This window comes from Thamnophis sirtalis, unplaced genomic scaffold, assembly GCF_051295495.1.
Source record: "Thamnophis sirtalis isolate CommonGarterSnake01/CBP01778 unplaced genomic scaffold, rThaSir2_p1.2 scaffold_15, whole genome shotgun sequence".
Lineage (NCBI taxonomy): Eukaryota > Metazoa > Chordata > Lepidosauria > Squamata > Natricidae > Thamnophis > Thamnophis sirtalis.
The window spans coordinates 1,024,525-1,168,703 of NW_028261395.1; the positions used below are offsets into that span (position 1 = coordinate 1,024,525).

Below are 144,179 nucleotides of genomic sequence, written 5' to 3' on the forward strand. Positions count from 1 at the left end.
CCAGCCCGAAGAAAAGCAGCAGTAATTATGCCCACTGAACTTATCAGCAGGAAGCTCAACATTTCACAGATGTTGATTAGCTTTCCAACGCTAAAATTAAAGCTGTGAGAGACAAACTGTGTCTTCAACTAAGTTATTGTTGTTTGTTTGTTTTCTCTTAAAGAGAAAGAAGGAAGAGAGAACGGAGAGGAGAAATCATGTCCGACCAAGGGAGACCCATTAGATCGCACAGGGTTGGCCTCCTCCGGGTTCCATCTACCAGCCAATGCCATCTGGCTACTACCCGGGGGAGGGCCTTCTCTGTGGCGGCTCCGGCCCTTTGGAACGAGCTCCCTGCAGAGATTCGGACCCTCACCTCTCTCCAGGCCTTCCGGAAAGCCGTCAAAACCTGGCTGTGCCGGCGGGCCTGGGGTTGATGAGTTCCCCGCCTCTCTCGACTTGTATGGCCGTATGACTCTTGTGTATTTTAATTATATGTATTGTGTTTGTATCCCCTTTCCCCTTTTGAGTTGTTCGCCGCCCTGAATCCCTCCCGGAGAAGGGCGGCATACAAATAAATTAAATCTGAAATCTGAAATCTGAGATCCAAGGAAGAACTTAACTGAAGCTTACAAAGGAGTCAATATTCAAAGCTATCTTGAGTCTCCCTAGCTAGATAAATTACAAGAGGATGGGCAGAAGGCTTGGGGAACAAAAGTAAGATAAACTGTTTTCCTTATGATGCTTAATCAATGGCCAGTGCTCTTTCTTGCCACGATTCCTTAGCAAAGGAATATGGAATTGGAACAGACATACCAAGCAGATTGCATTCTTTTGTGAATGAAGGAGAGAAAGCTTGCTTCCCTGACCATATTATCCCTGTGGTTGTTTTTGCTCTCAACGCTGATCAGCTTCCTTGCACGTATTTGTGACTGGACCAGAAATGATTTTGTCAATAACGGTTAGCTCCAGACCCTGCTACGTAAGGATTTTTCTCCCTTGAAGCATCAACCTTGCTTCAACGTCAAGTATTGCTCTCTGTGCAATGCTTAAAGTGTCCAGGCGAAGTTGCAATACTTGGTCCCAGGAATTCACACAGTAGACCATTATTAACATTTGTAAGAAGGATTGAGTTCAGCATTTTAGGTGGGGCGAGAGGAGAATTGTTTTATTTTGTACTATTGTAGAGCTGAGATAAAAGACGCCCCTGAATTTAAGAATATTTCCTAAAGGGTTAATTAAACCTTCTAGCCACTCCTGCCACAGGGACCACGGTCATAGCTAATGAGAGATGCAATATAAGAAAAACCAGGTTGGAAAAGGTGATTTGAAGGATTGGCTGGTTCTCTTTTGGCTTCCTCGTTTTTCCCCAAATGAAGGACAACAAATAATTTCCTCCATTCTCATTAACAAGCTGTGCTGCACAGTATCTTTTATTTTCTAAAAAATCGATGTAAGCATTGAAGTAATCATCTTAGAAAGCCTTACATATGAAAATTAGTTCAGGGAGTTGGAAATCCCAGCCACAAAGCACTGCAAACATGATGTAATATTTCATAATCAGCCGTGGATTTTATATACCCGTTTTAAAATCCAGAGTATTCGTATAACCTCGATGGGCAAGATAGCACAATTAATTAAACTGATGATTGGGGCAGGAGATAGGTTGCTTCATGGTTTTCATTCTGTGGTTATTCACATTTTCCATATTCGGATAATTATTTGGCCAGGGATATTTTTTTTTATGCCACCTCCTCCAAACTAGCATCTTCAGAAACAGTCGTGTTCTCCAGATGTCGGAGAGTTTAACTTACATCTTCTTTTATATCTTATGACAGTGTCAGATTTGGTGAAGAGACCTGGAGCCCAAGAAACTAAGATGCAACATGTTTTTTAAACATCCATGTTGGGAATGGGGTAAATCAGAGGTGGGTATTCAGCAGGTTCCGACTAGTTCTGGAGAACCGGTAGCAGAAATTTTGAGTAGTTTGGAGAACGGGTAAATACCACCTCTGACTGGCGCTGCCCACATCTATTCTCTGCCTCCCGAGTCCCAGCTGATCGGGAGGGAATGGGGATTTTGCAGTAACCTTCCCCTGGAGTGGGGTGGGAATGGAGATTTTACAGTATCCTTGCCCTGCCACGCCCACCAAGCCACGCCCACCAAGCCACGCCCACCAAGCCACGCCCACCAAGCCATGCCTACAGAACCAGTAGTAAAAAAAATGAATCCCACCACTGTGGTGAATAATAGGGTTTCTGATGGGTAAAGAGTCGAGATGGCACAGAAGTTAGGGTGCAGTACTGCAGGCCACTTCAGCTGACTGTTATCTGCAGTTCGGCGGTTCTAATCTCACCGGCTCAAGGTTGACTCAGCCTTCCATCCTCCCGAGGTGGGTGAAATGAGGACCCTGATTGTTGTTGGGGGCAATATGCTGACTCTCTGTAAACCGCTTAGAGAGGGCTGAAAGCCCTATGAAGCGGTATATAAGTCTAACTGCTATTGCTAAAGGTAAGAGGGCATTAATTACCCATCTGATGTTTATACATCAAATACTACTCGATTTAAGTAATTAAAATGCTTTTGATTTCAACTTTGGCTAGAATAGTATATTACAACATTAATTATTCCATTCAGTGACTGTCTACCAATTCGTTGTACGTATGAAGAATACTTTATTGAAAGAATAAGGAGCTATTTAAATATGTGAGGTTTTGGACATACCACGCATCGTATACATTATTTTTCACCCCTATCCCCATTCCTATCGTAATAACATTGCTATAAAGCAAATCTGTACCCTGAAAATCTGTCAATAAAAAAATAAAGTTTTTTTTAAAAAGTCCCTGTTTTTAACCAATTAAGCTTAATTCTGGATTATATGTGAACTTAATCTGACATTTATGTCAGCATCTGAACCGTTTCTCCCCCTGTTGGTTTCTACTTCTGTCAGCAATTAAAACTCCTCCGAAACGGCACAGAATTAAATTAGTCAGGAATGGAAACTATAGTGTAAATTGCTCATTGCTGGTTGTCATTAACACACCACATCTAAATTGCTTTCTTCTTGCAATGAATAAAGATCCCTGGTTAAAAAGAAGAAATGAGTATCATTCCTCTAAGTCAGAGGTCCCCAAACTTGGCAACTTTAAGACTTGTGGACTTCAATTCCCAGAAGTCTTAAAGTTGCCAAGTTTGGGGAACTCTGCTCTAAGCTTTCTATATAGGGTAAAGGTCAAAACTCTTCCCTGCACTTTTATTAGTCAGACAGACAGACGGACAGATGATAGAGATGATAGACAGACACACAGAGATAGATACAGATAAAGAGGTAGACTATATGCGTATATAGAGATAGATATGATAGAGATGGTAGATAGATGACAGTCACATGACTGCCAAGCCACTCCCACTCCGCACCATGGCTGGCAAGCCACTCCCACCCGGTCACATGGCTGGCAAGCCACTCCCACAAAGCAGGCCACACCTACAAAAGAGGTTCTAAAATTTTTTGAAACCCACCATTGGATGATAGATAGATGCGGTAGACGAGAAGGATGAGAGAGACAGACACAAAAATAGATACAGATATAAAGAGATAAACTATATGTGTATATAGATAGTGATAAAGAGAAGATAGATAGAAAGATAGGGTTCCACCACAAAAGCGCGTAGGACAAAATCGCGCTCGACAAAAGCGCGCTGTGACGTCATCACAGCGCGACGAAAAAGATCGAAAAAATGTAAAAATAAAGCTAAAACCTTCCCCTAACCCCCCCAAACCTAACCCTAAACCTAACCCTAACCCTAACTCTTAACCTAACCCTAAACCTAACCCTAAACCTAACCGTTAAAGTAACGAAAAACGGAACGGTAACCCTTATCCTAACCCTAACGCTAACGCTAACGCTCTAAAGCTAACCCTAACCCTTACCCTTACCCTAACCCTAACCCTAACCCTAACCCTTACCTTTATGTGAATCGGCTTGCTTTAATTTAATTTTTATTAATTTTTATTTGAATTTTTCGATCTTTTTCGTCGCGCTGTGATGACGTCAAAGGCGCGATTTTGTCGATCGCGCTTTTGTCGTCCGCGCTTTTGACGGGTCACGGAAAGATAGATAGATAGATAGATAGATAGATAGATAGATGGATGGATGGATGGATGGATGGATGGATGGATGGATGGATGGATGGATAGATAGATAGATGGATAGATTATAGATGGATGGATGGATGGATGGATGGATGGATGGATAGATGGATAGATGGATAGATGGATAGATGGATAGATGGATAGATGGATAGATGGATAGATGGATAGATGGATAGATGGATAGATGGATAGATGGATAGATGGATAGATGGATAGATGGATAGATGGATAGATGGATAGATGATAGATGGATAGATGGATAGATGGATAGATGGATAGATGGATAGATTATAGATGGATGGATGGATGGATGGATGGATGGATAGATGGATAGATGGATAGATGGATAGATGGATAGATGGATAGATGGATAGATGGATAGATGGATAGATGGATAGATGGATAGATGGATAGATGGATAGATGGATAGATGGATAGATGGATAGATGGATAGATGGATAGATGGATAGATGGATAGATGGATAGATGGATAGACGAGAGAGAGATGAGAGAGACAGACACACAGATAGATATAGATATAAAGATACTATAAACCAAGAGTAAAAATAAAAGAACAATTACTATTAGAATAACCATAAATAACCAGATTCCCTTCTCAAGGAAGAGTCAAGCCAAACAATAATAAGATGAAACACTTAAAGATGAGCTGAAAAAAAATGTCTCTTTAAAAGATGGCAGGCAGCAAGTAAAGAGGCAGATTATCTGAAGATTTGGAGAAGAGAGTCCCACTAGAAGGTGAATGTCACCATCAGCCTTATCTCTCAAGAGAACAGCGTGTGCAAGAGGAAAAATAGCTTAGGTTCACAAGAAGGTGAAAGCCACTCATGTACCAAAAAATGACATTTAGAAATGAACAGGCCTATCAGTCTGGCTGGAAAAATACAGGCTTTATTTAATCCCAATGCCTGGTCAAATTTCAGTGTATCTTCTCCAGGTAAACCCACACAGAGTATGTTAAAACCCACCCAATCAAAATGAAATTAATGTACTATATGTTTAAGCACAGCAACAATAGATACAGTTAATGCTTAAGATAAAAGGTACAGGTTCCCCTCGCACATATGTGCTAGTCGTTCTCGACTCCGTTTCAAAGTTGAAGAGCCAGCACTGTCCGAAGACGTCTCCGTGGTCATGTGGCTGACATGACTAAACACCAAAGGCGCACGGAAAACTGTTATCTTCCCACCAAAGGTGGTCCCTATTTTGCTACTTGCATTTTTACATGCTTTCGAATTGCTAGGTTGGCAGAAGCTGGGACAAGTAATGGGAGCTCACTCCGTTACGCTGCACTAGGGATTCGAACTGCCAAACTGCTGGCCTTTCTGATCGACAAGCTCAGTGTCTTAACCCCTGAGACACCATGTCCCTCTCGCTACCTTGAGTTACTTGCAAAAAAATAATAAAGGCGGAATACAAACCAACCAACGAACAAATAATTGTGCGTCCTGTTGTTATGACAAGATGTCAGCTTTTGCTTTGCTGTTGCTTCAGCTGCCATGAAACGGGGAGGGAGGGCATGGTATTTGGGTGGGGTTACTCGATGTGCTGGAGGAATGTTCTGGAGTTCTCTGGATGGTCAGACTACGCATGCGTGGGTGTTTCCCGCCTGGACTAACGGCACCGACATTCCATCTTCGTGATGCCTTTTGAAGTTATCTCACACCTGACACTTGAAGGACTTATGATTGGACTAGGCCTATGATGCCAGGGGGTGTGGAATGGGCTATTCTATATATCAACTGCTTTCGCGCCTAATTAATCAGACTTCGCTATGCAACCGCTCTTTAACCATTTTTAATTAGTAAAAGTACATTTGATTTTCCACGTATGGAGTCTCATGGTCTTTCTTTCCTAATTATTAAATGGAGAGGTGCTGACAAGAGGTCTGTGGTTCAATGGTAGAGCAGATGTTCTGCAGAAGATTCTAGACTGGACCTCCATTATTTCCACTGCCACTGACAATCGTGGTAAACACATTGAGGCAATGCTCGGACCCAGGTCGTGCTTAAAAGTCCATGGCAGTTTTCTAAAACTCCGAAGCTAGCATTTAAAAGAAAACCGAATGTCAATTTCATACTAAAGGCATTATTCTAATTTCTTTCCTGGTTATAAAAGATGAAATGCCCGGAAACTAAACCACAGTATTATCATGAAGTAATAGGCTTGAATTGCCACTTGATGTCATCCTGGTGCAACAGAAGCTGAGCTGGTAGTCCGTAAAACCTTAAAACTTCTACAAAATAAAAACCAGCTTGGACATAACCGCTTCACGAAGTCCAGCATATTCCTTGAGTTAAAGCGTTTTCTTCTCCGTTCTCAGCAGATCTCTGCTGTCAGCCTTGCAAGCGGCGGAGAGGACTGCTGAAGGGGAATTATCTCTGGTTTTCTGACAGGAGCTCAGGAAAAGAAATGCACATTTCCACCCTTGTTTGAGGGAACAATAAAAGCCGAAGATAGCATTCTGCTGATAGACCGTTCCTTCCTGTGAATATCAGCGTCAGATATTTGAAAAACTCTACTGTAACTCTGCTGGGAAAAAGAAAGAAAAAGAAATGTGCAATATATTTGAAAAATCCCTGTAAAATGACTTTGCTGGATTTAGTGGGGGAAAAGACACTGGAAACATGGAGGCTGCTTGGGAAGATGGTTTAATGGTGGACAGGGCCACATGGCTTGAGGTTCAGGCCCCCCAAAAAAGGGAAGAGATGCTGAGAATGCCCTGGCTTTATGCCCTCTCTGGGCTTTTGAATTTGAGCTTGTATTCTGACTGGTTGTCAGACTCCCATGGAGCCGTGCAGGGGCAACTCTGAAGGGCAGGGGGTGTCCAAACTTGGGAACTTTTAAGACTTGTGGACTTCAACTCCCAGAATTCCCCAATTCCCCTGCCGGCTGGGGAATTCTGGGAGTTGAAGTCCACAAGTCTTAAAAGTTCCCAAGTTTGGACATGCGTGCTGTAGGGTGTCATGAGTCCCAGGCTTAGTTGAGCATTGCTGGGGGATGCTATAATGAGAGGGCTTTGGGCAATTCCTACTATGGCTCTGCCTGAAGGAGGTAGATCTTCGTTATGTAGAATACACTGGCTCAGGCCTTAATGGTCCATTGACAAAGGTGTGTGTGGGGGGGTGTGTGAGTTTCTGCCTCCCTTTTAAGGAAATATTCTGTCCTTTTAATATTTCCTAAAATATCTCATTTTCCTAGGAGAGAGGTAAGGGGCTAACTTTCTACATCTTGATTTCTCTCAGCTAACTGATCTAGCAAACTACATCATTAGTTTGCAATCGAATATTCAATTATCTGTGAATCATCTCCCTTGAATTTAATGAGATTTCCTTCTGAGTTGGGTATGTACAGGATCGTACAGAGCTTTGTACTGCCCGAAATGATTATTTCAAAAACCCAAATCAAAGAATCATCTAAACACACGATTAGTCGCTCCAATTACTTTCAAAAACACATGAAATTTCACGCGAATCTGCCTGTTAATATCAGGAATAATACAGTCCTACATTTCCAAGTCCTCAAAATAATTTTCTTAGCAAGCCAATAACCCTAGACCCAATATGACCATAACACCTGTGCCTTACGACATTCTACCAAGAAACACAAAGCTTCCTAGTTTGTCTTATTAATCACCATAACTTGCATGATTCACTCCTATCAAACAAAACTATTCAATCTTGAATGGATGGCTTTTCAGTTCCACACAGAGAATCCTGCATCACACACTATCCCGCTTGCTACGAATCATTAGGATTCTCAGCCAAACTGTGCAACTGCCTACAAAATTACTTGCACGCTCCCTTCTGCAACCAATAGACTATTAATATCTCCACAAGTAATCTTTATACGTTATATATCCTTAATACATGCATACCAGAGGTGGGTCCTACCAGTTCGCACCTATTCGGTAGAACCGGTTCGTCAAATCTACCAAACCGGTTAGAAGAGGTTACACCAGTGGACCCAGAAAGCAGGCCACACCGACAGAAGAGGTTCCAAACATTTTTGAAACCCACCACTGGCTGGGTGTCTAATATCCCGCAGTTATCTCCGCATTAATAATGATCTAGTAATATTTCCTTATGCATTTTACCCGTTCCTTACCTAATTGGTGTTTTCTTTCATACTTTTGGATTTCTAATTTCTGTTTCCGTTAGCTGGCAATTGCTAAAACTAATCCCAGGTGAAAAAGTATTCAAAGCCTTCTTGGTTTTAATTGTCAATTTATTTATTCCCGCCACATTGTAATATTTATTCATTGACATATCTCTGTTTTTCACTGTTGTGCAAAGACAATTCCAGCAGCTGATAACATGTGTAAAATTAAATATATATATTATACTCCCTTTCAAATAGCCAACAAATATTTCTGCTTTTAATTCCGTATCTTGCTTTACGATTGCTTCTAACCACTAACTTCTGAATAGCTACTTGGACCGACCTCAGTACTAATTCATAATTTCATATCCGGTCACATGGGCAGCAAACCACTCCCATCCGGTCACATGGGCAGCACTGTGTGATTCACTTAACAACTGTGGGACAAAATGTTATAAGATTGGGTGTGACTCACTTACTATTTGCTTTGCCTAGTGATGGAATTTTGGTCCCATTTATGGTTATAATTTCAGGACTACCTGTGTATGCAATTATTCTTTTTAAAAAATACTGGCATTTCACGTATATCTGTTGTATCAGCCCATCTGGAGATAAGCCTTCAGAGTTTTAAACAAAACACTATGAAAAATGCAGATCAATGTGTTGGTGGCCCATTTTTCATGGCATTTTGGTTAAATATTAAAGGATTGGCTTATCCACAGATTGGCTTACACATGAATACAGCAGTAATGCCTCTTGACATATTATAAACCTTTCATACATAATTAAACCCACACATCGACTTCCATACATACATTTATTATCTGCTTCAAAAAAACAGGCTTCCTTCATTCAGAACTGCAGGGAGTCCTCGCTTTGTGACTCCTGGTCCAGAGACGGTTCAAAGTTGTACTGGTGCTGCAAATGTGATGTGATCAGACCAGGCATTATAACAATCTTCCTTCCTTCCCTTCCTTCCTTCCTTCCTTCCTTCCTTCCTTCCTTCCTTCCTTCCTTCCTTCCTTCCTTCCTTCCTTCCTTCCCTCCCTCCCTCCCTCCCTCCCTCCCTCCCTCCCTCCCTCTTCTTTATTCCTTTCCCTTTTTCCCTTCCTTCCTGGCTTCATCATCCTTCCTCTCCTTATCCTTCCTTTCTTCCTCCCTCCCATCTGCCCCTCCTTCTCCCTCCCTCCCTTCCCCTCCCCTTTCCTCCCTCTCTCCCTCTTCTTTATTCCTATCCCTTTTTCTCTTCCTTCCTGGCTTCATCATCCTTCCTTTCTTCCTCCCTCCCACCCACCCTTCCATCTCATCGCCTCCCTCCATCCCTCCCCTCCCTCCCTCTTCTTTATTCCTATCCCTTTTTCTTTCCTTCATTCCTGACTTCATTATCCTTCCTCTCCTTATCCTTCCTTTCTTCATCCCTCCCTCCGTCATCTTTATTCCTATCCCTTTTTCCCTTTCTTCCTGGCTTCATCATCCTTCCTCTCCCTATCCTTCCTTTCTTCTTCCCTCCCCCTCCCTCTTCTTTATTCCTATCCCTTTTTCTTTCCTTCCTTCCTGGCTTCATCATCCTCCCTCCCTCCTTCCTTCCCTCCCTCCCTCCCTCCCTCCCTTGATAGAGCAAATTCTCCATCATTCTCCCATCATTCTCTGCAAACAATAGGAAAATAATGGACCCAGATTTCTTAATACCACCCTTACTCTGGGTGGGAGCTTGATTTCCAGAACTGCTTCAGTGCTTAATGCCATTCCTGAGCCACTCCACACAATTACAGCATGTAGGCCACAGTTGAACAAATATAGAAACTCATTTTGCCTCCATGCTCAGAAAATGAGAAGCCCCAGTCTGCTCAGTTCACAAACAGTTCTGAGAAAAACACTAAAAAGGCAAAACCAGCCCACTCCCACCCTGATGCTATTAATTCACCGGCTTTCATGGCTAAGGCAGGATTAGAACTCACAATCTCCTTAACTGGGAGAACAAAACTGGCTCTCAAAATGAATACTTCAATATTTCTCAGATGTGAGAACTAGTATCCAACCAAGTTTTGAACCAAAACTCGCCAATTTTGAAATGTGGAGCAAACCCCATTTTCTTTATTATCATTTATTCTACCCACCTTTTCTTCCCTTGAGAGGTTTCATCTAATGCTACTTTCCCAATTTTATTGGCTGCCCCAAAATACAGTAATATCTGCATGGCCCCCTTTTACGCTGGTTTTCTCTTGCTTTAACTACAGGCAGGTCTGTGAATGTATCAATGAAAAATTTCTAAGCTGGGCTGGTATATCTTTCTTCTTCCATCCCTCAGGCTTTCTACAAGATGGGAAGGTCTGGTGGCTTTTTCATCTGGGAACTTTCACAGGCTCAGAGTTTCCATAAAAATCTGGGATGAGTGCACTGCTTGGTGAACATTTCAGTGAAGATGAGAGCATGCTGGGTTTTTTTTCTTTTTTGGGTTGAAATGGAGTTAGCATGCTGTTTGACGTGCACGGTTTGGAGTGCACAGTGAGCAGCTGTCATTCACACCGCTGTCTTATCTGAGCAATTTTGTCAAGCATATGTGACTCCCGTGAGTTTGTTACAGCAGAGGAAGAGAGGGAAAAATGGAAACCTTTGTACAGTAGCAGCGGAGAAAGTTAAATGGGCAGAAATGCAACCGTAGAGTGAGATGCATAACCAAGGAAGACACTTCCACACAATTGTTGTGTGCTGCTTAAGATCAGTTCTGGACCTGATTGTTCTCACAGTGGGTTTTTATTTTTAATAACTTTTTGGGGGACATGGTTCACTGTTCTGACTCCCCCCCCTTTCGCTCGTTCACAAATGACAGTCAGAGAGAACTTCAAAGGAAATATCTTTATCAGTCCTGGCTCAAGTTGGCTGCGAGCCCAAAAATAAATGTAGATAAAGTCTCTGGCAAAAAGTTACACAGCAAATGCAAAAAAGAATGAACACATGTCTTCATCCTAGATGATTCAGGCATGAATAAATATATATTTCACTCTCAAAAGGTGCTATTCATTACTTCGCAGATACACAGGTAGCACTGGTGCTCTGCTGACATAAAGGCTTAATCCTGCTCTGATACATAACCTGCATTCCAGATAATTTCCTATAACCAAATTAACTAGAGAGTTCTTAGTGTTTTCTTTGTATTTCTTGGATTCCCTCCAGGTCACATACTTTCTGCTTTCTAATCTTTGCTTGTTTAAGTGATGGAGACTTTGTTCCTCCTCCTCCTCTCAGAACAATTTCACTTTTGCACTCACTTTACTCAGAGTGTTGTTTTTTTTAGCTACCAGCATATATTGTAGCAGATCTTGGTCTCTTATTTTCTTGTGATTTCAGATTGGGTGAGTCACCCTGAGGTAAATTTATCTTTTTATCTCAGACTATAGATTTCCATCGTTGTCACAACAATTAAACAATTCCTCCTGGAATTGTTCCACATCTTTATTTTCCTGGAATCATGTGGTAGATGATTCTTCTTCTTCTTCTTCTTCTTCTTCTTCTTCTTCTTCTTCTTCTTCTTCTTCTTCTTCTTCTTCTTCTTCTTCTTCTTCTTCTTCTTCTTCTTCTTCTTCTTCTCCTCCTCCTCCTCCTCCTCCTCCTCCTCCTCCTCCTCCTCCTCTTCTCCTCCATTCCAAAGATTCTATCTTGGTAGATTCTTCTTCTTCTTCTTCTTCTTCTTCTTCTTCTTCTTCTTCTTCTTCTTCTTCTTCTTCTTCTTCTTCTTCTTCTTCTTCTTCTTCTCCTCCTCCTCCTCCTCCTCCTCCTCCTCCTCCTCCTCCTCCTCCTCCTCCTCCTCCTCCTCTTCTCCTCCATTCCAAAGATTCTATCTTGGTAGATTCTTCTTCTTCTTCTTCTTCTTCTTCTTCTTCTTCTTCTTCTTCTTCTTCTTCTTCTTCTTCTCCTCCTCCTCCTCCTCCTCCTCCTCCTCCTCCTCCTCCTCCTCCTCCTCCTCCTCCTCCTCCTCCTCCTCCTCCTCCTCTTCTCCTCCATTCCAAAGATTCTATCTTGGTAGATTCTTCTTCTTCTTCTTCTTCTTCTTCTTCTTCTTCTTCTTCTTCTTCTTCTTCTTCTTCTTCTTCTTCTTCTTCTCCTTCTCCTTCTCCTTCTCCTCCTCCTCCTCCTCCTCCTCCTCCTCCTCCTCCTCCTCCTCCCACAAAGTTTTTCTCCTACTGTAGATGTTAGATGTGGAAATGATAAGGGATTGTAAGGGACATACAGTAGATGTCAAGCGCCAAGGAAATCAGAAGATCCAGGCAGGTCCAATGGGTATAAAGGTTTATTGCAAGCTTAAGCTCTCTACAAGAATCTGAACTACTAACGGCCAAGGGAAATTGGCGGTAGATAAGGAATTCAGGGGGGCTGGTCTTAGATCTTTTGTGGACATGAAGGTACTAATGACTGATGATGTGTTTGACCCCTCCTTTGGGTTCAGCCTGGTCATTTCCTACATCAGACTGGAAACACACATTTGTTTGAGCATGTCTTACGGTCCAGAAGTCTGGGATAAACAAGCAGGATAAGATTGAATTGTGAGTTCTACCTACAGGTTTCCACATGATGTCGTTTGCACAAAGATTAGAGCCAAGGTGGCACAGTGGTTAGAGTGCAGCACGGCAGGCTACTTCAGCTGACTGCAGTTCTGCAGTTCGGCGGTTCAAATCTCAGCAGCTCAGGGTTGACTCAGCCTTCCATCCTTCCGAGGTGGGTAAAATGAGGACCCGGATTGTGGTTGGGGGTGATATGCTGACTCTGTAAACCGCTTAGAGAGGGCTGAAAGCTCTATGAAGCGGTAGATAAGTCTAACTGCTATTGCTATTGCTAAGATATTATGATCTTGGTTGAGACACAAATAACCAGGTTCAAGCTGTCACATTCCATTACAAAGAATGATATTCAAGATACTTGCTAGTCCCATTTTCTTTGAAGGCGTTTCACTTCTCATCCAAGAAGCTTCTTCAGCTCTTCTTCTTCTTCAGAGCCAAGGAAGCTTCTTGGTTGAAAAGCGAAACATCTTCAAAGAAAAACCAGAAAGTCCACCATTGCCTCTTGAAAAAGCACCTTTGGGACCACCATGACCAGGATGACTGAGAATCTCCATAGACAAGATGCTTGCTACTTGTATAGCATGAATAGCTCTGCTTTACTATTGTTGTGCAACTTGACTAAGTTCCACACTTTCTGTTAATGTTGGGTCTATTTCTGATCCCAGAACGATGTCTCAGAGTGTCTTCCTACCTTGACAACATATGGCACTAAACAGAAGGAAGATCCTCCCTGGGTGAATCGAAGAACTAGAATAAAATTGTAGCAGTGAGCATCCACTCACTAATATCTATGTAAAATAATTTCCAATATCCTAAAAAAGAACGAGGCAGAAGAATGACAAGGTAAATAGATGAGAAACAATACATATGACATGGCTGATAAATTCCCTTCTGATATCTTAATACATTTTAGTTAGGTTGGGAAGAGAAGATTTATTAAGATTTTTAAGAAAAAAAAACCCTTTGGTACTGGAAGCAGATGGGTAACATTTGAAAGGAAGTTTATATCCTCTAATTTGCTACATCCTGAGGAGAGGAAAAAAAAGAAATACTGCCGTAATTTTGTGAGCCTTTTAACCTAGCATACATAGCTACTTCATTTGACTAATTAAAAGTTTGAAGGGAAGGTTTTATTAGCATGGATTTGAGGCAAAGATAATGAAAAGTCTGAACAATTGGAATTTACATATTTGATTAATTATATAGAGGGATTAAAGTACACATACATTTCAGAATGGAACTCAACCAGAATAATGTTTAAATGGTTTTCTGTATATTTAAAGTAATAATTGCATATTATATCCTTTTAACAAAATATCTGGAAAGTACATAATAAATTCTACCCTCAATAGACTAACGATTAATTCAAATTAGTAAAGTCAAACAGTTGCCTAGCCTCCTTCTCTGACCTACGAACCGTTAGAAATTATAAAATATACCAAAGAAGTAAAAAAAAAATGAATCTAAGGAAGAATTCCCATTTGCTCACTTGGCCCGTATTCCTTTTCTGCCTACTATTAGTGTTAAAATCTCATGCCAGGACCGGTTTTTTGCCTGCTGAGGATGGTATGATATCCTGGTGATTATGGTGTGGTTACATACATTCCCAGAAGTAACTCCTGCCAACTATTGGTGGGTAACCCTAAGCCATTTGGTAAGGGAAGAGGTGTGAGACAGCTGATATAAACAAATAAATCGATAGTGGGTGAAGCTGGCTGGTGAGCAAAAAATAAATTGGCGAGGAAAGAAGAACAAGAGCTGTTCCTCTTCTTGTTTGCTATGTAACCTTTGAAAGCATTGCTAAGCACCAGGGGTGGGTTCCTGCCAGTTCTAACCTCTTCTATAGAAGAGGTTCCACAAATCTACAGTGCCGTTTAGAACCGGTTCCAGCTCCCTCCCTCCTGCCCGTCTGCACATCATCAAGATGAGGAGCGAGAGGAGGAATTCTGGGAGTTGAAGTCCACAAGTCTTAAAGCTGTCAACTTTGAACACCCCTGGGGTTTTTTTTCCCTAAAGGGTTAGGGGTGCAAGGGTCTTGTAACTTGACAGCTTTAAGACTTGCACACTTCAATGCCAGAGTTCCTGAATCAACATGACTGGAGGAGGAATTCTGGGAGTTGAAGTCCACAAGTTTTAAAGCTGTCAAGTTTGAACACCCCTGGGGTTTTTTCTCTCTAAAGGGTTAGGGGTGCAAGGGTCTTGTAACTTGACAGCTTTAAGACTTGCACACTTCAAATGCCAGAGTTTCTGAGCCAACATTTTGGTTGCTGAGCAAGAGCGTTGTTGAGTGAGTTTCACCACATTTTACAAGATGGCCATGCCCACCCGGTCACATGGCCGGCAAGCCACTCCCACCCAGTCACATGGTCGGCAAGCCACTCCCACAAAGCAGGCCACACCTACAGAAGAGGTTCTAAAATATTTTGAAACCCACCACTGATGTCACCCCTAATTCTTCTTTTCCTTAGAGTAGCCAGACCTCAAACCTGCAGCCTTTTTTCATATGGTTTAGTCTCCTTTGATCATCTTAGTTGCTCTTCTCTGAACTTTTTCCGAAGTCTCAAAGTGAGAAATGTTAAGGCCTTAATTCTTAATGCTAAGGCCTTAATTTTCTATATCCTACGGTCCCGCTAGAGTTCGTAGGTCACGAGATGTTGAAGAGTCAATGCCATTAGCTTTGGACCAAGAGCCGAGGTGGCGCAGTGGTTAAATGCAGCACTGCAGGCTACTTTAGCTGACTGCAGTTCTGCAGTTCTGCAGTTCAAATCTCACTGGCTCAAGGTTGACTCAGCCTTCCATCCTTCCGAGGTGGGTGAAATGAGGACCCAGACTGTGGGGGTGATATGCTGACTGGGTCCTCATTTCACCCACCTCGGAAGGATGGAAGGCTGAGTCAACCTTGAGCCGGTGAGATTTGAACCGCCGAACTGCAGATAACAGTCAGCTGAAGTGGCCTGCAGTACTGCACCCTAACCACTGTGCCACCTTGGCTCTCATTCCTCCCGAGTTTGACACCCTTGTTACAGAGCCTGCTTTAATTGTATTCCCAAAAGCTTTCTTCCTGAGGAACTAAAGGTAGGAAACACTTTACGTTTAGTCCGTCCACTGTTCCATTCAGTTATAGCAACGTGGCTCAAATTTGGCGACTTTTAAGATGTGTGGACTTCAACTCCCAGAATTCCCTTGGCTGGGGAATTCTGGCAACTGGAATGCACATCTCTCTATGTTCCCAAGTTTGTGGAACACCGAATTGTAACACGAATAGTCACTTTGAAATTCAAGGACCCCTCTCCAATCCTACAAGATGGCGACAGTCAAGATCAGACTTGGCATTTTGCAATCAAAGCATATAGTCTCTCACTGAATCACAACTTTCTCCCTGCAGGCTGAGATTCAACGAGAAGCCGAACCATGAAATACTGCTCTGAGTTCACAGTTTAGTCTGGGTAAAATGATGCAGAATTGATATTTTTCTCTGACCTCCTTCCACGACTATTTATCTCTGTCCTACACATATCCCAATTATTCAAATGATTTCTGCCTATGCAGAAATGTCTTTCAAAGTTGCATTTTGAATATGAGGCAAAGGAATCCATAACAATTGCCTTTAGCCTGACTCCAGCTGTGCAGAACAGATGCCGGCTGCTCCAACATGGCTCCATCCTTTTTGCAGTTGGGGTTGGGCATCTCTTCTGCGCGTTGCAATCAAAGGGAGACAGATCCCATTTCTCAGCCTTCACACTGAAGCCCAAGCTAGTTCGTTTTACATAAACGCACTTTCGCCGTCACTCACAGCTGGATTTGTCTCACTTCTGAGCCCGTTTGAAATCCTGAGTTAATTCTAACACGATTAATTCATGAAATGAAGACGTTTGACCTTAAAATGTTTCTCCGTAGTCGAAGGAACAAAAACATCAACAAATGGTTACCCTTTTTCCTTCGCTTTCACGTGTAATTGGAAGCTTTTATCCTACGTTTTATTTCCGTTGCTGGCAATCATACTTAAAAAAGAGCCATTTTCCCTCCCACAGCAACACAGTAGCTCCCATAGAGAAATATTAACCACAGCTATAATAAAACTATATCTAATTTTTTTTCACATCTGGCAACTTTAAGATGGGTGGATATCAACTCCCAGAGTACTTCAACCAACATGGTGGCTGGAGAATTCTGAGAGTTGAAGTCTATCCATCTTAAATTTGACAAATTTGAAAAACTCTGTATGCTTCTCGTGATACTCCTTTTCATTCCCGCTTCAGTGTTTTTTTTAATTTTTCCAATTAATTTTTAGTATTTTTAGGTGCTGGTTATCACCTTTAAAGCCCTACATGGCCTAGGACCCGGATATCTACGATACCGTCTTCTGCCTCACACCTTCCTAAGACCGATAAGATCTCACAGGATGGGCCTTCTCTGGGTGCCGTCAACCGGACAATGCCAGCTGGCGACTCCTCGGGGGAGGGCCTTCTCTGTAGCTGCTCCAGCCCTCTGGAACGATCTACCCCCAGAAATCCAGACCCTTCCCATTCTCTCGGTCTTCCGAAAGGCCACAAAAACCTGGCTATTCCGGCAGGCCTGGGGCTGTTGACCTCACGAATGAGGTCCAGCCCCACCTAGATTGAGTGCATGATGTGTTGCTTTTTAATCTGTTTTTCTCTCTCCTTATTTTTAACGTTTTATCATTTTAGTCCTGTATTTTGTAAGCTGCCCGGAGTCCTTCGGGATTGGGCTGCATATAAATTCATTAAATTTACAATTTGTATTCCGTAAGTAAAAATCAAAAGGCAACCAGGGGCATCTTTTCAAGATGATTAAAAAGATGCTACAGGACCCTTCCTGATTTTTGGCTAGAGTGGACTAGCCAAGACGGTTCTTCTACTACCATGATGGCGAACGTATGGCACACATGCCCAAAGTGGTACACGAAGCCATGTCGCCTGGCACATGCAGCCTTGCCTGTTGGTCTTTTGGGTTTCTGGCACGCATGCGCAGACGATGATCAGCTGTCCTCTGTGCACGTAGTACTGAAGACCAGTGTGCGCACGTGTGCCGGCCAGCTGATTGTCACGCTAGAACCCAGAAGTTTGGCTTTTCTGGAGTGCGATCCCTTCACGCACACAGCAGTGGAAAAAAAACAACAGCCTGTGCATGTATGCTGGCCAGCTGATCTGTTTTCGCTGGCAGAAGCACTGCGACCCAGTTCCTCACTATTTCCAGGGCAGCCCCATGGGCCAGATCTAAGCACCCCTTGAGTTTGACACCCCTGTTCTAAGGGACAGTTGCCCCAACCCTGTTGCTTTTCTGAAAGATCCTAAACACTTTCGGTATTTCTGTCAGCAGGCTTGGGCGCCATGAATGGACGCAGAGAGAATCAAATGGCTGATTTGTTTGAGTTATTGCTGACATAAGAGGTGGAAGGTGGGGCTTTTTAATGGGTTTCTATTATATGGAGTTGTTGTTTTTTTTAAATTTGGTAAGCCACCCAGAGTTACCTACAGTGAGTTGGGCAGCCTAACAAATTGATTTAATAAGTAAATTCATTTAATTTCTAGACTTAAAGTTTTAATAGTTGTGGGGAAAGAACAGCGCATTTCTTTATCTGATTCACGGTGTGATAAACCAGATCTGCTGAGCCGCTTCTGCTGAACGTGGGTTTCAGGGATTCTGGATCCCACAACAACGTTGAACCCTGATGGCATCTCCAAGGGGGAATGAAGCGTTGCACCTTGATGATTATTCAGCATATATGTATAACCAATCCTTGGCTTTCTGTAAGTAGCATCATTTTGGCATTACTGTATGAATTAAACATGGGGTAGAAATACTGTGAAATCCTCTCTTTTTTCCCCCTCAATTAGGTCTTCAGTAAAAACTAGAATTCAGCAAGTTAGCAAACGACAGGCAGGATGTCTTTTTTTTTAAAAAAAAAAACTTAGAATATAAGTAGGAAAAAGTTTACGTCTCTGCCCTTGTTCTGTCAACATGTCACACAAATTGCTGAACATGAGGAAGGGAGGGGTATTTGTGCTTCCTATCAACTTAATCATCACAATAGGATGCTGTTTCTCACAGGACTCAGGAGACCCCTATGGAATCTATAGGTTCTGCCCCCAGAATTCCATCCATTATTAGCCAAATCGGGCTATTTTTTTTTCCAAAATTATTGTGGGGTTTTTCCCCCCCCCCCTCTTCTCAAATTCTAGCATTGTAATGAGAGAGGATGACAGGGGGAATCGTCTATTTTCCCCAAACAGCATGGCAGATTTTTGTTTACAAAATGGCAGGGGAAAGTATTAAATATGACTTAGCAAGAAATTGATTTCTTCATTTAATGAGCATTTCAACACTCATTAAACTTCTGTAGCTAAATACTTGGGATGGTTTAGTGAGCTCCTTTTGAAAGCTCCTTCCCAAAGCCGATGAATTAAGTAAGGTTCTACATTTAGGCAAGAAAAAGGAAATGCACAGGTACAGTATAGGTGGTACCTTGCTCAACAGTAGCAACTGTGAAAGGGATCTTGGAGTCCTAGTGGACAACCACTTAAATAGGAGCCAGCCGTGTGCAGCAGCTGCCAAAAAAGCCAACACAGTTCTTGGCTGCATCAACAGAGGGATGGAATCAAGATCACATGAAGTGTTAATACCACTTTATAATGCCCTGGTAAGGCCACACTTGGAATACGGCATTCAGTTCTGGTCGCCATGATATAAAAAAAGATGTGGAGACTCTAGAAAGAGTGCAGAGAAGAGCAACAAAGAGGATTAGGGGACTGGAGACTAAAACATAGGAAGAACGGTTGCAGGAACTGGGTATGTCTAGTTTAATGAAAAGAAGGACTAGGGGAGACATGATAGCAATGCTCCAATATCTCAGGGGTTGCCACAAAGAAGAGGGAGCCAAGCTATTCTCCAAGGCACCTGAGGTTAGGACAAGAAGCAATGGGTGGAAACTAATCAAGGAGAGAAGCAACTTAGAACTGAGGAGGAATTTCCTGACAGTTAGAACAATTAATCAGTGGAACAACTTACCTCCAGAAGTTGTGAATGCTCCAACACAGGTTTTTAAGAAGCTGCTGGATAACCATTTGTCTGAAGTGGTGTAGGTTTTCCTGCCTAGGCAGGGGGTTGGACTAGAAGACCTCCAAGGTCCCTTCCAACTCTGCTGTTCTATTCTATTCGAATTCAAAGTGGATAGACAGAACGAAAAACAAGAAGACAAAAAAAATACATCCCAGTGGCATTCATTCAGCTTTCCTTGTCGCTTGCCAGGCCTGCCTGCTTGAAGGGCAGGGAGGCCATCGAAGCCCCCCCACCAGCCTTTTTAGAAGTGAATCACATCAGATGCAGTCCAGGGGCTTCCCCATAGCTAAACCGAAGTGCTCTTGCAAACTTGCATTTGCAGAAAACTATATCAACATGGATTTCTCATCTCCACTGCTGGCCATTGAATCTCCCTCCAAGGTTAAATCCCCTAATGGAATTCCCTGGAGGGTGGTCTTTAGATCACAGTTTCTCAACCTTGGTAACTTGGAGGATGTGTGGATTTCAACATCCCTTGTCAAATGTATCCTCTGCTTAACCTGTCCCTTTAACGTGACTTGTGGGAATAGGAAGGAGATGGATGCAACTAATGATAAAAGATGCGTGTGATTCTTCTTATTTGATTACATTGTCTCTCCCCTACTACTTCTGGGAAATCAGGAATAAGCAGAGACCTTTATTTGTGGCTTCACAATAAGCTTGTTCCTTTCTTATTAGTAATCCTAAAAATATGTGCTTGATTATCTGGTTCAGTGGACTAGGTGTTTTCTTTAAAAACACAGTTATATAAGAAAATTTAACAAAAAAAATATAAGTGATGGACATCAATGAATAAACTAAGGGGAAAAAAACCCTGAAAGTTATGCAATGCTTCGAGATTCGATACCATAAATGTACTTTCTGCCTGTCCGCAACTCCTTAAAGGATTTTCATTAAGTTCTTTGGCAACTGCCTGAATCAAAAGTGATCCCCTTCCAACTGGTTGTTATATCTTGTTTAGCGTCCTTCACCTTTTTGTCACGTCCAAAAACACGCTTAAACCCTGAAGCCATCATACCTTTCTTCCTATGATCAACGTGGGGCCATCTACACATCTGTTTGGTTTGGATTTAGCATTCAACTTCATTTTAGAAGCAACTCCATATGCATTGTGGGCAGTAATTATAGTAGAATATAGAAAGAGCTAAGCTAAATGGCTGGTTACTTCTTTCTGGGATTGTCCACAACCCCACGGGTCCCACTACAATCCAAAAAGAATAACTGAAGAAGTTAGTCTACTCCCTAGGCGTTTCCATCTTTCCTGGGGGATTCTTCAACGCACAGAGCTCGGCTCCTCTCATCGTAGGGATGGCATTTCTGAAGGTGGACTAGAAAGAAAGAGAGAACTCTGAACACAGCTGGAAGAAAATTTTGTTGTGCTGATCAGCTTGGCTGGGAAGTTTCCTCAGACAAAACACTGACGTCAAGTTGCAGGGGAAAGGCAATCTTATCTTTACCTTCTGGACATATTGATAGCAAACTCCAGTGACGGCTAACCTTTTTGGCCCTCGTGTGCCAAAAACGTGTCCGTTCGCACACCCACAATGCAATGTGTTCTGCCCCCTGCGCATACATGCACGACCCCCCCCCATGGTCCCCCTGCATATGTGTGTGACCCCCTGTGCCCCATTATGGGCCTAGCAGGCCTCCCTGGAGCCTCCTGGAACCAAAAACAGGGCACAAGGGGGTACCACACACCCGTGCACTCTCCCAACCCATGCAAATGCATGCGTGACTCCCCCCCCTGGCAGCCACACACATTCACATGCGTCTCCCGCACGCACAGCAGACCCCAAAAAATCAGCTGGCTGGTGGGAGGCGCACACACATGCGCAGCACATCTGAGCTGGGCAACGGCTCGCGTGCCTGGAGAGAGGGCCCTGCGTGTGCTACCTGTGTTACGTGGGTTTATTTTTATTTATTAGACTTATATACCGCTTCATAGGGCTTTCAGCCCTCTCTAAGCGGTTTACAGAGTCAGCATATCGCCCCCAACAACAATCCGGGTCCTCATTTCACCCACCTCGGAAGGATGGAAGGCTGAGTCAACCCTCAGCTGGTGAGATTTGAACCGCTGAACTGCAGATAACAGTCAGCTGAAGTGGCCTGCAGTACTGCACCCTAACCACTGAGCCACCTCGGCTCCCTACTATTTCCATCGTATATTTCACAATGGTTGAGTTGTGAGCCACCCTGAGTCCCCTTCGGGGGGAAAAGGGCAGCATATAAATAAAAAAATAAAATAAACAATTCAAACAATGTGTGTGTTTGAGTGTGAAACAGACAGACAGACCAACAGACAGACAGACAATCTGGGTAGATATAGTTAAAGGTGTTTTTCCCCCCACTAAGGTGTCACAAGTCATCCCTTTGAAATTTAAGAAACTTCCAGTTGTTGCGGAGGGCACAGCCTCTCTGTACTTGGTCTTTATAAAATCGCCAGGGCCTGCTCTCTGTCCAAGACAATGCATCACAAAAAAAAAATAGCTACAAGAACTTGGCAACCCAGAATAAGAACAAATCACTGGGTCCAGCAGCTATTTTTCCAGAACTTGAAAGGAATTGCAGATTAGAAGGCTTGAAGCAAATTCACCTGACCTCTCTAGAGAGTCCCTTTGATCTCTTATGGACTCAGATGAGGGCAGGACAGTATAACAATAAAATGTGATTAGTGCTTTCTTTCTCTCTCTCTCTCTTTCTTTTTCTTTCTTTCTTTCTTTCTTTCTTTCTTTCTTTCTTTCTTTCTTTCTTTCTTTCTTTCTCTTTCTTTCTTTCTTTCTTTTCATCTCTCTCCGTCCCCTCTCTCTTTCTTTTCTTCCCCTCTCCCTCTCCCTCCTCCCTGTTCTAATTTCTTTCCTTTTTTTCTTCCCTTCTTTTTTTGGGTGGCGGGAGATACAACCACTTCAAGTTGCTTGGAATACAACTCATTCATGTTTTTCGTTAGTGTCCAGGATTTGGCTGAAACGAAGGAGTCAGTTGTGTTATAAATATGATTTGGGTTGACAATAAAGAAGCGAGTCCTCTTTTTTTCACCGGAAAACTGCCAGGTGAGGCTTGAATAATAAATAATAAATAAAAGGATTAAAATTAGCATTTGTTTATAAGGAAAACATGACATGTCTAAGCCCATTTCAGCACAGTCCTAAGAGCCCATTGCTATGTAGAGCGAAGAGGAAATAGAATTGAGGGCAAATACACGGCAGGTGAGAATTCTTAATGTCTCTTATTTTCTTTGCGTAAGAGAAGGGATGTGATTTGTTCCTGCTCCCTTTTGACATTTGCTTCCACTTTTGGGCAAAAAGCAGCTGCATAGAATGGCTTCACTTACTGACTAGATTCATTTGCAACCCTGCTGATAAGCGCTTAATGACTGCTGGAAAAAACGTCATGAAACTGGATCAGTCACGTGATGACCTTGCTTTACAACCATCATGACTTATGACCGTAATGGGGAGGCTCCACTGCCGTCATAAGTCAGGGACTACCAGTAGTCATAAGTGGCCCAGATGGTTCCCTGAGTAGTGTTCCTGGTCCCTGTGTCCCTGAGGACACAGGTAAACCTTCAAGTGCTTCAAGGACCCTCTAAAAGGATGCAAATGACCAGCTGTCCACAAGGAATATAAAATCCTTCCATTCCCCACTATCCGGTCAGAGCTGAAGAAGCTTCTTGGATGAGAAGCGAAACGTCTTCAAAAGAAAAAAAAACAAGAAAGTCCCACCTTTGGGACAAACCGAGGTGGCGCAGTGGTTAAATGCAGCACTGCAGGCTACTTCAGCTGACTACAGTTCGGCAGTTCGGCTGTTCAAATCTCACCGGCTCAAGGTTGACTCAGCCTTCCATCCTTCCAAGGTGGGTGAAATGAGGACCCGGATTGTTGTTGGGGGCGATATGCTGACTCTGTAAACTGCTTAGAAGGGGCTGGAAGCCCTAGGAAGTGGTATATAAGTCTAACTGCTATTGCTATTGATATCTATCTATCTATCTATCTATCTATCTATCTATCTATCTATCTATCTATCATCTATCTATCTATCTATCTATCTATCTATCTATCGGATTGTTGGGGGCGATATGCTGACTCTGTAAACCGCTTAGAGAGGGCTGAAAGCCCTATGAAGCGGTTTATAAGTCTAACTGCTATTGCTATTGATATCTATCTATCTATCTATCTATCTATCTATCTATCATCTATCTATCTATCTATCTATCTATCATCTATCTATCTATCTATCTATCTATCTATCTATCTATCTATCTATCTATCTATCTATCTATCTAATCCATCCATGCATTATATCTGTTTATCATCTATCTATTTATCTATCTATCTATCGGATTGTTGGGGGCAATATGCTGACTCTGTAAACCGCTTAGAGAGGGCTGAAAGCCCTATGAAGCGGTATATAAGTCGAACTGCTATTGCTATTGATATCTATCTATCTATCTATCTATCTATCTATCTATCTATCTATCTATCTATCGGATTGTTGGGGGCAATATGCTGACTCTGTAAACCGCTTAGAGAGGGCTGAAAGCCCTATGAAGCGGTATATAAGTCTAACTGCTATTGCTATTGATATCTATCTATCTATCTATCTATCTATCTATCTATCTATCTATCTATCTATCGGATTGTTAGGGGCGATATGCTGACTCTGTATACCGCTTAGAGAGGGCTGAAAGCCCTATGAAGCGGTATATAAGTCTAACTATTGCTATTGCTATAACCATGACCTGGATGACTGAGAATCTCTACAGGCTGTATTCATAAGCTAACATCTCCCAATCATTCATATCATCCACACATGCTATACTCCCATCGATTGTACTATCATCCCTGCCTTGTGTAACCAAGAAGAACAACACATCCAAAGTCCCAACTACCGTTCTGAAGGACAATGCATTGCAACGCTAGTGCAGCCCTCAAACACCAACTGCGAAATGAAGTCTCCCCAGGAGGCTGTGTGCGGGACGCCAGTCCTCCCAGCGGAATGAAACACCTAAGCTCTGAAAACATTCACACACGCCTACGTGCTCCAATGTGTAACTTTGTTCGCAGGTTTTTACGAAAATCTATAAAAAACAGTGCTTTTCAGTCACCAGGCTTTTCAGCGTATTTTTAGCATTAGTGTTAATTTTTTTTTTAAAAAAAAAAACAGGTTCAGCTTTTCAGTTTGACTGTTTTAAATTTCCCTGAGCTGCGTGTGTGAGAATAAGAAAGTCAGGTATAAACGCCATAAAGGAAACAAACCGAAAGGAGACATCGTAGTACCATCGAAGAAAAATGCAGCATCTACATCTATGGTACAGACACCCCATAAGTAGGAGGCACTGATTCTGTCAGCCCATCTCATGGCTCGGGGCGCCAGCTGTGTGAAGGGAATTGCTGTTTACACCTTCACTGTAGCATACAAGATCATTTAAAATTAGAGAACAAGAAAATAAATTTTTTTATAAGATACGGGATTTATTTTATCAATGGTTAGACAAAAAAAAAACCATAATGAAATATGCTAGAGAATTTTACAATATAAGGATAATGGAATGATACGGAATATCATATAAAGATGTATTACTATCGGGTGGATTTAGGATGATGTAATGAAATACCATAATATAAATTAACTCAGAATTTAGAATATCTAAATGGTGTAATAATAGTTATGGTCAAATGAATGATTAACGATGATAGTAATGTATACATATATATACTAGACTGATAATATGAGATTTTATATAAATTGTAAGTGAGGACTATGGAGAGGACGCACAAAAGTTTTGTAACCAACCAACACACTGTATGTAACTAGAACAGTGTTTTTCAACCACTGTGCCGTGGCACACTAGTGTGCCGTGACATAGTGTAAGGTGTGCCATGGGAAAATTACTTTATATATAGTCAATATAGGCACAGAGTTAATTTTTTTAAACATTTTCTAATGGTGGTGTGCCTCGTGATTTATTTTTCATGAAAAAAGTGTGCCTTTGCACAAAAAAGGTTGAAAAACACTGAACTAGAAGATAGTTTTATGTTTGTTTGTATTTGTCTAATTTTTTTTCTTTTTTCTTTTTAAAAAGAAAGGGTATCCAGCCATTAAAACACTCTGGTAGCTCCATTTAGTTGCCCAGACTCCACCCCGCAAGGAATTATGGGGGCATTAAATGAAGATGATGATACCATCAAAGCATCATATATGGGCCCTATCTTTGACAGGATGCACTGCAAAAATTACTACTTGGACATAAGCCAAGAAAACTTATTACTTCCTTGATATATTATACCTGCCCCACAAAAATTGAGACAGAGGTTTACTTCAAGTCAAACAAACAGTTGAGAAAGAAAAGCATATATTGGCTAATTAGGTAAAAGTTAGACAAGAAAAAAACATTGGTTGAAGTTAGAAATTATCTCCAGAGAAGATACTGTTATCCCCATCCAATAACATCTGCCTATCCAAGGTCCTTGGGAAGGAGTTGATAGGTGGGGGGGGGGAATTGCCAAATCCAGCCTAAACATCTGGCTGATGGTGCAACCCACTGTCATCATAATAAATCAATCTCTAACTACGCCTTAAGTGATAGCTTTAATGGTAAATTAAAGGAACTGGGGCTCAAAGCAACTTCTCTGATTAGGCAATATATTATAAGAATGAAGTGGGGGGAAGTGGAATCCATGACTGCTTGCTTCAAAATCAAATAAATTGAAAATGTGTTTCATAGCATTTTCATTTGATCATTTTAAATTCATTTGGGTGCCAGCTGGTTAAAAGCAAGAAGGGTGGGAAAAATCAAATACTTGGAGGGAGAATTACAAGGCACACTTAATTTTAAAACAGTCCTTTGAAACAAGCAAACAACCTCCCCATTATATAAATGGAGATCCATTTTTAAAATCAAAACAGGACCTTTTAAAAAAATTATCAGATGTGATCTCTACTTACTCAACAAGTCCAGCTTTCATTCTTTTGCGTGAAAAGGGAAATATAAATGCATTTTTCCTTTTCCTTTCAAAGCAATAGCCGCTTTATTGAGCCTCGTGTGCAATCAGTTTTTACCTGGGAATATAAGTCACTGAACCTAGTAAGATTTGCCTTTGAATAAACCCTGCATATCGGGGGCTGCAAATTGGTAAAATCATAACTTATATATTGCAAAATGATAAAATGCAAATTGGATTGCGGATCTCCAATTCAAGTGACAAATCAATCTCACAAAGTTCTTCCCGATGGAATTTATCCTAACGTCACTCCTTCTTTCAAGATAAAAGGTTCACAATTAATTCAACTAAAACTAGAAGGGAAAAAGAAAATTACATAGTCATTTGATCTGCTAAAAAAGTAAGCTTTTGATCCGCTAAAATGGTTAGCTTTGACTTCTTAACTTGTTTTGGGGACAAAAACTGAACAGCCATCCTCTGTTTTTTTGGTGATGTATTGGCTGATTTTGTTGTAATGTTAAGCAACCTACCAAAAGGTTAGGCTCCCTTCCTGAGGCTAGGAAAGCTGGAAATTGGAGTGAGGAAGGCAGGAACTGAAAGTTTTCCCAGTATTGAATTCATGCATTATGTATTTTATTTGGGGTGGGGGGTGGGAATACATTTCGGATGCTTCTCCGTACAGTTATTCCTTCCATGATATATTTTAATGGCGCATTTTTATGAGAACAGCTCGGAGATAAGCATTAAATATAATCACCATAAAATTACTTCTTGGACTTAGTTCTGAAGATAGCAAGCAGCTTCATATAAGCTTCCACCCATCATACGAAGATATGTAAAAGTAAAAACCCATTTGCATTCTGGCGATCGTATTTGTAACTAAGTCTCCCAGTCCAATCAGACAATCAATTGATTGTTTACACAGGCAACGCCACCCTAGGGAGGCCACAGGAAAACGAAGTAGAAGAAGGTCCATATTGCCCAAGAGCCAGGATTTTTTTGAAGGTGGCGGCAGAGGACCAGGGCAGAGGGTTCATCCTAGATTTTGATGGGAAGCAAATAATCTATTGACTGTGAGGTCTGGTGTAATTTGATCAAAAGAACAGTGGGGCTTTATTTCAACTGGATCCAAAACCCTTCATCCGTGCAATATTTCTTATAACATTTCTAGTAGCTTCTGGTAGCAGAGCTGGTTTTTCTCTGAGAGAAGGCTGGAGAAGAAAACAACGGATGGAAACTAATCGAGGAGAGAAGCAGGCTAGAACTAAGGAGAAATTTCATTAACAGTGAGAACGATTAATAGCAATAGCAATAGCAATAGCAGTTAGACTTATATACCGCTTCATAGGGCTTTCAGCCCTCTCTAAGCGGTTTACAGAGTCAGCATATCACCCCCACAGTCTGGGTCCTCATTTCACCCACCTCGGAAGGATGGAAGGCTGAGTCAACCTTGAGCCGGTGAGATTAGAACCGTTGAACTGCAGATAACAGTCAGCTGAAGTGGCCTGCAGTACTGCACCCCTAAACACTGCGCCACCTCGGCTCTTATCTATCTATCTATCTATCTATCTATCTATCTATCTATCTATCTATCTATCTATCTATCTATCTATCTATCTTTCTATCTATCTATCTATCTATCTATCTATCTATCTATCTATCTATCTATCTATCTATCTATCTATCTATCTATCATCCATCCATGCATTATATCTGTTTATCATCTATCTATCTCTATCTATCTATCTATCTATCTATCTATCTATCTATCTATCTATCTATCTATCTATCTATCTATCTATCTATCTATCTATCTATCATCCATCCATGCATTATATCTGTTTATCATCTATCTATCTATCTATATCTATCTATCTATCTATCTATCTATCTATCTATCTATCTATCTATCTATCTATCATCCATCCATGCATTATATCTGTTTATCATCTATCTATCTATCTATCTATCTATCTATCTATCTATCTATCTATCTATCTATCGCAATAGCAACAGCAGTTAGACTTATATACTGCTTTACAGTGTCTTACAGCCCTCTCTAAGCGGTTTACAGAGTCAGCATATCGCCCCCACAGTCTGGGTCCTCATTTCACCCACCTGGGAAGGATGGAAGGCTGAGTCAACCTTGAGCCAGTGAGATTAGAACCACTGAACTGCAGATAACAGTCAGCTGAAGTGGCCTGCAGTACTGCACCCTAACCACTGTGCCACCTCGGCTCTTATCTATCTATCTATCTATCTATCTATCTATCTATCTATCTATCTATCTATCTATCTATCTATCTATCTATCATCCATCCATGCATTATATGGACTGCACCCTAACCACTGCGCCACCTGGGCTCTTTTGATTAACCAGTGGAACGGCTGGCCTTCAGAAGCTGTGGGTGATCCATCACTGGAGGCTTTTAAGAAGAGACTGGACAGACTTGTCTTGGAATGGTAGAAGCTCTCTTGCTTGAGCAGTGTGTCAGTCTAGAAGACTTCCAAGGTCCCTTCCAAGTCTGTTATTCTACAGTGTCCTGTTGCCCTTCATCCAACATCTCTGGGTGCTTAGCAGTGGTGGGTTTCAAAATTTTTTAGAACCTCTTCTGTAGGTGTGGCCTGCTTTGTGGGAGTGGCTTGCCGGCCATGTGACCGGGTGGGAGTGGCCAACTTGTAAAATGTGGTGAAACTCACTTAACAATGCTCTGGCTCAGCAACCAAAATGTTGGCTCAGGAACTCTGGCATTGAAGTGTGCAAGTCTTAAAGCTGTCAAGTTACAAGACCCTCGCACCCCTAACCCTTTAGGAAAAAAAACCCAGGGGTGTTCAAACTTGACAGCTTTAAGACTTGTGGACTTCAACTCCCAGGATTCCTCCTCCAGTCATATTGGCTCAGGAACTCTGGCATTTGAAGCACGCAAGTCTTAAAGCTATCAAGTTACAAGACCCTTGCACCCCTAACCCTTTAGGAAAAAAAACCCCAGGGGTGTTCAAAGTTGACAGCTTTAAGACTTGTGGACTTCAACTCCCAGAATTCCTCCTCTCGCTCTTCATCTTGATGATGTGCGGACGGGCGGGGGGAGGGAGCTGGAACCGGTTCTAAACGGCACGGTAGATTTGTGGAACCTCTTCTGTAGAAGAGGTTAGAACTGGCAGGAACCCACCCCTGGGTGACATGATAGCAGTATTTCAGTATTTGAGGAGCGGCCACAAAGAAGAGGGGGTCAAAGCATCAGAGGGCAGGAAAAAAAACAATGGATGGAAACTCATCAAGGAGAGAAGCAATCTGGAATTAAGGAGAAACTTCCTAACGGGGAGGACAATTAACCAGTGGAACAGAAGTTGCCTTCAGAAATTGTGGACGCTCCATCACTGGAGGTTTTTAAGAAGAGACTGGACAATCACTTGTCTGAGATTGTATAGGTCCTCCTGCTTGGGGGCTGGACTAGAAGACCTCCAAAGTTCCTTCCAGCTCTATTCTACTCATGTCCTGTTCACATTGCCTCTTCTTTTGTCTATGAAATTGCTAATCTGGGGTTATTTCCTTTTGCCTTTATTCCCAGATGTTCTGGTGATTCAGCTCCTGGTTGGATTAGGAGGTAATTAGGTGCTAGGCTTTCCTTTTCCCTATAATGTAATTCCTGGAAACGCATTTCCTTTCTGCTGCAGTTAGATCTGCTTCATTGACCTTTGTCCGGGTCACATCCCAGCTATCAGAAACCCTTCGGGAGAACTTTTCAAGCTGCAACAAATCGATATAGAAAATAGAGGACAGAGGGTAAAATAGCCTGGCTCGATAATAGAAGGCAGTGGTTTAAATAGATTCCCCTGGTTCTTAAATCGCCTTGCAGAAATGGGCATTGTCCATCCCCTTCTGCCGTATCCAGTGCCGGATTTAGATGAAAAGAGGCCCTCGGCTATTCCACTTATGAGGCCCTTTCACCTCCCGTTTTTAAGTTTGTAAATGACATGAGAGACAATAAAATACATCATTACTGGGATATATATCAATATATATCAATATATATAGCTGGCCTCCCGACGGAGGGCGGCTCTGCTCTACGGCAAAGGCAGCGAGGCCAGCCGCCTCCCCTGATGCGCTCAGCTGCCCGGCTCGGCCCCCTCGCCCTCACCTGCCTGGCCGCTGGTGGGCTCCGTGTCGACGGGGCGGCTACTGGGAGCGGCCGCGCCTCTCGCCCGACCGCCGGTGCTGGGAATGTGGGCGGGCTCCCCAACTGCCGCGGCGCTGGAACGATCTTAACCAATACATTTTTATGTTTGTTTATTAGTCATCTGCGTAGAATTTCTCCTTATTTTTGGTTCAGTGTCTTAGTGTTCACTATCTTTAGAACAGTGTAATTTTAATTTTGCTAACAATTTGAATGTAAGCCCCTCTTGATCTTGAGGCCCTAGGCGGAAGCCTATAGGAAAATCCGGCCCTCTTGAAGTAGTTCCCACTTGGAGCCTTGGGATTTTAGCTCCTAAAATGGGCTGTTGGTGGGAAATTCTGTACTCTAAATACATTTGAATGGTCCTGAGATGAGAATGATTGAGATGGATTGATATTAAATTTCAACCTGAAGGAATACTGAGTCTTCCGGGAATAGGGCGGCATACAAGCCAAATAAATCAAATCAAATCAAATCATATTGCCCAGTGACAAATATGTGCTGACTAGGATGGTTTATATAAAAAAAGAGGAATAGCAATAGCAATAGCAGTTAGACTTATATACCGCTTCATAGGGCTTTCAGCCCTCTCTAAGCAGTTTACAGAGTCAGCATATCGCCCCCAACAATCTGGGTCCTCATTTTACCCACCTTGGAAGGATGGAAGGCTGAGTCAACCCTGAGCCGGTGAGATTTGAACTGCCGAACTGCCGAACTAGCAGTCAGCAGTCAGCTGAAATGGCCTGCAGTACTGCACTCTACCCACTGCGCCACCTCGGCCCAGCAACATGGTCTTTAGGAAAAATGTGGAAGAACGATGGCGTAGTGATCCCAGAGAGGTGTTACATTTAACACACAGCAGGCAACTTCCGTGTGCAAAGGGCAGAGAAGAGCAACAAAGAAGATTAGGGGACTGGAAGCTAAAATAGCAATAGCAATAGCAGTTAGACTTATATACTGCTTCATAGGGCTTTCAACCCTCTCTAAGCGGTTTACAGAGTCAGCATATTGCCCCCAACAACCATCCGGGTCCTCATAAAACAAATGAAGACTTCCAGGATATGTCTAACTTAATGAAAAGAAGGACCAGGGGAGACATGATGGGAGTCTTCCAATATCTCAGGGGTTGCCACAAAGAAGAGGGAGTCAAGCTATTCTCCAAGGGCACGTGAGGGGAGGACAAGAAGCAATGGGTGGAAACTAATCAAGGATGGAAGCAGCCTAGAACTAAGGAGAAATTTCATGGCAGTAAAAACAATTAGCCAGTGGAACGACTTGCCTCCAGAAGTTGCTTTAACACTGGGGGCAAGAAGAGGTTGGATGACCATTTGTCTGAAATGGTATAGGGGCTGAACTAGAAGACCTCCAAGGTCTCTTCCAACTCTGCTTTCTGTTATGTAGGAAACAGATCTGGTCTGTAGAAATGTTGGATTTCTTTATCCCTCTGCTTCCATTTGGTGGGCATTCCAGATTTTTTTTAATACCAGCTGTGATAGCCCTACTAAGTTATATGCTTTTCATAACCCCTTTTAATCCAAAATTAGTTTGGAAGCCATAATGCCAGCCCTAGCTTTGCTCCTATGTATAATAATATACAATATGTGGATTCTACACAATAGGGACTTTTAGAAATAATACTAGTTTAAGTTTAGGTTTATTAGATTTATATGCCGCCCTTCTCCCAAGGACTCAGGGCGGCATACAACATTAAAAGAAACACATAATACAAAAGTTTAAAAAAAATTAAATAGAATATCCCAAACCCAATTAAAATTGACAATGACATTTTTTTTTTAAAAAAATTGAATTAAAATTAACAGTGATCAATGATTTATTTTGTTTTGTTCAGGCCAGGCTAGTGATTTTTAGTGATTTTTATTTTGTTTTGCACGTGCCCAGAAGTAAAAAAATGAGAAATGTAAACCAGAAAGATGGAGAGCCTGAAAACCATATCTAGTCATCAGTATACATGACTGGCCATTATCCAGTCATTTTGTAAAATTGCTCACAACCTGTTATTATTGGTCAAAAGTGTTTGCCTGCTTATGGATATCATGTAAATGTATTAAATACTTTTAGCATAACGGCTAAATAGGAACAACATGAGGATAGCAAGAAAGGTAGCAAGACATTTACCTGCTTATTCTTTTTCTGAGGCTTCCTTAAACAATATAGCAATAGCAGTTAGACTTATATACCGCTTCATAGGCCTTTCAGGCCTCTCTAAGCGGTTTACAGAGAGTCAGCATATTGCCCCCAACAATCTGGGTCCTCATTTTACCCACCTCGGAAGGATGGAAGGCTGAGTCAACCTTGAGCCGGTGAGATTTGAACCGCTGAACTGCTGATCTAGCAGTAGCCTGCAGTGCTGCATTTAACCACTGCGCCACCTTGGCTCTACTATAATTATATAGTTGAGAATTATTATGCAGCATCAGTTTGTTTTTTTTAACCAGCAAAGCTAAGGCAAATAGGGCTGTCTACAAAAAATAATTTGCAAACTGCTTTCGTAGAAACTTACTCAAATAGATTGAAAGAAAAAACAACTTGGGGGGTAGCAAGAATGACACCCCAAATGTTTTGATTAGGCAACAGCTCATCTGTCCTGAATAGAAAAAGGGAAAGAGATGCTTTCATTACAGCCACTAGTTTTCTGCAAACTGAATGGATAAAGCAAACATTTCATTCATATCTTGTATCCTAGCAATGGGAAGGAGGATGTGTGCATTCAATTAATTTTTAAAATGCAATAGCTTAAACAAGCTTAATTCTTTTTTTTATAAAGCTGGGAAGTTCTTGGAGGCATGGGCTCACAATGCTTTTTTCCTTTTATTATCCTTCCTTCCTTTCTCCCCCCCCCTTCTTTTCTTTTCAGCTTAAGCAGGGAGAGAGCTCAAAGGTGATTTAAGTGTAAAATTCTATCCCCATCTGTACAATCTGCAACGCCTTCCTTTCTGAATAGGTTCATCTGCAGTTTTTCATTAACATCCTCCAAAGAAATGGATTTATAGACTCTCCGGTTAGCTAATTATACTTTCTGCATTGTTCTATGGGGAGTGAGCCCACATTCCAGAGACATTTTAAACCCCTTTGTTGTCTCCTCCTCTCCGCCTCCCCCCTTGTCAATTCAGTCATGTCTTCTGGTGATTGCCCTGAAAATAGAGCCGAGGTGGCGCAGTGGTTAGAGTGCTGTACTGTAGGCCACTTCAGTTGACTGCTATCTGCAGTTCGGCGGTTCAAATCTCACCGGCTCAGGGTTGACTCAGCCTTCCATCCTTCCGAGGTGGGTGAAATGAGGACCCAGACTGTGGGGGTGATATGCTGACTCTGTAAACCGCTTAGAGAGGGCTGAAAGCCCTATGAAGCGGTATATAAGTCTAACTGCTGTTGCTATTGCTATAAAACTATAAAATCGGGTAAGAGCGTTACATCTAACCCACATTAAAATATTATTATCATTCAATTTTTCAGTCTAGTAATGAAAACCGAATTAATTAATTTGAACTGAATTAAACTTCTGACCAAGGCATGCCGAAATTATTAATGTATGAAGTATGCATTAAGCGCTAAGGAAAGTAAACAAGCGGGGACGACAAAGAGAAAAGACATACATAAATTCTGATCCACCACACTCTTTTATTTTATTAAAAATTGATTCCCCAGTAACTTTCTGCACATTTGCACTCGCTGGATTATTTAAACTAATCACTGATTGGGCTGGAATTGCTACTGTGGGAACTCTTGCAAAACGTGGGAGAGCTCAGAAGTAAAAAACTGGTTCTGAGAATTGGATTAAAATTCAATCTTAAAGGATTTAGACTTGAAAGAAAAATGTGGCAAACACAGCTCTGCTAAATATAATAGACTTCTAACTGACACTAGTCAGTTGTTAAAAAGAACTTACTCACTTTTAAAAGTTTCTCGGAATTGCCAAGGAAATAAATGGGTGAAGGCTCTTTTGATAAACCAGGCTGATTTACCAGTAATCCATCTAAGATAGCATCCTTCGGAAGGTTAATTTCAGGGGAAAATACCAAAATATTTTCTTTTTCAGCAATGTACAAAAGCTTCATGCAGTTTTGTATTGATGTTATCAGATAGTGGCCACTGCAGAGGTGGGTTCCTACCAGTTCACACCTATTCGGTAGAACCGGTTTGTCAAATCTACCGAACCGGTTAGAAGAGGTTCCACCAGTGGACCCGGAAAGCAGGCCACACCTACAGAAGAGGCTCCAAACATTTTTTGAAACCCACCACTGGTCCTTGGATATGATTATTCTACAACCACAATTGGATCACTGGAGCAAATGTTTCCTTGGCTTTCCCCAATATCTGCCTTCTGGACACGTTGAATTTTAATTCCTGTTATTCCTACCCAGCGTATCCAAAAGGAAAATGGTAGCCAAGCTCTGATCTTTCTAGAGGGTAATATTTCTGAAGTTAGGAGAAATTGTCATCGTTCGTACAGTTTTGAGGCATAAATAGCTTTGATTCTGCCTGGCATGGGCTACATTTCCTGGCAGCTGAGCAATGCTTTATGCCCAGAAATCAGGTTGCTTCAAATGAGATGTACCACCACCGCAGTCGTAATCACCAGGTAGTTCTAATAGCTAACACAAAAGCTTTATATAATGGCCATTGGTGACATCTCCCCAGGGAAAAGTTCTCCCAGTTATTAATTATAATAATTATTAGGGGCCATAAGCTTATAACTACAAGGGACAAACAGAGAAAACAAAGATTACAGTGATTTTAAACATTGCTGATGAGAAAAAAGAAGATCCAAGAGACTGCAGCCAACAATTATTGGGTGAAATTCAGGAAGTTTTGAGTACCAATGCAGTTTTTTTAAATACCTTTGCTTATTTTATAAAAAAAAAAAAAGGAACCGAGAAAGTAATGACACTAAAATGAAATGGACCAAATGAATGGACCGTGTCATTGTATTCACCCTCTGCTTATGAGATTGCCATAGATTTCTTGATGGGTTTTTTATTTTTGGCACAGAAGGAAACAAGATGCTAGGCTAGAAAGGTTTTGATTGATCTAGCAAGACCTCTATAGCAGTTAGACTTATATCCCGCTTCATAGGGCTTTCAGCCCTCTCTAAGTGGTTTACAGAGTCAGCATATCGCCCCCACAATCTGGGTCCTCATTTCACCCACCTCGGAAGGATGGAAGGCTGAGTCAACCTTGAGCCTGGTGGGATTTGAACCGCTGAACTGCAGATAGCAGTCAGCTGAAGTGGCCTGCAGTACTGCACTCTAACCACTGCGCCACCTCGGCTCTATGTTCAATGGGAAAGCAGAAAATAAAGGGCTACAATCCAGCCGCCCTAATCAATAACCAGGAATGCTCCTATCATACACCAAGAGAGAACTTGGTTCATGGGAAGGGATCTATAGCTTGATAGGAGTTTTTCTTGACACTTTTACCTACCACTACAGGGTAATAAATCCAAGAATCTTAGCTGCAGTGGTGGGATTCAGCCGGTTCGCACCTGTTCGGGAGAACCGGTTGGTAACTTTCTAAGCAATTCGGAGAACCGGTTGTTGGAAGAAATCTCCTTTTGCTTTTTCCCACTCTACAGGCCTAATCCTGTAAGGAAGGCAGGAAGGAAACATTCTGGTGTTGTTTCTAGCCTAATCTTTATTGCCCTGCTTACAGAAACTGCCTCTCCGGTTCACCCCTATTACCATTGTCAAAGCTGAGGTGAAGCGCCCATTGACATGAGTGACATTGAGTTATAGCAATAGCAATAGCAGTTAGACTTATATACCACTTCATAGGGCTTTCAGCCCTCTCTAAGCGGTTTACAGAGTCAGCGTATTGCCCCCAACAACAATCCGGGTCCTCATTTTACCCACCTCGGAAGGATGGAAGGCTGAGTCAACCTTGAGCCGGTGAGATTTGAACAGCCGAACTGCAGAACTGCAGTCAGCTGAAGTAGCCTGCATTTAACCACTGCCCCACCTCGGCTCTTAGTTGGCCATGCCCATCCAGTCACATGACCACCGAGCCCCGCCTACCCAGCTGGTCATAGGGCAGAAGGTTGTTATATTATTTGAATCCCACCACGGCTTAGCTGCGTAGTTCGGTGCAAAACTGCATCAATAGGATTTAGTAAGCAGAAGGTGGGTTCGGGATACCAATACCAAGAGATCCAAAGTTCAAAACTTCCTCAAAAGTGAAGTTCAAAGAGTGAGGCTACGGGTTTTGAGTAGCTACTCAACAGGGGCTGGAGGGAATTTGTTCTGCCCCAGTGGCCCTCAGATTCTGTTTCTCGTTTAAATGCCTAAATTTGAGATGTTTTATGAGGAGCTTCAGATTAAAACAGCCATCTGCGTATGGGAGACAATTCAGCTTTATTTTATTTCCCCTCTAATTAATACCAGGGATACATTGGACAGATCTCTGAGAAACAATTTTGAGGTCGATGTGTTCAAACAGAGGCACAGTCCAGAGAATAGACGTTTTGTAGTAGGGGAAATCTGAAGGAGCAGAACTCAAGTGGGACGCAGTTACACATAGAGGTTCCATGTGCTCTGTACTTTTTGGGGGAGCGCAGATTAATCAGGAATAGCAATAGCAATAGCAGTTAGACTTATATACCGCTTCGTAGGGCTTTCAGCCCTCTCTAAGCGGTTTACAGAGTCAGCATATCGCCCCCACAGTCTGGGTCCTCATTTTACCCACCTCGGAAGGATGGAAGGCTGAGTCAATCTTGAGCCGGTGAGATTTGAACCTCCGAACTGCAGATAACAGTCAGCTGAAGTGGCCTGCAGTACTGCACCCTAACCACTGCGCCACCTCGGCTCTGTAGCATCTTCCATTAATTCATTGTTATGCCTTATTTGGGAAAAAAGCAACTCCTGAACAACGAAGTAGAGGAAGGAGCCATTTTGCTAATCATAAAACATTTATAAAATGTTTTTTTTAATTATCTACCCGAAACCTTTTATGGACTTTTTTGCTGAAAACGTTAAAGAAAAACCCTGGAAAGTATGGATTTGATTATCACAAAGGGTAGGGAAGGGAAAAAAAATAGATGATAAATATATTTGTAACTTCTGTAAAAAAAAAAAAGGAAGCTGCTTCTTTAGACGTTCAACTTTTTCCCTTTCTTTATCTATTCATTATTTTTGTTTATTCTTTTTCCCTCTTTCTTAAATTTGCACTGCTTTCATTACTGTGTAAATTTCTTCAATAAAAAAATTAATTTAAAACTGCTTTGTCAAAATGAAGATACATTATGTTTTTCACAGTCCACAAAGAAATATATCCAATACTAATGGAAACTCCCAAGAAGAACTGTTCTGGAGAAATCCATGTTGAATTCTATTAACCACTGTAGTGTTTTCAACATGCTTTATCACCAATCATTTTATGTCTGGCCCTAGAGACTTCGTAAGTGTTGTCAAGCTGTGATTCACCAAATCTTCTTCCTCTCCCTCTGAAGTGGCTGATTCTTTTCTTCATTCTTCGTGTCTATTTTGATTTTTCAGAACATTTTTGTGCAGTTACATTGGTTTCTACGATCTTCTGTCTCTTTTTTTGTCATTGCAAAATTTTGCTGCTTTTGTTGTTAAATTATTTGCTATTGTGCATTTAGTGCCTTTCTAAAAAAAAAACAAACAAATTTCCATCTATCTTGAGATGTTTTCATGGGGTCTCCTGCTGTGGGGTCCTATTATCATTATATTACTAAAATTTGCTTTTTGAAGTTCAAGGTAAACATCTAACTATACCCAAATGTTAGTTTTTCTTTAAAGCATTATATGGTCACCTTTAACAGGATATCAGAATAGAGTTGGAAGGGACCTTGGAGGTCTTCTAGTCCAACCCCTGATCAAGCAGGAAACTGCATACCATTTCCTACCAATGGCTGTCCATTGTCCTTAAAAGTAAAACCATTTTTATTTTCTTGTCTACTTGTTGGGAACAAATCAAGAACAATTGATTCCTTTATGCTTTTCTCCCATCTCTGAAGGACAAAATATGAGAGAACCAACTTAGGAATTTACCAGACAGCCCATTCTTGGCAATTTTCTTTTTTCATTCAGCAGATCCTGGGGCAGTTAAGTGGCTATACAGGTCCCATTATACTTTTAATATACAGTATACTTTATTTGAAGTACTGGTATTTAGTGCTGACTTTCAGGCTTAAGTTTAAATCCTTTCTGATCGTTTGAGCAAACACTTTCTTTACAGTCCTTGTGAGACACGATCTGGTTATATACCGTTTAACTGCTATAATGTTGTTTGTAGAACTTATTTAAAAGACATTTCAGGAAGTTCATTGGTACCAAATCCCACTGTTTGCTTGCTCTGAAGATCAAACTAGCAAAACTTTTCTGCACTGGCTGTATTTCTGGAGCCAAGTAAAGTACAACTTATTTATTTTTATTTACTAAGCTTATATCCTGGTCTGGATATAATAAATTTAAGTGGACCTTAAAAATTAAATTTAAAGCATAAGCATATTTAAGCCTATATTGGGATTAGGGTTTTCTTTTTTTGGAAGGACTGCCTGTACTTACATGAACATGTCTGGACTTAAGAAAGGCAATTAAAAATCTTTTGGTGAGATATTTAAGTTAGTAGTCACAAGGACTCCCTCTTTCTGGATTGTTCCACCACAGGCTAAGGGCAGATAGCAGTCAGCTGAAGTGGCCTGCAGTACTGCACTCCTAACCACTGTGCCACCTCGGCTCTCAACTGGGGATTGACTGGGGATTGTCTATGTGAGTGTTAAAGTATCTTCCAATTACAATTTTATACCCTACAAGAAATTAGCATCATCTTTTGTAAAGTTTGCCTGCTTGGCTGCTAACCAAACACCTTTATTTTGCCAGCAATGTGTGATAGCGATATGTGCTTATACCTCAATCTACAAAACCCCCAGAAATGCAGTTATGAGAAGCAGAGATGACTGTTACACTATCTAGTAAAAAAAAAAAAAGCATTATAAAGAAATCCTAATGCACCCATGTAGATTTTATAGTTTTATAGATAAATCAGAAACCCATACTTGATTATTTTGAATATTGTGTGTCTAGTATACAGTACCACATGAAGTTACTATGCACTTGAATACATCTGGTCTTCAAATAGATATTACAAAAATTATTATTCCACACTTTGGAGAGCAGGCAAATTTCTTTCTCATAAATGTGCCAAATCAACACTATTAATTAATAAACTATTGGAACAAGTGATTACAAAATACAAACAAGACTTAATAATTATGCATTTATGAAGGGTGGCTCATACAATTTATATGATTAATCATCTAATCACAATTTTATATGATTAGACGATTACATAATTGATATCATGTCTAAGAATACAGCTTCAGAATTCCTGATGTCTACTGTGTATAATGTGTTGCTTTAGAGCCTTCTTGCTTCAATTGGGAATATTAAAAGCTTAATAATTGTTATTTTTTTTAAAAACCTATGTGAATAATAACTGTGTTACCGATTACAAATATTCTACATAGAGGGACTCATAACATAAACCAAAACTGTTTAAACTCACTTTTGATATTTAAAATGGCATATACTTTACAGTTATAATTTCACCGAATAAATAAAATTATATAATAGAACCACTAAGTCATCTTTTCTTCTAATATATAATTATCTTACAGTATGAAAAGATTTAAAAATCAGTCCCACCGTCATGGAGCTGGGTAGAAAAATAACAGCAGCCAACAAAAACCTGTAAGTGGAATAATAACACTTCCGCTACAGGTTTTTAAAGCATCAGTTAAAGTGGTTTTCTGCAAAGCTTCTTTTGTTCATAAATCTGAATAAAAACAGACAATGTTAAGTGTAGTTCTGACATAACTCCACTGAGGTCGGGGAACTTAAGCTGGTGCAAAGTTTATTCCGGTTAATTAAAAGCCAAAGTTAAGACTCTTCCTTGAGCACACTAATAATGCATGCCTAGACTCTCTCTCAGGGAGGGAAATAACCATCTTCTTATCAAAATGAATGTAACCCCGGAAATTTAAGAGGAAGAACTTGAAAATAATTCATCTGAGGACTGTTTTACAAGGAAACCCTTTTCTTCAAAATCGGAGTCATTAATGCCAGTCGAAAGAATGATTAATCATTCTATAAAATTTCTCATTGTGCTCTCTGAAATAGGAGTAAAGCTGCTCTAAGACCGTACTGTTGACCACAGGATGGGGCCGCCCTTTGGACTCGTGCAAACACCTCTCTCGTCCGTCACTCCTAATGCAATAGAAGCCCTTGGTCTGGTTAAAATAAAAATTTGAAGACAAGATTTTGGAAGGCAGGTTGAGGAACCTCTCCACCTTTTGCAGTTCAGGAAGAGGGTCCCTGATCAAGGTGTTCCCGTCAACTATGTGGATCTGATCCAAGTGGAAATATTTCAGCCACCTCCCCATATGGACGTCGTACAGACTCCTCTGGATAGCCTTGTATTTGGTGTTAAGGACACCGTTTTTTATAACGACGTCTTCAAAGGGCTGGACGGGCTTGTGGTTTTCCAGCCTATTGTAATAGACTTGGGTGTAATCAGAGATAACTCTCTCCGTGGGGTCCCTCAGAATAAGCAGCAGTTTAATAGAGCTATTCATATCGTGAATCCTCTCGGGCGCCTGCGGCGAGGTAAAATAGCCTGGCGTTTTCTCAATAGTTATTTGATTTTCATACGAAAGCGGCATCAGGCTTCTATACCAGTCGATGCCCTTCACGTAGTTTTCTTCCCAGTCGAAAAAATGGACTTCCGTAGCTGCTACCACAATGTTTGGGTGAACATCCAACATTTCAAGTAAGGCCCTGGTCCCTCCTTTACGCACGCCGATGATAATCGTCTGAGGTATTTGTCGGCTTGTGCCAGGAGGTCTCACTTGCGCCAAATAGTGTTCGCTCTTATTGCCGAGGAGGGCTTGCGATGTCAGCGTCTCCACTACCAGGGTCCCATTCTCAACCGGAGCAGCCTGAGCAAAAGTCAGCAGAAGATATGCTGACAGCAGTAGAAAGGCCATGTGGAGAGGAAGGAGCAATCAGTGCAAAATGCTGCTGTGCTTGGTTGATGAAACACGGAACTCGTTCCCCATGGAGGAAGCAGATGTTGGAGCTGGGACCAAAGCAACAGTGGGCTTCTCAGGCATCTGGAGGGTTGGGAAAAGCAGAAGGACAATAAAATTATTAGTAGCGGTATCCATTTGCCTCTTCATCTTAGCCGAAGACTTAGATACAAAACCTCCCTATATCTCGGAGCACAAGTTAACAGGGGGAAACCGTAGAACTAATTAAGTTATTCATCTGCAAGGTTTCAAAGCAAATGAGATTTTAATTTTAATTCTGTTTCTAAACTGAGTCACCTAATGGAAAAACAAGCAAATGCTTCAAATTCTCTCTCTCTCCTTCCCTCCGTCTCTGTCTCTCTCTCACACGCACACACCCCTCAGGAAATAAGCACAGCCCAATGCCAACGGATAGTATCAATTATTTATTGGAAATATATGCATATATGAATACCCCTCACGCTATTCCTTTTTTGGAGTAAGCAATTCTGCAAAGCATAGAAAAGATATGAGAAGCATAAAAAGAAATTAGAAGACAAAGACGAAAAGAGGGGGGGAAAGTCTTACTAAACCTGTTTATTGCAATACTGTCAGCAATGCTTTTTTACTCCTTGCAAATCATCATCCTTTCCCCTATGTCCATGTGTAATGTGAGTTAGCTTTCATGTTGTCAAAGGATAACACCCTTTTGTACACCAGACGGGTACCAAATCCAGAAATAGATATATAAAATACATATACCGTTCAAAAGATCCTTGCTTGTTGTTCTTCATATAAAACCAGTAAGATAAAGAAGTACAAGAAATCTGAATATTGGTCATTATATACAAAGCTTGTACCCAGCAGTCACTCAAATTCCTTTAAGAATTCTTTTTAAAGGCTTCTTAGCTTTTCTGTAATAAAACTACCTTATCAAAAGTTCTTGCATCTTCTGTACCTATTTAATTAGCCTATTAGGAGAAGTCTGGCACAATACTTCTATAAGATTCCAACCTCTTATTGTGGATCTTATCAACTTCACCCAACTACAGTTGATTCAACTTCCCCTTCCTTTCCCATTCAACTCACTTCCTTTTTTTATGTATTTGTTTCACACTTTGATCCCCATTCAATTATCTCTGGGTGATTCAAACACCACAATAGAATCCTTTCACACTGGTCTTTATAAGAAAAAGTTTATTTTTATATGTAGATATTTTCACATATTTCGAAGGAAAAAAACCATTCCCACAGGACCCATTGTCTTTCTAACAGCATGGGTATGTTGTAGAATTTTTTCCATTTTTAATGGTTCAGACAGTTGTTCTTGGTATTTAGGCATGCATTATTTGCAAATTCTCACTTACTGATAATATAAATTTAAACTTATTCAATATAAATTTTCAGATCCATGCTCCTCAAGGCACCGTACAATCTATAGATCAGTGTTTCTCAACCTTGTCAACTTGAAGATGTCTGGACTTCAACTCCCAGAATTCCCCAGCGTTTCTCAACCTTGTCAACTTGAAGATGTCTGGACTTCAACTCCCAGAATTCCCCAGCCAGCATTCGCTGGCTGGGGAATTCTGGGAGTTGAAGTCCAGACATCTTCAAGTTGACAAGGTTGAGAAACACTGATCTATAGTATTTAACAGTCTCTACAAATCATTTGGGTTTTGCTAACAACAGAGCCTCATCTGCATAAAACGTACATAAACATTCATTTCCTGAATGATACATCTCCAATGCAATCCTTATGCATCCTATATCCATCCATCCATCCATCCATCCATCCATCCATCCCTCCATCCATCCATCCATCCATCCATATCACAATTAAAAAGACATCACATGTAATTGTCATATTCCTAATACCTGGAACATTTACAAAGCATTTCATTTATTCGTACATGTACTTTTACTTCATTCTAATGCCCTTTTCACACTCCACAATCTACCTTCAACTCCATATTGGTACAAAATAGTCAATACTCAGGCTGTATCTTGTGATTCTTCTAAGTAAACAGATGCACTTTAAACTTTATTTCTAGCAGCCATCTATTTTTTAACAACTGTTGAAGACAAAAACTCTTGAGTGCAACTTCTGTTCAGCATTAAGCTACAATACGTATAGGTGGCAAATAAATTTAATAAACAAACAAACAAATAATAAATACATGTCCCAAATATTGCCCATTATATTTTTTGTACTATCATAAATCTCAAAAGGACAATCTCACACATAATAATGCCCTTACTTAAGCTAATGCCCTTATTTTCTTGTGCATTTAATCTTGTGGTACCTTTCCATTTTTATAGGGGAACAATAATAGAATTCTTCCAATTATCAAGTACAGGTAAAGTCTTCACATGCCAAACTATTGTAGAATACTTTGCAAGTATATACCGCATCTCAAGTTGTATCACTACACCTGCATTTGTCATTTTTTTCAAGATTGCGAGAGAAATTATGATTTCAAACTTTTTTCTTGTTTACTAATGTTGTAATAATTTCAGTCCATCTTTGAATACCACTGCTATTCCCAAATGTTTTACACTTCCCATTAATATTACGCTCAACATATTTCTCTGATAATTCTTTCCCCTCTGTTCTGAGTGGCTTCCGTATTCTAGGATGATGGCGCAGTGGCTAAAATGCAGTATTGCAGGCTAACTCATTGCTCATTCCAGAGTTCAATTCTGACTGGCTCAAGGTTGACTCAGCCTTCCATCCTTCTGAGGTCGATAAAATGGGGATCCAGATTGCTAGGGGCAATATGGTGACTCTAAACAGCTCAGAGGGGGCTGTAAAAGCACTATAGCACTAAAAGTGGTATATAAGTGCTATTGCTATTTCCTTGTGTTCACCTTCCATTCATTCTATCGAAAAGAATAGCCTGTCCCCTGATATATTTGCATATCGTACACGATTTATATATTCTCTCTCTGTGGTTCTTTTACTTGTGTGTCAGGAGTCTCAGAGGGGGCTGTAACAGCACTATAGCACTAAAGTGGTATATAAGTGCTATTGCTATTTCCTTGTGTTCACCTTCCATTCATTCTATCGAAAAGAATAGCCTGTCCCCTGATATATTTGCATATCGTACACGATTTATATATTCTCTCTCTGTGGTTCTTTTACTTGTGTGTCAGGAGTCTCAGAGGGGGCTGTAACAGCACTATAGCACTAAAGTGGTATATAAGTGCTATTGCTATTTCCTTGTGTTCACCTTCCATTCATTCTATCGAAAAGAATAGCCTGTCCCCTGATATATTTGCATATCGTACACGATTTATATATTCTCTCTCTGTGGTTCTTTTACTTGTATGCTCGTTTATTTTTTCTTCTATGTCCATTTCTCCCCAATATTTTTATTCTATGAAATAACAATGTGTTGGTCACCCAGAAAACCTCATCACCTTTGGATTTTACTATTACTTTGTGAATCTCGATCGTTAAATTCAAATCAGTCATGCTACCACAGATAACCACGTAAGCCAGTGGCTCCCAACCTTTTGGGCACCAGGGACTGGTTGCATGGAGAGATTTTTCTGTGGACCGGAAGGGGTGTGGTTTTGTGGGTTTTGCTTGTTTGTGTTGCTTAGTTTCTTGGACTAAGCCCGGTGCTGGTCCAGGGACTGAGGATTGGGAACCGTTGATGTAAACCATATACTTAAGCTACAAGTTTTTCCTAAGCAGATACTTACTAGTCATCAAGACTCCTGACACACAAGACATGATCGAGATTTCTCAGCTTAACCAGGTAATTCTTTTTCGGCACGTAAGAACCTGTATAATCTTCTTTTCTAATTAAAGAACTTTTCACTTTCCAGAATGAATTTTTATCCTCGTAGCTTTGAAAGCATTTATTGTGTGGCGTGGGGGGGGGATGAGTGCTCTTCAAATTAAATGTTCTGTTGCAAAGCAGCAAGTTATGTTGTCCTTTGCATTCTGCCAAGAATGTGCAAATCCATTATTTATATAATTGATCGTATACGTAATCTAATCTTGGGACATCTGAACCTTTCCTAGATTCATTTGTTTCCTAACTGTATTATCATTTTATTGTACTGTCAATTATGGATGTGTCTGAGGCTTTTGCAGGTCTTGTGAGTTTGACTTGTAAAGTTTTGATTGTCAAAACAACAGTCTTTAAGTTATTTACACCTGTGCTTCTCTGTTCTTCTACTTCTTCTATTATTTTCAACCTCTGTGATCATTTCGCCTGGTACACCAGTTGTGCCCCTACCTGAACCGGGAGGCTCTCACAACAGTCACTCGTGCCCTTGTGACCTCTAGGCTGGAGTACTGCAATGTGCTCTACATGTGGCTGCCCTTGAAGAGTATTTGGCGACTTCAGCTGGTCCAGAATGCGGCCGCGCGAGCGATCGTGGGTGCACCTCGGTTCACCCACGTAACACCTATCCTCCGCGAGTTGCACTGGCTGCCTGTTGATCTCCGAGTGCGATTCAAGGTGCTACTTATCACCTACAAAGCCCTCCATGGTATTGGACCTGGGTACTTGAGAGACCGCCTACTGCCAATTACCTCCACTAGACCGATAAGATCGCATAGATTAGGCCTCCTCCGAATTCCATCAGCCAGCCAGTGTAGACTGGCGACTACCCGGAGGAGAGCCTTCTCGGTGGCTGCTCCGACCCTCTGGAACGAGCTCCCCGTGGAGATTCGGACCCTCACCACCCTCCAGTCCTTCCGCGCCGCCCTAAAGATCTGGCTGTCCCGGCTGGCCTGGGGTTAAGACCCTAACCCCACTCGAATTGTGTGACTGTTGTGTTTTTTAAATGATGTAGTGTTTTTGTTGTAAAATGTTTGTCCTTTCCCCCCCTTTTTGAACTGTGAGCCGCCCTGAGTCCCCCCAGAGAAAAGGGCGGCATACAAATAAAGGGAAAATGAAATGAAATGAAAAAATTAAAATTAACACTACAAGTGAAGATCAACCGACCTAGGCCCTCACCGGGAGAATATAATTATTACTGGTATTGCTTGCAGGTAGCTTGTAGAGGTGTTCTCCATGTGTTAGGTCAGAGGCTTAGATGTCAACATAGAGAACCCCCCATTTATTATTTGGGGAAGGTCACACTTTCAATTTCAGTAGGTCACTTTGAAACTGAAGCTCTGTTGATGGTGTGAAACAAACAATAAAAATGGCAATGTGCAAAAGTTAACTTGGTTTCAACCACCTGAACAAGAGTGTATAGATAATGTCAACTTGTCAAAAAAAGGAATATTTTCATGCGCAGCTTAAAAAAATGCGATTATTTATGGAAAAAGTGAAACAGAAGCTGTGTACATGTATCTGCCTTTTAAGTGACGATTTTCTAAAGAAGGATGAAAATGTTCCTGAAAAAAAAAAGTTCAGGCATGGACTTTAACTATAAATAAGATCTAATACCAGCATGATTCACAAGTTTTTAATTAAGGAAATATAGTTAGATATAAGAAAACAGTTCCTTTTCAACATATGGCATTAGGAAAACAACCACAGTTAATCAAATCTTTTTTTTTTTTTTACTACAATAAAGAATATTTTAAATCCAGTCAACAAGACTCAACAAGCATTTTAGCAATTGAAAGAATTACATATTGCTATGAATGCTAATGCAAAATGTTGTCCAGTCATCATACAAAAGTACAGAGTTGACTATCAAATACTATTTTTTAAAATAAGGCTTGATCTTTACTAAAATTTCTCTTCTGGTGCACCCAAAGCTTCTGATGTGGTGAAATCACAAAACTTGACAACACCAGAGAAAGCTAGAAAAGGCCAGTCATGTGAGCCTCTTCTCCTACCTCCTAACGTCAAAATTATGAAAATTCTTACAGTTTCAATATTGAATGTCTGTAACAGTTCACACTCACCTTAATATAGTTCCACATAATTATATTCCAATGAAGTTTCGCTTATGTTGATTACTAATGTTTAATGATTCCGGGAGAACCAGGATAGTGTAATGATTAAAGCAGGGATGTCCAACTTTGGCAACGTTAAGATTTCTGAGCTTCAACTCCCAGAATTCCTAAGCCAACACAGCTGGCTGGGGAATTCTGGGAGTTGAAGTCCACATTTCTTAAAGTTGGACATCCCTGGATTAAAGTGTTAGATTTGGACAGAAAATAGCTCTAGAGAGACTTCTGGCCAGTTTTTTCCGTGACCCGTCAAAACCGCGTTCCACAAAAGCGCGGTCGACGAAAGCACGTATGTGACGTCATCACAGCGCGACGAAAAAGATGGAAAAATTGAAATAAAAATTAAATAAAAATTAAAATTAAAGCAAGCCGATTCACATAAAGGTAAGGGTTAGGGTTAGGGTTAGGGTTAGGTTAAGGGTTAGGGTTAGGTTTAGAGCATTAGCGTTACGTTTAGCGTTAGGTTAAGGGTTAGCATTAGGTTTTTCGTTAGGTTAAGGGTTAGGTTTAGGGTTAGGTTAAGGGTTAGGTTTAGGGTTAGGTTTGGGGGGGGTTAGGGTAAGGTTTTCGCTTTATTTTTACATTTTTCGATCTTTTTCGTCGCGCTGTGATGACGTCACATACGCGCTTTCGTCGAGCGCGCTTTTGTCTACCGCGGTTTTGTGGTGGAACCGTTTTTTCTCTCTCAGTAGAGTTACTGTTGTGGAGATAAAATCATGGAGAGCTTTATGTATGCACTTTTGACCCGCAGGAGAAATAGCAGGCAATAAACAACATTATAAATAAATAATAAATAAAACATATTTTTTCTCCCTAAAGCTCTGCATATTGCATCCATGAATTAAGTTGGATTGCATTTTCCATAGCTTAAAAAGTCTGCCTTTTGACTCCTGCACTCAAGATAATAAGACTTCACATCAGAAATGGCTGTAAATCTCAACTCTTCGGAATCTTAGCTCCATGTCCAGAATCTTACTTCTCAGAAGAAGCCTCACAGACACAAACACGCCTAGATTAGCTTTTTGTTTTTATTGCAACACAGAATGTAACCAAACTCAACGCAGAGGTCCTGTCTATTTGAATATTCATTCCGTTCAGAAATTTATGTGGCTGTCTATATAAAGAACCCTAGGCAGCTAATAAACTCACAAGTAATAAAAACACAAGCTTAAAACTCTCAAAGCATCAGCACTATGACAGTACCCTCTCAAAAATAAATAAATAGAATAAAATTGCTGGCTCAGTTGCAATCCGGATCCAATGCCTTTGAGAAGAGTCAGCTTTTAATGGCTTTCTGGAAAGCAAAGGAGTTAAGGCCTCTCTATATTTCAAGGGGGAGTTGAGACATTTCTGGCCAAAGTGACCTTTATCATGTTTCATTTTGTATTATACACAGTGTTTCTCAACCTTGGCAACTTGAGGATGTCAGGACTTCAAGTCCCAAAATTCCCCAGCCAGCGAATGCTGGCTGGGGAAATTCTGGGAGTTGAAGTCCAGACATCTTCAAGTTGCCAAGGTTGAGAAACACTGTCTTATACAGTGATCAATCCGTAAAGATACTGAATTGTGCTCGAACATTTAAATTTTACACTTCTTCCTTCCGTGTTTCTAGGTTGATGGGGAGAGGTCGTCCTTGTTTAGCAGGTGGTCTTGGACAGCGACTGTTTGCCTGCATTTACAATCTTTGCAAGTTTGAAAAGCAAAAGAAAGCTGCATTAAGATTGTTAAGCAGAGCCATGGCTTCATTTAGTGACGGCTTTCGTTAACTGAATTGCCAGTCCCAACAGTAGTTGCTAAATGAGAAATGCCCCCCTCCCCACACATAAAAGATACTTTCCACAGCCATACGCAAATAAGATACTTTCCACAGCCATATATACATATATACATATATACATATATACATATATACATATATACATATATACATATATACATATATACATATATACATATATACATATATACATATATACATATATACATATATACATATATACATATATACATATATACATATATACATATATACATATATACATATATACATATATACATATATACATATATACATATATACATATATACATATATACATATATACATATATACATATATACATATATACATATATACATATATACATATATACGTGTTTTTATTTGTGCTGATAAATAAATAAAGGGAGACTAGTATAGATCTATTTCAAGCTATTTAGCTCTCATCAGCTAGCCATACCCTTACTGGGATTCGAACCTCTTAGGCAAACGTCTTAGCCATTAAGCCACAGGTCTCCTCCTTATCAGCTGAAGCCAGGGAAGAAGGTATATATTTAGAGTCACAACCCCTGTATACCATCTGTATACAGATATACACTATATTGCCAAAAGTATTTGCTCACAACTGAATCTGATTATGTGGATGGGTGAGTGAATACTTTTGGCAATATAGTGTATCTCTCTTACCTTTCTGCACATTTGTTCCTCTAGATCAGGGCTGTCAAACTTGTGGGCTGGAAGCCAGATGTGTCACATGCTGGTCACAGCTATGCCCAGGTTTAGCGAAGGGTGAAAAAATTTGTTATATATCACCTGATGCCGCTGTGATGACACAAGTTTAACACCCCTGCTCTAGATAAATCCAGTGCATTTGCAGAGTTGTTGATGGTTCTATATGGCAGACAATTCTACCAAAATAAAAACGTTGCCCAGAAATATATTACAAAGGATAATCAGATTCAAAATGCATTATGGAACTGAGATCTAAATGTATCAAAGTTGCTTTAGGGAGAAATTCTATTGGAGGAACATTCCAAGTTGAGTCTAAGAAATTGATTGATTTTGATGAAGCTTGGACCGTTAGCGCAATATGGTTATGCTGAAATTGGGCAATAAAGCTAAAGGGGGTTTAAACGATGCACAGAGTAGATCATTGGGAAAAAAATTATCCAAATAATATCTGCATTTTGCTATCTTTGTGGAATTAAATGCACACATTTAGAAAACATCACGAACAACTTTGCATAATGGATTTGAAATAGCAACGCTTCGTTTTTCCTATCTCATAGAGCATTTGCAATAGCTTTGTGGTGCATAATTTAAAAAAAAATAGTTCGGTTCTTTCTTCCCCAACTCCCCTGTATGGCATCAAAATTATAACACCCTATTACAAGTTATGTGTTTTTATTATTTGGCCATGTTGGTTGCTGGGTAACAAAATGATATGGCATGCATTAGGCGAAAAGGAAAAAAAAAACAGCAGCTTGCTAGGAAAGTAAGGCTTTGAATGAGGATTCTCAAGTTATTTTAAACAATAGCCAGATTTGACTCAAAATATTTATAAGAATAGTCTAAGAAGCGATGCTAACATTTAATTTTATGGAATAGATTTGTGCTTAATATTCTGGAAGACAGCTTGCAATATATTATAATTGTTTCAGGTCAAAATTTGTTGATTCCTAATTTATTGATATATTTTTTTTGCTTATCAGCTGGCTCTCTGAATAAGGTCAAGAAGCACTGGTTATAAATTGGATAAATATGCCAATTTTTAGCAGTATTATCCTGAATTCTCCTTCTTTGAATTTATCCCTTCTAACTGGAGACACAATTTATTTATTTATTTGTTAATAATGTTATAGATTTTGGTAGCTTATCTGCAATCGTAATTAGTACTCATAAATGGTTCACAACACTGGATTTAATCACCCCTCCTAACTTTCTTTTCCCTTTTAGATACAATCCCCCCCCCAAAATAATAATTTATAGTTCAGATATTTTACAGGTAGTCCTTGGCTTACAACAATTCACTTAGTGACTGTTCAAAGTTACAACAGAATTGATAAAAGTGACTTATGACAATTTTTCAGAGTTGTGACCTTTGAAGCATTCCTCATGACCATGCGATCAAAATTGAGATGGTTGGCAACTGGTTCATACTTATGACCGTTAAGGTGTCCCAAATACATGTGACCGCCGTTTGCAACTTTTAGACAAGAAATGGGGAACTCAGATTCACTTAACAACCGGGTTACTAGCTTATCAATTGCAGTGATTCACTTAACAACCGGGTTACTAGCTTATCAATTGCAGCGATTCACTTAACAACCATGGCAAGGAAAGGTCGTAAAATGAGGTAAGACTTGCTTAACACATTTCTCATCCACAGAAATTTTGGGCTCGATTCTGGTCGTAAGTGAAGAAACAACCTGTACTTGTTTGTCTCAATCACCAAGGGACGCAGAAAACAGCGATCTGTCAATGAATGTGAATTCAGATGAATATTCTACCTAATGCTACTATGTACCCAGCTAATGTCTATATTTTGTAATATATTATTCATGTCTTATAAAGCAAATAGCATTCAGGAAAAAAATAGAAGTCAATGGAATGCTTCCCTATAAAACTGTAAACACAAATGATAAACTATTAAAAAGGAAAAAAAATCTCAACAATCTAAATATTAAAATTAAGTAGATTATAAAACTATGTGTAGAAGTGGAGAATACATAATCTTGTTTAACAACAACATTTATTAAGTAAGCCTTTTACTTATTTATTCAACAAATACTAAGATGTTAGAGAAGTCTCTCTCTCTCTCTCTCTCTTTCTTTCTTTCTCTCTCTCTCTTTCCTTCTCTCTCCTTCCTTTTGTCTCTCTGCCCCTTTTTTTTTCTTTCATCTCTCACTCTTTTTCTTTCTTTTTTCTTTATTTATTTATTTCTCCCTCTCTCTCTCTCTCTCTCTCTCTCTCTCTCTCTCTCCAATTAATCTTTTTAACTGTGCTGGTCTTTGATTATAATAAACATTCCACTGAGACTGTGCTGGTCTTTGATTATAATAAACAACCACTGAGCCAAGGTGGCGCAGTGGTTAAATGCAGCACTGCAGGCTACTGCTAGATCAGCAGGTCAGCGGTTCAAATCTCACCGGCTCAGGGTTGACTCAGCCTTCCATCCTTCCGAGGTGGGTAAAATGAGGACCCAGATTGTTGGGGGCAATATGCTGACTCTCTGTAAACCGCTTAGAGAGGCCTGAAAGGCCTATGAAGCGGTATATAAGTCTACTGCTATTGCTATTGCTATATTCTATATCTAAATCATCCATCCAACTGTCTATCCACCCAATCTGTGGTTTGTTCACCCGGTGGGTGCAGAAGGCCAACCAATTATACAGAGTCGAGGATTATTTCTGATGAGAAGCAAAGGGGCTTATTTCTGATGATGATTAGCAAACAAAGGAGATGGAGCAAGACTGCCATTCTATTTTTATAGCTCAGAACATAGGAAATTCCAAACAGCAAATACAATGTTTGCTTACAAATTTCTTATTGTCATTAAAATAGGATGTGTACAAGTCATCTTGCTCAACTGGGAATAGCACGTGTACGAACAGTGCTGTTCAGCTGTTCCTGGAATGACCTTAGCAATAGCAATAGCAGTAGACTTATATACCGCTTCATAGGCCTATCAGGCCTCTCTAAGCGGTTTACAGAGAGTCAGCATATTGCCCCCAACAATCTGGGTCCTCATTTTACCCACCTCGGAAGGATGGAAGGCTGAGTCAACCCTGAGCCGGTGAGATTTGAACCGCTGACCTGCTGATCTAGCAGTAGCCTGCAGTGCTGCATTTAACCACTGCGCCACCTTGGCTCTACCTCTACCACGTAGACGTCAACCCAAGCGGCAATAAGCTTCTAGGTAGAGTCCTAACTGCATCCTGCAGAGTTAAGTATAATTTCTTGCTTTGGTTTAGCACAGTGTCTGGTAGTTCCCCTGCTTCTGTACGGACAGGAGAAGTGGGGAGACAGTCTTGCCTAAGAGGCGGAGGTTTGGCTGGCTTCTTAGATCTTAATTCATAGGGTTTCTGAGCAGCCTCGCACACAAGGCTCACTGTGCATAAGGAGGATTTGGACTATTCCAGTAAGTCATCAAATCCAACCAATTCAATCAAATTCTCTTCAGCTGCACCTCAAGAGCCACTTTTGGGACTGTCATTTGGTGGATGATAGGAAAGGGCCCCTTGAATTTGACACCCCTGTTCTAGGGGATAGTGAGGCCAATCATCCCCCCAAAAAGTAAATAAATTTCCTTTTAATAAATTGATCACCTTCAACTAATTCCATGAATAGCCCCCACAGTCTGGGTCCTCATTTCACCCACCTCGGAAGGATGGAAGGCTGAGTCAACCCTGAGCCGGTGAGATTTGAACAGCCGAACTGCAGAACTGCAGTCAGCTGAAGTAATCGGCGGTTCAAATCTCACCGGCTCAAGGTTGACTCAGCCTTCCATCCTTCCGAGGTGGGTGAAATGAGGACCCGGATTGTTGTTGGGGGCGATATGCTGACTCTGTAAACCGCTTAGAGAGGGCTGAAATCCCTATGAAGCGGGATATAAGTCTACTGCTATTGCTATTGCTCACTATGCAGCTATGGTCTCTCTTACCCGACTGTTCCCTAAGCAGCATTTCTTTGCCAGGTCATCCAAGGTCATTTCCACATACCATTATATCTCTTCCTTAAAAAAGTGTGACAGTAACAGAACAATTCCGGTCTTTAGACAATTGGAACATGTTATTAGTATCTGCGAACAAAAGGCCAAAGGAGGACCAAATCAATTGTTTAATAATTTGCCAGGCTGTTAGATCACTGTTGGAGGTGTTCCTGTTTTTTTAACTGATTATTTTGACAATTTGCAAATGGAAAACAGATGACCAGGGAGGAATAATGTTTAAAATGTAGGCTGAGGCAAAAGATTGGTAAGAGAGATCTTGTACAACTTACTATAAAACTCTTCTCATCTCTTGGGAAAGATCTCAGTTTCTGGCAGGTCCCTATTGCTTTGGAAGATGCTTGCAGTTCTCGACCTACAGAGAAAGATTCTTCTATCCTCTGTACCTTAAAACAATCATTCCTAATTGGTTTTGTAGAAATGTTTTAAACATTAATTATATAATACAGGTCGTCCTTGAGTTACGGCAATTGAAGCCAACATTTCTACTGTTAAGTAAGACACTTGCTAAGTGAGTTTTGTCCCGTTTTTACGACATTTCTCGCCACAGTTGTTAAGTGAATCACCGCAGTTGATAAGCTAGTTGAGTGAATCTGGCTTCCCCGTTGATTTTGCTTGTCAAAAGGTTGCAAAGGGTGACCACATGACCCATGGGACACAGCAAAAGCCGTAAATATGAACCAGTTGCCAAGCATCTGAACTTTGATCGCATGAGGATGGGGATGCTGCAAAGGTCATAACTGTGAAAAATGGCCATAAGTCACTTTTTCCCCCCAATGCCGTTGTAACTTGGAATGGTCAAGGACTACCTGGAATAATTGCTAGATTTTGAAAGTCGTCACTAAACGTGACCTGGCTTGTCAAACTTGGGTTTCAACTTGAGATGGGAGTCTTTGCTCATAGGATAAATTGAAAGTTGTTTATCAGAGTCGTGTATGTATGTGGCTAAAACCTCTGGAGGGTTAAGAGTGCTTAGACTGGAGTTCACAAACCTTAAGAGACTTCTCTGGGGCAAGAAATAATTGCTTTGTTCTAGTGGCCTTTTCAGACCATTTAATCATAGAAATGGATAAACCTATGTGATTGACCCTAACTTAGGTTGCACTGTCCGAAGAGGTCAGCTGGCGAGTGACTGTTATCCAACTTTAAATTCAACTACCAGATTAAAAAGGCCATCTGAGGTTGAGATACAATAGCTTCCCACTGACTGCGCCATAGGTGAGTTCACCGTTAAGGTCACCGTTTGCTACTCCAATTAATATACAGATTCTACGTTTTTCAGTGCTGTACTTTAAAGGGCCAATCTCCTAGGTTAGCACCCTGATCCTTGCAGTATTGTGGGTAAGCTTGAGGATGGTTTTTAAGAAGGGAAATATGAGTGTTGGAAGAAAACCTCATTGTTAGTTTCAAGTTAGTTAAGTTGCCAGCTGGTATAAGACCAGCATTTGAGATAGACAATCCTCCAGTTTATTCCATCCAACATTAATTAAAGAAAGCAACCTGCAAAAGGGGAAGGTAAGAGATTTATAATTAAAACATTAGTCTAGCTAAATTGTGCCTGGAAACTGATGCTGTGGGCTCACATGGCTCCAGCTGTGTGATTAGAAGCAGCAGATTATTTGATATGAATGCATAAATGCCTCCTTCGATGCCATTTCTGGTAGTGCAAAGACAGCATAATGGGAGTGACATTTTTACCTAACCTGGTGTTTCTCAGCCTTGGCAGTTTACAGATGTGTGGTAATTCATGTCCATGCTCTTGCCACGGTTCAGTCTCGCAAAAGACTCTTAGTCATAAAATCTCTCTCTGCATGTGTATTCCACAAACAATTAACACAAGACTAATGCCCATGCGACATTCTAGAAATCCTAAGGACTAGCATCATGAAACAAATATTTTCAACTGCAGCAGCTGGAAAGACAAAGAAAAAAGATCCCTTTGGATCCCAGAGGAATTGCTGATCTGGCACAGCTCCCCATGCCTTTGTATAATTTAAGCATTTCTAAATAATTTCGAGAGATGTACGAAATGTTCTATTCCAGAGAAAATGGGTTTAATGTCGTAGACCAGGGTTCTCAAGCATGGCTGGCTAGGGAATTTGGGGAGTTGAAGTAAACACATCTGAAAGTTGTCAAGGTTGAGAAACATTGATCTAACAACACTTCGGTGACATGATTTTATGTTAGAACTAGTACTTCTCATACCAACCAAAATGCAATTGCAAATTCTAGCATCTGATATCATACACTGAATTATGTTGCTTTGAAAATAAAATGAATTCAGAGTCCTGGATCTATAATCACCTAACAATCTGAAAATTTCAAAACAGAATTCTCTATACAATTGTTTTGCTTAAAACATTAGGCTCTGAAAATAATTTAAACTGGGCTTTGCTATTACTCAGCTAAAATGCCCAAAATGATTGTGAAATGGAAAACACATCTAAAGGAGAAAGTAATGAAGGAAAACACATCTAAAGGAGAAAGTAATGAAAGATTTCAAGAAGATAAAACTGCCAGAGAAAAGAGAACAAAATCCAATGCAGTGAAACAATTAAAGATTTTGATAGCAAAATTAATAATACTAGGAACAACATAAATAATTATTTTATAAATACGTTTTAAGTAAGAAATCTACCAGGAACGACAGGGTAATTAGCTAAAGAGACTGCAGAGAGGTAAGTGAATCATTTGAATTCTGCGCCTGAAGGGAATTTTAAAGAGCTAAGGTTAAATAGAAAATAAAATGATTGGATCTATATAATCTGGAAATTCTTACTCAAACTTAACATCCTCTAAACTCAGCCTCTCACTTCCAAAGGCCAATACAATGGCAAGAGATCCGGGATTTAACAGATTAGTTAGCTTAATTCTGGTTCTAGAAAATTGAAGGAAAGTATTCCTAAGTAAGTTTCAAAGATATAGGAAAGCAAGGTGGATGTTTTAAAGCAAATCTAATAGGCAAATAAGATGTTAGATTAGGGCTGAGAAGCCCCATGTTCAAATCCATCCTTAGCTATAGTATTTTCTAGAAATCTCAAGCCCAACTAATCTTATAGCACTGCCGTTAATGGGAAAAAATTGAGTTTCCCATATTTACTGCCTTAAACTCGTGGAGAAAGGCAAGATGTAATTTTAACAAATCTAATTTATTTTTTAGAACATTCCAAGGAAACTTTTGAGAAAGAAAAACAAGAAGATCTGTATCATCTTAGATCACTAGCGCTGAACCTTGGCAACTTGAGGAGGTGTGGACTTCAACACCCAGAATTACCCCTGCTGGCCATCTAGGAGTTGAAATCCACACCTCTTCAAATTGCGAGGCTTGAGAAACGCTGCCTTAAGCTAATTTTATTATAACATAACCTTTTTGGATCCCAGTCCATTTCGTTGAATATATGGAATATACCCTGAAGGAAGAATAAGTTGTAAATGCAAAGTTATTAGAAGAGAATGGAAAAGCAGAACGCTTAGGAGAAAAGTCGAAAGACACAACTACTTTAAAGATGGGAAATCAACTTGAACAGGGACCACAGATGAACAATAATAATAATTTAAAAACATCTTCTTTTCTGGGAAATAGCCACGCCAGCCTATCGCAGCAAAAACCAAGAATCCTATGACATTTCAGAGATCAATAAATCATTTTTTTTAAAACTTAAGCATATCATCCGGAGAAACAAGTAAATTTTTGCTACAATGGAAGAATGGAAATGGTAAAACGAAAAACATAAACATCTGATGTTACGTGGACAGTCTTGTGTAGTTTCAATAAGGAGTCTTGTTCCATGTCAAATCCACGAGAAACAATTTTGAAACTTTTAATGAATTTCTGCTTAATCGTTAAGTAAATTAATTAAGAGCCGAGGTGGCGCAGTGGTTGGGGTGCAGTACTGCAGGCCACTTCAGCTGACTGTTATCTGCAGTTCGGCTGTTCAAATCTCACCGGCTCAAGGTTGACTCAGCCTTCCATCCTTCCGAGGTGGGTGAAATGAGGACACAGACTGTGGGGGCAATATGCTGACTCTGTAAACCGCTTAGAGAGGGCTGAAAGCCCTATGAAGCGGTATATAAGTCTAAGTGCTATTGCTATTGCTAGTATCTTTGTAATTTTTCCAAATAATATTTGTTAAATTTCTATTCCGTCTTTCCTCTGTTTCCCTGATTTTGCAGATGGTGCTGAACATTTATGGAGGCCGTTTTAAAAAAGATACAATAAATGCACAAGAGCAAATCTATCATCCCAGACATTATTATGTGGAACTTCACAGGACAGAATACATAACACCACTGGGAAAATAAAGTGGTGAACATCCACAGAAAATGTTTCCCGTGAAGTTACTAGGCTAATGCTTGTGTTAATGAAGAAGTAGTTTCATTTCCATTAATGAACTCAGAGTCATGAACTTACAAAAAAACAAAAAGAAATTGGGGAGGAAAAGCACACCAGCTACCAGAGGTCTACAAAATCGAGTAACAAAGCAATTGCTGTTGGCCTCGGGCTGTCTCCTTACCTGGTACACAGAAAAAGAGAGATTAAAAAGCAATGCTATGGAAGGTTAACATAACCTGTAAGTATATTAAATGGTTGGCAGGTGATACATCTAGATAGGCATTTTAAAAAAAGATTATTTTCCCATGGCTAGAATTACTTTTTTTCCCCTTCTAATTCCTAATTTCTAATAACTTTAGTAGAAAATTCCCTGATCAAAGTACAGTACGGCTTCGAGGTGTATTTTCTCATTCTTTCTGCCACCGCTCTCAAAATGTATATGTGCAGCCAAAGTTATGCAGCCAACTCCTTACAACATGCACATATATATATCTATATCAGCTTATTTTGCAAACAAATTGTAAAAAATCAAACCGTTATCGTAATTGTTTGAACATGGAATTTCCTTTGTATTAATAATATTCTAATAAAGCTAAACCCAGGAGGTTAAATCATGTAAATCAGTGGTGGGTTTCAAAAAATTTTGGAACCTACTCTGTGGGTGTGGCCTCCTTTATGGGAGTGGCTTGCCGGCCATGTGACCTGGTGGGAGTGGCTTGCTGGCCATGTGTTTTCTTTCTTTCTTTCTTTCTTTCTTTCTTTCTTTCTTTCTTTCTTTCTCTCTCTCTCTCTCTCTCTCCTTCCTTTTGTCTCTCTGTCCTTTTTTCTTTCATCTTTCTCTCTCACTCTTTTTCTTTTTTCTTTATTTATTTCTTCATTTCTTTCTCTTTCTCTCTCTCTCTGTGTCAGTCTCTCTCTCTCTCTCTCTCTCTCTCTCTCTCTCTCTGTGTATGTGTGTGGCAGTGGTGGGTTTCAAAAATTTTTGGAACCTCTTCTGTAGGTGTGGCCTGCTTTCCGAGTCCACTGGTGGAACCTCTTCTAACCCGTTCGGTAGATTTGACGAACCGGTTCTACCGAACTGGTGCGAACTGGTAGGAACCCACCACTGATGTAAATGATATCTGTTTTCAGAGTTTCAGCTGTTACAATGTTCCAGCAGTCACATGATCATGATTTCTGACAGTCCCTGAAAAAGTCAGTGGGGAAGCTGGCAGGAAGTCAAAAGCTACCATCGTGTGAGGTCCTCACTTGATGATCTATGTTAGGATGGTAATTGGAATAAGTACCTTTAGGTTGTTGCTAGCGATGGAAATTCCAACCCAAATGGTAGTCATAACCTGAGATACCGGGGTGAAATTCAGTCTAACGTCCCAAAGACTGGAAGGATTTTTCGCTCGCTCGCTCACTCAGGAGGCATAGAAGCATGTCAGGCCGAGGGGGTGGGCAAAGGAGGGGGCAGAGAAAGAAGAGAAGAGCCTTTTGCCTGTAAATGGAGAACTACCTGTACAAGCCAAGGTGGCGCAGTGGTTAAATGCAGCACTGCAGGCTACTGCTAGTTCAGCAGTTCAGCGGTTCAAATCTCACCGGCTCAGGGTTGACTCAGCCTTCCATCCTTCTGAGGTGGGTAAAATGAGGACCCAGATTGTTGGGGGCGGATATGCTGACTCTCTGTAAACCGCTTAGAGAGGCCTGAAAGGCCTATGAAGCGGTATATAAGTCTACTGCTATTGCTATCAGAGTCTTCACCAATTTGAGCTCATTGAGACATTATTACCTACAATCCCAGACAGCATAATTAGTGGCCAGGGATGGTACTATTCTAGGAGTTTCTTGGATATTTGTAAATTAGAAATCAAAATTGGCACCCATTTTCAATGGGAAGAAATTGCCCAAACTCAACTATTCAGCATATCCTCAAAATGAAGTCCTTGAATTCTCAAAGATATATAACTTTTTTACTTGGATGATTTGCTACCATCCAATTAAACATATTGGCTTTCTCGGTTATAACGCTTAGAAATGGCTTTTTGTCTAGTAAAGAGGGATAAAGTGTCTAGACAAAAATCAGGCTGAACACTGATAATTTGAAAATTAGTCATGGATATTTTGATCCATTTATTTTTGTACATGTTTCCAGTCTAATAAAGCAAAATAAAAATGTATATCTGGTGTAATTGTGTGGGTTGCATTTCTCTCTTGGACAGCAAGGTGCTTTTCCCTGAAACAATACAAAGCTGACAGTCTTAGTTTACAGATTCCATTCGGCATCCAGTTTTCTGCTATCTATTCTCTACTATAATTAAAATGAACAGATGTGTACATATGATAGAAAGGTTATTTTTATAACCACTGACCGTGGGTATAAACTCTGGAAGAGTTTACTTTAGTCATTAATACGGCTATGGGTTTTAATAACATTATATACATCATTCAATTTGGAATATGTTAAGTGTAGAAAATTTTTAAGATGCATTGTTGTTGTTAGTCGTTACTTATAAAGCCCTGCATGGCATCGGACCTGGGTACCTGGCGACCCCCCGGGGGAGAGCCTTCTCTGTTGCTGCTCCGGCCCTCTGGAATGAGCTCCCCGTGGAGATCCGGACCCTTACTACCCTTCCGGCCTTCCGTAAAGCTACTAAGTCCTGGCTGTTCCGGCAGGCCAGGGGCTGTTGAAGTATCCACCACCGCTTTAATTGTGAATGTTGTGTATTTTTAAATTGTTGTATCGTCTTATTTATCCCCTTTCCCTGTTTTATTGTGAGCCACCCGGAGTCCTTCGGGAGTGGGCGGCATACAAAACTAATAAAACTCAAACTCAAACTAGTTGCAAAGTCATGTCCGACACTTCGCGACCCCATGGACAACGTTGCTCCAGGCCTTCCTGTGCTCCACCATCCTCTGGAGTCCATTTAAGCACACACCGACTGCTTCGGTGACTTCATTAAAAAGATGCATTCAAAAATGTCATCCCAGAACTCAGCATCTTGAAAGCAATGAAAAGAAACCCACGGCTGCCGCCAGTAAATCACATTTAAAAGTATGCCTAACTCTCTTCTTCATTTTTTAAAATTATTTTTCTTACTCACAAAGAATCAAAAATATTGTATGAACTATATCTTACAATTATTTGCAGACTTGACTATTGATAGTCCTCACACTTACAACCATAATTGAACTTGGCAATCTTACTCATAAGCCATGATAGTAAGGCGTGAGTGACCTGATTTTACGACCTTTTTTTTGCGGTAGGCGGTAAGTGAATCCACCGTTCGCGATTGGATGTTTTTGCTGGAAACCAGAAGTAAATGCTGGTTTGCAGCAAAAAAAACACATCATAATTTGTGGTCATGTGATCACAGGGTGTAGCCAATGGCTGTAAAAATGCCGGCATGTGACTACAGGGGAGGGCCCTGTTGTCAGAACATCAGGTTCTAAGTATCTTTGCCTGCAGATGTTTCATTATTATATAGAATGGATTTGTTATACCTTCAAATGGTTGCTAAGCGAACAGCTGTAAGTTGAGGACTATCTGTAGATGGCCTGTTTTGGCAAACTGAGAGTACAGTTAATAGTTCAACAACAACAACAACAATCATCTTATTTGTTAAGACGGTACTTGGTTGAATACTTAGGATGTAGCAACCCATATCAACCATCAGTGCCAGTCAACGATATTTGTGATACATCTTTAAATGTTGAGTCAACTGAGTTTCCTTTTTAATGAATAAAAGAGATGATGATGATGATGATGATGATGATGATGATGATGATGATGATGATGATGATGGCAACAACAACAACAATAATATGACTTCAAAAATAGAGGGGGAAATGGTGGGGGTTCTCAGCTACTTTAGTTTTCACCATGATTCCTACAATCCATACTTCTTTAAGCCCAAAGGGGAAGCCAGCCTAGTTCTGTTGACCTGACCCATCTTTATTACTCGGTGATTGATGGACACCTCACTCCTTTCTCTAATGAGATCCATGGACTATTGGCAACCTTTCCATTTATGCTCCATGAAATTGCTTGGAATAACATTTCTTTCTTAAACTAGACTTGATGTTTCCATAGAGATTTTGCTGATTGGATTTTTCTCTGAAGAGAACCCTTGTCTATCAGTCATCTGTCAGCTTTAACTAAGATTAAGTAGCTGCTGAGTTGCTGATACATACCACATAGAGTGCAACTGAATGGACAAGAGGATACATGGGATTTTTAAAAATAAAATCCAAATATTTTTGATACAGTGCCATTAGCCATAAATCTCTCTACTGGAGGGAAACAAGAAGGAAGGACTGGGAGTTTTGTCTTGAGTTGCTTTAAGTAGCATATGGCCCGATCCATCAATAGAATATATAATTATTTTTTAAGTATACAAGCAGGGAAAGCACTATGAATCATTATCAATAGCTTACATTGTACATGGTGTTATGAAAATAAGATGCATGATATTGAAGAAAAGTTTTTAACAATTTTTACTGGCTCAGTTCACACACACTTTGACCAAAATCACATTGAGGAGAGGATACTATGCCCCATTTATACAGAGAGTCCTGGCAGATGCTTTGTGATGCGCAAATCCTATTCAGGATTGTCTATTGTTGCTGCTGATGGTAACAAATGTCTACAGCAGTGTTTCTCAACCTTGGCAACTTGAAGATGTCTGGACTTCAACTCCTGAATGCTGGCTGGGGTATTCTGGGAGTTGAAGTCCAGGCATCTTCAAGTTGCCAAGGTTGAGAAACACTGGTCTACAGCAAACAGCCAAGTTCAGAGAGCACCAAGAACTCTGTAAAATGGTATGGATTGGAATATTTAATGTTTAATTTAAGCATTTTATAATTTATATTAATGGTATTCAACCTTTAAAAACTGTGGTCATGTCTGTATGCCTGTTAAATGTAAGATACCAAATGCTTGATTTCTCAGAATATTCATGTCAAAATGTAAAACTGGCTCTGAGAGAAATGAAGAATGATGCCAAGCTTTCAAAACTAATGCTAAAAAGCAATTCCTCTAATGTGGCACATTCCCCATGTGTCTACATGATCGTTGCCTGAGGATGCCATGAATTGGAATCCAACATAAATGGAAAGTTGGAAAAATGTATGTTAAGAGAGAGAGAGAGAAAAAACCCATCCGATTCTGTAATTAGTTACACACAAATTCATAGACATTGTAGGAAGAGATCAAATTCTATTAAAAGCAGAGGTGGGTTCCTGCCAGTTCGCACCAGTTTGGTAGAACCGGTTCATCAAATCTCCCAAACCAGTTAGAAGAGGTTCCACCAGTGGATCCGGAAAGCAGGCCACCCCTACAGAAGAGGTTCCAAAAAATTTTGAAACCCACCACTGACACACAGACACAGACAGACAGACAGACAGACTGAGAGAGAGAGAGAGAAAGAGAGAGAGAGAGAGAGAGAGGAAGAAATAAATAAATAAAAAAAGAAAAAAGAAAGAAAAAGAGTGAGAGATGAAAGAAAAAAAGAAAAAGGGACAGAGAGACAAAAGGAAGGAGAGAGAGAGGGAAAGAGAGAGAGAGAGAGAGAGAGAGAGAGAAAGAAAGAAAGAAAGAAAACACATGGCCGGCAAGCCACTCCCCCCAGGTCACATGGCCGGCAAGCCACTCCCACAAAGGAGGCCACACCCACAGAGTAGGTTCCAATTTTGTTTTGAAACCCACCACTGATTAAAAGGCTTTCATGAACTGCCACCCCCTTAATCAGCAGTTTACATAAACTGTAATCAGTCTAGCTACTTCATGCGTTGCATGGAGCATGAAACCGTAGGACTTTCAGTAAAATGTGTTAGCTGGAAAAGGGGCTGGCAGATCCTTTATGATTTATACTAGAATAGTATGTCTTGTACTTTCTTACGTCTTAAGTGGCATAGGTCAAAAGAGCAGCTACTTTTTAAAAAAAGCAGTTGATAAGATACTATAAATGAACAATAATTAATGCATCTAGGAAATGATGTGCAGTAACATATGGTGGTTCATTTTTTATTTTTTGCTAAACCGAGAGAACAGTGCAATCTGCCAGGCGTTGTGCCAAACTAGATCAACCTTTCAAATGAGGGAAAATGTATGCAACAATAATGTTAAGAGTGGTTGGTGCATCACAGTAACTGTTGAACAAAAGCTCTTCTAGCCAAGACTGTCACCTGATCTTCCAAAGGTGCTTTTTTTTGGGGGGGGGGGCAATTATGATCCTGGATGATTGAGAATCTCCAGAGACATCTGTCACCTGGTCTTCAAACAGATTGTTTGGGGGTCTATGAGAACTCCCATCCCATCTCTTGAATGGGAGAGTATAACTTCATTCCAAACCAAGGATAATATTCTCCTGGAACTGACCGGCCCACAAGTCCTTGTCACTCTCTCCTGGAGCAATTCTGTCAGTCTGCTCAGCCCCATCCAGATACTGATAGCCTCTAAGCATTGAATAAATTTATTCATTGCTTGTGCAGCCTGGGGTTGAGTTATACCAGTGTTTCTCAACCTTGGCAACTTGAAGATGTCTGGACTTCAACTCCCAGAATTCCCCAGCCAGCATTCGCTGGCTGGGGAATTCTGGGAGTTGAAGTCCGGACATCTTCAAGTTGCCAAGGTTGAGAAACACTGAGTTATACAACAGGATACCATTGATATCAGATTCTCTGCTCAAGCTTTGGGTGAGTGCACACGCAGGCACCCCCACCTATTTGAACAGTGGGCGAGCATGTGTTCATTTGCACGAGTGGCCAGTGTGCATGCCTGCCACACATGCAAATGGAGCTGTGTGCATCCACATGTGGCATGCTAGCCGGGCGCTTGAGTAGAACCCCCCACCCCAACCCCGCACCGCTGGTCCACAAAGCTGGAAAGGTTGGTGAACTCTGGTATAGAGAATTATTTTGGTGTTAATTAGATTTAGTTAGAGTTCGTTCTCTTCTCTCTTTTATTTTTAATGCTCGATACCGTGTATTTCTGTGAAATGTGTTCATTCTTTGGTTGGGAAGGAATATAGTAAGACCCCTAACACTGTGTCAGACCCTCTAGTTAATAGCCTATCTGTATTGGCTGACAAAGGTCTGGGACACAACTAATTTTTCCAGGTGCAGCGCATGTGCTTCATCCAATGGGCTACAGTCTTAAACCAATTTGTTTATCTTATATAGCACATAGAATTTTTGGGGGGTTAACTCATGTATACGAAGAACAAACGTACTTTAGGGAGAGCAATAAAAAGAACCACAATATGTCAATGTTGCACAGGAACCACCATGGAGTCAATTTCCAGTTTGTTGCTTCATCCTAAGGGACATTTAAAGATTCCTGCATCAACTTTCTACAGAGGATATTGGGAAAAGGTGATAGAGAACCGTGGTGGTGGCACAGTAGCTAGAATGCCATATTGCAGGCTCATTGTGTTGGCTGCCAGCAGTTGGAGTCTTACTGTCTCAAGGTTGACTCAGCCTTCCATCCTTCCCAGGTCTGTAAAATGAAGATTATTGTAGCAATATGCTGACTCTGTAAACCACGTAGAGAGGGTTGCAAAGCATTATGAAGTGGTGTATAAATCTAAGTGCTATTACTAGTCCCCCCAACCACTGCTCTGCACTGGGATTGGAAATGCTGAACAAGATTTATTTCTTGCATTTTTCAATTAGGTATAGGTATAGGTATTTTATTTGTATGCCGCCCTTTTCCCTGGGGGGACTCAGGGTGGCTCACAGTTCAAAGGGAGGGAGGACAAACCAAGTTAAACACATAAGACAATACATTGTTAAAAGCACAACATTCATACAATTCGGGTGGGGTTAAGGTCTTTAGCCCCAGGCCTGTCGGGACAGCCAGGTTTTAAGGGCTATGCGGAAGGTCTGGAGGGTGGTGAGGGTGCGAATCTCCACGGGGAGTTCGTTCCATAGGGTCGGAGTTGCCAATTGAATTGGACATCGGATTTTTTCCCCCTCCTCGAACTAAAATCAAATGCTTGCATGAGATAATGAGCTAGCCTGTTTTTGTCTACAGCAATTCTTACAAATTGTTCTATAGATGTCATCATCCATCAAAAACTGGTTATAAGTTGATGCCCACCACCTGGAGATAGTTCCTATTTGCTGTGGAAGAGCAATGCAGGGCTGTTTATGACACACCACAGATATAGCACGTTTCTTGGGAAGGTATCTGTGTCTATTTTAGGATAATAAACAGCTGAAGGGGTGAAATCTTGCTAGTTCCCCCTCTGCTGTTTTTTATCCTCCCACCTTTAAATCTGTTGCGCATGAACAAACTAATACACAGACAGTGCTCCTCCGTGCAGGGACTCATTTATCTCAAGCGACTTGCCATGTCATTTCCTCTCGTCACTGTCACCTCCATTTGGATTATATTATCCATTAAACCCTTTTTAGGAAGGAAAGGTCGTTACAAAACTTCCACATTCATCTTCACAAAATCCTGCCTTCTCAGTATTAAACAAAAAACACCACCCCAAACAAACAGCAAGCTTTCATAATGTAAAAAAAGGTTTAAAAAGAATAGCCGTAGATTTATTTGCCATACCTCCCTCTACAAAGGAAGGATAAGTCACGAGAAACCAGGACCTTCCTATCTGGAATCCTTCAGTGGCATTTGTGTTAAAGAGAGACAGATCCAGGCATCTTTCTACTGTGAATACACACAAAAAAATGTCACAATGATCTTTATCCATGTATATATTGAACGTTGCATTTGCATTTAAATGTTTGGTTTCTTTAAAGATACATTAAGTTCCGAGCTCTCTTGGGAGTTGAGGCAGATTAGCTTGGAATCATTTTGAATTATAAAGCGGCTCTCCCTTGAGAGATTCGTGTTTTCAAAATAATCTGGTGCAGGAGAACCATCATAAAAGCATCTCTCTCCTGTCCCCTCCCCTCCTTTCCCCCCTCTTGTAGTAAGGCTGAACTGTCGCACACCAGGTCCTGCTGTGTCACCTCAAGTGTATGCTGAGACTATATAGTAGCATATAATACTTGGGTTACCCAAGGCATGAAACCCATTGTGGCTGCTCAGCTAAAGAAAGAAAGGTTGTTGGGTATCAAGACATTGAACGAGGACAATCAGCAAAAGCTTCATTTCATTCTACATGGTAAATCATTCTTGTATTGATACAACTATAGACTAGCAGTTAGCAGTTAGACTTATATACCGCTTCATGGGGCTTTCAGCCCTCTCTAAGCGGTTTACAGAGTCAGCATATTGCCCCCAACAACAATCCGGGCCCTCATTTCACCCACCTCGGAAGGATGGAAGGCTGAGTCAACCCTGAGATTTGAACCGCCGAACTGCAGAACTGCAGTCAGCTGAAGTAGCCTGCAGTGCTGCACTCTAACCACTGCGCCACCTCGGCCTCCAGAGAGGAACTTTATGGGTCAGTAGGAGACTAAGTTAGAGAAAAGACTACAGGACAAACTGAGATATAATACAAGCCACACTTGGCCTTTGGTTGATAAATTTTATGAGAAGAGTCTCTCAATTCCACTGGAAAAGGCTGAAAACTGAACTCGGACACACCTATAAGTGAAACACGCACCATATCTTCTGGGCTATAGTCTTCGTTTTCCTTGTTTTTTCCTTCTGCTACTTGGCCATTCCAGCCATCTTACTTTCATTTTGCTAAAAGGGTTAAAATATTTACTGAAATAAATATAATGAACACTTTTTTTTCTAAAGCGCTCTGATTGGCGGAAGATGACTTTGGCTGGTTTCTAATTTAGTTTTGACCGTCTCAGTCAGTAACAGTGTCCAGATCGGAAGAAGCACGCACAATGTTCAGTTCAGCACATCATAATACCACTTGATGCTTATTTCCGAAACATCATCAAATATGGGAAAAAAATGGGACAAGAAGTAGGCAAAATTAGGGAAGGAGGGAGGAAGACAAGAAAAGGGAAGGGATAGAAAGGGCAGAGGACTTAAATAATCCATCAAAAGGCAGAGAACAGAATTGAGCTACTGGAAAAGACACTGTGGATAATTAGCAGAGATGGTCCCCAAGAGAGAAGCCTTTGGTGATTCCACCCTTAACCCCTTTCTGTACATAACGATGGCAGCAGAGAGGCAGAAAGTAGGACAGCAACTGATCCTGCCTCTATTCGGCAACAAAAAGGAAACAAATTGGTACCCAACACTTATTTTATATTTTAGTCCGCATTCTGGACATTGATTGGATCTGGACAGCATTTAATTTCAATAGATAGGAAGAAAACCTCTTAAGGTGACCCATCTGATAGCAATAGCAGTTAGCAGTTCGACTTATATACCGCTTCATAGGGCTTTCAGCCCTCTCTAAGCGGTTTACAGAGTCAGCATATCGCCCCCAACAACAATCCGGGTCCTCATTTTACCCACCTCGGAAGGATGGAAGGCTGAGTCAACCCTGAGCCGGTGAGATTTGAACCGTTGAACCTTTCTCCCTGCAAGCTTTTCAGGAGCAAAGTAAATGGGGAAACTGGCAGAAATTTGAGAGAGGAAGGAAGATTTCTGATGCGCCGTGCCAACTTTCCACAAGGAAACTCAATCTGGAAGCCAGGAATTCAAAAGTCATTCTTACTGTTGTTTTGCTCACTCGTGGTCAATCTGTTTCTCAGAGATAAATAAAAAATCTGAACCGATGACTCAACAGGGCGTGAGTTGTCTAGTGTTAATTAAGGATGGGTCAAAGGTCAGAAGGCTTCCCTGCATTTCAAGAAGTTTGAAATTTTTACTAAGTAAAGGATTGATGTCCTAAAAAGCAACTTTAATGCTACTTGTTTATGCATATCAAACTTTTAATTAGCAAAATGAGCTCTCTGGAAATAAATAAAACATAGCAACCGTGCAATGCAACAGAGCAAGTCAAAATGATTTAGTATCTCCCTCGAAGTGGGCAACTCAACATTTATACCAATGTATGGGGCTGCTTACATGATGGTGCAATAAATAAAGGCCTAATAAAAACCGCAAAATAAACAAGTTAATCAGAGATGGGGCCCAGACCGTTTGTTGGCTCAAAGTCAAACAGAACGACAAGATGAAATTAAAAACAAAAAATTGAACACTGACAGGGATATTGCACGCCTGAAACTGCTATCAAATTTGATTTCTATTGACTTCAAATTTAACTGTCATCTAATGTTGCTGATTGCTATAAAACCAGAATAGATTGTTTCTGCTTTCTGATCATAACAGAGACATGTGTTCTATTTAACCCAAGACACGTATCGCAATGTTTCTAATACAGAAATATCAATGAGAGAATGAGAGGTTTTTTTTTTCCTTCAACAACTCTTCAAAGGAATTCGAACTATGACTGGAGCGATACCGATCCCCGTTTGATCTCCTCTAATCCTCAGGTAATACGAGCAGAATGTCACGGCAAGGAATTGCTTCTTTTGCTGAAAAGTTGCAAGAAGTTTCCACGTGCTTCCTTTTCTCCCACATCCATTAGAATTACTTCCCGAGAGCCAAGGTGGCGCAGTGGTTAAATGCAGCACTGCAGGCTACTTCAGCTGACTGCAGTTCTGCAGTTCGGCTGTTCAAATCTCACCGGCTCAAGGTTGACTCAGCCTTCCATCCTTCCGAGGTGGGTGAAATGAGGACCCGGATTGTTGTTGGGGGCAATATGCTGACTCTGTAAACCGCTTAGAGAGGGCTGAAAGCCCTATGAAGCAGTATATAAGTCTAACTGCTATTGCTATTTCTGCTGTGGGCATTAAACACGACACCTGCAGTTCTTAAGGGAGAGATTCATGTGACTGCAACTCATAATTTAACTGCCAGTTTCTACATTGACTGTTTATTGAAGCTAGTTGTGAAGCATCGAAAAGGCAATCACTTTACTGCAGGAGATTGCAACAGTTGTTAAGGGCTGATCAGTTGAGAAGTACCCTAATTCTGATCATCATTTTTGACATCAAAAATCCTGCAACAGTTGTAACCCTGAGTATACCGATTGCTCGGTTCCACCACAAAACCGTGGAGGAGAAAATCGCGCTCAACGAAAGCGCGCATTTGACGTCATCACAGCGCGACGAAAACATCGCGCTGTGATCGAAAAATGTAAAAATAAAGCAAAAACCTTACCCTAACCCCCCCAAACCTAACCCTAAACCTAACCCTAAACCTAACCCTTAACCTAACCCTAACCCTAAACCTAACCCTTAATCTAACGCTAAACCTAACGCTAACCCTTAACCTAACGCTAAATGTAACCCTAACGCTCTAAACCTAACCCTAACCCTAAACCTAACCCTTACCTTTATGTGAATCGGTTTGCTTTAATTTTAATTTTATTTCAATTTTTAATTTTTTTCGTCGCGCTGTGATGACGTCAAATGCGCGCTTTCGTCGAGCGCGATTTTGTCCTCCGCGGTTTTGACGGGTCACGGATTGCTCAAGTTAGGTTTTTTTTTTTTACTGCCATTATAACTTTGAATAGTTGCTAAACTCGACAGCCATTAGGTGAGAACAACCTTTCTTACGTTTTTGAATGTAAAAAATGTGAAGATTAGAAAGATTAATGCAGTTTTTTTTCCCCTTCTTAGTTGGTTGAAATCCAATTTGGTCGAGTTTCTACCAAGATATATTAATAGGACCATTAAGTAACTGTAATTATAGGATTTTAATACAAATAATTATTTTAATTACATTTGGGTATTTGTGAATTGCAACGAACACCTCTGTGGGGTTGTGGAGGCAACAGCATCCAAAGGTACTTTATTTAGTAAGTAATTACTATACTTTGAACACCAACTAAAAAGAGGTCATAGCAGTATTGATCCTATATTTGGGATCCAAGCAAAGGAAATATTTTCACGAGTACATAAAAGATATCATGCATCATATCAAACTGTGAATGAAGAAATAATACTTGCACGATTAGAGCTCCCTACAGAGAGAAAAGCAATTAAATGTATTTGAGGTTGAAATTCAATTTTCCATATTGTACCAGGTTCCTGTAGCTACAGTGCAAACATATTGACCACTGGCAGCAGTACAAATACTGTAGAAAATTAGCAATTAGATAACTTTAAACTACTTTTTTTTTTAATCTAAAAGACTTACATTATGCATCTCTACATACTGTTCCTCCCACTTGTTATACATTCTCTTCCTTTTCTTCTGTTAAATTCTTTAATCTCTGTAGTTTAAATACTTGATTTGGAATCTTTCTTTAATGTAAAACTCAACGTAGGTTGTTCTCTGCTGTAGATAAACTTAAATAATTTCCTTTTCTTCTTTCTTATCAACTTGATTAAGTTTGAAAGAAAGATAAAATAGTAAAGTAACAAAAACGTAAAAGATTAAACAGGGAGACGATCAAAGAGGAAGAAGTTAAAAAGCATCAAGAAAAAAGGAGAGGAAAAAGGAAAGAGAACACAAAATGAATTGTCTTCCGACTCTCTTCGGTACAGACACGAAAATGGAACAAAATTATGCCAAATTAAAATAAAAAGATCACATTAACAATACATAAACTAAACACTCAAAAAAAAAAATCCTAAAAGCATATAACAAAACGGAACATCTTGCCCCCACCCCCACCCCAGGTGAGATCGGCTCCCACCCTTCTGACCTTATTTAGGAATCTGAATACCTGGTTTTGCCGGATAACTTGGAACCCCGAATGGGGAATCATCACATTGGAGACGGTTGTTGAATTAAGGGGCACCCCTCCCACCCTGTGCACCCTGTTACCCCCTCCCTATCTATTAACTACTGGTATATCTTGATTGGGATTTCTATTTTTTCCCCTCTTTTAAAGATGTTTATTGTTTAGGATTTTAATGTTTCAATGTTGCAAGCCTCCCAGGGTGGCAAATAAGTTCAACAGATAAATAAATAAAAAATGACTACCGTACTTATTGTAAGATTAAACATAAATCTGAACAGTACACTGTTGTGACTCAGCAGAAGTCTGCTGTGAGTCTTTTCGGGATGCAGGAGTAACAATGCAGCTGGGGCTCGTTAGTGGGTCTTCTGGTGTTAAAAGGACAGATGGTGCCACGCCCTGGTTGCAGGAGTCAACGTTCCTTCGTTCGTTCAACATTCATTGATCATCGGTCGTGGTTTATTTGAGATACACTTGGAGTATTACAAGCATGATTTTTCTATACCTTCTAGATTAAATTTCTGCATGAAGCCCAATCGTTATAAGTAACTCAAAGGGGCAAACATACGTATTACTCCTCCCTTCTCCTATTTCCCCCACAATAACAATCCTGTGAGTGGATTGCGGAGGGAGAGAGGGAGAATGAATGGTCAAAAGTTACGCAACTAGCTTTCATGTCTAAGAGAAGACTAGAACTCTCCTGGTTTCCAGGCCAGTAACCACTACACCACTAACTCTATTAAAAAATATAACTCTATTAAAAGTACTTTATGTAGGAAAATACACACCAATAATTTTCAGGGTCCTATTTTAGCCATAGCATGTTCCCAGCTGGAGTTCTGCAGATGTATTGGACTTCAATCAATACAATTTCCAGCCAATGTTACGATGTGAAAAGGAGCAGTGCAGAAAGAAGGCTGTATTTTAGTTCAGGGCATTTTACGACTAATTTTCCATATACAATAAAACAATTATTAGCACCTCATTGGAGTTGATTCTTCCCCCCACCCCCCCGTTTCATCAAGTGACCTCAACCAAGCGAAGAATAAGCAGCCACTATTTTGAAAAATACCTATTGAGCTTTTCTTTATTAAATTAAGCCAGAATTAAACAAGCTTGACAGCGTTGCTGATAACATGAGCATTTTGGATATCAGCATTGTTAATGCAAATTTACTTAAATAGCTACTTTTCAGCAAAAATGTCAACTGGAGTTTTTACCCTTTCCCAAGTGCCAGCAATGCATTTTGCAGAATTGCTATATTTTAACCACATGTGCAGTGGCACACATGCCAATTATAATGCTCGAGAATAAAACCCCAAATATAAGCCAAATGAAATGAATTCAGTTTTCAAATATACCGTTCAAAACACAGCAAAGCTGTATATTTAGTATTCAAAAGCAGAGACAAAAATTAGATCAGAGTTGAGTTTCAGAATATATTAATATGTAATTGTGCCAATGGGTTCATGCAGATGGCTTTTAATTCAAGAAATAGAACAGAATTATCAAGCATATTGAATAAATATTCTAGTTATTTGCTCCTTCAAATACCAGAGGATTTTTCTCCCCAATTACACCAGTATAATTGTTTTGATTTTTCTATCCCTTCTGGATTAACTTTCTGCATGAAACCCAATCATTCTGTTTCAAATATAGAATTTTACTCTTTGAAAAATCAGAACAGTATCCTAACTCTAATAGTGTTTTAATTACGTGCTGTCAGTATGCAGGATAACAGTTTATATTTACCATTCAGGCTGAAGAAAACAGGTCATGTGAAACACTTGTACAGCTGAAAATATTTATTTTCTTCCTAAGTAATTATAAATGTTCAAAGAATATAGAACAAATAGTGTACAATTACTGAAATTAAACTGCAATCATAAGCCAGATGTCTCTCAGCGCTAGTCACAGCCTTGTCAACCAGCCAGCACCCATATAGAGCCAAGGTGGCACAGTGGTTAGAGTGTAGCACTGCAGGCCACTTCAGCTGACTGCAGTTCTGCATTTCGGCGGTTCAAATCTCACCGTCTCAAGGTTGACTCAGCCTTCCATCCTTCCAAGGTGGGTGAAATGAGGACCCGGATTGTTGTTGGGGGCAATATGCTGACTCTGTAAACCGCTTAGAGAGGGCTGAAAGCCCTAGGAAGCGGTATATAAGTCTAACTGCTATTGCTATTGCGATAGATAGATAGATAGATAGATAGATAGATAGATAGATAGATAGATAGATAGATAGATAGATGATAAACAGATATAATGCATGGATGGATGGATGGATGGATGGATGGATGGATGGATGGATGATAGATAGATAGATAGATAGATAGATAGATAGATAGATAGATAGATAAGAGCCGAGGTGGCACAGTGGTTAGGGTGCAGTACTGCAGGCCACTTCAGCTGACTGTTATCTGCAGTTCAGCGGTTCAAATCTCACCGGCTCAGGGTTGACTCAGCCTTCCATCCTTCCGAGGTGGGTGAAATGAGGACCCAGACTGTGGGGGCGATATGCTGACTCTGTAAACCGCTTAGAGAGGGCTGAAAGCCCTATGAAGCGGTATATAAGTCTAACTGCTACTGCTATATATGCTTTTCTCTTTGGAAAAATAGCAACTATAGCTATGATTTATAGATGAGTATTATAAGGGAAACTGTTTATTCTAATTTATTTATTGAATTTGTACCCTATCATTTCTTCTGTAATATATGAGCAGCAATAATAAGAAATAAAAAAAATAAGGAAAAAAAAGCAGCTGCACCAAATTATATCCATTCTCTGCAGCCAAATCAACTCACATGTCAAAATTGTGCCTGACTTGTGACGGAAGGATAACATGCTGTAAAAGGTTATCCAAACTTCTCTTGCTTCAGGGGAACATTTGCTCAGCAAAACAGCTTCAGTATGGAACATTTTATAAAAAGCCAAAAAAACTTTTTTATTTGCTACTTTCCTTGAGCACTTTGTTTTCCCTCATTTAAAATGTATTCTTAGATTCTGTTTTACACCCAGAGTGATTTATTGTTAAAGAGCTTCAGACAATGGAAGGAAACAGACTGCACAATGACAAGAAATGTAAGAATTTAACTGAAACAACAAATAAACTCTAAATGAAATGATCGGCCAAATACTGTCAATAATTTTAACACGTATTTTTAGGTAGATTTTTTTCCCTGAAACTATCCTATATTTTACCATTAAAAACATAGCTGTGCATGAACATGTTCGAATATGAGATACAATCTGCCATCCTTGGACAAGGAAATCTTTTTCTGCTAAAATGGATTTAAATGTAAAATGGATTTAAAATATATTAAGTTCTTGGCTACCCAGATGTAGGGCAACATGCTTGCCCATAACAGAAAAAAATGTTATCTGTAACATTATAAAGATTCTAAAGCAGTGGTTGCCCCATTGTGGGGGGGATTTGATTTTTAATGGGGCAATTTGAACCTTGTTTAAACCAAGTTAATGACCTTTTAGGCTTCCTAAGCATGAGTAGAGTTCACTTTTTGGGTAAAGTAAGAATTAAATGTCACAGTGGGGAGCATCAGGATTTTAAAGATGCTTAGGTGGGGCATAGCCCAAAATAAGTTGGGAACCACTGTTCTAAAGGCTCCACTTCCTTCCATGCTTAGCAGCTTCACAAAATGTTGGGTATGACAAGTGGAGAAACAGCAGTATATTAAATCCAAGACCCAACGGGAATTCCCTGTGTAAACCAAGAGAGGTCATGCCCTTATTTCCAATTTGCTCCTGCAACTCTCAAGTTATGTTCAACAAATCTTATTACATGTTATGATAATGTTCCACAACAAAAGCAAAACAAACTTTTGAGTTTTAATGAGAGTAAAATATGCCTGTAATTTAACTCATGCTCCAAAACGCACAGAGAACTGCACTTATTAAATTTCTGCCCGCACAGTTCTTATAATACCTGGAATATGGGGAAAATGCAAGATTTTGCCTTGCAGACAATTTTTTTGGGGGGAACTGTTTTTATGGGACAGACTTGCCAGCGATTGTGAAACAAGAGCGATCACTGGTAAACAATACAAGAAAGGAGGCAGTGAGGGGATGGTGGGTGGGCATGGACGGTGTGTGTGTGTGTGTGTGTGTGTGTGTGTGTGTGTGTGTCAATGGTGGAAAAAGTGGTGATCCTGTTGGTTCGGCCTTATAGCAGTTAGACTTATATACCGCTTCATAGGGCTTTCAGCCCTCTCTAAGCGGTTTACAGAGTCAGCATATCGCCCCCCACAGTCCGGGTCCTCATTTCACCCACCTCGGAAGGATGGAAGGCTGAGTCAACCTTTGAGCCGGTGAGATTAGAACCGCCGAACTGCAGATAGCAGTCAGCTGAAGTGGCCTGCAGTACTGCACTATAACCACTGTGCCACCTCGGCCTTCCACAACAATCTCAGTTTTGTAAATGGTCCCTAACACAACTGTATGTCACACCTTTTAAATGGGCTTTTTGTTCTTATCAGTTTAAGCACAATCGTGATTCAAGAGGTCTTAGCAACAGCTTCTGAATTTTCACAACTTCAAGAAATGAAAAGCAAATAAAGTAAAATAAAGTAAAGGCAGATCTTGTCAAAAAAGGGCTGTCAAGCTATGATGTCTGAAACTGAAGTGGGGGAATGACAGTGACGATAAGCTGAATAATGAAATGGAAGTGGATGGTAATAAATGTTATCGCCCAAGAAAAACAATTCATGGAAAGAATGCCATATGGTGGGGGAACTGAAAAGATCCAGGAAAACAAAACAGTGAATAATGAACAGGGCACAAATTATCCCAAATCTCTTGTTTCCTTCACAACAACTCTGTGAGGTAGCTTGGGCTGAGAGAGAGAGAGACTGGCCCAACAACTGGCTTTCACACTTAAAGAAGGATTAGAACTCACCATCTCTGATGCCTTCACCAACAGACCAAATTGGTTCTAACTCAAGGTGACAAACATACCTAATACTCCTTTCTCCTCTTTTTTCCCCCCACAACAACAATCATATGGTTGTTGCAAATCCAGCACTTCCAACAGGCATTTTTTTCCCTTCAGGAACTGCCAAGAAACATTGCAAATCACCGTCATTTTGTAAGTGTGAGCTGGTTGCGAAGGACCCAAAATATGATGCTGTGCAGCACTCATAACTTCCAAGGATGGGTCGTCAGAAGCTTTTTAAAAGGCTGTTGTTGTAATATCGGATGGTTATTAAGCAACTGATCAGAAGTCAAGGACTCCAAAGCAAAAAGGGCTCAACAGCTTCTGAGTCTTTACTGTTATCAACACACAGTGCCGAAAGGGTTTAAAACATGTTAAAGTGCCTATGATCTTTTCCCCCCATATTCCAGATATTATAAGAACTGTGCGGGCAGAAATTTAATAAGTGCAGTTCTCTGTGCGTTTTGGAGCATGAGTTAAATTACAGGCATATTTTACTCTCATTAAAACTCAAAAGTTTGTTTTGTTTTTGTGGTGGAATATTATCATAACACGTAATAAGATTTGTTGAACATAACTGAGAGATGCAGGAGCAAATTGGAAATAAGGGCATGACCTCTCTTTGTTTACACAGGGAATTCCCGTTGGGTCTTGGATTTAATATACTGCTGTTTCTCCACTCCTCATACCCAAAATTTTGTGAAGCTGCTAAGCATGGAAGGAAGTGGAGCCTTTAGAACAGGGGTTCCCAACTTATTTTGGGGCTATGCCCCATCTAAGCATCTTTAAAATCCTGATGCTCCCCACTTTGACGTATAATTCTTACTTTACCCAAAAAGTAAAGTATTTTGAATTTTAATAGGTGTCCTGGTTTTTTGTGTTTATTTAAAACACACACACACACACACACACACACACACATGTATTACCTGAATTGTATCCTTATTCTGCTTGTAATAAATTTAGGAATGTTATGATATTGTTAAGCAAACAAATATTCATTTCAAGCCTTTGATGTTTGCTTCGGATACACAAGCAAAGTGTTTCAAAAGCTGCTGTTAATATTAGTTTCCTTCAGAGATCAAAGTTAGAAGAAAGTGTAAAAAGCATAGGAGCATCCTGTGATTGCATTTTAATACTTGTATATACATTATTCATAGAACTATTCATAGATATTCTAAGAAATGCTGTTGTTCTGCTTTAGATATTGCACAATGCTGCATATTAGTAAATTAAATTTATATTTCACAGGTATAAATGTAGCAGATTGCTGTGGAACCTTACTTAAATTCATTAAGGACAGTTAAGGCATGTAACATTATAAAATATATATGATCTTCCTTCCTTCCTTCCTTCCTTCCTTCCTTCCTTCCCTCCCTTCCTCCCTCCCTCCCTCCCTCCCTCCCTCCATTAAGATCAGTTAGGGCATATAATGTCATGAAAAATACATGATTATTTCTTTCCTTCCTTCCTTCCTTCCTTCCTTCCTTCCTTCCTTCCTTCCTTCCTTCCTTCCTTCCTTCCTCTTCTAGTTCTTTCTCTCTTCCCAAATTGAAGGCTAACAAATCTTCCATTGCCAAATTTCCTTCCTTTTTGGATGTTTCCTTGCCTGGGATTCATTAAATATTTACATATAAACTGCCATCAAACTCCATAAATCCAATTCCTAGTTCCAATTCAACACTTGTGGTGGGACATTCTTAACTTTAAGTCTGCTGTTGGTAAGCTAATGCATCTGAGAAGTTTTTCATATGTTTGCATAGAGAGCACGTTATTCCAAGTTTCTTTATTTCTAAGCGTAAAAGAAGGTAACAAGTGGAAAAAATATCAATGGGATATTCTAAAGCATATATTATTATTATTTGCTAATGGCTAATTTCTCAATCCAGACAAGACCGAGTGACTATTGATGCTGCCTCCCAAGGATGGTCCAGACATTCCACCTCTTAGCCTGGGGGGTGAAATTATACACCTCTCAGAGAGGGCCCACAATTTGGGTGTCCTCCTGGACCCACAGCTGATGTTAGAGCACCATCTGTCGGCTGTGACCAGGTTCGCCTGGTGCACCAGTTGCGGCCCTACCTGGACCAGGAGGCACTTCAAATAGTCACTCATGCCCTCATCACCTCAAGGCTTGACTACTGCAATGCACTCTACATGGGGCTGCCCCTGAAGAGTGTTTGAAGACTACAGTTGGTCCAGAATGCAGCCGCGCGAGCGATAATGGGTGTACCTAGATACACCCATGTTACACTTATCCTCCGCGAGCTGCACTGGCTCCCCATTGGTCTCCAGACGCGCTTCAAGGTGCTAGTCATTACTTTTAAAGCCCTACATGGTTTAGGACCTGGCTACTTGAGAGACCGCCTCCTGCCATTCACCTCCCAACGACCAACGAGATCGCACAGGTTGGGCCTCCTCCGGGTGCCGTCAACCGGACAATGCCGGCTGGCGGCTCCCCGGGGGAGGGCCTTCTCTGTAGCTGCACCGGCCTTGTGGAACGAGCTACCTGCAGAGATCTGGACCCTCACCACTCTCCCAGCCTTCCGTAAAGCCGTCAAGACCTGGCTGTTCCGGCAGGCCTGGGGCTGTTGATTGATATCCAGCCCCGCTTAGATGGAATGGATGATGTGGACTTTTAATTGTATTTTTTATTCTTAAATTTTAAATGTTTCTTTTGTCTTGCTGTGAGCCGCCCAGAGTCCCAATGGGAGTGGGCGGCATACAAATTTTATTAAACTTTATTAAACTCTCTCTCTCTCTCTCTCTCTGGGGCATCTTGGCACAATAAGGCAATATTTGTTTCCCCAATACCTGAAATCCAGGCATTGATGACCTTTGTTGCCATGAGTTGTTGCATTTGTTAACCAAATTACACAATGGCTGTCAGAACCTAGTTGGGAAGGACACAAATAGTGATTACGTGGTGCTGGTTACCAAGTGCCCAAATTTTGATCCTGGGGCCATTGGGGTGCTGTGACAGTCATAAGTGAACATCATGTCACTTTTTTCAATGCCATAGATTTGAACCATTGCTAAATGAATGGACGTAAGTTGGATACTATCTGTAAGATGGAATGCACATCTCTAAGAGATTCCTTCTAAATTCAATTACTGGTAGATGAAATAATTTTTTGTTGTATTATTTATTTATTTATTTATTTATTTATTAGACTTATATACCGCTTCATAGGGCTTTCAGCCCTCTCTAAGTGGTTTACAGAGTCAGCATTTTGCCCCCAACAACAATCCGGGTCCTCATTTCACCCACCTCGGAAGGACGGAAGGCTGAGTCAACCTTGAGCCGGTGAGATTTGAACCACTGAACTGCAGATAACAGTCAGCTGAAGTGGCCTGCAGTACTGCACCCTAACCACTGCGCCACCTCGGCTCTCTAGTTATGTGGCCAGCATGGCTATTTATGCCAAAGGCTCATGGAATGCTATTACTTTCCCACCAAAGTGGTACCTGTTAATCTACTTGCATTTGCATGCTTTTAAACTGTCAGGTGGGCAGAAGCTGGCACAAGAATGGGAACTCACTGTATTTCATGGTGCCCGGGGCTCGAACCCGTGCCTCTCCAGCTGACAAGCTCCGTGTCTTTAACCACCGAGCCATTGCGTTCCCTCCAAGTGATATAACCAACTGCAATTTTATGGATATTTTCCCTTAAGATTGTAGACCTAAATGTATTGCATATATGCACTTATAATCATAGGAAAGAAAAGTACTATATTCAGAATTTAGTTCCCTAATGAAATATTCATATCCTTAAAAAGAGAGTGGGCTGTTATTACTGCTTTAGCTAAAGAGGCAGCTGAGTAGTAAGACACCAAATTTCATGGTTCTGGTTTCCCTAAAGGAAAATGAAAGGTCAGAGTTAGCATAATTCTTAATGGTGGCAACAGATTAACTAACTGCAGCCTTGCCAGCCAACTAATCAAAGATTAGTAGTGCCTCTTTTAAAGGAGAATTTTCCCCCTTTCATAATTTGTCCACTCTCCAGGTAAGACTATTGCAGGCCTCAGTTCTTGAAGTAAGGAATTGACAATTTCCTTTAAAAAATCCTGCAGCTTTGAATGAACTCTTGCCAGCCGATACACAATTATTAGGAAGTTATGTTTTCCTGCTGTTCAGGTCAAAAGTGAATCTTTTATGCCTTCAAATGTGAATGGAAAGCCCTCCCTATCCTGAATGTTGCTTTGTTTCGTTTGTTATTCTGTAAGCCAAAAGAGAAGATACCTAACAATTAACAATACTAATTAACTCTGCATTAATAAGAACTTCCCTTTTGCAAGGAGGGGTAGCTTGTTCCATTGAAATTATTCTTGAGAATTCTCATTTGTGTTTCGGGATAAGCTGAATGAGATCATCCCTTTTCTTGAATGTATATTTATCAGCCATCTTTTCGATTTGTTGTATATAAAAACAGTGGCGATCTCTCTTTGGAGCCGTAACTGATATTTGAAAGATTTGCAAAGCGACAGAACCGAAAGAGGGATTAAATAGGAGACGCACAATACAAAGTGGGTGGCTGAAAAGAAACGCCTTAAAGAGGTTTTTTTAAGGGATAAAAAGGATCCGTGACCCGTCAAAACCGCGTTCCACAAAAGCGCGGTCGACGAAATCGCGTATATGACGTCATCACAACGCGACGAAAAAGATCGAAAAATTGAAATAAAAATTAAATTACAGCAAGCCGATTCACATAAAGGTAAGGGTTAGGTTAAGGGTTAGGGTTAGGGTTAGCTTAAGGGTTAGGGTTAAAGCGTTAGCGTTACGTTTAGCGTTAGGTTAAGGGTTAGCGTTAGGTTTTTCGTTAGGTTAAGGGTTAGGTTTAGGGTTAGGTTAAGGGTTAGGTTTACGGTTAGGTTTAGGGTTAGGTTTGGGGGGGTTAGGGTAAGGTTTTCGCTTTATTTTTACATTTTTTGATCTTTTTCGTCGCGCTATGATGATGTCACATACGCGCTTTTGTCGACCGCGATTTTGTCGTCCGCGGTTTTGTGGTGGAACCAAAAGGAACTACCTTAAACAGATATGCTTGACATAATCAAATGTTGGGTGACAGACATGGAAAAAGTGAGAATGTATAGAAAGTAATCAAGGTCCAAAAGATTTAGCAGTTACCACAAAGATGATAGAATATACTGTGGAACATCACGGAATATTTCTGTGCTGTAGCATACATAGTATATTGTAAGTATTTTATAATAGTTTTATATTGTAAGTATAATATTTATATACTACTTGATGAAGTGGAAACCACACCAACCGTAAGCAGATAAGATTTACACGCCAATAAGAAGGCTGCAATATATAAACTGCCTCTGTAAGCAGCTTACGATGAGAGAAAATCAATTTGTACCAACAAAGAATCACAGTAATGCAAAGTGAAGTTTAATATGATTTCATATCTGTAGTTGAAAAGACCTTCAGAGTAAGATTTCAGTGCAAATTCTTATTTCTGGAAGCTAATGAAACTTTATTTCATTACTCCCTGTTCCCAATGGGTCAAAAAGGGATAATCTAAGGTCAGTGTTTCTCAACCTTGGCGACTTTAAGTCCTGTGGACTTCAACTCCCAGAATCCCCCAGCCAGCACAGCTGTGCTGGCTGGGGGATTCTGGGAGTTGAAGTCCACAGGACTTAAAGTCGCCAAGGTTGAGAAACACTGATCTAGGTTAACAATAAAAGCCATTAAAAATTGCTGTCTCGTTTAGTGAATGTATGGAATCGCTGGTGTTTATTGAACCACCTGTACAACCTGGCTGAAACCTTTAATCATGTTTAACCCACTTTTTTTTTCTCTCACTCATTTGAACCACCTAATCCTTGCTTAAAGACAGTTGAGTTGAGTTTGAGTTTATTGGTCTTGTATGCCACCCACTCCCGAAGGACTCCGGGCGGCTTACAATAAACAAGGGAAGGGGGGATAAATAAACAAAATAAACAAAATAAACACTTTAAAATACGCAACATTCACAGTTACCGTGGGGGCTGGATATTTCACAAGCCCCCCGGCCTGCTGGAGCAGCCAGGACTTAACGGCTTTGCGGAAGGCCTGGAGGGTCGTAAGGGTCCGGATCTCCACGGGGAGTTCGTTCCAGAGGGTCGGAGCAGCCACAGAGAAGGCTCTCCCCCGGGGAGTCGCCAGCCGACATTGGCTGGCGGATGGGATCCGGAGGAGACCTAACCTGTGAGATCTAATCGGTCTATGGGAGGTGATCGGCAGGAGGCGGTCTCTCAGGTACCCAGGTCCGATGCCATAGCAATAGCAGTAGACTTATATACCGCTTCATAGGCCTTTCAGGCCTCTCTAAGCGGTTTACAGAGAGTCAGCATATTGCCCCCAACAATCTGGGTCCTCATTTTACCCACCTCGGAAGGATGGAAGGCTGAGTCAACCCTGAGCCGGTGAGATTTGAACCGCTGACCTGCTGATCTAGCAGTAGCCTGCAGTGCTGCATTTAACCACTGCGCCACCTTGGCTCTAATGGTCCGATGCCATGTAGGGCTTTATAGGTGATGACCAGCACCACGCTTTCTGCGGGCCAGAACTGATAGAACAATTTAAGACTGAATCCCTGCCCCTTACGGATTGCAGGCAGCGAAAGGCGGATGAGAGAGAAGATGCTAGTGGAAGATGTAGCTGAATTTGAGTGAGAGAGAGAAAAAATAAATATGAAGGTCATATAGATGAATGTGATTGCTGCGTAGCTCGTGATGGCTCAAAACAGGTCTAATGCTTTTATTAAAAAGAATTAGTGCTAGGCCAGGCTTATGACAGCTGGTAGTGGTAAATCAAGAGAGATAGAAATCTTAACAGGCTCGTAAATCAGGAACTATCAAGAATTTGATAATTCCTTATGTTTCAATGATTTATAGGGGAGGCTAGGCGAGAGGCATTTGGAGAATGCTAAATAGACAGTGCTTTAGTAACTATGGTAATTTTTAAGGGGAAGACACTTGATCAATGCTGATGTACTGTAAACAGCTGAAAAGATCTGCATTAACTTTTATCCTGAGATTTCTGTGGGCAAAAGGCTTGATATGAAACCCCGTACTTAGAATAAGTGCCTATATTTGCCTTCGGTCGTGAGAGTGAGGAACCTTCTGAAGGGCTTTTGGTATCACTGATGTTATGATTGAAATATGCAGGGAGGGCCTTCCTCAGCTCCAGTGATTCTAAGAAAGCTGATTAAATTTGAACATGTTCCATCCAAATAAGCCCAATTCCCTCATTTATTTTAATTATCAGAGACAAAGCCTATGAACTATACTGCCGAGGTGGCGCAGTGGTTAAATGCAGCACTGCAGGCCACTTCAGCTGACTGCAGTTCAGCAGTTCGGCTGTTCAAATCTCACCGGCTCAAGGTTGACTCAGCCTTCCATCCTTCCGAGGTGGGTAAAATGAGGACCCGGATTGTTATTGGGGGCAATATGCTGACTCTGTAAACTGCTTAGAGAGGGCTGAAAGCCCTATGAAGCGGTATATAAGTCTAACTGCTATTGCTATTGCTATTGAGCCATGGTGGCGCAGTGGTTAGAGTGCAGTACTGCAGGCTACTTCTGCTGACTGCTGGCTGCCTGCAATTTGGCAGTTTGAATTTCACCAAGCTCAAGGTTGACTCAGCCTTCCATCCTTCCGAGGTGGGTAAAATGAGGACCCGGATTGTTGTTGGGGGCAATATGCTGACTCTGTAAACCGCTGAGAGAGGGCTGGAAGCCCTATGAAGCGGTATATAAGTCTAACTGCTATTGCTATTGCTATTGAAATGTCTTTTTGATCAATACTTCTCTGTTTTTGGTAATGCCAGGTTCCTTGGTTGTGAAACCTGACTGGCTTAATGGAACTGGATTTGATTTTTTTTTAAAAAAATTCTTAAGATTTAAATGTGTTTTTTTAAACAAAAAAAATCCAACTTCTTTAAGATTTTGGGGCAAACTTATTGGTTTTTCTGTTGTCTTCTGTAGTTTTTCCTTATTGAAACTGTTCGCAAATTATCTTTTTAGCACCTCCTTTTCCAATTTGATCTTTTTTAAAATTAGCTTCTTTAGCCCTAGAACCTTATTAACGATTGTTCTGAGATCAACAAAATACACTTCCTTGAACTTCAAGGCATTCACTGAATGTTGCAAATGGGATCTTGAAGCCTTAGTGGATAATCACTTAAGTATGAGCCAGCGGTGTGGGGCAACTGCCAAAAAGTCAATGCAAACTTAGGCTGCATTAACAGAGGAATAGAATCAAGATTACAGTAGTGCCACTTTATAATGCTTTGGTAAGATGAGGCTTTCAGCCCTCTCTAAGCGGTTTACAGAGTCAGCATATCGCCCCCCAACAGTCTGGGTCCTCATTTCACCCACCTCGGAAGGATGGAAGACTGAGTCAACCTTGAGTCGGTGAGATAGCAATAGCAATAGCTGTTAGACTTATATACCGCTTCATAGGGCTTTCAGCCCTCTCTAAGCAGTTTACAGAGTCAGCATATCGCCCCCCCAACAGTCTGGGTCCTCATTTCACCTACCTCGGAAGGATGGAAGGCTGAGTCAACGGTGAGATTAGAACCGCTGAACTGCAGATAGCAGTCAGCTGAAGTGGCCTGCAGTACTGCACCCGAACCACTGCGCCACCCCGGCTCTAATTTGTCCAAAGTTTTCCCTACTAAAGCTCTAGATATTCTTCTACATCAAATTACCATTCTAGACTTGTCTGGATTGGCTAGATCTGCATTCATGTAACATACAACTTTCCTAGACCTTATAAAGGGCAAGCACAGCTGAAGGGGCCTGGCTATATTAAATAGAGAAAAAGCAGGATACCATAGATGGCCTGATAGGATAAGAGCTTTTAATGACTTCTGGGGCTTCTGCCAATTCTACTTTCTCTCTGCCTTCACTTCCCGTGCTCTGTTTCCATCCCTAAACCTGTATAATTTTTACATGAGTATCATAGGTCATTTCTGCTTCATCTTTCCAGAGAAAATATTATCTGAATAAGCTGCTTTATTACATCATTTATCTGAGAACTGAAGAGCTTGCGACAGATTTCTGCCGCGCTAGTTCCTCTGGAGATGTAGATGCCTTTAGTAATATACTGAAGTTCAACAGGTGAAGGAACCAGGTGATGCTAATCTTGAAACTTAAGTTTGGAAAATGGAGCTCCTTTCAGAATCCTGCTTTTTGCTAGCACAAGGAGAATCCTTAACAAGCTGCATGGATATTAAAGTGACAGTTTGTGCAACGTCATACTATTTGCAAAAGGTGTAACTTGGAATTTGCATCGTGGTATCTGATGCATGTATTTGTCCCGTTGCTTCACCCAGAGACACCCTTCAACAGAATTCATTTTGATCGAAAAGTTTAAACTTTTTAGCTTCCTGCTGGATTTTCTAATGAACCCCAGTATAAGAGGACAGCCATATTAGTTTTTATAACCCTAAAATCCGAAAGAATTCAGTGGCAACTTTCCAAATTGTATTTTATAAAGTGTAAACATTTTTTTCTGAATAATAGCTCATTTTACCAAGATACATGGAAGGGTTCAATTGATGAAGAATTTAAATGCACTGGGCGAGGAAGATGACGAGGAAGAAAATTCCCTGGGGGGGGGGGGGCAGATTATAAGTGTTTTGTTGATTAAAAAATTATATTGTGTTAAAAACTTACTAAGTTCGTTCAGACTTTCTGAGACGACCTAAAACCTACTGAAGTACATAAACTCATTACATGTAGTTCCCCGACTTACAACAGTTCACTTAGCGACTGTTCAAAGTTACAATGGCACTGTAAAAAAGTGACTTACGGCCATTTTTCACACTTATGACCATTTAAGCATCCCTAGGGTCACATGGTTTACATTCAGATACTTGACAGCTTACTCATATTTATGACGGTTGCCATGTCCCATGGTCGTGTGATCCCGAGGTGGTGCAGTGGTTAGGGTGCAGTACTGCAGGCCACTTCAGCTGACTGCTATCTGCAGTTCGTCGGTTCTAATCTCACAGGCTCAAGGTTGACTCAGCCTTCCATCCTTCCGAGGTGGGTAAAATGAGGACCCAGACTGTGGGGGCGATATGCTCACTCTGTAAACCGCTTAGAGAGGGCTGAAAGCCCAATGAAGCGGTATAGAAGTCTAACTGCTATTGCTATTGCTATCCCCTTTTGCGACCGTCTGACAAGCAAAGTCATTGGGGAAGCCATATTCACTTAACCGTTTTCCTAATTTAAGAACTGCAGTGATTAACTTAACAGATGTGGCAAGAGAACTCGTAAAATGGGGCAAAACTCACCAACCTTCTCACTTAGCGACATAAATTTTGGGCCCAATTGTGGTCGTAAGTCGAGAACCACCTGTAGTCTCATGCTCACCTTTCTTGTTCTGGAACCGCTACTTTAAGACCAATAATAGAATCTCCCGGCGACTTAGATACTTATTGTTTATGCCAATCCAATTACTTATTTTGAATTCTGATATCCATTTTGCGCCCACTAATTCTGTTGTGCAAAGATATGGCCTGTCAGGAATCCAGAAAGGATGGTTGACAGATAATGGCGTAGATCACCTCAGAGGAAGGGGAGGTGAAGGTGTCTCCAGCGTTTGGGGAGGGAGGGGCGAACACTGCTGGAGCTATTTACACTGTTGGTGTAAATGGGGGAGGAGGAGGAGGAGGAGGAGGAGGAGGAGGAGCAGATCTGGTTCTCATGTTACGGTCCCTGTCCTATTTGCTTCTGCTGTATGTCAGAATCTGCTCTTGTCTATATACAAGGATTGGACTGCCACCTAGTGCCTGAAAAGGTGCATTGCTATTGTCCAGTACGGGCTGCAGTTCATCCCTAATGTGCTTGAGTGGCTGGAGCTGTAAGCTGTAGGTAGCAATTGTTTCTTTTTAAAAAAAATACTTTTTTTATTTTCCACTTTCATAACATACAATCACATGTATACTATTACATAGCCAATATCCTCTTGTATTAAGTAGTAATTACATCAGTTCCTCTTCCCATCAACGCCCAGAAAGATAAAAACCCATTATTGGCTCTTCTGCTCCCCATACACCTCTTTCTTCTACCTCTCTCCTACCTCCTTTCTTCCCTCCATCATCCTTTTCTACTCTACTTGCTTTTCCTTTCTCCTTCTCCTCTCTCCTCATTCCACTCCTCCTTATCCTCCTCATCTTCCCCCCTTACCCTCTCCCCTATCCCTCTCTTCCTATCTTTCTTCTCTCCTCTGCTTCCCACTCTTCCTCTCGTTGGTGTATTTCAGCTTCTGAGCAAACTCCATTCTATGTTGATGGTATTTATGCTTCCATATCCATAGAAAGTTTTTATTTTCCATTTTCATAACATATAACCACATGTATACTATTACATAGCCAATATCCTATTGTATTAAGTAGTAATTACATCAGTTCCTCTTGCCATCAACGCCCAGAAAGATAAAAACCCATTATTAGCTCTTCTGCTCTCCATACATCTCTTTCTTCTACTTCTCTCCTACCTCCTTTCTTCCCTCCATCCTCCTTTCCTACTCTACTTCCCCTTCCTTTCTCCTTCTCCTCTCTCTTCATTCCACTCCTCCTTATCCTCCTCATCTTCCCCCCTTACCCTCTCTCCTATCCCTCTCTTCCCATCTTTCTTCTCTCCTCTGCTTCCCACTCTTCCTCTCATTGGTGTATTTCAGCTTCTGAGCAAACTCCATTCTATGTTGATGGTATTTATGCCTCCATATCAATATACTTAACATATTAGATCTTCTGCTCTCCATACACCTCTTCCTTCTGCCTCTCTCCTACATCCTTTCTTCCCTCCATCATCCTTTCCTGCTCTCCTTCCCCTTCCTTTCCCCTTCTCCTCCCTCTTCATTCCACTCCTCCTTATCCTCCTCATCTTCCCCCCTTACCCTCTCTCCTATCCCTCTCTTCCCATCTTTCTTCTCTCCTCTGCTTCCCACTCTTCCTCTCTCCTATCCCTCTCTTCCCATCTTTCTTCTCTCCTCTGTTTCCCACTCTTCCTCTCATTGGTGTATTTCAGCTTCTGAGCAAACTCCATTCTATGTTGATGGTATTTATGCTTCCATATCAATATACTTAACATATCTTAGTTTTAAAGAAAAAATAAGAGAAGAAAGTATACATGTGCAATCATATTACTTTAAAATCTAACACCCCTCGTCAAGCCTAAAATATATCCCACCCTCCACCCCAACCCACCCCCAGCCTTCCCTCCCCCGACTTCCCAGAACCCCTACACGGTATAAATCTTTAACAAAAACAGTCTAAAATACTTTGGAAAAAAGAATAGAAAATTGATAACATCTTTACACTGAGCTTAGCTCCTCCTTGTTCTGTTTTCACGGTCTGCATTTCTGTCTAGCAAATCACTGAAATGTGGAAGTAGCCATTGAAGGTAATATTCAGTGGGATATTGAGCTCCTGGGGTGTATAGAGTAAAGAAAGATGCATTTGTGTAATCAATATCAATTACATTTATCCAGATCCTGGCCTGGTTTATGATCTAAAACTGTCAAAATCACCAGATCCTTCATTAATTCCATTTTGCGTAGTGGCTTCTGTGCTACGTGTTTCTTCTCTCTTCGCCTAACTTTTTGATAATGATGAGAGCAGATTCCAGAGATTTGCCTGGTTGTGCAAGGATAATTAGCTCCTGGCTGGACTAGGATTCAATCAAGTTGCAAATCTGGTGGGGAAATTAGTAGTCTGTAAAATATGAAATGAAAACAACCAAAATCTTGATCTGAACGAAGTGTGGGCCCACCCAAAAATTTCAGCATATTACATTATTGGGAAAAATTAGATGAAGGGAATTTTATAGACGTCCCTAATTTTATATATTGGGAAAGTTATAGCCTATACATCAATTGCTTATTGTAATAAAATATTGCTATTTTTATTACTTGTAGCTACACAAGCTTATGGAATTTTTATTTTGTGGTTTCCAGTGTAAATGGAAGTGGTGTGCATCTCTGAACATAGTTAACTTTTGGATTTCCTCTCTGTGCAGATTTCCTTTAAAATTGATTTTTTTTAAAAAAAAAAGACATTTAGAAATGGGTATCACCATGCAATGCATCCAAAAATATCCTTATTAAAGTGAATTTTCCTAGAGCAAATTTAGAAATATATATGTATACAAATGTGACCTGATTTAAACTAATGATACACATCATAGAAAAAAAAAGTTCATATAGATAAATCTTAATTATGGATTAGACAACCATGACGCGCGCCACCTAACAAGGCATTAATGAATGCAACTAAATTAATACATTATTAAATGCCTCAACTTTATCTTAAATACAATCAGAGTGTATGATAAGGCTATGGTGCAATCTTATATATGAAATAAAATCTAATGAATTCAGGGCATCCTAATCCCATATTTGAAGCCTTTGAAAAGGGGTTTAATTCCGTCAGAAGACAAATCTGCTTAACTTTATTGCTAGTTGTAATTCTATATGTCTTCCCTTCAGCATGGAAGCCAGTTTGGTGACTTCAGGCTAGCTGCTCCCTGAAACCGCACCCCAAGGTGTGGTGTTGTGGGGAAAAATAAGAGGACAGACTACTATCATCTTGAGTTGTGGAAGAAAAGGCAGGATACAAATAAAATAAATAAACATCCAATCTGTTCTACCTCTTGTGGTTGTTAAATCTGTATGTGGGTCTTAATATTCTTAAGAGCTTCAATTAAGTTACCCCATTCTTGGCAGATCATATTGGAAGGGATAGTTATCTAGTATCCTGTTTTTCACAAGGACCAACCAGTTCCCTGAGCCGAGGTGGCGCAGTGGTTAGGGTGCAGCACTGCAGGCCACTTCAGCTGACTGTTATCTGCAGTTCGGCGGTTCAAATCTCACCGGCTCAAGGTTGACTCAGCCTTCCATTCTTCAGAGGTGGGTAAAATGAGGACCCGGATTGTTGTTGGGGGCGATATGCTGACTCTGTAAACCGCTTAGAGAGGGCTGAAAGCCCTATGAAGCGGTATATAAGTCTAACTGCTATTGCTATTCCCTATGGGAGCAGACAAAGAAGATTTTGTCCTTCTCTGTCAAACCCAGCTATTTGTATTCAGAGGTATGCAGGTGTGGTTTTGGAGGGGGAAAAAAATGAAACCATCGTAATTATTAAACAAAGACACTCTCATCCTCTTTCCTGAATTCAGTCGAATTAGTCAACAAGATGAAAGGCACAGGAACTAGGCATAATAAGCGTTCAGCAAAGTCAACCGCCAGCTAATTAAAATAAATTACTCTTAACAGCAATGTTCAACCTGCTCTATGAATAAGAGAATGAATGTTTATCCCCACTGTCATTAAGTTATTGTGTTTTTCTTTTATCAAGCTCTTCATAGCCTTCTCCTAGTCATTTCTAATACCTTTCAATTAAGTATGTAGTTCATATTTAATCTTTAGCCCAAACAACCACACCTGTCATCTATTTGCCCAAATCTAAGGTTTTTTTTAAACTCAGAATGTGACTGCATCATTCTTTCTAATTTGGTACAATTTGCAATCAGTAATTTTTAATACTCATCTAAATTTCAAAGTCCTCAGACTTGAATATTGAAAAATCTATGGGGATCTCAAACATGCTGGGCACGAAAGGAGAGTTAAAGATATTTTTTGAGCTGGAAGAGTTATGTAAGAAAAAGTAGGAAAAAGATTCCAAAAGCAAGAATAGAAAGACTTAGTTACAAGAAATATCTGCAAGTTGTTATTTTTTGCCAAAGATACTATCACAGAGAACTGAAATGAAAGGGTTCAAACTTCAGCACTTGCCATATTCCAGATTTCTTGCTTTGAATTTATAAACTGCACATCAGTAGCATGTATGGACAACGCTGGCTAGGAAACAGAGATGAACACTGCCCCCTAGAGTCAGACACGACAGGTCAAGGAAACCTTTAACTCAAATTTGCAGAAATATGTCCTAGTTGACTTTGTACCTGGTGAGATTAGATTTAATTCTCTACCTTGGTGTGCCAGTTCCATTTCAGAGATCCACTGAAACATATTGTGTTGCCAGGGCTGTAAAAAGTTTCCACATAAAACATAAAAGTTTGCCAGAGTTGCAAAAAGTTTTGCGCTTCTTGAACCTTTAAATTTGGTGTTTGAAGAAATAAGGAATTAAAAAAAAAGCAGAATTTCATCTGGAAGTGATAGCCACAAGATACAGCAGCAAGTCAGAGCAATCGCTGGAAATCCTGGCAAAAATGTTGAGTCGATTAAAAAGAACATTTTGATAATCATTGATAAGACAGGAAGAGAGTATACGGGACAGGAGAGCAGTACCAAAATTCAGGATTCAAACATGAAGCTAAACATACTTCTAGGTACAACTAAAATCCAGACTAGGCCAATGGATTACTCGTTGAAAAGTATTATAGGTGTTGGTCAATTTACAGGCATTAATTTAGTGACCGTTTGAATGGTGCTAAAAAAGTTACTTATAGCAATAGCAGTTAGACTTATATACCGCTTCATAGGGCTTTCAGCCCTCTCTAAGCGGTTTACAGAGTCAGCATATTGCCCCCAATAACAATCCGGGTCCTCATTTCACCCACCTCGGAAGGATGGAAGGCTGAGTCAACCTTGAGCCGCTGAGATTTGAACAGCCGAACTGCAGAACTGCAGTCAGCTGAAGTAGCCTGCAGTGCTGCATTTAACCACTGCGCCACCTCGGCTCTTTACTTTACTTACAATTGGTCCTCACACTTAACAATGTTGCAGCTTCCCCATAATGACACCATCAAAATTCAAGCACTTGAATCACCTTCCTAGCTGGAGCCCAATAAGAAAAATTATGGGGGAAGCTGGATTCAGGTAACGACGGGCAAAAAGAGTCTGACTTGCTTAGTGTCAGACGTTCCAGTCCTAATTGTGGTAGCTGATCAGTACAATACAATACACAGTGGTTCCCAAACTTGGTAACTTTAAGACTTGTGGACTTCAACTCCCAGAATTCTCCAGCCAGCTCTGCTGGCTGGAGAATTTTGGGAGTTGAAGTCCACAAGTCTTAAAGTTGCCAAGTTTGGGAACCACTGCAATACAGTGCAATGCACTGGATTGCAGCCCAAGTAAAATAAACACTGTTGTTAGACCGAGTGAAGGCATGGTAGAAGGAAGAGAGAAATTGTGTTAGGAAACAAAATTATGAGTTGTGATGACTACCAGCCTTACAATTCTAGAAGCAAAATATAACTTGACTAGGGGGAAAAAATATAACTCATCTAGAAAATCCTCCGTGGAAGAAACTCATATTGTCGTAGAGAATAAACCTGAACTGTCCCAGAATGTATGGAATAGCAGTACGCCTCAGGGAAACACGGGACTCGGACTGGATTTTTATCTTTTCTTTTCAGGAAAAAAGAACCTAAATCTTGTTCTGTCCAAAAGTATACCCTTACCACAGCGGGACAGCACAGCTATTCTCTCAATACACAGTGCTATAAAGGCAGGAGTAGCTGGTATTTCCTGCCTGAAATTTGAATATAATCAACAATAGAAAAAGTTGTCACCAAATGTCATATATTTGCAGTATATTGATCATATGTGAGCCAATCACAAGTGGCCACCAGATGGCAGCAGAGAGTCTCAGTCTCCCTCCCACATATGTGAGCCAATCAAAAATGGCCACCAGATGGCAGCAGAGAGTCTCAGTCTCCCTCCCACTTGGCAGTGTAGTAAATTTGATTTGTGCTGCCAAAATATAGTTCCTGAATTGCTGTTAGGTGGGTGACGAATTATGGGTTTTCCCCCCAGATATCAGAGTCATAAACTCTTCCTGGACAAGCCCTTGTGTTAGTCAGAGCAGAGCATATAAAGGCATCGATGACTCATCTGCTTACCTTGAAATGTCTTTTGTTAACTATGCATTTAGAAATGATCTGGCACAATCGTTCTCTTGTTCGTTTGACCCCCAGGATTCCAAGATAGGATCTCTTGGCTTCAGATGATTAGGAAATCCTCACTTCTATGGTTACTTTTTTGCTCTTGCTATGCTGCTCTTTTCATCTCTACTCAGAGCTGAAATCTTAATTGAAGTCGTTCAGAAGAAATGCTGGTTTTCCTTCCAATTCCAGGAGGAGCCATCTAACTCTTTTAGAAATCCTTGCACAAGACTGCAATATTATCCCTGGCTTTTCTCTGTATTATCCAGAAATATTCTATTTATTCCTCCTTAAATGACATTTCTGCATAACACGTGCCCCCGTAACTCATGTTACTTCTTTTAAATCTCTCTCACTCTGTTTATAGCAGGAAACTTCGAAAATCCTTCACTGAACCAACAATCTCCATGTGTCTCTTCCTTCCTTTTTTCTACAGTTGAACAGTGTATAAAGTGAGCCACTTCTATGAATTTCCCTATTTCATGTTTCTGTCTTTGAAAACCCAATGCCTTACTCCCAACAACATGTCTTTTTTTCAGCCATTAAATAAAAGGTTACTCTAAAAGCTTTCTGCTTCTCCCCCATTGAAACAACTCTTTGAACTAGTTCTAATGTTCTAGTCCTAATTCTGATTCTAGTTTTGTTCCCACTTTAGGCATGAAAACCATCTGGGTCATTTGGGGCCAGTCACTCACTCTCAATCCAATCCACCTCACAGGATTGTTGTCATGGGGGAAATAGGAGAAAAAAAAGGAATATTAGTATGTTCCCTGTCTTAAGTTGTTTATGAAAAAACAGAGAATAAAATCTAATTTCCTCTTTGTCTTTTTCTCAATGAACAATGTCAATTCTTACCAAATATTATAGCTTCTTATCTGATTGCATTGCTTCTTAAGTAATTAAGATTATCCTTAATTATTTGTGTAATATTCCCTCCAAATTGCTAATTATTACTACTTGTTTCCAATTTTCTGAGCCACCAAGAATGCTACGATTGCGGCGGGATAGAAATTTGATAAACCTAGTTGTCTTTATCTTATTAGTCTTAAATATGAACTCTAATTATTAATTGCAGTTTTATACTTTTGGACCTCTGGACACGTAAACCTCTTTAATAACTCAAAATGTAAAGATCCCAACAGAAGTGGAACTCTGGAAGGCTTTAGTGTGAAATTAACTAACTATTGGATAGGATGCTAGTATGACTTGAGTTTGTAATTAATTAACTGCATTTCAGCAATTAAGAGTAATAAAGTCAAAATAAAACTAGACACTTTCAAAATTCACAACTGTCCTACGTAATTATGAAATATTTACACAGCTTTGGATAAGTCGAATGAATCTGTTATTCACTTAATGGTCTATATCAGTGTTTCTCAACCTTGGCAACTTGAAGATGTCTGGACTTCAACTCCCAGAATTCCCCAGATGTCTGGACTTCAACTCCCAGAATTCCCCAGCCAGCATTCGCTGGCTGGGGAATTCTGGGAGTTGAAGTCCAGACATCTGGGGAATTCTGGGAGTTGAAGTCCAGACATCTTCAAGTTGCCAAGGTTGAGAAACACTGGTCTATAATATGATATGTTCATACTACTGTAGTATATAAATATGTGACAAGGCTGCAAAAGAATGCTGGAGAAGGATTCCAAATTTGATTTACATTTTTATTCCCCTTAATATAAAAGTATCTTTTCCCCCTTCACCCCTGAGGTATATATTTGAGTGCTGCTAGGCAAGTCCATTAGACTGTCTTTGAGTTTAGCATTCCTATAGCAAAGTTGTACATTTATAACTTAGCAACAGCAAGAATATGTTAACCTCTTATTATCATAGGTTACCTTTAAAAAAAATAGAGTATGCTTGAATTTCTGGAAGGGATTCAGTGAAGTCTTTATAATGTATTATGCTGTTTTTTTTAACCAAATATTTTTTGCCAGGTTTCCTAGAATGATAGAGATAATACAATACTGTATATATCCATCTCTACCTCCCTGGACAAACTAAAATTGTGCTTGATACTTTCAAACCCCTACTGACTTTCATTTGATTAAAGGAAACAGCTTCATTAGAGAAAGAAAGCAGACCAATTCCCTGCAGATCTGAAAGTTTCCCAGGTGTATCACTGTGCAGGTATGAGGAAAATGCAATATCATTTTAGAACTGCCTAGAAACCAAAGTTGTATTACCCTTATTTTCTGATGAGATTCAAAATGGTTAGCTCATCAAGAAAACGTCAGAAACAAAAAATTTAAAAAAAAATCAGTTTCTGCATTTCTGATCATTTCATCACTCTCTTTTTCTTAAATCAGGACTTTGAAGTTTTCATATGCTATCAACTAAATTCTTTTTACTGAAGATATGCAAAATGCACATAAAAATAGCAAGTAATATCCAAGTATCTGTTTTGGGGTCTTTGAGTGATTTGATGGTATTGGATGCCACATTGCTAACAATGACATTAATAGCAATAGCAATAGCAATAGCAGTTAGACTTATATACCGCTTCATAGGGCTTTCAGCCCTCTCTAAGCGGTTTACAGAGAGTCAGCATATCGCCCCCAACAACAATCCGGGTCCTCATTTCACCCACCTCAGAAGGATGGAAGGCTGAGTCAACCTTGAGCCGGTGAGATTTGAACCGCTGAACTGCAGATAACAGTCAGCTGAAGTGGCCTGCAGTACTGCACCCTAACCACTGCGCCACCTCGGCTCTTTAAGAGACTATGGAGTATTTTCCTAACACAACATCCCAAAATGGGATTAGAATGGAATTGGAAAAGAACCACCTTTTCTCCTCACTGCATATTAAATTGTTTAGATATTCATGGAATTGCACGTTATGTACATATTTAAATCTGTAATAAAATGTAAGTACACTTTGCCAACATTTTCTGAAATACAATGGATAATAAGATTTATCCCAATTGGAAAAAAAAAAAAAGAAATACACATTCATACTCATCACACTATTTCCTTTGGGGGAAAGGACTGTAATACACATCGAACAAGAAAGAAATAATGAAGCAAAAAAATTAAAGAACTGAGACATGAAAAAGATAAGGAAACATACTTAAAAGTAACCAAGACCACACAAGACTACTCCATAACTATCTGTCCTTGGGAAATATCCTGCTACTACACGCATATATTGCTTTAGATACAGCCTTCTAGTCTCTCACCTCAACCTTTCTGAGGACCTCATTAAGTCCATCCAATCACCACTTTCCTGATCCTTCCCCTTTCTCTTGATCTATTTACACTTTCTTCATGTTTTGTTCTGAAATCTGACTTCCATTTATCGTGTGTTATCTGGCCAACCTTCTGTATGCTGGCTGCTGTATTTAACCTAGCAATAGCAATAGCAGTTAGACTTATATACCGCTTCATAGGGCTTTCAGCCCTCTCTAAGCGGTTTACAGAGTCAGCATATCGCCCCCAACAATCCGATAGATAGATAGATAGATAGATAGATAGATAGATAGATAGATAGATAGATAGATAGATAGCAATAGCAATAGCAGTTAGACTTATATACCGCTTCATAGGGCTTTCAGCCCTCTCTAAGCGGTTTACAGAGTCAGCATATCGCCCCCAACAACAATCCGGGTCCTCCTTTCACCCACCTCGGAAGGATGGAAGGCTGAGTCAACCTTGAGCTGGTGAGATTTGAACCACCGAACTGCAGATAACAGTCAGCTGAAGTGGCCTGCAGTGCTGCATTTAACCACTGCGCCACCTCGGCATATAGTTGTCCAGTCCACCCATTTTAGAGAGAGAGTGAAATTTCCTGAGAATGGGCTCCAGCATGAGTCCAAAACGTTGGAAGACTAAACCTGTGTTCATATAGTATTTGGACCGTTTCACTTTTTACAATAATTCTAATTTCACTCTATTTTTTTTTCCATTTCTTTCCTTTTTCTCCCATGTTACTTTTTTTTCCCTCAAGAAGAAACGGTCTTCTGCATATTCAGAACTTCTCATTATCCCCATCACTAACTTCCCATTAGGTTTTAGCTAATTATCTCAATACTTCATCATAAACAATAAAGCCGCTCACGCTTTTAAATTTACATTCCTTCTTTTAAAGGCTAAAATATGTTTTTACTTCAAAACACGCATTTGAAATACGTAGGGGATCTTTTTTCTGTAAGCGGAGATATTCTCTAGCTATCCTCTTTATTTTTTAAGTTTGTGAATGGCCTGCTCGATTTTTTTCTTTTTTTGTAATATCTCATCACCATCCATCAGTTCATGACACACAGCAGAATAATTTCCTCCCGGGATCGCATTTTATTCAGAAATCTTGAATAATTTTTTCTAAAAACTCATCGCTAGTTCTTCCATTGTCACCGTTCAACCAAGCATATCATGTACCTATGAATTCTTACTTTTGTATTCTACCCATCGTAATCACGGTTGTGGCAATTCGTATTTTCTGACATATTTTAGCCTTTCATCCATAATTAAATCCACCCCTTCAATTCCCCAACCACAAGATCAAGCCATTTTCATTTAGATATAATAGAAGAGAATATATATATATATATAAGGCTCACGGTTCAACTGCGGAGGCCTTGATGCTCTTTAACCTTGGTTATTTGCTTGTTTCATTACTCCTTCGATCAGTTCTAATGAGTGTAAGGTTTACTCCCTGTTTATATACCAGCTTGTCATGCCAGGGTTGGTGAAGGTGTGGTTTTTTTTCCTCTTTGGTACTTCCTGGATTACTGTTTTGTCTAGTTTTAATTCTTGCTTATTTGGGCGCTGGTTACTGGAAAGGAAGTGTTCTGATCTTTTGTTTCCTCCTTAGCTCTACTTAGATCTACCACATTATTTTCCCTTTTCAGACTTTCCCAGAAAATGTATTTACATTATCTTTCTCTAATGTATTATTTCATATTCTCTCGCATTCCTAATTGCAATCCTTGTTATGGCGTGGTTATCACTAGGATGAGTCCCTATCTATTAATTTCTGGTGCCCATCATACTCTGGATCATTTGAGATTTCCATATTAAAAGTTAGCAATAGCAATAGCAGTTAGACTTATATAGCGCTTCATAGGGCTTTCAGCCCTCTCTAAGCGGTTTACAGAGTCAGCATATCGCCCCCAACAATCCGGGTCCTCATTTTACCCACCTCGGAAGGGTGGAAGACTGAGTCAACCCTGAGCCGGTGAGATTTGAACCGCTGAACTAGCAGTCAGCTGAAGTGGCCTGCAGTACTGCACTCTACCCACTGCGCCACCTCGGCTCTTCAGAAACGATGAAATGATTGAGATTTTAATGGTACTAAATAATCTCTGCTTTCTTCATTTCAATGCAATCTGCTGTTTATTATTTTTGCTACCTTGTTTACGTTCATAAATTGATATTATTATCTATGAATTATATATATTTTACAAGCATTTAGCAAAGTTTTAGCATCTGAATCATTCCCTGATTATGGTAAGGACATTTGGGGCAATTTTACTCCAAGAATACTTATCCTTAACGTAAGGATTCCTTTGCAAGCCAATATGATGCTCAGGTTCCATAACATCTATATATGCTCTGTGCTGGTACAAACTCAAAATGCTAACTGAGGAAAGTAAAAATGCTTATGGAGTAGAGCATATTAATAAGTTTAATATTAATAAGTGAAATAAGGTTGTTTTTTTCTTCCAAATTGTGGAAAATCTGATGGCTGCATAGAAATTTCGAAACTTGATATCCCTTTAGAACAACGCTGCTTAAAACTGAAAGTCAACTGTCCCCAAAATGTCAATATTCTTGTTTGTAGTTTTACTCATCACTTCTATAAACGTTAACGCCTATTACATACTTATGAATAATAGGTCAACGAAGATAGAAGATTCATATTTTATTTAATTAAAATGATAAATCACCTGTCCACATGCTAAATGCTTGTAAAAATATATAATTCATAGATAACAATATCAATTTATGAACGCAAACAAGGTAGCAAAAATAATAAACAGCAGATTGCATTGAAATGAAGAAAGCAGAGATTATTTAGTACCATTAAAATCTCAATCATTTCATCATTTCTGAAGCAAAAGAGAAAGTTGATCTCTTTGGGTTTGCAGTTTCTTAAATGGGGGGGGGGGGTGCACTAGAGAAAAGTGCCTGTGACTTTCTACCCTTCTAGCCTTTCTCATTCTTCCTGGTTATACTCTCTGACCAATGTTTTTCCATCTGTATGTCCTTTTTTCAGGACTGGGAAATTCAAGTGAATTATGAAATTAAAAAGCTGATAGAATGGCTTACCTGCTCCCCAATTTCCCCTGGAAAAGATACACTATATTGCCAAAAGTATTCGCTCACCTGCCTTTTACTCGCATATGAACTTTATATTGGCTCCCAATAGATGTTCAGGTGCAATTCAAGTTTCCTGGTTATTGCCTTTAAAGCAGTGTTTCTCAACCTTGGCAACTTGAAGATGTCCGGACTTCAACTCCCAGAATTCCCCAGCCAGCGAATGCTGGCTGGGGAATTCTGGGAGTTGAAGTCCGGACATCTTCAAGTTGCCAAGGTTGAGAAACACTGATGTAGTGTATGTGCTGTGGTGAAAAAGCAACCAGCAATAAAAGCAGCATTAAGAATGGTTTGCTAAAAATGGGAAAAGACAAAATTCTTGTCTGAAAGATCATGAAAGTCGGACTTTATCTGCTTTTCCCTTCTTTCAGAGCTACCTTATTTTTTTTTAAAAAAAAAAATCAAACCCAACTTTTAAAGTCCTATTTATGGACTAGGGTGCTTGGCACTGAATGTCCAACTCTGTATAATTTTGAACAAGGTTCATGAGAATATCTCTAAAAGCTTCCACTTGATGTCTTCCCCTTTCAAGTATCTGAACCTGGCTTTGTTGCTCCACTAGATCTTACTGCTTCACTTGCCAGGAATACAGACCATAGTTCCCACAAATATGTCTGTATCTCGATGAGAAATAAATCTTTCCTTAAGTCTTCAAAATATGCCTCCAAGATGGAAATTTCAAATGAGGCTGAGCTGAGCATCATTGATCTTTTTACTTTTCCAGACACAGCAGGAATGCAAGAATTGACCAACTGATTCACAATAATGTCAACAATATTGTAACAATAGTGTAGTCTGCAATGAAATGTTTTCATACTCACAATTAAAGGCAAATGTGTTGCCTATGTGATATGCAACATATGGAAAATGTTACACAACTTATTACTTACTCACTGACCGGGCACAGAGCAGAAATATAAGCTGCTTCTTTTAAATTACAAGGTTAAGCACTTGTTCAAATGATATGTTTACTTATGCAACATATTCGAACATCCTGCTCTTGCCAAAGGTAACAAGAGTAAGTTCTTGATTCAAGGCCCTTGACAGTTTGGCTCAAACAACCAAAGGACATTCTATTTCAATGCACAATATATACCTCTATATCAGTATGCAGGAGTCCATTTATTACTATGGATCAGAATGCAACAGATACAATGGCTGTGATGAGTCAACTCCTGCCCTCTGATGTAAGCAAAAGTTGATACTCTATTAAGGAGTACGATACAGTGGTTAGGGTTTTGAGCTAAGAGTAAATGGGCTGGGTTCAAGTCACCTTCCACCATGGAAGCACAATAGGAACTTACCACCAGTTGTTCTCTTTCAGGCCAACTTTTGCCAAAGAGAGGGAAACTGAGAAGCAACATTTCTAAGTCACCCGGAGCTGTTAAAAGATCGGATGGAAGTCTAATGGGCAAATTCTTCAAAGTTGCAAATCAGGCTAAGATAATATTTAAGATAAAATACATGATATACTGTATATAGTATATTATATATCAGTGGTGGGTTTCAAAAAATTTTCGAACCTACTCTGTGGGTGTGGCCTCCTTTGTGGGAGTGGCTTACTGGCCATGTGACCTGGTGGGAGTGGCTTGCCGGCCATGTGTTTTCTTTCTTTCTTCTTTCTTTCTTTCTTTCTTTCTTTCTTTCTTTCTTTCTTTCTTTCTTTCTTTCTTTCTTTCCTTCCTTCCTTCCTTCCTTCTTCCTTCCTTCCTTCCTTCCTTCCTTCCTTTCTTTCTTTCTTCCTTCCTTCCTTTCTTCTTTCTTTCTTCTTCTTTCTTTCTTTCTTCTTTCTTTCCTTCCTTCCTTCCTTTCTTTCTTTCTCTCTCTCTCTCCTTCCTTTTGTCTCTCTGTCTCTTTTTCCTTTTTTTCTTTCATCTCTCTCTCACTTTTTCTTTCTTTTTTCTTTTTTTCTTTATTTCTTCCTTCCTTCCTTTCTCTTTCTCTCTCTCTCTCTCTCTTTGTGGGTTTCAAAACATTTTGGAACCTCTTCTGTAGGTGTGGCCTGCTTTCTGGTGGAACCTCTTCTAACCGGTTCGGTAGATTTGATGAACCGGTTCTACCGAACTGGTGAGAACTGGTAGGAACCCACCTCTGTTATATATATCTTATATAAAATATAGTATAGTATATATAACGGAAAAAGTTGGCCTGAAAGAAAGCAAGTGGCCTAATATATGTAAACCACTGTTCTTCCCAAAGGAAGCCTATTTCCAAGTAGGGAAGAATACAGAATATTTGGGAGTTGCAATAAAGATCATCAAAGAAGCCTTGTAACAAAGCAAAACTGCCCGGAGTCCTCCGGGATTGGGCGGCCTATAAATTTAATAAATGAAAGGAAAACCTGTAATCTTAGGAGGCATGTACAGTGGGGCAAAAAAGTATTTAGTCAGCCACCAATTGTGCAAGTTCTCCCGCTTAAAAAGATGAGGGAGGCCCGTAATCGACATCATAGGCAGACCTCAACTATGAGAGAAAACAAATCCAGACAATCACATTCTCTGATTTGGAAAGAATTTTTTTTGCAAATTATGGTGGAATAATAAGTATTTGGTCACCTACAAACAAGCAGGATTTCTGGCTCTCACAGACCTGTAATTTCTTCTTTAAGAGGCTCCTCTGTCCTCCACTCATTACCTGTATTAATGGCACCTGTTTGAACTTGTTAGCAGTATAAAAGACACCTGTCCACAAACTCAAACAGTCACACTCCAAACTCCACTCTGGTGAAGGCCAAAGAGCTGTCGAAGGACACCAGAAACAAAATTGCAGACCTGCACCAGGCTGGGAAGACTGAATCTGCAATAGGCAAGAAACTTGGTGTGAAGAAATCAACTGTGGGAGCAATAATTAGAAAATGGAAGACATACAAGACCACTGATAATCTCCCTTGATCTGTGGCTCCACGCAAGATCTCACCCCGTGGGGTCAAAATGATCAGAAGAACGGTGAGCAAAAATCCCAGAACCACATGGGGGGACTTAGTAAATGACCTGCAGAGAGCTGGGACCAACGTAACAAGAGAACCACGTGCCAACGTAGCGAGAGAACCACGTGCCTCCTTTGCATAAGGAATTTTTCGGCTTTTAACCCTTGCTTAACTCTGCTCGAGTGATCATAAAGTCAGACTAAAGGAGGCACATGGTTCTCCCGCCTCCTCCTGCAGAGGGCAATTTTTTAGAGGCTTTTTAAAACAGTTAAGCACTAAGCAGAGTCATCCACTGTGACTCTGGCAGCAACTAGCTCAGCCTTTCTCCTTTTACATTTTTCTTTTCTTTTCATGATGACAGTGGTGGGGCTCTGCCTCCACTGCCTCCCCTGACTGCACTTCACTGATACACACACACACACACACACACACACACACACACACCCCTCTATTCAATAAACAGAATGAAAAAAAGATACTGTGTTCTTTCTATCAAAAGGAGCATTGTCAAGGATGCCTTCAAATGATTTTAAGAAGACTACACTTTTCTAGTTTGGCAAAAAATAAAGATAAAGATCAAAGAATAGCAATTACTTTGTTCTAAACTGTTAGGGATATTGTCTATTCAAGCCTTGATTGTCACTCCTGACAACCACACAAGCTATTTTCTCCCAAAATTCTGAATGTTTCAAAGTCCCAAAGAGGCTTGTCTGCTATTCAAACATTCCGAGGTTCCTTTGTTCTCCCCAAAGGACAATCCAGGCACCACTTCCTTGACATTTTAAACATGAGGAGTTCTGATGTGAAGAATTTAAGAATGTGCAAAATGTTCTGGGCCAAACTTTACTCAGTGTATGCCTAAACACTCAAACTCAGCAGAACAAACTAAGTTGGATTTGCTCAATGCACAGAATGAAAGTGAGGCTGTTTGTCACAGGGCAAATAAGAGGAAATGAAGAAAAATTCAAATTCAGTAGCTGAAGGAGGGAAAAGGGGGCTAGGGCAGTGGGGAAATGGGGAAATATGCTTCTTCCAGAAGTGGGTTCCTACCAGTTCGCACCTATTCGGTAGAACCAGTTCGTCAAATCTACTGAACCGGTTAGAAGAGGTTCCACCAGTGGACCCGGAAAGCAGGCCACACCGACAGAAGAGGTTCCAAAGTTTTTTGAAACCCACCACTGGTCCTTGGATATGATTATTCTACACTGTCATGCTCCTATTTACAAAACTCAGTGCCTCTGTGAAAGGTAAGGATGACTACTGCGTTTGTGGTGCAATCAGAACATTGCGTGTGTTGAAGTTGTTTTAACGCAAACCAAAGATGCCTTTTAAAAAACAAGCTTACATCCTATTCTTATGCATGCCAGGGCTGTGTGCGAGGTCATTTAAGGTGGTTCTGACAAGTGTCGTCGGCATCTTCATATCCGGTCACATGGGCGGCAAGCCACTCCCATCCGGTCACATGGGTGGCAAGCCACTCCCACAAAGGAGGCCACACCCACAGAGTAGGTTCCAACAATTTTTGAAACCCACCACTGGCTTCTCCCCACTGGGGAATATGGCTGAGTAGAAAGGGAGGGAATGGGCAGCTAAGAGAAAAGGCTGTGGTATTATGTGGTAGGAGCTGTGTAAAGGAAATAGCGTGATATCAGCCAATTTTGACTTATTGTCTCCATCTGTACTGTCTTTCAGCATCCTGGGTCTTGTAGCTGGCCCAAAACACTAAAATTTAGTTTTTCTTTCTTTCTTTTAGAGTTAGAAAGAAAACACACTGATGGATGAATTCAATATCCCCTTCCTAATTTTTTTTTCATAGACTTTCATATATAATTTTTATTTTTAATTATTTTTGCTAGGTCTAGCTACATCTTGCTACTTTTCCTTCGGGAATGCAGGGCAACATACATTTATGCCCCTTCCTCCCATTCCCCCCCCCAAAAAAAACAGCATTCCGAAAATCACTTAGTAAACTTCAATGGATTGTGACGGACTTGAACATGGGTTTTTCTGATGTCTGTCCAATTACCCCAACCACAAACCAAGGTGGGACTCGGTTTTCTTCTTGGATCTTGGTTTGCTACAATTATATATTACTTTTTAAAAATAGCATACTCTGAGGAAGTAATAATCCGTTGTAGGGGTAAAATACATATATAGTTTTTCTCAACACATTTAGCAATAGCAATAGCAATAACAGTTAGACTTATATCCCGCTTCATAGGGCTTTCAGCCCTCTCTAAGCAGTTTACAGAGTCAGCATATTGCTGAATCTGGGTCCTCATTTCACCCACCTCGGAAGGATGGAAGGCTGAGTCAACCCTGAGCCGGTGAGATTTGAACAGCCGAACTGCAGAACTAGCAGTCAGCTGAAGTAGCCTGCAGTGCTGCATTTAACCACTGCGCCACTCCAGGATAGAATGTAGAGTTGCTGAAATCAGCATAAGACAAATTGTTTCAGTATTTGATTATTCTTAACAAAACAAAAAAATGGCTATGCGAAATGTGTTTGTATTACTGAAAACCAACAAATTCCACTTCAAAAAGTGGATAAGAGTTTACAAACATTCTTAAATCAGTAATAAATCCAGAAAGCAACTGGTTCAAGTCTCCAAAGATACAGGATCATACAGGAAACCACAACAATGAAGGCCCATTTTGGTCAATATGTCCTCAAAAGATGGTAGAATGAACAAAGTTATGACAACTTGTTTTTTCTGCTGTAATAAATTAGAATCAATATACTGTCCAAAGAATAAGCCTAAAAATTATGAAGCTGTGTCTTCCATATTGCATTATTAGCACTGATTATATATTTTTATACTGTTCTCCTTCCAATACAATACATATATTTGTCTCCTCCCAATTTGACGCAACTTTCTCCATCAAATATTTATACAAATTATTTTATATTAATAAGTGTCTAAATATATATTTTATGTTTGTTAATCCAAACTACATTGCAAGTTTCATGCTTCTCCTGTTCCATGTACAAGGCCCACAAATAAACACTTTGTACAAGTAATGTGGTCAGATTTAATATATTTTGAAGGGAAAGTCTCCCACTGCCACATATTCACTTTGTTTCATGAGTTAAACCTCAGAGAAGAAGGTCATTAAAGAGCAAATAGCTCAGCTTAGCAAACATGAACTGTCAGATTTGTAGTCTGAAGATTGATAGCGCCACCTAATAAGATTCTGTGCACACAATTCTTTAAAAATGTACAGTTGCAGTTGAAGCCTGCAAATTATACACACAGACACACACAAAATATATATCTATATCTATATCTATATCATCTATATCTATATCTATATCTATCTATCTATCTATCTATCTATCTATCTATCTATCTATCTATCTATCTATCTATCTATCTATCTATCCATCTATCCATCCATCCATCCATCCATCCATCCATCTATCTATCTATATATATATATATTTGTTATATTTATGCTGATAAATAAATAAAGGGAGACTAGTATAGATCTATTTCAAGCTATTTAGCTCTCATCAGCTAGCCACACCCTTACTGGGAATCGAACCTGTGCTCTATTGCCTCTAAGGCAGATGTGTTAACCATTGAGCTACAGGGCTCGGCTCCTTATCATATATATATATTGTATATATATATACTATATATATATATATATATATATATATATATATATATATATATATATATATATATATATATATATATATATATATATATATATATATATATATATATATATTGTATTTGTGCTGATAAATAAATAAAGGGACACTAGTATAGATCTATTTCAAGCTATTTAGCTCTCATCAGCTAGCCATACCCTTACTGGGATTCGAACCTGGGCTGTATTACATATTAATCAGATGTGTTAACCACTAAGCCACAAGGTTCTCCTCCTTTATCAGCTGAGCCAGGGAAATAGGTATGTATTTAGTGTCACAACCCCTGGTATGCCCAAATATGGGAGGAAGCCTACTGCTTCCTTTCTCTGTCTTATCGGCTCGTCACAAGAGACCATCCAGACAGAAACCCAATATTTTTACTGTTGCCTTTGTTACATTTGTGTTGTATTTGTGCTGATAAATATATATATATATATTTCTGGCATCTTAATCTCTAAAATGAGATTATACAGTATTGTATAATTTATGGTATCAAACATTGATGAATAACATTCAATTGAATAAGAAGGTAAGAGAGTATATACATTCATTCAGAATCACTAATACAGGCCAGTAGTCGTCAAATGAAAAACATCTAACCTTTAATATATTGTGCAATGTTGAAGACACTTATGCCTGGCTCAGGTCCTTTTAAACCATGTGTCAGTAAGAATCATATAACACTGTGCTTTTAAGATTTACAGAGACAAACACTTCATCCTGTTACAAGAGCTAAAAAACAGATGGGACTGTCTTGACTCACTTCATTAAGCACTGGGCACATTGAGTTACAGCAAAGTATTGGTACAGATTGAGCAATAAAATAAAAGGAATATATGTATCAAGAAACCTCTGACTGGCGCAGTGAGAAAGCAGAAAGGAAGAAAAGAAGAATTTTTTAAAAAAACACACAAACACCTAATTTAGACAGCTTCATTTATGACACGGTAATGTAGAAAGTCAACTAATTGGGGTAACCAAATAAAACGATATAAGCTACCAAAATGGAAATTCTAATAGAAATATGCACAGACCACAGAAATTTAGTTTGGGACCCAATTAGATAGTTTGCACAGTTGCCAATTTGAATGGTCTGTGGGCAGAAAAAGAGGATATAAATTGGAATAATAAATGCCCCATTTCAAGTTGGATAGTTATTACCCACTTAAAACAAGATTCAAGCCTCCCCTTAATGAAAATGAGAAAATCATGAAAAGTTGCAATGTCAAAAAAATAGAATAATATTTTAAGATACAGTAAGTACTTCCGAGGATACGAAAACCATCAAATTGACAGAAACAAATGCAGGAGGAGTTTTGGAATCAAGCTTCTATGGGTTCTGATTTTTTTTATTTTAGAAAATTGTCTGAACTGTTGCTTAGTTTGAGAAATAATTAGATGAACTGTCTATGAATAGCTGTCCCACTTGTGGAGATGAGTCCTATTATATTTCATACAAATTCTGAGATAAAGCTAGTATTTGAAAGGACAAAATATTTAATTAAACCATTTTCTCTCCCACAAACACTGTTTAACCGAATATTTCAATGTAAGTTGCACAAATTGGTTCATTTGGGTAAGAAATCTGTAAATTACAAAATAATAGGAGCAGAGAACTTGGGATATTTTTTTAACACAATTAAATTATATTTGTTGGGAAGCCAATGGTTTAAGAAAGCATTTTGATTTTAGCATGGTTCTTAACAACATAATAGTGTTCATCTTAGCAATTATTATGATTTGGTGAAAATCATTTAGAAATTTTCTATAGCCATTTGAAATAAGGACTTCATCAAGTCTCTATGATTTGGAAGGAAACGTTGCCAGTGATGAGAAGATCAACCTGTCAATCAACTGGCTCAATTTCTCTATGAATAGCAATAGCAATAGCAGTTAGACTTATATACCGCTTCATAGGGCTTTCAGCCGAATCAGCATATCGCCCCTAACAACAATCCGGGTCCTCATTTCACCCACCTCGGAAGGATGGAAGGCTGAGTCAACCTTGAGCCAGTGAGATTTGAACCGCCGAACTGCAGATAACAGTCAGCTGAAGTGGCCTGCAGTACTGCACCCTAACCACTGCGCCATCTCTAGGCTCCATATGAAAATTTGAAGAGAGTATTGTACTTTTTGCAAACATAGTTTTTGCATGGATCTAACCCTTAGAAGCTTTCTCAGTTCAATTTGAGGAATTTGATGTACCACTACATATTCAGTCCAAATTTCCTTCATTTTGAAGCTTTAGCACAACCCTTTATATATTGTTTTCTGCATTGATCTGAGTAACAAAATAATTAAAGGCCATTCCGATTGGTGGCAAATTTCTGATACTTGAAAGGTCTGAAGTCCTGTCACTCTATGCTTTCCTAAAAGGCAAAAAACGAATGACTTCTGATCTTTAAAAGAAAGCAAAGCAAACTCGACTGAACATATTGTATTCCTGATACTAAGGCAGAGAGATCAGGAAGTTGTTAAGAAGCATAGGAAGAAGGGGGTTCCACCACAAAACCACGGATGACAAAATCGCGCTCGACGAAAGCGCGTACGTGACATCATCACAGCATGACGAAAACATCGCGCTGTGATCGATAAATGTAAAAATAAAGCGAAAATCTTACCCTAACCCCCCCAAACCTAACCCTAAAGCTAACCCTAAAGCTAACCCTTAACCTAACCCTAAATCTAACCCTAAACCTAACCCTTAACCTAACCCTAAACCTAACGCTAACCCTTAACCTAACGCTAAACGTAACCCTAACGCTCTAAACCTAACCCTAACCCTTAACCTAACCCTAACCCTAAACCTAACCCTTACCTTTATGTGAATCGGCTTGCTTTAATTTTATTTTTATTTCAATTTTTAATTTTTTTCGTCGCGCTGTGATGACGTCAAATGCGCGCTTTTGTCGAGCGCGCTTTTGTGGACCGCGGTTTTGACGGGTCACGGAAGAAGGGTACAGTGCAATATATTCCAAATGCAATTCAACTTGTTCCAAGCATTTTCAAATATCTAACATTTTTTTTAACATAAATACTAACCTAATGGGGTCACTCATGCCACATTTATTAGAATATGGTGTGGGATTTTATTCTTTTTGATCCATCCATTAAAAAAACCAAGAAGTTGAGCAGAAAACTGTGCCCTTGATGAGGGCTCTGCCTCATTCTTTATGAACATAAAGGATGTGCCTTTGCAATAAATTTCTGACTCATTAAAAGTGTGAAATGCAATAACGCCAAACAAGACACATCATTAAAACTGACAAAACCATAAATCTCATGCCTGTTATATCTCGTGTGCTCTGAATTATTGTGAGATGAAGTTGAGTGTTTATTAATAGCACACACCAAACTTTACAACAAAAAAATGTTTCCCTGGAAATACATCAATCGGCATGTTTAGATGTTGGGCTAAAACCTTTAGACCAATTGTGTTAGCTCATTCCTTCTATACCGAGGGAACACTGTGACACAGATTCCATATAGAGGATTTAACAGAAGTCTAAAACCAGGTTTCTCAGTTTCAAAACAAATTGTGTTATCTGGCTTATACTAATGCTATTTTTTAGGAACTAAAGAGCAAATAAAACTACAGTAACCAACTATTATTAATATCACCTCAGAATGCTAGTAAAGAAGGCATTAATACTGTTACAGGTTCCAATTCCAGAGAAAATCCATCTCCAAAACTTCCTTTCCCATAGTACAATTAAACACATAAATACGAAGTTAATAACCCTCATTTCCTATGATAGATTTTTATGGGCGTGAATCAGAGCAAAGTACACAGAAACCTAGAGCAAACCAGTATTCAAATGGCACGATTGTTCAAAGTCTGGATCCGAGGGAATTGTGTATTCTTTTATTAGATGGATTAAATTGTAAAGTAACCTACAAACTGGGGAAATCAATAAAAGTACACAGAACCAAATTAGAAGTTTTCTTACCGCTAGAACTCAATATTAGCTATATAGCAGATCCTTATTTGCACAATTCCTATTCTGACATGGAGTTCTGGAATAAAACAGTAATACTGTTTGGATTACATTAAAAGGCAATCGGGAATTCAGAGAGCAAGAGAGTCACAACCAGAAATTAAGATGTAAGAGAATTCAAACAAGGAAAAGAAATGGTGGCGGAAGTGGCTTGGGGAGAAAAACAGAGTTGCCATTTGCCCCTTTGAAATAAGTCTTGGGTGAATTTTAATTCAGAACAGAATCACGGAATTGAAGGTACCTTTGGGGTCATCTAGTCTAACCCACTGCTTAAGCCTGTACCAGAGGTGGGTTCCTACCAGTTCGCACCTATTCGGTAGAACCGGTTCGTCAAATCTACCAAACCGGTTAGAAGAGGTTCCACCAGTGGACCCGGAAAGCAGGCCATGCCTACAGAAGAGGTTCCAACAATTTTTTGAAACCCACCACTGCCACACACACACACACACACACACACACACACACACACACACAGAGAGAGAGAGACTGACTGACACAGAGTGAGAAAGAGAAAGAAAGAAAGAAAGAAAGAAAGAAAGAAAGAAAGAAGAAAGAAAAAGAGTGAGAGTGAGATGAAAGAAAAAAAGAAAAAAGGGACAGAGAGACAAAAGGAAGGCAAGAGAGAGAGGGAGAGAGACAGACAGACAGACAGACAGAGAAAGAAAACACATGGCCGGCAAGCCACTCCCACAAAGGAGGCCACACCCACAGAGTAGGTTCCAAATTTTTTTTGAAACCCACCACTGACCTGTACCATTTCTGACACGTGGCTGCCCAGGCTCATTTCAATCAACAACCACAACTACAAGCAGAATACTTTATAAGCTCTGGGAATTTTTTTTTAATGGGAGATGGTAGATAAAACATATATCTTGCTATTATCACCAGTGGCTATGTAGGAACTACTAGCAAACTACACACGCCTTTGTAACTGGAGCTACTGTATCTTAAAGGCGGTCTTGTTTGAGTCAAGCTTGACTCAGCAACTTCAGGAACAAGTCTGGGTTGTTTCCTTGTCAACAAGATTTAAGTGGTTTGCCATTTGCCTTATTCTGAAACGTTTTCTTCCAACTCCCCAGTTTAGCCTTCTTCAGATGCAACTATTAATCTCTCGTGAAAGTTCTAATCAGATCTGGCCCTGTTTAGCTGCTTAAGATCAGTTAAGGTTGGTTAGATGCTGCTGCTAGGCAGCCACAAATTAAACGGAGGGTTTTTCACAGCACAATAAACACCGAACGCATTTAAATCCTTCCTATGTTTACTAATGACATGGTTCACAGAATTAAAAAAAAAAGCAACTGGTTATAGCACCAGTCTTCTAAATGTGAACAGATTCCCCAAATTGGGAACAATTACATAAGCACAGTGTGGTAATTTTTTTTAACAGATTAATGCTTTGTGGTTCTCTTTCAAGAATGATAAATGACTGCAACATAAAAGTAATATATCAGATTTTTTTTTAAATTTAATGCGATAGGATGGTTTTTCTGTTTTGCTTCTCACTGATAGTTGATTTCGTAACACAACAGAGAACTTTTAGTCACCAAATAAACAGTAGCCATTGCACATTAGACGAATAACTTGAACAATATTCATTTTAGAAAACTTTAAACAACAAATTATATACAGGCGTTAGGTTACTTTGAGGCATTTCAGATTCCATGGGAATCTGTTTTCCTGGATTCTACAATCCAAGAATTACCGGTAGTTGCAGAATGAGTCCTGATTGGTGATTTTTCACCCAAACATTGTTCATTGCAACAGGTTCATTTAGACCAGAGGAAGAAGGGATTATTGTTAAGCGTAGCTCCTGTTCAGGATACAAGTACCCTCACTGACTGATTTTTTTTTTAAAAAAAAGCACTTCCAAATCTATCAGATCCTTTCTATGGTTCACCCATACTACTATGCAGATGTCTCAAGTTAAACAGATTATTCTTTTAAAATGTATCTTGGCTGGTTTTCAATTCCATTCATTTCTCCCTTTCTCAATATTTGCATATTACAAAACCGGGTTTTTATAAATGATGAAGTCAGAAAGCTAGATTTAAAAAAAAAAATATGTTCAGGTATTCTGAGTGTCCACACAAAGAAGATGAAATCAAATTACAGTCATGTTAGCCCCACTACGAAGTAAACTTATCAAAAATGATTTTAAACATGCATTAAGGAATGTGATCTAGTACTCTATTTGTAGGATTGAGGTATGAGGTCAAACCATTAAGCATTTCTAGATTTGCTCCAAAGTTGTTAGCCATTATACTTTCTAAACAGGTGAAGGTTAAAAGCACGTATGGACTAAACAAGTGATGACCCATCTTTATTTTAAGATTAAACAAATGCTGTTCTAAGCATTTATGTAATGTTGGTTGGTGTAATGAGCATTAGGGGGTTCTGAGTTGCAGAATCTGTATGACAGACTCATCCCTGGAACAATTTGAAGCAACAAGCCGAGAGCACATCTAAAACACATGCAGAGTGTCTTTCTCACCACCATACAAACAATCAGTGACACAGCCAATCTTCCAGATCAGGACACGTGACTTACTAGTCAAGCCTGACCCAGGGAAATTGGCTTGTAAAAAAAAAAATAACGATGCCCAAAAGATGTGGGTTATCTCTACATTTCAAAAGGCAGCGCCCCCCCTTGCAATAAACAACCGCCACTCACTGTAAATTAAAATTAGTGATCTTCCAGCTGATGTCAATTTAAGTGACATTCCCCCCCCCTCAGGTATGAACAGCTGAAATGTTAAAAAAACAAGAATAACATTTTAAAGATACAATAAGTACTTCTGAGGCTATGAAAACCATCAAACTGACAGAAGCAAATGCAGGGGTCGTTTTTGAATCAAGCTTCTCTGGGCTCTGCCTTTTAATTTTAGAAAAGTCTTTTTCTCTAAGGCAAAAAAGGGGAACGGGGAGAAAAGTGAATTCGGCGCTGCTGCCTCCCTTTCAAAGCAGGCGAATTCATCTGCAAGGGTTCAGGGTTTTTTTTGGGGGGGGGGTAAGAAAAAAAGGAAAGGAATGCATTAGCCGCTTTTAATATTTCATCGTTCTCCCTCTCCAATTCTGATTTTTCCCCCCCCCAAAAAAATTAAAGTCCCAAACGTTTTCCCGAAGGATCCGCTGAGCGGAGTTCCAGCTCAGCCTTGTAAGGTCTTTTTGGCAGGAGAGGCGAGGGGAACTTCAGCGACGCGGCATTCAGACACGCACTCCCTTTACACGTGGACTTCACTCCCCAAGACCTAACAGCGTTCGAAGCACTCAGCCCGGAGACCCCAGGACGGGCATCCTTAAAGCCCCAAAGCCCCCCAATGTTAACCCCCCCCCAGCTTCCCCTCCTTTGATTTCTCTGCCTGCCCAAACCAAAATCCCTCCTTTCCATTGGGTTTACCTCCTCGGGAGCCACGGGAAGACGCGCGTCTTCTTCTACAGGGCTCGGGGAGCGTCGGCGGCAGGTCCCGGAGCTGGCCGGAGGGCGGGGGGCTGAAAAACCAGGTCGCTCCCCCGCTCGCTTCACCCCGCCGTGCGGAGAAGGCTGGAGGCTGCGGTAGCGTCTGCCCCACATCAACGCATCACACCAGCACCACCAGCACCACCAGCAGCCTCATGATTCATTGAGTCGGTCCCTGGGACCAGGACCGGCGGGGAAGGAGAGAGGAGCGGAGCGGGTGGGGGTGGGTGGGGGGTGCTTGGAGGAACGCCAGCCGGGCCGGCCTCCCCCCCCCTCTCCCCGCTGGCTGCAACTCCCGAGCGCGGAGTTCAGGGAAGGATGCATGGCTCCTTTCCGAGCCCCCCCAACGCCACCAGCACCTGGGCAAAGGAGGGAGGGAGGGGGAGAAGAGCCACCGGGGGGGGGGAGAAAACCCCGTCCGTCTACATGCCAAAGAGGGCGACTCTCCGCTCTTCTCTCCCTCCCCCCCTTCTCCTCCCTCCCACGGGCGGGGCTGGCCAAGGAGGGGGCGGAGCTTGGGGGAAACAGGTGACTCCGCTCGAGCTGGAAGGCGGGCAGGTAGAGGCGTCCGCTCCTGCCCTCCTCGCCTCCGTTTCGGGAAGCGTCCCCGGACAACGCCCGAGGAGGAGGAGAAGAAGGGAGGGGAGGGGAGGGGAGGAAGGAAGGAAGGGAAGGGCACGGACGGCGCCTCGGCTCCTTGCACGCGAGGCGCCCGTTTGCCCACCTGGGGTGGATGAGTGGGAGGGTCTCCCCGGTTTACCCCAAACGGGGACCCGGCAGAGGGGACCAAATAAGGATCCAAAGGGCGGCTCTGCGCCTGCCAAGGGGGAGGGGGCGTCCTTTGGGGAAGAGCCGAGGGGTTTGCAAAGGAGGAGGGGTTGGTTGGAAGAGCCGGGGGGGGAGGAAGGGGGGAGAAGCCTAGGGGGGGGGTTGGTGGTGGAGAGGAAGAGCTCTTAACGTGCGCAGCAGCCTTTGGGCACCAAAGCCAACTCACCTCGGGGCGTCGGAAGTCGGTCCAGCTCCCCTCCGTTTTCCCTGGGGTCGTGGGTTTGGCTCCTGGGGGGGCGGCAGGCGAAAAACAAACCGAGGAACGTTTCCAGGGATGGAGGTGGGGGGGTTGCCGGGTGCCTAAAAGAGCATCCTTGGGTCTTTCCACGGCCGCCTCCTCTCTTTTTTTGCCGTGTCTCTCGGGAAGAAACGCTGCTCCGGTTCCAGCGTCGAGCGAATATTCAGCGTTCGAGCCTCAATTCCGCGTCGTTGCGCGATCCCGATCAAAGCAGCCTTTGGCTTACACAATCCGTGGATCGGAGTTTCCAAAAGGAGGCTTTCTTAAAAAAACCAAAAACGAGATCTCATTTCCTTGTTCCGAGAACAAGCCGGTAGGTGGATAAAAAAGTTAAGCCGCCTTTTCAGCCCTGCTAAGCTGCCAAGTGGCTTCATGTGACCCACAAGGATAGGGATCCCCCCGCCCGCCGTCCCTTGGAAACGATGCATTCTAGGATTCCCCCCCCCCCTTCTTCAGCCTACAGCTGGGGTCTGATTCTGCCTAACTCCCCCCCCTCTCGCGCCCCCCCTTTTGAGATCAGACAAAATCCGCTTTTGGAGGCTGTCATCCAGCTATGCTGTTAAGTGGTGAAGGACAAAAATGGGGGAAAGGAGAGGTTTACTAGACAGTCCTTGCCTTTCTTGGTAGGTAGGGAATGAATCAGGTAATGAACCCTTGTGATTCTGTCAAGTTTCTTCCAGGTGCGAGGAATTAAGACCTTCCTCTGATCTTAAGCTGGGCTTTAGAAGTATAAGAAAGGGCCTTGCTATTTTCTAAAATATTTCCCCAAAATTGAGCATGAGAGAGAGAGAGAGAGAGAGAGAGAGAGAGGGAGGGAGAGAGAGAGAGGGGGGGGAGGGAGGGAGGGAGGGAGGGAAAGAAAAAAGAGAGAGAGAGGGAGGGAGGGAAGGAGAGAGAGAGAGAGAAAGAGAAAGGAATACCCATCTGGTATTTCTACCATTTGCCCTAAGAATTCCATTTGTTGCATCCAATCCATCTTTTGTTTACCTGTGAGAAAAGATGCTGTTACCTTTCAGTCCAGCCTTGGGGAAACTGAATAATGGCTTTTTATTTATTTTTTAGTCTTCTGTAAGTTCTTAGATTTCTGGTGTGGCATTAATAAGGGTAATTTTCTTGGTCTGCAAAACCACTTTGATAGTTTTAAATCAGCATTCTCTTACAAAATGAACTACCTCTGAATGCACAAGTGCTAAGCCAGTGTTTCTCACGTTACGTTATGCAAAAACAGATTGGTTTGGTTTGGTTTATTAAATTTATATGCCGCCCTTCTCCCAAGGACTCAGGGCGGCGTACAACATTAAAAGAAACACATTCTACAAAAGTTAAAAAGAAATTATATAGGATATCCCCAAACCCAAATAAAATTAACAATGACACATTTTTTTAAAAGAATTCAAATTAAAATTAACAATAATCAATACTTCGATTTGTTTTGTTCAGGCCAGGCTGGCTTGCTGGAAAAGCCAACCTTTTAGGGCGCGCCGGAAGGACCGGAGGTCGGGGATTATGCGAAGCTCCGGGGGGCAGCTCATTCCAGAGGGAAGGGGCTCCAGCAGAGAAGGCTCTCCCCCTGGGGGTGGCTAGCCGACACCGTCTGGCCGACGGCACCCTGAGGAGGCCAACTCTGTGGGATCGCACTGGACGGTGGGAGGCTACCGGTGGCAGTAGGTGGTCTCACAGGTACCCTGGGCCTAAGCCATGGAGCGCTTTAAAGGTCATAATTAGTACCTTGAATTGCACCCGGAAGACAACCGACAACCAGTGCAGGCCGCCTAAAAGGGGTGTTACGTGGGAGCAATAGCAATAGCAGTTCGACTTATATACCGCTTCATAGGTCTCTCAGCCCTCTCTAAGCGGTTTACAGAGTCAGCATATTGCCCCCAACAACAATCCGGGTTCTCATTTTACCCACCTCGGAAGGATGGAAGGCTGAGTCAACCTTAAGCCTTGGATGGATAGATAATAGATAAGATAGATATAGAAGATAGATAGATAGATGATAGATAGATAGATAGATAGATAGATAGATAGATAGATAGATAGATGATAGATGATAGATAGCAATAGCAATAGCAATAGCAGTTAGACTTATATACCGCTTCATAGGCCTTTCAGCCCTCTCTAAGCGGTTTACAGAGTCAGCGTATTGCCCCCAACAATCCGGGTCCTCATTTCACCCACCTCGGAAGGATGGAAGGCTGAGTCAACCTTGAGCCGGTGAGATTAGAACCGCTGAACTGCAGATAGCATTCAGCTGAAGTAGCCTGCAGTGCTGCATTTAACCACTGCGCCACCTCGGCTCTCGAGCACCCCATGATAACCCACGCGGCCGCATTCTGGACCAGTTGAAGCCTCCGGATGCTCTTCAAGGACAGCCCCATGTAGAGAGCGTTACAGTAGTCCAGGCGAGAAAGGACGAGGGCGTGAGTGACTGTGCACAGAGCATCCCGATCCAGGAAGGGGCGCAACTGACGTACCAGGCGAACCTGGTAAAAGCCCCCCCCCCCTGGTCACGGCCATCAGGTGTTCTTCTAAACTAAGCCGCGTATCCAGGAGGACGCCCAGATTGCGGGCCCTCTCTGAGGGGGCTAAAATTTCTCCCCCTATCATCAAAGATGGAACAAGATGCACAAATCGGGATGACAGGAACCACAGCCACTCCGTCTTGGAGGGAGTGAGCTTGAACCTGTTCCTCCCCATCCAGATCCGCACCATGGCACGACAAAACCGCGGTCCACTAAAGCGCGCCCGATTAAAGCGCGTACCTGACGTCATCAGCAGCGCGACAAATAAAATTAAAAATAAATTAAATTAAAATAAAATTAAAGCAAGCCGATTCACATAAAGGTAAGGGTTAGGTTTAGGGTTAGGGTTAGGTTAAGGGTTAGCGTTAGGTTTAGCGTTAGGTTAAGGGTTAGGTTTAGGGTTAGGTTTAGGGTTAGGTTAAGGGTTAGGCTTAGGGTTAGGTTTAGGGTTAGGTTTGGGGGGGTTAGGTTTAGATTTACGGGTTAAATTTAAGTTTACCGCTCACAGCGTGCTGTTTTCGTCACGCTGTGATGATGTCACGTACGCACTTTCGTCAAGCACGCTTTAGTCTACCACGGTTTTGTGGTGGAACCGATCCGCACAGCCTCCAGGCATCGGGACATCACGTCGAGGGCATCGTTTGGGTGGTTTGGGGTAGAGATGAAAAGTTGGGTATCAACAGCCTATTGATGAGATTGCTAGTCTCTTGTCTAATCATACAATTCTCTTCTTTGAGAAATAAACTCTCTGTAGAATAATAATGTCACCATCTTTCATGCCCAGGTTATGTGCATTTAATGGGATTTAGGACTTTAAAGGGCAAAAGGCCCCCTTTTAAAGGAAAAAAAAACTTTATTGCAGCATAAAAGTGCATTTCTTTGGTAACCTAACCTCTGTTATAAAGACTCTTATTTAGATGAGAACAAATCAAAAATTAAAACCAATTTTAAGTTTCTTCTTTCGGAGAACTTGGAGGTTTTCGCCTATTAGATCACATTCAAAAGCTATTTATACAGCTATGGAAAAACAGTCTAAAAAAGGAGATACAGAACCAGGAAAATAACTTCAGGAAATTTGCTTTATGCTGCCTGAACAAACTGAAATAAAGTGGTAGATTTTTTCCCTTGTCTGTCCAGAAATAAATCACACTTCGTTTTTTTGGGGGGGGGAGACTTCCTTTCCAAAAGTGGACTTAGAACTTCTGTTTCTCAAATGATGGAAACAAAACATTTGGATAAATAAAACTTTCCTGGTTGATACCTATAAGTTAAGAATGTTTTGCTGGCAGGCTTTTGATTTAATGCCTTATAAGGAATGCCATCCATCACTTGCGAACAAATTAGATGAAAGCCATCTCCTCCAACTACAAATTCCACCATGAAAGAAATTTCCTATCAGAACAATGGCAGGATGCCACCAATTACATTTAGTTATTATCAGCAGAGAGGTCATTGGCAGGAATTACTTTCTCCACAATGCCACGATATTGGATAGAATGCAGGTAGGCCACGAGGCTTGTTCCTTCATCCATCACTACCCTAACAGATGAGAGACAGCTGGCCAGGAAAATGGTGATTTTCCACTCCCGCCCGTGATCCTCCGTAGCCTTACTTCTGCCACAAATGTTATGTATAATTGGACTCCAATTGGCTTACTCCAGAGTGTGATTTGTTCTGGTAGGGCATGGGTAGTGGTGACTAGTGGTGGGTTTCAAAAATTGTTCGAACCTACTCTGTGGGTGTGGCCTCTTGTGGGAGTGGCTTGCCACCCATGTGACCGGGTGGGAGTGGCTTGCCACCCATGTGACCGGATATGAAGATGCCGACGACACTTGTCAGAACCACTTAAATGACCTCACACACAGCCCTGGCATGCATAAGAATAGGATGTAAACTTGTTTTTTAAAAGGCATCTTTGGTTTGTGTTAAAACAACTTCAACACACGCAATGTTCTGATTGCACCACAAACGCAGGAGTCATCCTTGCCTTTCACAGAGGCCCTGAGTTTTATAAATAGGAGCATGATAGTGTAGAATAATCCTCTCCAAGGACCAGTGGTGGGTTTCAAAAAATGTTTGGAGCCTCTTCTGTAGGTGTGGCCTGCTTTCCGGGTCCACTGGTGGAACCCCTTCTAACCGGTTCGGTCGATTTGACGAACCGGTTCTACCGAATAGGTGCGAACTGGTAGGAACCCACCTCTGGTGGTGACCAATTACTCCATACCATTCCATTTTTATTCGGGCTCGAGTTCTTATCTTCTGATCCATTAGTAAACAATTGCATTTCTGCTTGAGGATGCTGTACTGTTAAAATGTTAACGAGATTTGCAAAGATTGCCACTTTTGGTGATTCCGCACCTTTCACCACTATCTTTCACCACTATTGCACTGGCTTCCTATTGGTCTCCGGACGCAATTCAAGGAGCTGGTTATCACCTTTAAAGCCCTACATGGCCTAGGACCCAGATATCTGCGAGACCGTCTTCTGCCACATACTTCCCAACGACCGATAATAGCAGTTAGACTTATATACCGCTTCATAGGTCTCTCAGCCCTCTCTAAGTGGTTTACAGAGTCAGCATATTGCCCCCAACAACAATCCGGGTCCTCATTTTACCCACCTTGGAAGGATGGAAGGCTGAGTCAACCTTGAGCCTGGTGGGATTTGAACAGCCGAACTGCTGAACTGCAGTCAGCTGAAGTAGCCTGCAGTGCTGCATTTAACCACTGTGCCACCTCGGCTCCTAAGATAAGATCGCACAGGGAGGGCCTTCTCCGGGTGCCGTCAGCCAGGCAATGTCGGCTGGCAACTACCCGGGGGAGGGTCTTCTCTGTTGCCGCTCCGACCCTCTGGAATAAACTGCCCCCAGAGATCCGGACCCTCCCCACTCTCATGGTCTTCCGAAAGGCTATTAAGACCTGGCTATTCCGGCAGGCCCCGGGCTGTTGAACTCACGATTGAGTTCCAGCCCCGATCAGACTGGGTGTATGTTGTGGTCTTTTTAACTATGTTTTTGTGTTTTTAACTTCTATTTTAAATGTATTGTTGTAAGCCGCCCAGAGTCCTTTGGGATTAGGCGGCCTATAAATTTATTAAACTTCATCAACATCAGTGAGTTCTATTTCTGGCTGAGGCACGAAACCATCTGGGTAACCATGGGCCAGTCATTCAAGGAATATATCAAGGAAGCAAGAGCAAATACTTCTTAAGTATTTGTAAAGAGCCGAGGTGGCGCAGTGGTTAAATGCAGCACTGCAGGCTACTGCTAGATCAGCAGTTCAGCGGTTCAAATCCCACCGGCTCAGGGTTGACTCAGCCTTCCATCCTTCTGAGGTGGGTAAAATGAGGACCCAGATTGTTGGGGGCAATATGCTGACTCTCTGTAAACCGCTTAGAGAGGGCTGAAAGCCCTATGAAGCGGTATATAAGTCTACTGCTATTGCTATTAAAAAAAACCTTCCGAAGAAAACTGCAGGGACCTGTCCATGTAATTGTCAAGCTTCAAGACTGACTCAAAGGCAGTAAAATAAATAAAAGCATATTTTTTATAAATATACGTAAGGAACCAGTTGCAATTACTCTTAACATCCAGTTAAAAATACATAGGAGGGAAAAGCCCCCCGTTTAAGGTCTGAAGTCAGACATAGACAATAGATGGGCAAGCAACATTATGTGTTCTAAATATAAAAGAAGGAAGGGGGGGGAAACCCACACTTTGGTTTCATTATATTATTAGCAACTTACACAATTTTCACTTTTGAAACCGACATGTGAACTGAAGCACAGCGGTAATTAAAAAATGGCACTTTCCCAAACGCTGCAGTGCAAAAATGCATATATTAAGGGAAAGTGGACATTGTGATATGTAGGTTAGTGAAAATTATAAACAGTATATTATGAAGGGGAAACAGCTGCCTGCAAAAAACATATGAGAGAAATACATAGACATTTTGGGTATTTTTAAACTACATCTCAGTCTTTCAAATGTTAAATGTTAGTCAATCTATTAGGAAAAAAAACACACCTCAGTGGAACCTACATAAAACAAAATGTATTTGTATTCATTCATAATATAAAAATGTTTAGTTCTTGGCAGTATTGGCGATCACAATATTTATTGCAATCCTGGGTGTTACAGCCATCGCACAATAAAAACAATTCCCGTGTGCATAAAATTTCCTCCTAAGGAATTGTACATATTTTGAATTAAAGAATGTTAGCAAGGCTCTATTAAAATAATGGCTATTAAATGTTATCATTCTGTAAAGCCATGATATGATTTGGCTAATTCTGGTTTAGCGTATTCCATGAACCGTGCCAAATTGGTTTATACGCCACTTTTAGGACTTAGTGAAGGGTCACTAATAAAAGAAACTGGATTATTATTGCACTTTAACATTGTGTGAAATGATGTTAATTCTGTTGTATTTTGGTATGGCTCACTCATTAACTGCCTATTGCCCAGCATGGGAGACCATATCAATATTTTTATATTGCATAAAATATTATACGGAATGTTTTAAATAAATAAATGAAAGGAGAAGGTGAGGAGCAAAAGCTTCCTCCCAGCTTGGATTTCTGCATTTGATAATGTAAGTAATAAAGCAATTCTCTTTGAATCCCAATTGCCGTGACCCTAAAACTGGGTTTCCTAGCCTTGGCAATTTCCAGGTATATGGACTTCAACTCCCAGTATTCCACCGGCAACATAGCCATTGCTAAGAATTCTGGGAATTGAAGTCCACTCACCTTCAGTTTCCCAAGGTTGGATAACTCTAGAACAGTGGTTGTCAACCTGTGGGTGGGGACCCCTTTGGGGGGTCAAACGACCCTTTCACAGCGTTCACCTAAGACCTTCGGAAAACACATGTTTTCAAAAAAATATGGAAAACATAAAATAATTTTATGGTTGGGGGTCACCACAACATGAGGAACTGTATTAAAGGAAGGTTGAGAGCCACTCCTCATAAGGAATTGCACATACTTATAAGAGCCTAGAGGTGGCGCAGTGGTTAGGGTGCAGTACTGCAGGCTACTTCAGCTGACTGCTAGTTCTGCAGTTCGGCGGTTCTAATCTCACCGGCTCAAGGTTGACTCAGCCTTCCATCCTTCCGAGGTGGGTGAAATGAGGACCCGGATTGTTGTTGGGGGCGATATGCTGACTCTGTAAACCGCTTAGAGAGGGCTGAAAGCCCTATGAAGCGGTATATAAGTCTAACTGCTATATCTATCTATCTATCTATCTATCTATCTATCTATCTATCTATCTATCTATCATCTATCTATCTCTATATCTCTGTCTGTCTGTCCTTCCCATCCATCCATCCATCCATCCATCCATCCATCCATCCATCCATATCTCTTATCTATCTATCTAGAGCCGAGGTGGCGCAGTGGGTAGGGTGCTGTACTGCAGGCCACTTCAGCTGACTGTTATCTGCAGTTCAGCGGTTCTAATCTCACCGGCTCAAGGTTGACTCAGCCTTCCATCCTTCCGAGGTGGGTGAAATGAGGACCCAGACTGTGGGGGCGATATGCTGACTCTGTAAACCACTTAGAGAGGGCTGAAAGCCCTATGAAGCGGTATATAAGTCTAACTGCTATATCTATCTATCTATCTATCTATCTATCTATCTATCTATCATCTATCTATCTCTATATCTCTGTCTGTCTGTCCTTCCCATCCATCCATCCATCCATCCATCCATCCATCCATCCATCCATCCATCCATCCATCCATATCTCTTATCTATCTATCTAGAGCCGAGGTGGCGCAGTGGGTAGGGTGCTGTACTGCAGGCCACTTCAGCTGACTGTTATCTGCAGTTCAGCGGTTCTAATCTCACCGGCTCAAGGTTGACTCAGCCTTCCATCCTTCCGAGGTGGGTGAAATGAGGACTCAGACTGTGGGGGCGATATGCTGACTCTGTAAACCGCTTAGAGAGGGCTGAAAGCCCTAGGAAGCGGTATATAAGTCTAACTGCTATTGCTATTGCTCTAGAAAGAGAGTAAGGAATTTAGAATAGGTAAAATAGTGGCTGTTCTAAAGGTTTTCCCTTATTCAGTTGTATCTGATTCTAAGATGTGGCACTCATCTCTGTTCCTTATCTAAGGGAACCAGCCAAAGACACTTCTGTGGCCATGTGAGCTTCCCACTGAAGTAGTAACTATTTATCTAGTTGCGTTTACATGCTTTGGAACTGGTGGTCATGTTCCACAGAACCAATAGTAAAAAAATTTGAATCCCACCACTGGACCAGACCTTAACCACTATATCTAGACTTCCTTTCTTGATCATCTCCAGATATGCTGGACCCCAAGCATATCAGCCTCAATACTTCCAAAGGCAACATGTTTCACACACCGGGTTAATGCATTAAATATACATTGCAGATTGTGTTGCAAGTTTCATACTCATTGAAACAACTGTACTTCCTTTTATACAGTGGGTGTTACACTCAGCTAGGATCCACAGGAAAACAACCTCAACATATCCCTTTGCTCTTAAAGACAGACAGGGGTGGCCTTACCAACAATTGTTTTCGAAGCGGGAGCAGACTAATTGAAAAATGATGTGACATTTCTAAAGCAGTCCCTGATTTGACAGGGAATGTCAGATTATTTATCATTAACATTAACCATTTGAGACAAGCAAGATCATTTCAGAAAATGTGTTTGCACTGGCATGCTCCCAGTTATTCCAGTCTGTCATTTTAATATTAATAAGTTTTCTAACTGGCTGCATTTGTTTGGTGAAAAGCATTTCTTTATAAATCAGAGGTCAGGGATAATAGTAGATATAATTACTACAGAGATGGTTTTATAGCATTTTAAGCGTCAGGGTAAAATATTGCTATCTGCAAAGCTAGCCATCATCTATTATATTAAATAACACAAGTGGCATTTTGACTTTTAAACAACAAACCCTTACCCCCACCACCCACCCAATTCTACCAATCCACTGACCGATCTTTCAAATATTGAATTTATGTACATACAAACAAGAAATATAAATCATGCCGGGATTCTACATTTATAACATTCTTAACTATTTTTTATACTTTCAACGTGCACAACAAGCAGAATTGGCTGACATTGACGCTGTTATGCATGGATTCATTTTTGTGGGCCAATTTCACCCTTTCTTGGATCAACATACCCTTCTCATTGTCATTCATACATTAGTCAATTCCCAGTTAGACGCCTATAATAGGTTATACAAGGATCTGCCTTTGAAAACTACTCAGAAACTATTGGTGGTCCAGAATGCAGCAGGATAAGAAGTTACGGCTACTCCTTGGTCCTTAGACTTATATACCGCTTCATAGGGCTTTCAGCCTTCTCTAAGTGGTTTACAGAGTCAGCATATCGCCCCCACAGTCTGGGTCCTCATTTCACCCACCTCGGAAGGATGGAAGGCTGAGTCAACCTTGAGCCGGTGAGATTTGAACAGCCGAACTGCTGAACTAGCAGTCAGCTGAAGTAGCAATAGCAATAGCAATGGCAGTTAGACTTATATACCGCTTCATAGGGCTTTCAGCCCTCTCTAAGCGGTTTACAGAGTCAGCACATCTCCCCCAACAATCTGGGTCCTCATTTCACCCACCTCGGAAGGATGGAAGGCTGAGTCAACCTTGAGCCGGTGAGATTTGAACCGCTGAACTGCAGATAGCAGTCAGCTGAAGTGGCCTGCAGTACTGCACTCTACCCACTGCGCCACCTCGGCTCTTATTTTACTAAGGAGGTGGTGATTGGAACAAAGTGAAACGTGGGTGAAGTTATGCCAATAGTAAAATAAAAAGTGGGGACTAGCCTGGGAAGAGATTTTTTTTTGGGGGGGGGAAGGTATATAAGAAAGATTGCTGTGAAAGATGTAAAAAGAGAGAAGATAGTTGCAATAGCAATAGCAATAGTTAGGCTTATATACCACTTCATAGGGCTTTCAGCCCTCTCTAAGCAGTTTACAGAGAGTCAGCATATCACCCCCAACAACAATCCGGGTCCTCATTTTACCTACCTCGGAAGGATGGAAGGCTGAGTCAACCTTGAGCCGGTGGGATTTGAACAGCCAAACTGCTGAACTGCAGTGCTGCATTTAACCACTGCGCCACCTTTGCAAGAACCAAAGTGCAAAAGAGCAAGGAACAGTTAAGATTGAAAAAGTAAATAAAATAAATAAATGCAGAGCCATTTGATGGATTTAAAAAAAAGAAAGGTTTAGGTAGGAGTCGAAGTGGACTCAAGAAGAGGTTTCCAGCAGAGGGGATGGGATTAAAAATAAAACTGATGAAATATTTGGGATAGAGCTGAAGCGAAAGAATGCTGGAAGCAGTGTTTTTAAAAGAACTGTTCTGCCTCCACTTCAGCTGGAAAGTTATCAAAAAGAGAAACGCAGCTGGATGTCCCCAGCCACTTCAGATTCCCACCTGAACTCACTTAGGGATGATAAAATGCATTCAGGACAGAAGAAACACCCGCTTAAACATCATGGAGGTACAGTAGCTCTGCAGAATGATGTTCAAGGCCAAATAACATTTTTTTGGGGGGGGGATCCTTATGGATTAAATCCGATTGCTAGGATAAAGCAGATATACTCCATTTTCCTGGAGTTCCCCTAGGGTGCTTTTATATGGGGGGAAATGGATATGATTGAACAAGGAAAACCTATATCCATCCCGCTTGCTGGTGAAATGGTTTCGGAAGTATTTACTTTGGGAAATCTCTGAATCAGTCAGGACAGAGTTTTGTGGAGCAAGGATCAATTTATCAGAATAGTATTGGAGGGGACCTTGGAGATCTTTGAGTCCAACCTCCTATACAATTTTAAGACAAATAGCTGCCCAATCTCTTCCTAAAAACATCCAGGGATGAAGCACCCCAACTTCTGAAGACAACTTCTCTTCCACTGTCAGTGTTTCTCAACCTTGGCCACTTGAAGATGTCTAGACTTCAACTCCCAGAATTCCCCAGCTGGCTGGGGAATTCTGGGAGTTGAAGTCCAGTCATCTTCAAGTTGCCAAGGTTGAGAAACACTGAGTTAATTGTTCTTACTGTTGGGAATTTCTCCTTAATTCCAAGTTGCTTCCTCCCCTTGATTAGTTTCCACCCATTGTTTCTTGTCCTGCCTTCCGGTGCTTTGGGAAATAAGTTGACCTTCAACTTGAAATAAGTTGAATTGTAAATTTGCACATCTTTAGGGAGTGAATATGTGTTCCAAATCATATCTGATCCATATCCAAGCTTAATTTGAACCCAATGCACATTCCTAGTTCTCTTCCTGTGATAGAGTTGGACTCATCTCCAAGGATCATCAATAGGGAATCCAAAGAATAAGCAGTGACTTCCTGGATTTTTCATACTGTTCCAAATATTTCTTGTTTCTTCCAGAATTCTGAAACCATCCTTTTATCGCTTCTCAAGTCCTTACTTGAATCACAACATACTCTATTTAAAATATGCATGCATTTCCAACCTACGGTAGATGAATCAGGTAAAAGTACAGGTATAAGAGGCATTCATTTAGATTTCTGGGAAATCCGTTTTGCTATAGTTCCAGATTTACAAATCAAGGCTTTATTAGCAATAGCAGTAATAGCAATAGCAGTAGACTTATATACCGCTTCATAGGCCTTCCAGGCCTCTCTAAGCGGTTTACAGAGAGTCAGCATATCGCCCCCAACAATCTGGGTCCTCATTTTACCCACCTCGGAAGGATGGAAGGCTGAGTCAACCCTGAGCCGGTGAGATTTGAACCGCTGACCTGCTGATCTAGCAGTAGCCTGCAGTGCTGCATTTAACCACTGCGCCACCTTGGCTCTTATTTTTGACACAGCTGGTGTATCTCGGTTTACTAGCTGTACTAGGATGGCACAGACCAGAGAATTGTGCTATATCGATTGTTGCTACTCAAAAGGAAATAAGAGACAAATAAGCAAAACAGATTACATTTGTAAAACCGGACAATTTAAAAAACTGCCGTGCATCTAATTTTCCTCAAAGTAACTTCCCCAAAGTGGGATTACATATAACGATTCAAGTGTTACAATACTGATCTCTTAAGTTCTACTTTAATAATATAAATAAAAAGGACACTTTAATAATATAAATAAAAAGGACACTGAGCTGTGAAAGACCTAGTTATGCATTTCTTTGTATTAGAAAAGGTTTTTTTTAAAAAACTATAAAAGATTAAAAACAGGTTAAAAATCCTTGGAGAACAGTATATTTCACTCCACTTTGCTCTTCTGCCCCTTATAAAAGAAGTGTGCACTGCATACCCAGATTATAGGCAGTCATTAAAATTATGTATTCAAGTTCCTGTGATATGATAAAGGTCGAGTGCCATTTATTTTTTTTTAAAAAGATGCATTTGATGAGCGTAGCTAAAGTCACAAAAAAAAATCTAGCTTGTCAGAAATGCATTTCACATCACCTGAGATTTGTTCCTTTTCCTCTTACATATCAAGAGGTGGTTATGGTCAAGGCAGAAATCACCAGGCAGGAAAAACTGTAATATTCACGGCTGGATCAAAGATATCAGCAATATCAGCAACTACAGGGCTGATCCTGCTAATTTGAACTACAGTGACATGTTATTAAAACTACAAATCAGTTCGGAAGCCAGAGCGTTTCAGAATTTTATCTTCATTCAGAGTCTGTGGAATCTGCAGACGACTATTATGGGTTGGGTCTCCTAGCAAGGTAAAGCTTGTAACACATGGCTAAGTGGGGATATTGCAAGTTAAGATCTATAGAACTCCCTTCCCTAGGTTATTAGCATTTATTTTTTAAAAAAAATTAATGTCCCACTATAGCCTCAAAATAATAGCAAATGAAATGACAGATCAGCTTCTGCAAGAGCAATAGCAATAGCAATAGCAATAGCAGTTAGACTTATATACCGCTTCATAGGGCTTTCAGCCCTCTCTAAGCGGTTTACAGAGTCAGCGTATTGCCCCCAACAACAATCCGGGTCCTCATTTCACCCACCTCGGAAGGATGGAAGGCTGAGTCAACCCTGAGCCGGTGAGATTTGAACCGCCGAACTGCAGAACTGCAGTCAGCTGAAGTAGCCTGCAGTGCTGCATTTAACCACTGCGCCACATCGGCTCAGTGCATTTTATAAGCATTTGCACCGGAGACAAAAGACATCCAGTTCATCTCAAGAGAATAACAAGAGTAACAGAACAAAACAACAGAATTGGAAGGGACCTTGGAGGTCTTCTAGTCCAACCCTCTGCTCGGGTAGGAAACCTTACACAGTTTCAGACAAATAGCTGTCCAATCTCTTCTTAAAATCTTCCAGTGTTGAAGCCTTCACAACTTCTGGAAGCAAGTCGTTCCACTGATTATTTGTTTGAACTGTTAGGAGATTTATCTTCAGTTCTAAGTTGCTTCTCTCCTTGATTAGTTTCCATCCATTGCGTTTTTTGTCCTGCCCTCAGGTGCTTTGGAGAACAGGTTGACGTCCCCCTCTCTTTGTGGCAGCCCCTGAGATTTTGGAACACTGTTATCATGTCACCCCCCAAGTCCTTCTTTTCATTAAAGTAGACACACACCCAATTTCCGCAACCATTCTTTATGTTTTAGCCTTCGGTCCTCTAATCATTTTTGCTGTTTTTTCTCTGTACTAGAATCTACTGAATTACTTAAGCTAAGCTTTGTTATTTACGCACTTTGAAAAGTTCATCGGGAGGAAGAAAAACAAAACCCAGTTGCCTTTTGAAAAAAGCACCTTTGGGACAACCATGACCTGGACGACTGAGAATCTCCAGAGACAAGGAAGGAAGGAAGGAAGGAAGGAAGGAAGGAAGGAAGGAAGGAAGGAAGGAAGGAAGGAAGGAAGGAAGGAAGGAATTGAAGGAAGGAAGGAATTGAAGGAAGCAGGACTTGCTTGCCAGGACTTAACATGTACGCACAATTACAGTTACATTTTTGTTGCTTTTCTCCTGACAATTAAAAACAACAGAAACAAAACGAAGATTAATAGTGAAACTTGACAGCCGGCAAATTTAAATTGTAAGGAAGCTCCAGTTCTCCTATTAGGACTTCAAAAGAAAAATGCTATTTGAAAATCTAAGTGCCTGACCGACACAGCAGACAGAGAACAAAATTAAAGGCAGAACAGGAAGAATAGAAAATTAAAAAGGAAGAAAGGAAAGTTAGATTTAAAAAAAAAATACCCTTAATAAAATTACTCAACTTACTGGTTTTAATCTGCCCTGTTTATCGGAACTGCTATTTAAAAGATGAAAGATACTTTTACGGGTGCTAATCATCAGGCAGTTTTGAATAAAGGTGCATAGAAACAAATTCCCATCTGTAACTGGAGCTCTGACTGGCTTTTCTGTTCTACATGAAAAAAATGACAGCTTTCCTACATTACATAACCATTTCTTAAGAATCAGGAAAAATTAGACTGTATAAAAGAATATTAGACTAGATGGGGTCTGGTGCAAAAAATATGTGATTTAATTAAATGGCGAGGAACAACAGTATAATTATTAATTTATCACGCGTGCTAGCAAAGCGGGATATTTATAGAAAAAAATAATGAAGCAGCCGAAGAATTGGTGATTGGAAATGAAAAATATGGGCTTGTCTATATTAGGAGAGGCATCTTCCGTGGGTGATTCGTTATCACCATTATTATTTGACACAACTACTGTATGATTCAATTTGCAGTGATTTTGAAGTGGATAAATCTCGGCTATCAAGCAGCAAAAAAAGGTTAATAAATGCTCACACTTTCATGGACAATCTGAAGCTTTATGGAAGCTTTATGGACCACAGCACATCAAGCTTCCCTGCCTTCCACTGTCTCCCGGAGTTTCCCCATACTCTGAATGCCAATAGTACTTTTACTATAAAGTTACAATAATAGAATCTTGCAAGCCTGAATGTGCTGAATGTGGAGGTATAATGATGTTAATATGGTAAACATTTGAGTTAAGATATTTGAATTAATATGAATTAATGGAAGAGATGCACCAAAACATGTTGTAACCAGCTGATATACTTTTTTTAATATATATAATATATACCTGTGTTCTTTTTGTTTTGTTTTTGTTTTTGTTTTTTCTTTCCTGTCTTGTCTTTTGTTCTTTTTGTCTTTTTTTTATTTTATTTTTTCTTTTCCCACTGGTGTGGGCATGTATTGTTTAAGATTATTATTCTTATTAATACTTTTAAATAATAATTACAGTCAAATGGAAATGGATATATGACGATGGTGATATGTATGAATATTTGAGTTAAAATGCTCGCGTTAACATGAGTTATGTTTGTTGACTGTGGAGGAGATGCACGAAAGTTTATTTGTGACCGACTGACACACTTTCTATAGCATGTAAAGAAAGATGTTGTACTTGTTTTAAATTAAAAATTAAATTTTTTTTTAATAATAATAAAAAAAGTTACAATAATAGAATCTTGCAAGCCTGAATGTGCTTTGTCTTTTTTTCCTTTTTTGAACTAGGAAGTGTTTGGTCCAAGACACAGAAGACAGTTGTGAAACGGACTCAAGATTTCTTCTATCTGACTATTGTCTTGGTAGCGGTTCTTAATTGAGCCGAGGTGGCACAGTGGTTAAATGCAGCACTGCAGGCCACTTCAGCTGACTGTTATCTGCAGTTCGGCGGTTCAAATTTCACTGGGTCAGGGTTGACTCAGCCTTCCATCCTTCCGAGGTGGGTGAAATGAGGACCCGGATTGTTGTTGGGGGCGATATGCTGACTCTGTAAACCGCTTAGAGGGGGCTGAAAGCCCTATGAAGCGGTATATAAGTCTAACTGCTATTAAGATGGGACTAGAACTTGTGATCTCCTGGTTTCTGGCCTTAACTTCTATATCAGTGTTGGCGAACCTTTTCAGCACCAAGTGCCGTAACGGGAGCACGCATGTGTGCAAGGGGAAGTGCCGGAAACCGAAAGAGCAGCTCCATGGTGCGCACATGCGGGAGCACTGGAAAAGCAGTTCCCTGGCGCGCATGCACATGTTGGGAAGCTGAGATTCCAGTTTCCGGCACGCACATGCATGCCATTCACCTGGGCCTCTGGTTTCTGGCACACATGCACACAGCTGGCCGCTGTGCATGCACACATAGGAAACCAGAAGCTCAGCTTCCCGACACACATGCAAAGACCAATTGGCCGGCATGCACATGCGTGCCAGAACCTGGAAGAGCAACGGGCGATGGCTGGTGTGGCCAAAGAGATGGCTCTGCATGTCACTTCTGCCATAGGTTTGCCCTCTTGGTTCTATACCAAACTGGCAAATACAGATATACATATAGATACATTATAAGCCCAGATTAACTAGTCAGATTGCTGCAAATCTATTAATATTAAAAAACCAATGATCTCCCATGGATGACAATTCGGCGATAAGCAGCCCTATTAAAATGTCATCCATTGCTGAGAAACACTGTGCGATTCAGGAGAAAATTACAATAGATTTCAAACATCTGTACTCATTTTCTGCTCACTTATGATGTGACGCCTAGTAATACACAGATGAAATGCAATAATGAGGGTTTTAAAGATGTTTGAAAGTCATTAGTGGCTGTACCAACTTTAAAACACCATCCTGTATAAAAATCAAAGCAAAAAACCTATTCCCTACATTTCAAAGTACTTGTGATACAAATGTTGGCACCTGGATTGAAATAGGAAAGTGCTCCGCTTATAAAGGTGGGCTGGGAAAAAAATAAATAAAATGTTAGGCTCCCAAAGGCATGAGGAATAGTGGTAGTATTAGTAGTAGTAATAGGAGAAGAAGGAGAAGCAGAAGAAAAAGAATAGCAATAGCAATAGCAGTTAGTTAGAACTGCAGTCAGCTGAAGTAGTCTGCAGTGCTGCATTTAACCACTGCGCCACCTCGGCTCAAATCCCTGACAGACAGGTTGCTTAGGGATTCCTAGAGCAGGAATAACCAAATCTGCTCTGCCCAGTGTTGAAATGCACATCCAAGAAGGCCACCAGATAACAAAGCTCGGTGTTGAAACTCAGCCACAACTGGAGAGGGCCCAGGGGCGGGTTGCTGCCGGCGTAACTGCCAGTTTGCTGCGCATGCGTACACAGTTGCCTGTAAATATTTCTGCACACGCGCAGAACATTTAAAAAGGGGAGAAAACAACACGTTGGCATTGGCGACTGGGGAACCGGTTTGAGGCGTGGCCAGCCTGTATTGCTGCCGGTTCTGCAATCCAGGCCAACATTCTACTACCGGTTCGCGCGAACCGGTGCGAACCGGTAGCAACCCACCTTTGAGAGGACCACAGGAAGCTTTCCTGTAGGAATACAGTTGTCCTTCCTTGTGGCTTTGGTCAGGATGAAGCTAGGAGCCTGGCAAGTTTCTCCAAGTTTTGGGCAGGTGTACAATGTCCCCAAGCCTGGGATTTTAATATTTGTTTTTTATTTAACAGCCCTTCTTTTGTGGATTTTGTTATTAGAGAACTTTAATCTGGGCTGGGTGTTGATATAATCCTTTTAGCTGTTTTGATGTCTTTTTTTAGTTGTGTGAGCTTACCAGAATCCGCTGGAGTTGGACCCCTACATTTAAATAAATAAACAAGATGTCCTTCACCCTCTAGATATCTTGCCAGCCCTACTTCTTTACAAATATTTACTTTATTCAGAGTCCTCCTTCTCTTCTTCTGCTTCTTTTGCTTTAAAAGAGCCGAGGTGGCGCAGTGGTTAAATGCAGCACTGCAGGCTACTTCAGCTGACTGCAGTTCAGCAGTTCGGCTGTTCAAATCTCACCGGCTCAAAGGTTGACTCAGCCTTCCATCCTTCCGAGGTGGGTAAAATGAGGACCCGGATTGTTGTTGGGGGCGATATGCTGACTCTGTAAACCGCTTAGAGAGGGCTGAAAGCCCTATGAAGCGGTATATAAGTCTAACTATTGCTACTATTGCTATTTGGGGGGAATGAGAATACTGTATTATAGCTCGATGTTGAAAGATTGGTCTCAATTACTTTTAAGGTCACCAGGAGCTGTGCAGTTCCAAGGTGTCCCACCAGACCCAATTTACAGCCAAGGTTGCTTTTATGCATAATTACAATGAGGCAACTCTCTCTGCTCCCCACATCCCATCCCATCTAATAGGACGCTTATGCTATTCTGTAATGTGCGGCTAGTCTCTCCATGCTCCTCTTGGTGGTGGAAATTTTATTTATTGGGCATTGGGGAATGATCATTATCCTTTTTATCAAGTAAAACATTCATTATGGTTTGAAAGATGACAGGAATAGATAAAGAAGAGAGAAACAGAGAGAACAAGGCACGGGGGCTGATCGGCTGCATGATGTTAAAAAATGAAATTGTCGAGTTTCATCCGTCAGTTTAATGAAACTGAGATTCCCTGATAAACTGCTACATTTTGAGTAAGTGAATATCCTGTACCTCCAACTTCCCCTTTTAAATGTCTTTGTTTTTATTTTTATTTTTGCATACTGAGTCCTGTGCGTATTTCACATTTTATATTTCAATTTTACATTAGATCTGCCGGCCGCCGTTCAATGTTTTCGTTTTCATGCGCTTTAGATCGGAGGTTCTTCGTGAGTTCGCACGGAGTCAGAAGCTAATCCTAGCCCTGGGTTTAGGTAGCAAGAAATGGATTTTGAATGAAATTACCGAGATATTTAAAAGATAACTAAACTAAAACTTATCTATGGTAATCCCCTAAAAGGGGAAAAAAGAAAACTTGACTCTGTTTTATGCCTGAGCTGATATAGTCACTGTAATTTAAATGAAGGGGAGAAAATCTGAATCGTTTAAAATACAATATGATGGGAAAAAATAATGCCAATGCATGATTTAGCAATACTCCTTTGGAACTTAATTAGCTTTAGCACGTTTATCTCCTTGAAGAAGTGTTTGGTTTAAACGTTGATAATTTGGCTGTTAACTTCTATACCATCAACAGAAAATGATGAGGAAAATTTCATTGGTACCTTGGTAATCAATTGCTTTGAAACTTAACGAATCTGGTACTCAACGCATTTTGACATGAAAATTTTGTCCCGCTACTCATCATTTGTTTGCTACTCAATGCACAACTTAGAACTCGACAGCATCAGCTTACAACTTGCTATATTATTCCTTATAGGAATAAATTGTTTTGTTACTCATTGTTTTTGATACTCATCACGCCTTCCAGAATTAACTAACAATGAGTACTGAAGTTTCTGGTGAAATGATATGGTGATTCCTGTACCTTTTAACAACGTACTGCATGATTTCAGGATAAACCGCAAAAGATCAGTCATCACCTATAGATAATTCTTTAAATGATCGTGAATTTAATACGTATGAGTAGTGTCCAGTGCTTTGGATATAAAGACATTTCAAAACCAGGTGTGCATTTAAGTGCAAACACCTCTTAGGGGACGGTGACTTGTTCTTAAGAGCCGAGGTGGCGCAGTGGTTAGGGTGCAGTACTGCAGGCCACTTCAGCTGACTGTTATCTGCAGTTCGGCGGTTCAAATCTCACCGGCTCAAAGGTTGACTCAGCCTTCCATCCTTCCGAGGTGGGTAAAATGAGGACCCGGATTGTTGTTGGGGGCGATATGCTGACTCTGTAAACCGCTTAGAGAGGGCTGAAAGCCCTATGAAGCGGTATATAAGTCTAACTGCTATTGGTATTGCTATTAAAAGGGTTCCTGGTTATTTCTATAGAGTTGATTTTCTAATATGGCCACAAGACAGCTGGTATGGAAGAAACAACTTAGAATCTGGCTTTGAATTTGAGAGTATAATCACTTTCTCACGTTGGGGAGGGAGGTGGTGTTCCTCCTGAATTGTGGCATCTGCAGTTTTAGAAGGTTGACGTATCTAGAGCGTGGCTAAGTCCTAATACAGGAACATAATTCATTGTTCCACCTCTGAAAATAATCCTTTGCTTAGATTATATAGCAAACAAAACAGCCGATTATGTGACAGCATTATTGTTTAAATTCTATGATTTAATTATACATGCGATAAAGAACATTTGTAGCTCAGAGTTGAAATGAGGGATCCTTAGTACGCCCTGAATTAGGTTGTTTCCTTGCAGATGTTTCATTACCAAACTTGGTAACATTATCAGTGCTCAACACTGATGATATTATCCAGCTTGGTAATGAGATGTCTGCAAGAAAACAGCCCAAACTCCATGGAACCCTCAATTTTTACACGCACATGTGTATATCCATGTCATACCTTTGCTCACAGGTATTACAGGGACATGTATGTTATTACATTTTATTAGGGCTATGCATAATTTAAAAATGCTTTATACTTTGGGCAAAGACAGCCTTTCTCCTTTTTCTTAAAGCAACATGACTTTGTTCTGGCTTCTGGGGGGGAAAAAAGCCTAATGAAGGTACTGTTGCTTTAAGAGTTACGTTAACTTAATGGATAGATTCCTGAAAGCAGCAGAAATACTTTTTCCCCTTGTCTCCACAGAAGCCCGAAGAACAAGTCATGTTTGCTTTCATGAATAGTGGAGAAATGTTGTGTTTGAAAACATTACTTTTCAAAAATGACCAACTTAGCAGATCCCAATAAATAAAATATCTGCAATTCTGATTGTGAGTTTGCTTAAGATAAAGTCATAGGAGTCATACTACTAATTGTATCATGGGTTTAAAACTGGGTTAATGTGCAATCTGCTCACTCTATGCTCCTAGTAATACAACTGAGAAGGAGTTTAGAGTTCAAAGAGCAGCCAGAATTTATGATGTGGATCACAAACACCTTCTATCCACCTCTTTCTCTAAATAAAAACTACACAGGCTCAACAAACATGACAAATGTCATGGGTCCCATGGCTGTTCAATGACAGCAACATGGGAAGTTCACATCCTTCCAGAAAGACATGATTGGCTCATGAATTCCGTGTTTGATTATTAGAAGAACAAGAATATCAACAGCTGCTTTGCAAACTGACCAACTTTCAGTTGTTGGCAACAGGAGAGGAAATTCAGATGTTCCTTGAGCCAGTGTTACTTCCTGGATTTTCCGGAGGGGAGGGGCACAGAGGTTGGAGGACTCTCCAAAATGGTGGGAAAGCTTCAATTTGCTCAGTTCTGGTAAGTGTGCTGGTTTTTTTTCTTTTATTTTTTAATGCATTTTAAAGTAATGTAGGTTTTTAAAAATGTGCAGCTGCTGTTGTTTTTTTTTTATTCAAACCAATATGTGTAACACTACGATGTGCCATGGGAAAAATCATTGAATTGATATCTGCAAATATCTGTAGTAGCAAGAATGGTTTTTATTCCCAAAGCAAAGTTAAAAAAAACCCTGAAAGAACAAAAGGGTTTTTTTTAGGGTATTTTCCTGATCAAAACTATAATTGTTTCTGCATGACACCCTTAATCACCCTTAATAGCCAACTACACTTCATTCTAAATAGTTTTATTTCCTTTATTGTATGTCCAAAAACTGAGTTAATTGGATAAACTCAGCTCCACCATTTACTAAATATACAGTTACAGGAATTTCATGTATATAGTCTGCTGTCTCTTAGGGTTCATTGAACATAGGAGAATAATATGAGAGGGATTTGATGTAAAATAAGCTCTTTGAATGAATTCAAAATCAACGCAGCAGACAAGACATGGGAGTGAACATAATACACACTTTAACAGTATTTTTCTTTCTTTTGGCCATCAAATACTGCAGCAAGTGTGTCAGTAATAATAGCAAGACAGGCATAGGATTTTCCAGCCAAGTTAATTTTACTTTTTTATGGTTTTGATGTTGTATTTAATTTTATCTTTATTAGAAACTGTATTAGCAATAGCAATAGCAATAGCAGTTAGACTTATAGACCGCTTCATAGGGCTTTCAGCCCTCTCTAAGCGGTTTACAGAGTCAGCATATCGCCCCCAACAATAATCTGGGTCCTCATTTTACCCACCTCGGAAGGATGGAAGGCTGAGTCAACCCTGAGCCGGTGAGATTAGAACCGCCGAACTACAGAACTGCAGTCAGCTGAAATAGCCTGCAGTGCTGCATTTAAGCACTGCGCCACCTCGGCTCTCGGTATTAGAAACTTATGAAGGCTGTGCAACATTTTGAGGTGATATAGAGTATGGAAAGGCATGAATACAGTAGAACCTCTGGTCACAAACCATAATTCGTTCCATAACTTTGGTCGCAAACTGATTTGGTCATGAATCAAACCTAATTTTGGAAATTTGGCGCTTGCAAAAAAAAATGGTGCAGAAGGGGAAATCAGCAGCGGGGAGAATGTGAATATTTTGGTCAGAAGCGTCCGTGACCAGAGGTTCTACTGTATAACATCTTCACTTAAGACTTAAGATTCACTTAAGATATAACATCTTCACTTAGGATTCACTTAAGAACTGTGGCAGGAAAGGTGATATAATGGGCTTAGTGACCAAAGTTACAATGGCATTGAAAAAAGTGACTGATGACCATTTTTCACACTTAGCAACCATTTTCACACTTAGCGACCGTTGCAGCATCCTCATGGTCACGCGATTAAAATTTTGATGTTTGGCAACAGGTTCGTATTTATGATGGTTTCAGTGTCCTGGGGTCATATAATCACCTTTTGACAAAGTCAAATGAGGAAACCAGATTCACTTACATTACTAACTTATCAGCTGCATTTATTCACTTAAGAACTGTGGCAAGAAAGGTGGTATAGTGACCAAAGTTACAATGGCATTGAAAAAAGTGACTGATGACCATTTTTCACACTTAGTGACCATTTTCACACTTAGCGACCGTTGCAGCATCCTCATGGTCACGTGATCAAAATTTTGATGTTTGGCAACAGTTACAATTTATATTTGTAAATTGTAGTTATGTTGAAATAAAAAAAACACATTACAATACTATTTTTGCGTTGTATGAAAATTTTTGTTGCTCCCTATAAAATTTTTAATCAACATCCCCCCCCCCCCCCCGGTCAAAGGTGTCCCTCTTTACCAATCTGAAAATCTGGTCACCTTAACCTTAACTCTTTCACCACCATATTTAACTTTAGTTAAAACAAATGTAATTGTCCCTAGTTGCCATGCCAGACTTTAATCCTTATCATTAGAAAGGTTTTCTTTGGCACGGAGAATGACTTTAGTTTGAAAGTCTTGTCAGAGATCATATGTGCTTCATAGCATGAAAGTTTTGCTTCTTTTGAGGGCCGTCATTCCTGGACTTTCTTGAGGGCATCAGTTGGATTTAATCCAGCCCTGATGATACCCTACTTAAAACTATTAGAGGCACTGGATCTTATATCTATTACTTATGTCTTGTTTTCTTGGATGGTCATTTCCAGGACTTCTTCTTCTCAAAATCGGCATTAAACTTACCGTATTTTTCGGACTGTAAGACGCACCGGAGTATAAGACACACCATGATTTTGAAGAGGTAAATTTTTTTTAAAAAGTTTTTGCACTCTGCAGGCCTCCCAAGCACTCTACACACCACGTTTTTGCAAAAACAAAGAGGGAGGGGGCATGCAGAGCTCCTTCAGTTCTGACTGAAGGGTGGAGGATGGAAGGATGTGTATTCCTTGCAGTTAGCATTCATTCTGAGCGTCACTGAGGTCCTTAGAAATTTATCTCTGTCCTCAGCATCACCTGAATAATTACAAACCTTCTTGGAACTGCTGGAAATCCTTCCATCCTCTACCATTTCAGTCAGAGCTGAAGAAGCTTCTTAGATGAGAAGCGAAGCATCTTCAAGGGAAAAAAATCAAAGTCCAGTTGCTTTTTGAAAAAAGCACCTTTGAGACAACCGTATTCTGAATGACTGAAAATCTCCACAGGCAAAGATGTGCAGTGTGGATTCTGATGTTGAGTTGCTTCTTCTTTTCCCGAGCATATTGTGCCTCCTCAGTCCTCACCCTTTTCTTTCTCTAAATATTTCTTTTTCCTATTTCTGCAAACCTTGACTGCTAATCCTCCCCTCGTCTATAAATATTTCAGCTTTTTTACTACATTGGAAACGACATCCAGTGACTGCACATCTCAGAAACAGACGGAATTATTTTCAAAATTGAAGCTGAGTTGCCCTGACCTGATCTTCTGACAGCAAGTTTTATCTACGTTATGATTTCCCTGTTGTTTAATTAAGGTAGATATACTTAAAATAATAAATGGAAAACAGGGTATGTGGTCTGGGAAGTCTGTATTATGGGATACTTTCCTATAACTTCTAATCTTTAGTATTTAGTTGCCATTATTATCAGTTAACCTATATATTTCTGAGCATTTCTGTTCAAATCCTGGAAACCGCTTGCTTATTTGGGGCATGTTTTTAATATTTAAGCACTTTCAGCACATCTTGGAGACAGTTATCTCATAATGAACAGTCTCTATCCTAGCAGATTGTCACAAATGCATGATATTAACCTTAATAAGAGGGTGGTAAGGGAAGGTAGGATCTCACAGCCGTCAATTCACCCACAGCACTTACAGGGACTGGATATATTATATTTACAGAAATGTCCTTTAGAAAGTGCCGTAGCTATAGCGAAGGAAGCCAAACCAAAAAGTACTGTTGCAGGGAAATGTGTGATACTATAGATTGTTATGCAAAAGGGATGTGTTTGTGTGTGTAAGTAAGTAAGTAAAAGAAGGAGGGAGGGAGGGAGGGAGGGAGGGAGGGAGGAAGGGAAGGAAGGAAGGAAGGAGGAAGGAAGGAAGGAAGGAAGGAAGGAAGGAAGGAAGGAAGGAAGGAAGGAAGGAAACATCTATCTCAGATACCATACCAAGCCCGAGACCAATATTGTGCTTATCTGAAAATACTTCTTTGTTTGTTACTTTGTACATTCTCATAGGAAATATTGGACAAAATGTACACCCATTGCTGAGTGAACCCATTATAGATTTTTTTATTTATTTAAAAGACAGAAAAAATGAACTTATGATTTATAATTTCGATGATTAGACAGGATAAATTATAGAAAGAAAAGAATCAGGATGTAACTCCAGAGGAAGGGGTAAATTTATAATACTTATCAATCTTTAAAATACTTATCAATCTTTAAAAACAGTGCATCTACTTTAGAAAGGGACTCCGGGCAGTGTAGAGTTTGTGTGTCCGTGCACTTATAACTGCTAAAAAAGATCAGAAGATGCTTCTTGTATCTTTTTCCCCCTCTTTTTCTTTTAGTTCCCCCCCCTTTCTTGCACTTTTAGCTTTCTCTTTGATTTCTTTCTTTTTCTTTATTCCTTTATATTGATTTATATTAGTTTTAACCTTTATTTTTAAAATGTATAATGAAATTATATTCCCCTCCCTCTCTCTGTCTCTCCTATCCAACATCTACCAATAAACTATTGAGGAAAATAGATTTCGGATTTTTTTTTAATGCTGATTTTTTTTTCCTGGATGGCATGTAAGGTTCTTGCTCCTAACTCAGTTATCAAGTGCCCAACATTGTGTCTTAGTGTTCAGTCAATTGTTCATTGAGCACTTCTAGTGTTGTAATTGTTTTAGGGAAATCCAGGATGGGATTTAAATGAGAGAATGTTCCAAGGGGAGAGGAATTCAGATCAGAACGCGTGGATATCCAGGGAGACACTATAAATCACAAAAACATGAATAAGCGGAGTTTCCTCCTTCATTTCTTGACAATAAGGCAAGCTTCAAAAATTGAAATTCCACAGATATTATAAAGCACAATGAGAATAAAGCAGAAAACTCAAACGAGAGATATAAACGAGACTGGAAAAAATGGATCGATTATATACAAAATAAATATGGGACTAAGAAGCAGGGAGGCGCGCACGCATGCGCAGTAGAGCTTAGCTGGGCAATGGCTCATGTTCCTGCAGAGAGGGCTCTGTGTGCCACCTGTGGCAAGCATGCCATAGGTTTGCCATCATGGTTCTAGACACTCCTGTGAAATTTCTAGCATACGGGACTGTTTTCCATGTGATACGTTTGACGGAACGAGGCGCATAAATCAGAAGTGTCTTCAGGTAATCCACATTGGCTTCTCCTGGCTCAAGCGGGAGGCAACACCGTCAATTTTGTTTCAGAGAAATAAGTGGCCCATGCTCAGATTTCAAATTGTAATGCGGGCGTTTGTTATTCTGTATAATGAAGAAGCTTAGCTAGAGAGGGAGAGACAAAGAGATGGATTTTATGTCGTTGACATAAAAGCTGAGCGTTACAGTTGGAAGATTCACAGGCTACTTTGAACTAATATATAGACAGAAACAGCTGTGATCTGATAAACCCGATCCTTTAATGTAGAAATCTGGGAAGAAAGCCCATAGGAAGGACTCCCTAATAGTAAAGTTCTTGAGAATAAACATAGTTTGGGTTTAGATTAGAAACGCAAACTTTAATAGAACTGCAAATTATCCAAGAAGTTGTGGATAATTTCAAACTCAGGCAAGGCAGCACCTGATGTCCCTTTGAGGCCTATGGGAGGTAATTGGCAGGAGGCGGTCTCTCAGGTACCCAGGTCCGATGCCATGTAGGGCTTTATAAGTAACGACTAGCACCTTGAAGCGAGTCCGGAGACCGATGGGCAGCCAGTGCAGCTCGCAGAGGATAGGTGTAACGTGGGTGTACCGAGGTGCACCCACGATCGCTCGCGCGGCTGCGTTCTGGACTAGCTGAAGTCTTCGAACACTCTTCAAGGGCTGCCCCATGTAAAGCGCATTGCAGTAGTCCAGTCTTGAGGTCACTATGAGCCACTATGAAGACAAGCATCAGCTAAGGGAAGCCTGAGCCCCTCTTGTTTTATCTAAAACTGAATCACCTTGGCGTACTTAAAAAATATTCAAAACAACGTTTATATGGATGCATAAAGTCTTCATTTAGCCGCTACTTCATTCAATTTGACAACATTCTGGTGCTTAGCAACTGGCATTGATGAAAAAGTCAACTTTGAGACTGTTGTTTTTTCATTTTTGATCTTTCCACGCCTGCAAAGGAAAGGAAAGCAGAAGTAAAATATAAGCCCAGGCACTATCATTTCCCACGGGGGTCAGTTGAAGGAGGATTACCGGTGTACAAGGCATAAAAACCAAGAATTAAGAAAGAACGGTTTATAAGGGGGAAATCTAGCATTTAAAAAACCTGTAACTGTTCAAGGTGCTTTCACCTCTAGATGAATCTGGTCAGGTACATAACAGTCCTCCTGAAATAGAAACATCTGTTTTATTTATCTTAATGACTTATGTATCAGCCCAACACCGTAGACCAGACCAAGAAACCATGCCTTTTTTGCAGCAATCAAAAATCTTGTTAAATCTGAATGTGGTCTCCCTCCCTTCCTTCACAGCTAGTGCTCAACTTACGATCTCATTTGGGGCCAGAATCTCCATTGTGAAGCAAGGCGATTGTTAAGTAGAGTCATGGCTGATTCTATGATCTTTTTCGCCAGGGTTGCTAAGTATAGAGTATAGAGTATAGAAGTTTATTTATATGCCGCCCTTTTCCCTGGGGGGGACTCAGGGAGGCTCACAACCCAAAAGGGAGGGGGAGACAAACTTTTAACATAAAGACAATACATAATTAAAACACAACATTCATACCATTCAGGCGGGTTACAGTCTTAGCCCCAGGCCTGACGGGATAGCCAGATTCTGAGGGCTGTGCGGAAGGTCTGGAGGGTGGTGAGGGTGCGAATCTCCACGGGGAGGTCGTTCCATAGGGTTGGAGCTGCCACCGAGAAGGCTCTCCTCCGCGTAGTTGCCAGTCGGCATTGACCGGCAGATGTAACTCGGAGGAGGCCTAATCTGTGAGATCTTATAGGTCGCGAGGAGGTAATTGGCAGTAGGCGGTCTCTCAAGTACCCAGATCCACTACCATGTAGGGCTTTATGGGTGACAAGTGAATCATTGCGGTTGTTAAGTGAATCATATAGTTGTTAAGCAGATCCAGCTTCCCCCCATTGACTTTGCTGGCTGGAAGGCTGCAGACGACAATCACATGATCTCGGGATGCTGCGCCCATCCTTAATGCACGCTG

At 40.6% G+C, this 144,179-nt stretch overlaps 1 protein-coding gene across 3 annotated transcripts; it reads right to left on the reverse strand.

Moving 5' to 3' along the window:
• Positions 1-39,996: 39,996 nt before the first annotated feature.
• On the reverse strand, positions 39,997-115,763 carry HS3ST1 (heparan sulfate-glucosamine 3-sulfotransferase 1). 3 transcript variants are annotated; one of them, XM_014067465.2, is made up of 2 exons: positions 115,635-115,763; positions 39,997-42,150 (listed from the first exon to the last, which is right to left on the reverse strand). In XM_014067465.2, the coding sequence occupies exon 2, from the start codon at positions 42,022-42,024 to the stop codon at positions 41,095-41,097; it is 930 nt and encodes a 309-aa protein (XP_013922940.2). In that variant the 5' UTR covers positions 42,025-42,150; positions 115,635-115,763; the 3' UTR covers positions 39,997-41,094. The 3 variants fall into 3 exon arrangements, with proteins under 3 accessions (XP_013922940.2, XP_013922939.2, XP_087558062.1); XM_014067464.2 differs by lacking the exon at positions 115,635-115,763 and adding an exon at positions 114,581-115,008; XM_087701936.1 differs by lacking the exon at positions 115,635-115,763 and adding an exon at positions 98,840-98,926.
• Positions 115,764-144,179: the final 28,416 nt, after the last annotated feature.

Excerpts from the sequence above, each read along its gene's own strand:
- HS3ST1 (XM_014067465.2), bottom strand. The coding sequence starts at position 42,024 with ATGGCCTTTCTACTGCTGTCAGCATATCTTCTGCTGACTTTTGCTCAG.